The sequence below is a fragment of the Besnoitia besnoiti genome (genome assembly GCF_002563875.1).
Source record: "Besnoitia besnoiti strain Bb-Ger1 chromosome Unknown contig00007, whole genome shotgun sequence".
NCBI lineage: Eukaryota > Apicomplexa > Conoidasida > Eucoccidiorida > Sarcocystidae > Besnoitia > Besnoitia besnoiti.
In genome coordinates this window covers 1268851-1404628 of record NW_021703915.1, presented here as the reverse complement: position 1 = coordinate 1404628, position 135778 = coordinate 1268851, and the positions used below count along the sequence as shown (strand labels likewise).

At 57.2% G+C, this 135778-nt stretch overlaps 23 protein-coding genes across 23 annotated transcripts; 8 read left to right on the top strand and 15 right to left on the bottom strand.

Moving 5' to 3' along the window:
* Positions 1 to 664: 664 nt before the first annotated feature.
* Positions 665 to 6550, bottom strand: BESB_072270 (protein phosphatase 2C domain-containing protein; the record flags this gene model as incomplete). The annotated part of the gene is made up of 10 exons (XM_029365600.1): positions 665 to 706; positions 1445 to 1477; positions 1769 to 1831; positions 2264 to 2417; positions 3124 to 3256; positions 3653 to 3760; positions 4341 to 4404; positions 5122 to 5338; positions 5843 to 5969; positions 6445 to 6550. 10 exons carry the CDS (start codon positions 6548 to 6550, stop codon positions 665 to 667), a joined length of 1047 nt encoding a protein of 348 aa, XP_029218084.1.
* Positions 6551 to 9166: 2616 nt separating this feature from the next.
* On the bottom strand, positions 9167 to 12998 carry BESB_072260 (emp24/gp25L/p24 family protein; the record flags this gene model as incomplete). The annotated part of the gene is made up of 7 exons (XM_029365599.1): positions 9167 to 9337; positions 9865 to 9991; positions 10165 to 10258; positions 10440 to 10587; positions 11080 to 11169; positions 11584 to 12806; positions 12938 to 12998. The coding sequence occupies 7 exons, from the start codon at positions 12996 to 12998 to the stop codon at positions 9167 to 9169; spliced, it is 1914 nt and encodes a 637-aa protein (XP_029218083.1).
* A 3801-nt stretch (positions 12999 to 16799) lies between these two features.
* On the bottom strand, positions 16800 to 19530 carry BESB_072250 (uncharacterized protein; the record flags this gene model as incomplete). Its single annotated transcript, XM_029365598.1, has 2 exons — positions 16800 to 17176; positions 17547 to 19530. 2 exons carry the CDS (start codon positions 19528 to 19530, stop codon positions 16800 to 16802), a joined length of 2361 nt encoding a protein of 786 aa, XP_029218082.1.
* A 3603-nt stretch (positions 19531 to 23133) lies between these two features.
* On the top strand, positions 23134 to 28009 carry BESB_072240 (uncharacterized protein; the record flags this gene model as incomplete). The annotated part of the gene is made up of 9 exons (XM_029365597.1): positions 23134 to 23582; positions 24020 to 24209; positions 24449 to 24494; positions 24808 to 24952; positions 25518 to 25695; positions 26039 to 26154; positions 26485 to 26581; positions 26905 to 27453; positions 27905 to 28009. The coding sequence occupies 9 exons, from the start codon at positions 23134 to 23136 to the stop codon at positions 28007 to 28009; spliced, it is 1875 nt and encodes a 624-aa protein (XP_029218081.1).
* A 2993-nt stretch (positions 28010 to 31002) lies between these two features.
* On the top strand, positions 31003 to 40940 carry BESB_072230 (uncharacterized protein; the record flags this gene model as incomplete). The annotated part of the gene is made up of 10 exons (XM_029365596.1): positions 31003 to 31849; positions 32321 to 34868; positions 35156 to 35279; positions 35828 to 35984; positions 36182 to 38295; positions 38654 to 38990; positions 39631 to 39782; positions 40230 to 40291; positions 40626 to 40668; positions 40887 to 40940. 10 exons carry the CDS (start codon positions 31003 to 31005, stop codon positions 40938 to 40940), a joined length of 6438 nt encoding a protein of 2145 aa, XP_029218080.1.
* Positions 40941 to 42797: 1857 nt separating this feature from the next.
* Positions 42798 to 44570, bottom strand: BESB_072220 (small ribosomal subunit Rsm22 protein; the record flags this gene model as incomplete). Its single annotated transcript, XM_029365595.1, has 1 exon — positions 42798 to 44570. The coding sequence occupies one exon, from the start codon at positions 44568 to 44570 to the stop codon at positions 42798 to 42800; it is 1773 nt and encodes a 590-aa protein (XP_029218079.1).
* A 113-nt stretch (positions 44571 to 44683) lies between these two features.
* On the bottom strand, positions 44684 to 44953 carry BESB_072210 (uncharacterized protein; the record flags this gene model as incomplete). The annotated part of the gene is made up of 1 exon (XM_029365594.1): positions 44684 to 44953. One exon carries the CDS (start codon positions 44951 to 44953, stop codon positions 44684 to 44686), a length of 270 nt encoding a protein of 89 aa, XP_029218078.1.
* A 4689-nt stretch (positions 44954 to 49642) lies between these two features.
* Positions 49643 to 51112, top strand: BESB_072200 (serine/threonine phosophatase PP1; the record flags this gene model as incomplete). Its single annotated transcript, XM_029365593.1, has 5 exons — positions 49643 to 50057; positions 50224 to 50400; positions 50564 to 50715; positions 50809 to 50943; positions 51071 to 51112. 5 exons carry the CDS (start codon positions 49643 to 49645, stop codon positions 51110 to 51112), a joined length of 921 nt encoding a protein of 306 aa, XP_029218077.1.
* Positions 51113 to 52056: 944 nt separating this feature from the next.
* Positions 52057 to 53123, bottom strand: BESB_072190 (uncharacterized protein; the record flags this gene model as incomplete). The annotated part of the gene is made up of 4 exons (XM_029365592.1): positions 52057 to 52266; positions 52322 to 52348; positions 52402 to 52445; positions 53048 to 53123. The coding sequence occupies 4 exons, from the start codon at positions 53121 to 53123 to the stop codon at positions 52057 to 52059; spliced, it is 357 nt and encodes a 118-aa protein (XP_029218076.1).
* A 1453-nt stretch (positions 53124 to 54576) lies between these two features.
* On the bottom strand, positions 54577 to 56124 carry BESB_072180 (aminotransferase, class I/II superfamily protein; the record flags this gene model as incomplete). The annotated part of the gene is made up of 5 exons (XM_029365591.1): positions 54577 to 54735; positions 54852 to 54923; positions 55020 to 55102; positions 55520 to 55636; positions 55965 to 56124. 5 exons carry the CDS (start codon positions 56122 to 56124, stop codon positions 54577 to 54579), a joined length of 591 nt encoding a protein of 196 aa, XP_029218075.1.
* A 4159-nt stretch (positions 56125 to 60283) lies between these two features.
* BESB_072170 (putative glycogen phosphorylase 1) lies at positions 60284 to 64158 on the bottom strand (the record flags this gene model as incomplete). Its single annotated transcript, XM_029365590.1, has 8 exons — positions 60284 to 60493; positions 60613 to 60870; positions 61015 to 61263; positions 61415 to 62174; positions 62379 to 63159; positions 63315 to 63443; positions 63553 to 63727; positions 63922 to 64158. 8 exons carry the CDS (start codon positions 64156 to 64158, stop codon positions 60284 to 60286), a joined length of 2799 nt encoding a protein of 932 aa, XP_029218074.1.
* A 2784-nt stretch (positions 64159 to 66942) lies between these two features.
* On the bottom strand, positions 66943 to 71975 carry BESB_072160 (Dullard family phosphatase domain-containing protein; the record flags this gene model as incomplete). Its single annotated transcript, XM_029365589.1, has 10 exons — positions 66943 to 67016; positions 67632 to 67683; positions 67872 to 67935; positions 68578 to 68700; positions 68840 to 68919; positions 69351 to 69421; positions 69716 to 69764; positions 70394 to 70480; positions 70603 to 70683; positions 71085 to 71975. The coding sequence occupies 10 exons, from the start codon at positions 71973 to 71975 to the stop codon at positions 66943 to 66945; spliced, it is 1572 nt and encodes a 523-aa protein (XP_029218073.1).
* A 3654-nt stretch (positions 71976 to 75629) lies between these two features.
* Positions 75630 to 78720, top strand: BESB_072150 (phosphorylase family protein; the record flags this gene model as incomplete). Its single annotated transcript, XM_029365588.1, has 6 exons — positions 75630 to 75632; positions 76180 to 76369; positions 76750 to 76954; positions 77374 to 77596; positions 78078 to 78293; positions 78619 to 78720. The coding sequence occupies 6 exons, from the start codon at positions 75630 to 75632 to the stop codon at positions 78718 to 78720; spliced, it is 939 nt and encodes a 312-aa protein (XP_029218072.1).
* A 2540-nt stretch (positions 78721 to 81260) lies between these two features.
* Positions 81261 to 85604, bottom strand: BESB_072140 (uncharacterized protein; the record flags this gene model as incomplete). The annotated part of the gene is made up of 8 exons (XM_029365587.1): positions 81261 to 81401; positions 81845 to 81941; positions 82510 to 82613; positions 82876 to 83715; positions 84037 to 84106; positions 84514 to 84635; positions 85159 to 85292; positions 85493 to 85604. The coding sequence occupies 8 exons, from the start codon at positions 85602 to 85604 to the stop codon at positions 81261 to 81263; spliced, it is 1620 nt and encodes a 539-aa protein (XP_029218071.1).
* A 2262-nt stretch (positions 85605 to 87866) lies between these two features.
* On the bottom strand, positions 87867 to 88698 carry BESB_072130 (uncharacterized protein; the record flags this gene model as incomplete). Its single annotated transcript, XM_029365586.1, has 2 exons — positions 87867 to 88132; positions 88455 to 88698. 2 exons carry the CDS (start codon positions 88696 to 88698, stop codon positions 87867 to 87869), a joined length of 510 nt encoding a protein of 169 aa, XP_029218070.1.
* A 1843-nt stretch (positions 88699 to 90541) lies between these two features.
* Positions 90542 to 95061, bottom strand: BESB_072120 (uncharacterized protein; the record flags this gene model as incomplete). Its single annotated transcript, XM_029365585.1, has 5 exons — positions 90542 to 91813; positions 92052 to 92255; positions 92362 to 93494; positions 93817 to 94425; positions 94989 to 95061. The coding sequence occupies 5 exons, from the start codon at positions 95059 to 95061 to the stop codon at positions 90542 to 90544; spliced, it is 3291 nt and encodes a 1096-aa protein (XP_029218069.1).
* A 3601-nt stretch (positions 95062 to 98662) lies between these two features.
* BESB_072110 (uncharacterized protein) lies at positions 98663 to 101263 on the top strand (the record flags this gene model as incomplete). Its single annotated transcript, XM_029365584.1, has 4 exons — positions 98663 to 99149; positions 99430 to 99550; positions 100404 to 100788; positions 101219 to 101263. The coding sequence occupies 4 exons, from the start codon at positions 98663 to 98665 to the stop codon at positions 101261 to 101263; spliced, it is 1038 nt and encodes a 345-aa protein (XP_029218068.1).
* A 1183-nt stretch (positions 101264 to 102446) lies between these two features.
* On the bottom strand, positions 102447 to 104719 carry BESB_072100 (heat shock factor binding protein 1 protein; the record flags this gene model as incomplete). The annotated part of the gene is made up of 2 exons (XM_029365583.1): positions 102447 to 102931; positions 104143 to 104719. The coding sequence occupies 2 exons, from the start codon at positions 104717 to 104719 to the stop codon at positions 102447 to 102449; spliced, it is 1062 nt and encodes a 353-aa protein (XP_029218067.1).
* Positions 104720 to 106919: 2200 nt separating this feature from the next.
* On the top strand, positions 106920 to 110713 carry BESB_072090 (1,3(4)-beta-glucanase; the record flags this gene model as incomplete). The annotated part of the gene is made up of 5 exons (XM_029365582.1): positions 106920 to 107082; positions 107414 to 108225; positions 109031 to 109742; positions 110113 to 110510; positions 110681 to 110713. 5 exons carry the CDS (start codon positions 106920 to 106922, stop codon positions 110711 to 110713), a joined length of 2118 nt encoding a protein of 705 aa, XP_029218066.1.
* A 527-nt stretch (positions 110714 to 111240) lies between these two features.
* Positions 111241 to 111453, top strand: BESB_072080 (uncharacterized protein; the record flags this gene model as incomplete). Its single annotated transcript, XM_029365581.1, has 1 exon — positions 111241 to 111453. The coding sequence occupies one exon, from the start codon at positions 111241 to 111243 to the stop codon at positions 111451 to 111453; it is 213 nt and encodes a 70-aa protein (XP_029218065.1).
* A 1071-nt stretch (positions 111454 to 112524) lies between these two features.
* Positions 112525 to 112806, bottom strand: BESB_072070 (uncharacterized protein; the record flags this gene model as incomplete). The annotated part of the gene is made up of 1 exon (XM_029365580.1): positions 112525 to 112806. The coding sequence occupies one exon, from the start codon at positions 112804 to 112806 to the stop codon at positions 112525 to 112527; it is 282 nt and encodes a 93-aa protein (XP_029218064.1).
* A 150-nt stretch (positions 112807 to 112956) lies between these two features.
* On the top strand, positions 112957 to 114306 carry BESB_072060 (uncharacterized protein; the record flags this gene model as incomplete). The annotated part of the gene is made up of 1 exon (XM_029365579.1): positions 112957 to 114306. One exon carries the CDS (start codon positions 112957 to 112959, stop codon positions 114304 to 114306), a length of 1350 nt encoding a protein of 449 aa, XP_029218063.1.
* A 2594-nt stretch (positions 114307 to 116900) lies between these two features.
* On the bottom strand, positions 116901 to 132230 carry BESB_072050 (uncharacterized protein; the record flags this gene model as incomplete). Its single annotated transcript, XM_029365578.1, has 17 exons — positions 116901 to 118117; positions 118435 to 118662; positions 119285 to 119402; positions 119771 to 119923; positions 120559 to 120905; positions 121280 to 121558; positions 121854 to 122994; positions 123355 to 123887; positions 124045 to 124246; positions 124711 to 125202; positions 125526 to 125617; positions 126036 to 126263; positions 127334 to 127540; positions 127824 to 127996; positions 128566 to 128746; positions 129313 to 129477; positions 129971 to 132230. 17 exons carry the CDS (start codon positions 132228 to 132230, stop codon positions 116901 to 116903), a joined length of 8016 nt encoding a protein of 2671 aa, XP_029218062.1.
* Positions 132231 to 135778: the final 3548 nt, after the last annotated feature.

The following is a 135778-nucleotide window of genomic DNA, read 5'->3' as shown; positions in this document are numbered from 1 at the left end:
ACGGTGCGTTGAACAATGCGTGCCGACTCAATCTCAAAGACCGCAGGTCACCAGCGGACGTCTGTATTTAAAACACTTGAAAAAAAACACGTCAGTGCTCGTCTTTTCGACTGAAGAAGCCTCCCGTCGCGCGTGTGCAAACCCTTGGAAACATATTCATAAAAGAGCGGCACGCCTGAGCCTCGCCGCAACTGCTTGCTACATATCTCCACACACTCATGCTGTTAGTATCTGCCATTTGCATTGTTTCTCGCGGTGACGCCACAACCGAGCGAGGCACCCGCTGCCAAAAACATAGCAAGCGCATACTGCAAATAGTGGCTTTTCAGAGCCGACCCTGCGACGCTCGTCTTCCTTTGAAGACGAAGTTTGAGTGAACTCGCTCCCCCATCACCGGTGTTGAGTTATACGCTTCTCACATTTTTCCGTCCCCTCCGCAGGCGGCGCGCCACCCACAAGCTCGAGAGCGGTGAGAAACGAAATTCCCCGGCTTCCAGAAAGCTCGGGGCTCGACCGCAGCACTCCAAATGTCGCCGTACAGCAGAACTCAACCGAGGCTCCCTCCGTGCGCCAAACACAGCCTTTGCTCCAGGCTTCTCAGTTCTCGCCCGCGTCAGTTTTGTTGTTCTGACCGAAGGGGTAGCTACATGGGGCGCCGCACGGCCTAGTCACGCGCCACTCTGATCAGCAAGACTGTGATGTTATCCTGCATCCGCGCACACTCGAACACGACAAATCAGTCCACTCCTAGCAACCCCCCACGCGTCGGTTTCTCCGCACACATGCCGTGTGCTGCTGCACACGTGTGTTCGTATGCGTTGAAGAAAGCGGATTCAAAAACACATCAAGCTCCGTCAGACACCTATCCCCCGAGACTTCGTCTTGCAGTTGACTGTCACCAGTTTCTATTTAGACGCATAGACGCGTACGCACGCGACCCCTCTAGGGTGTCTGCTTTTTCTCTATCGGCACAGCGCGTCGGAGGGACACCGCCCACATAACGTCTACAGCACATCCTGCAGAGCGAAGCCTTCGCCGACACAGCTTTGAGTGCAGAGGCGCCGGTCCGACGTCCCCCGACTAGTTTTCTCCTTCGCAAACAAATGGCTGCCACATGCGCTGACGCACAATTCCGCCGCTCGCGAGCGCAGCCTCGGCGGATCGGAAACAAAACGCAACTAGAAAGCCGCAAACCCCAGGTGACGAGACACCGCCGCGCAGCAAAACAGCCGCTCTCGGAGTCATCCGCTGCGCTCGTTTCAGCCTCCGCATATCGAGGGTGTCACCGCATCCAGACGGGCACACACCAAAGAGCGAGCGGGATGCCAGCAGCACGAGAGCGCATGGGAAACGAAACCCTACTGTGAACTATGTTTCTAGTGTTTGGATATACACGAATTATTTGTTAAACAATAACTTTAGGTCCGTCGCCCGGATGGCTCACCTGAGATTTCTTGTCAATAAGAACATGCTCCACCTGAAAGAAATGTGCGCACGCCAAAGCACGAATAAAGCCTTAGCGGACTGGTGGGGCTGAGGACGGACGCCCTTCCGCACCCAGAAGCACTCGCTTGCATGCACAGACGCGCATAAATCCACGCAAGAGCATGCACGCCTACAGATGTGTGAGTGTATGTATGTGTGCATGCAGGGCGCGTGTGAACGCCCAGGCACCAGGCTGATTGAAAGACTTTGGCTGTATACAGACACTTGCGCACAGCGGCTCTGCCCAGTCATGCAGAGAGACATGGAGAAAGGGAAAACTTACGAGCTGCTTGCAGACGTTCTGCGGCTCGCCAGGGCGCGAGTGGACCTTGCTAGATCGGATTTCCTGAACGAAAGCCGCGCGCATGCAGCTCGCAACGCGCTGGACACAACTGCCCCCTTTCAGGCGTCCTGCCAGGAACGAACGCGGGTGTAGGGCGCTCATGCGAAGCGCCACAGACCTAGTGTGCCTCGCAAACAATCAGGTTCGCCGCCGATTTCCTACCGGAGCTCGCCGCCACGGAACACCGCGTGAATCGAGAGCGCGCTCGCCCTCACACATATGCGCAGCCACGGCGTGCACACGATGCAAATACATGGATGCTTATATGCATTTTTTCAGGCATGTGCACAACAGCGGGAATATACAAGAATAGAGAAAACGGGAGACAATTTTTATCCGCGTAGGGGTAGCTTCTTTTAACGTCACACGCGTGCTTCTCGACTCGAAGCCAAGTGATGCGGAGACCTCTCCGCGAGTCGAAGAGGCTCTTCGTACCTTTTCCCAGAGCTCGGCAGCGAGCGCCACCGCCTCGCTCGCGGTCCAACAGTTCCAAAAACCGTCGCATCCCATCAAGACGAACTCGTCCAGCGCAGGCTCCAAGGTGAACTTCTTGACCGTAGGAATGCACGAAACGCCGTAACGTTTCAGCCTGCAAAACGCAACACACGACCGCGCCCACGCTGCCGTCACGCTGCCGCCCCCAAGCCCTAAACTCACGAGAGCCTAAGCGCACAGGTCTCTCAGCCTGGTGCCGACTAAGATAGTATCCGTTCACGGTTGGACCGAAAGGCCGTCTGCTCGCTCATCCGCGCCCAGAAACACACGCACTGCAGCTGCCGCTCTCACGTGGCGAAGCTGTGAGTCTCCTCGCAAGCCGCACGCACGACATTCACCTCGAAGCCCGTAGTATATACTCCCCAGAAAAAGGTAGTCTATATAAACTTAGGAATCCCATTTTAGTAAGTGTAACATGGAGTCTAGCTTCAGTTTTTATCTGATTGGTATCGGATACCAATTTCAAAAAGCCCAAAAAAAGTGGAAGCGGCACACATGCACAAACGCACGCACTCGAGAAGAAGAGCGACGTCTACATAGGCAAGTATTGAACAACAAACTTGAATTTTTGAGAGGATAGAGTAAGGGACCTGCTCCTGTATATGTGCATTATATGGCGAGTCGCAAATCCCTGCCTTTCGTTGCCTAAAAAGTATCAACCGCCGAGTGCGCGTGAGACTTAACAGCGCGTAGATCTGCAGCGAGCGGTTTCGAGCTTTGATGCGCGTTTTCAGGTAGGATAGAATCCCAGTTGCTTTGAGAAGCGTTCGAGTTTGAGCCCGCGCATGCCGCAGGCTTACGAGATGTCTCCAAAGGACCGTGTGACTTCCAGAGAGCCGTTCACGCGGCCGTTCTCGATCGTGCCGCCCATGCGCGCGATGCGCTCCTTCTCCTCGATGACCCAATGCCGATGCACCTCCGTCAAAGGAATGCCTGACACACAGAAAAAGAGAAAAATCACAAAACTGGCATGCATCTACTCACACGTAGGCCGCAGTCGCCGCGGCAGACGGGAGAGACCTGAGAAACGAGGTGAAGCAGCGCAGACTATCCACCTTACACACCGGGAGACGGCGAATCCCAATGCAGTAGAGCAGGGGCTCTACTAGAGACCACGACGCACGCAAAGATATGCCGAGAGAGACGTCCGAGGCGAAAACCAAAGACACGACGCACAGCCTGGCCGCAATGGACAGCAGTCACGCATGCTCGCACATGCGACTTTGAGGCGGAGAAACACACACAAACGACTGCAAAGTCGGCAAGTGAGGACGCTCCAACTCTCTCTTTCGCAAATGTAGGGAGCGGAAAGCGAGCGCGTTCACTTACTGTGGAGAGTTCGGTCTCTTCGACGCGCAAGATAAGCGACGCTGTCACCGAGGCCGGCAATGTAGACATGCCTTCCGTGGAACAAGGCGACGACAGCGGTGCACCCATCTGAGCCGTTACGCGCATGCGAACAAAAACTCCGCCGTGCCGCACGCACAGCCGTAAGTGCATACAAATGTGTATACGCGTACAGGTGAAGTTGACGAAAAATGCACGTGAACATGTATCTGAGCACGGAAGCGTCGGTGGAAGGCCCGGCTGCGGCTGCGGCGAGGAGACACTTGTGTATACACACGCGAATAAAGAGGCAGCTAAGGGGAAACAGCCAGTCAGCTTTGACGCCTGTAGATGATCGCCAGACACACCCACGCCGCGTCACCACGGGAGGCGCGGCGTACGCACGAAGGTGAAGGGGCGAGGCGCCCACTCGTGTGCGTCACCGGACTTTGAATCTGCTGACACACGTTTGGGGAGACACCTCTGATGCGAGTGCTGGGCAGATGCATCGCGGGATCTGCACGCCTGGTAGGGCGCGGACACGCAGGCAGTTAGGAACACGCAGAGAGCCTGAATAGAGCCGCACTGCGGGCTGTTTGTCGCGCCACCACAGCGCGTTGCGCAAGGCGATGCGCATGGAACCGAGACAACGGCCGCACACCGTAGAAAACGAACAAGAGGACAGCCTTACCTCTGCATGCAGGAATCTCTGTCGCGATGCGCGCATCGACTTTCCGGCACGCTCCATAAATGATCTGCGAGAGACCCAAGCAAGACGCAGTCACACTGAACATGAAATCAAAGCAAAGACACAAACAAATGCCTGCGTATACATGCAAGGAAAGTACTCCCTCTCAATCAATCTGCTGGGCAAGAGGCTCAGACGCACGGGCATATATACATACAGATAGATACATATAGATCGATAGATAAAGACAGATACGGATATATCGATAGCTAGTGCTCTACGACGCACGGGCCTCGTCTCCCGGATGTGTTCTGAAGGAGTACAGACATGTGTCACCGAGAGAAATACAATTACTTTCACTTCGGTGGATGCGTAGTCAGCACCGCAGGCACCCTGCCTCGCAGGGTGGATCGAACTTAATGCGTCAAACAAAGTCCACCTATATACAGAGACGTATATGCAATATCCACATGTGCGTTGGTGCCTGTACAATTCTGTCGGCTCAGAGGTGGCTAACACGGGCGAGAGAACCCCAGGAAATACTCTCTGAGTCTTGCGCGACGCGGAGACTGCACAATTCCTTCCGCCGCGCACTCCGTCTGATTGGTATATGTGTCTTTTGGGGGAGGGAGCAGCGCTTCTCGCCAGGGGCAAGCGCCACCTATAAGGCGCTGCTGCAAGGAACCCGTCCCTCGCACATGAGTCCTCGAACCAACAAGCCCTGCAGTGTCTCAGGGCTGCAGCGGAAGCCGCTGGAAACCCTCGAGCCGCGCGTCTGCCTCACTCGCTTCATGTCTCTGTCGCTGAGCTCTCCCTCCACCGCCCCCTCGCCGTCGGAGTAGTCGCCATCGAGGGCGACGTCGTGGGCACCTTCAGACACGGTTTTTCCCTTCTTCTCCTCTTGCAAGATGAGAAGCTGTGCCGCGAGCTCCGCAGGAAGCGCCTCCTTGACGAACGCTGCACTCTGTCTGCCGCCGTGGCCGTCGAAGACCGCGAAGAGTCTGCAGCGAAGCGAGGAGACCGAAACAGAGGAAACGCGAAGAACGATTCGAAGGAGTGCAAGACAGAAAGCCTCGGAAGCCGCGCGAAGGCCGCGCGCGTGTGCTGTCCCGCGCAGCGCTCCGGGTCACGCCCGAGACACGCGCGGACTCTTTTGCAGTGAATGTCACAGCGCCGTCGCCTGAGGCCTTGCGCACAGAGATCAACGAGGAGGTCGACGACTAGTGGAACAAACGGGTTCGCAGGCGCAGAAGATGCATGCGCGAACAACCGCGAGGCACGCAGTTCTCTGGTCCTGCTTTCGCAGGTCAGTTCCGCGAAGATTTACAAAACCAACTCCTCGTCGCTCCTCTGAGCTCAGCAGGTTGACCGAACGTCCTCTGCGTCACGCGGAGACCTCCCCGCGCGGAGCGACGCGCCGGCGCAGAGAGGGTGAGAGAGAGACGCGGCGTGGTGGCTGGGTGCCTTCGGCGCCGCGCAGCGTGCGCTGTGAGAGATGCACGTACGCGAAGTCGTTGGACGGGGAGAGCGCAGGCTGGTAAGGAAGGAGAGACGGTATGAGGAGGTGCTCGTCTTCCATCTGCTTGCGCAACCCTTTGTCGCCGTAGCAGGAAGCCCACAAGCGGTAATCCCCTGAAACAGAAGAGACACTCGAGCGAAATCGACGCACATCAAGGCGCGCAGAGAAACGGAAACTTGCTCCCATGAAGGGAAGGGAGCAGGAGGGACGGGGGCTGCGATCGCCAGAAGCGGACTGTTTTTGAGGCGAAAAAACTCGATCGCTGGAGAGACATGCGTCAGGTGTTGCGTCAGCTCAGACTCCGGAGAAAGTGGGACTTGCTGCTTTTCCCTGACACACGCGAGCTCGCAGACGGCCTTCTCAACAGTTGTCCTTCATCTCAGACTGCGGAAGCGCTGCGGAGAGTCGAGAGGGTTAGGGCGCGCCAAGCACGTCGCCTTCAGGGCCGCATAGCCACGGCCGGGTTCTAAAGAGTCAAAAAGGAGCAGGGGATGCCTGCACATTGCAAGATCCTACATTGCGCTTAGAGGCATTAGGGCGACACAAGCTTCAATCGAAGGTCAGCGGAGAAGACATCTTTTTGCTCACCGTAGTCCACAACGCAGTTGCCTGCCTCTGTTTGTCTGCGTTTCAGCTGCGGCTCGCGCGCTCCCAGCGGCGCACTGCCGACTGCCGTCCTCTTGCCGACGAGCATGGTGAGAGAAGTTTGAGAGGGAGAGAAGTGGGAAAAAGAAGAGGACAGCGCCCGTCAGCCGAAGAAAGCAGAGGCGAAGACTGCTGCGCGAACGCGAGGCCGAAGTGCGAGATCTGAGAGGGGCGAGACCGAGCAAATCAGTAAACGTCTGTCGCTGGAATCCGAAGAGAGGAAGAAAGCGGTTTTCCTTCCTTTCTCTGCGCACCGCTGAGCGTTTTTTCGAAAGGAGAAAGTCGAGCTTCTCCAGCGCAACGCAGACTGCGACAAGGAACCTTGCCGTAACTACGCTTTTCGAAGACACGCACAACGTAGGCAGATGCGTTTTCGTATTGGACGGCTTCACCAGGCAAAGAAGCGTAAGCAGACGGCTCTGGAGGGACATGTAGTTGACATGGAAGAACGAAACAGGCTTCCGTCTTTCGTGTCGTGCGAAGGCAGACAGAAACACTCTCTCGCAGCTGGACAGTGCAGAAGGGTCGGCAACTCCTGCGCCTACCTTTGAAAGAACGCAGAAGAACAGAGACTCGGAGGAGAAAAGAGCAGACAACTGACGAAGGATAATGAAAGCATTCAAAGTTGAAATGTCGGCGGTCGGCGTGGATCTGGCGTACACAGAAACATGCAGGTGTAGAGGCATGCATATGCAGAGACGGCAGCAGTCCAACGCAGACATCGGCTTTGAGTCTCCACGCGGGCGTTCTGCAGACAGAAGAGACGTCTCTCGCAGGTTCTTGACTATGCCTCGGCTCGGAAAACGAGAACGTGCTTCGAGTTCGAGGGTCAAGCGATTTTCTTCTCGAGGGAAGGCGCAAGAGGCTTGCCGCGAGGCAAGACCGTCCAAGAGCGAAGTCGATTGCTTCTCCAAGTCGTCTGCACTTTCTGCAGTCGCCGTGGCAAAAAAGCAGGCCGGTCTCGCCCCTCGTCTCCGCTCGGGTTGGCGTTTCCTCGAGTTCCTCGGGTGCGCCCCAGCTATCAAAAACGGTGAAACACACATGCATGCATGCATTCCGCAGGAGACAGAGAAGGGGTCCAGTCCGCCAGAGACAGAAGCCTGCTCAAAAACTCTTGGAGACAACGGCGGACGCAGCTGCACTCTTGGATTCCTAAGCGGACGATGCATGCAACTGTCGCAGCAGCTTCGGAACGGAGACGGCGGATAAAGCATTCGCATATCGGCCGACAGAGGGAGGCGGGGCAGAAGGCCGCTGAGTGCAGGCGCCTCAAGGCGAGCTGTGCGTGTCACGTAAACTGAGATCTGAGTCCGACGCGGCCGTCTCACATCAGTGAAGCTCCCCTTTTCGCGGTCAGGCAGCACCAAACTTCCAGACGCATTCGCTACTCTCTGCAGCTCGGCCATCAACGCCACCTACCGGCAGGCTCGAGATCCTTCGGCGCCCGGTGTGTCTGCTGCCTGACTCGCATCCTGTCGTTCGTTTCTGTGTCGAACCCCAATATCGGCAGTTCTCCCTCCAGCCGCCACGCGCGTTCTGCCCTGCCTCCGTGCCCGCGCGCGAATACGCCTTTGTCCCCCTGCAGATGCCTTCACAGGCAAACCGTTCCTTGCCCCCGAAGCAGTCTGCAGGTTTCTCCTCGGCCGGTCGGGTCTACGTGGAACCGCACTGACCCCGTGCCGTTTGTACGCAGTCCATAGGCGAAAAATATCCCGTCGAGCGGCCCGTGATGCAGTGTATGTATGTATAGGCGTTGAGTTCTAAGTTGAGTGCTGGACAGCGAGGGTCTACAAAAGCGTTTCCGGCGGCTCTTCAAGGACCCATGTGTCTATCTGTAGACCAGAGAAAGAAGGCTAGAACGTGCGCAGGCCCTGAATCCTTTTTCTCCTGCGATGTTCTCCCTGAAAGCTCAGATCTGCAATCGAACGAACGGAATTCGGCTAGTCGCTGCGAGGGGGATAGAGACGCTTTGCAAAGTCGCTTATCGGGCGTTCGAGTGTTTTTAGGAGTCAGCACGCTACACAACACTCGCGCTTTTTTCGAAGCCCATGTCACTACCGAGCTATTCCTCGAGTGGATCTTGTCGCGAGCGTCGTAGACTAGGCGCGTACTGCAGCGTTTCGAGTCCCCCGGAAGCACCACACGAAGTAACTAGTTGCCTGATTAACGAATAAACAAGCGAAACTGAGACTTCATTTTCTCTCGGACTGCGAGGCCGTAGCTCCCAGGCTCGAATACTAGACATATCGCTTGCCCGCGGCGAAGACCGGAGACAGCGGCTGCCTTCGGTCTGCGCAAAGCTTCGAAATTGCTCCGAACCCCGAGACGCCACTGCCGCCTCTGACTACGTGGCGTATACACACTACGCACAGTGGCGTGAGGCTACGTTTCTGCGATGATGCTGCAATCGAGCCTGCTGCGAGGCAAGTGCTACCCGCCTGCAGGTCCCTGGCATTCGCGGTCTGTCCTGCCTTCATTTTTCCTCTGATTCGCGACCCTTCGGCGCGCGCCGAGCCAGAAACGAGAGTTGTGATGCTTGCAAGTGTGCAGAGAATAAAAACTCCTTCCACGGTTGCATCGCTAGGGCGGCTCAGACGTCCACAGAGCAGAGACTGGCAGAACAGAGGCCGTCAGAGAACAAAGACCGTCAGAGACTCTGACGACTCTACAGAATGCGCTTGTCGGAGACGAGAGACTGAATGTAAAAGACGTGGAAAGCGGAGGTGGTGATGAGGCATGCGAACTCAACGACGGCCAGCCAGAAGAGCTTCGAGTGCAGAGCTGCCGCAGCTTCCGCGTGCGAGCGCTGGCGAATCCACAGATACGTCGTTTCCGCCTGAGAAGACGCGCACGCAATAGGACGGAAGTTTTGATGGGATCCCGTTTAACACTGCACAATAATCTAAAAAGTTCCATTCAAGTACACAACGAAGATTAATGATGTAAAAACTGACATCCAATCTGCGCACGCACTGATGTCTATGTAGACAAACAGAAAAGAAAGCCTTCATGTTGTGTACAGACGCACAGACATACATATGTAAATACAGATAAATATATATATATATGTATATATGTATAGATAGACAGATATAGATAGACGATAGCAACACAGCCATCGTCTGAACCCCTCACAAGCCCGCACATATCCGCATACACGAAAAGCTGCCTTATACACCCGTGCTACGGATCTATGTACTTGTATACATCTGCAAGCATCTATGCGCATTCGCTCCGTGTTACGTCTGCACGTCGTCCTGTTTTCGCCGTCTCACTCGCTCCCTTCACCGCGACTGCGCTATCCCCTGTCTCTGCCTTGCACGAATTCCCGCGTGCGCCTTTTTTGGAGCACTCCGTTTTCACCTGAATGTCTCGAAGTTGATTTTGCAGCGTGTCGACCATCTCGCCGGCAGTCTGCACGTGCTTCGGCATCAGGGCCGTCTCGTTGCCGCGCCCGATGGCGAAGGTCACCATTTTTGTTTCAAGCCATCTACGGGGAACGCAGGCATCCACGCCGCGCCGCATCACGCACTCCCATTTCCCAGACGCAGACACACGCGCCCCCAGTCACACGGACTGCCTGGAAGTAGACAGACTGTGCTAGGACGACGACCTGCTACGCCTCGCGGACTTTCTTCCCCCCGTCGCGCCTCGCCGCCTTACTGGTGATTCGAGACGATGAAGGAGTACGTGCCCTTCTTTTTCGCGTTGAAGTAAAACAAGCCCTCACTCTTGCTCTTCTTGTAGATGACGTCGCCTGCAGCACGCACGCGCAGACTCGGATGTGAACAAGCTGCCACGCGACCCGCACTCAAGAGACCTGCAGGTCCCTCCTCCCTCGCCCATACAGCCCTCTGAGAGGTACGCTCTAGCGTATTATGCGGTGTTGGACTAATCTTTTCCGCAACCCGCGTGTATCGAGTTTGCGTTCTTCTCACCGTCTGGATCGGTGACGGAGAAGTCCACAGAGGAGGAACCTTCTTCGCCACCAACAAAGAACCCTCCGCGGATGTGCACGACGCCGTCGCTCTCCTCTATGTTCTCGTAAAAGTACTCGTCACTCCGCGCAGCCAGAGGAAACGTCACCTGAGAAAAAAAGCAAAAAGTTTTTCAACGCGGCGGGGGCTTCATGTCAAATAGTAACGGCCACCTCGACTAGAGAGAAGGCCGCAGACGTGTGGCGCTCCGACAACACGCATGGAAGATAAAAACGCGTTCCCCTGCGAACTCTCTTGCGGAGAGAGGGGACATGTCGCAATCGGCGCGGGATCAGACGAAGTTCCTGAACCTTTTCTTCTCTTAACCTCGTCTCTCCGATGCAACGAGAGATCTTTGATTGAGAAGAGGGGGAAACTGCAGACCGGAGGAGCCCCCTCCACAAATGTAGGGGGGGAGAGAAGAAGAGAGGACGCGATGAAAGGAGAGCATGGGGCACGCCAGACAAGATCTCTTGGCGTCTGTAATCTTCGCACTTCTGCGGTGAATAAGACGGTAAGAAAAGAGCGCGAGGCTGGGAAGAGAGGCACCGACCCAGTTTGTGAACTGCAGTTCGCCGAGACGCATGCCAGCCTCGCTCACCAACATATCAGGGATGAAATTCTGCATGTGCTTCTCCCACTCCTCCATGAGCGAGGCATGCCCTTCGCTCTCGTCCTCATCATCGAAGAGCTGCATTGACGAGGAACAAAGGAGAAAAATCGCCACAAAATTCACCCGCCGGCACACCTCCAAACCACCTTCCTCTCCTCCGCAGCTGTTTCCAGCACACTTTTTTTCTCCACTAGTACACCGCCTGGACGCCTCCTTGACGCGGTGCCGCCCGCTCCCCCTCCTCGCGTTCATGTCTTTTTTTTCTAAACCTCCGAACACACCACGCATCTCTTGCACACTCTGAACGGTCGCGCTCTCCTGACTCTGCTGCCCCCCCAGCGCGCCCGCAGATACCCTGCCGGGCAGGCCCCCCAACCCATCCCCCCTTCCCCCCGCCCCTCGAATGCACACGCGAAGCAGAGAGGCGCAATCTGGTGGAAAGGAGTCCCTTCGCATCGAGATCCACGATGCGCATCCATCCAGTCTCCCCACCTGGCCCTCATCGTCGCGGCGAATCTTCTCCTCCAACACGAGCTCGTCATCTTCGCTATCGTCTTCCGGACCAACGGGTCCCAACTGCGCCCTCGGCGCCGTGGGCGTCGACGCTCGCGCCTGCTGCTGCTGCGGTGCTCTTCCTTGTTGCTGGGGCTGTCCCTGTTGCTGCGGCTGTCCCTGTTGCTGCTGGGCTCTTCCCTGCTGCTGCTGGGTCTGCTGTTGACCCTGGGGCACCGCCGCGGCTCTGCCGTTCGCGCCGCCCTGAGGGACTGCGCGGGTCTGCTGCTGTTGCTGAGGGACCGCGCGGGCCTGCTGTTGGGGCACTTGGCCCGCCCTCTGTTGCTGCTGCTGTTGCTGCGGGACCGCGCGGGCCTGCTGTTGGGGCACTTGGCCCGCCCTCTGTTGCTGCTGCTGTTGCTGCGGGACCGCGCGGGCCTGCTGTTGGGGCACTTGGCCCGCCCTCTGTTGCTGCTGCTGTTGCTGCGGGACCGCGCGGGCCTGCTGTTGGGGCACTTGACCCGCCCTCTGTTGCTGCTGCTGCTGTTGCTGCGGGACGGTGCGGGGCGGCGCCTGTTGCTGTTGTCGGGTGCCCGGGGCTCCAGGCGCGGGTTTCTGCTGACCGGCAGTGCGCGGTGGCTGGTACCCAGCAGTCGGCGGCGAGGGGGGCTGCTGCGGGGCGCGCCCCGCAGCGGGGGCTGCAGCAGGCGGGGGGGCCCGCGCGGCGCCGGGCTGCTGGTACCCCCCCTGGGGGGGCACGGCCTGGGGCGGCGGCTGCGCGTAGCCCTGCGCAGCCTGAGGAGGCGGCGCTCTCTGCTGAGGAGGCGGAGTCTGTCGATATCCGCCTCCTTGCGCCTGCTGCGGAGGCGGAGGCGGCGGTGGCGCGCCGCCATACTGTGGCACATAGCCTTGGTTCCGTTGGTACTGAGGCACGTACTGCTGTTCCTGCTGGTAGCGCGGCTGAGGAGGGGGAGGCGGCGGCGCCTGACGAGGCGGAGGCGGGTTGTATTGCTGCGTCCGCTGCGGTGGCACGTAGCCTTGCTGCTGCTGCGGAGGGTAGTACTCTTGCGTGTTCGCGGGCGGGATCTCGTCCCCAGTCGCCCCCGCGACGTCCGCAGAGCCGTATGTGTTCACAGTGCCGCCAACGACCGGCTCGCCCGCGTCCTCTCCTTCCGGCGCAAAGTAGTCCCCTCCCTGCTGGTAGTCCTCGTAGTACTGGGTGCCTGGCACCTACGCACCCAAGACAACGCTCGCGCAGACTGCTACGAATATACATATATATATGCGTAGAGAGAGACAGAGCGATATAGATGTAGATAGAGATATACAGATATACAGATAGATACGTGCATACATACGCGAGCGATTCGCAGCTGTCGCGCGTGCATGCCTTCACCGGTACCTGGCGACGGCATCGGTTGACGCGCGGACAAGAGGACGCGCAGGAGTACTTGCTTAGCTGGCACGCCGACTACGCAAGGAACGCAACCTCCTCAAGTACGCGTCTGGAGACTATAGATATATATAACGCATCCTGCCAAGATCACGCGAAAGAGACGAGGAACCACGACGTAAAAAGAATCCAACAAGCAAAAGCGAGTGCGGGTCCTGCGCGGCTGTCTCGCGCGACTTGCCTCTCCTCCTTCCTCAGCCGCGTCCACGAGAGTCGCCGCATGCAGTAAGATGAGAGCGAGCAGAGCGCCCGCGGCAAACCCAGGAGCCTTCATTGTGTGGCGGCTCACTCGACGATCAACCTGAGACGCACACCAGACAGGCGCCGAGCAGCGATGTCTGGCCGTAGCGTTGCTGCACGCGCTCGCTCCTCAGGCTTGCAGCTCTCTGCAGACTCTCTCGCAGTGCTCGCTGCAGCCGCCTCAGCGCAGACCGCTCTTTTGCCACGCCCAGGGATGGAAGTCGAACTCGACAGAGTGTGTGAGAGCTGCCCTCGGACCTGGCCCGCCGCGCCCCTCGCGAAACGACAAGAAGGAAGTGCACGCTTTTCGGGTTGCAGCCGCCAACCGATAGAAAGAGCGCGGAGCAAGCTCTTGGAGCCGACTGCCACGAGTCCGCAGAGCAGCGCGTAACCATGAATCAGCGGACACCACAAATTGGCAGCACTCGAGGAGAACGGAGAGAGAGGGGAACCCGTTTCCCAAGTCGAACCGAAGCCGGAAGGACGAAACTGCCCACGGAAGCGACCGAGAAGCAAGGACTGAAACGCAGAGACGGCTCCAAAAACGAGTACGCGCGCGCTTTCGTGCATCTGGATCTGCGCACCGCCTGGCACGCGCGGCTCACACAGAGCGCCAGCCAAGAGCGCGATGTGGCTGAGTGTGCCTTGCCTGCCGGAGGCTGACGAAGCTTTTGTCTTTCAGACAGACGTACAGTTGAAAAAATGCGGCTGGTGCTGCGCATGCGCTTCCCATCAACAACTGCTTGCAGTGTTCAAAGCTGCTGAACGACGAGGGAGGCGACGGCCGGAGTGTGTGGCGGCTCTTGGTGAGGCCCCAGTCTGTTTGACTCAGGGCCTGCCTTCGTTGACGGCGAACAAAGCAGTCGCGAACAACTCAAACAAAGAAGAAGACATGCGAGGATAAAGCTACATAGAAGAACAACGGGCGTGCAGGAGTGTGACACTAACAAGCGGAAGCTGCAGGGAGCGAATTTTCAACGTGCAATGCAATGACGAAGTGGAGGAGGACGAGACGGCGGTGGAAACGACCCGATCCGCGTTTCCTTCGGTCGCTCGGATAGCGCAGAAACACAGAATAATCGAAACAGAAAATCCAGAGCGAAGAAGGCCAGGAAGCAGGCACAAAGCTGTCGAGAGTTTGAGGAAAACGTGGCAGGGTGTCTTGGGTTCGGGATACAGAGACACGAGGCTGAGGAAAAACTGATTCGGGGAGAAACGGCGTCCCAACCGACAGATACACACGGAGACAGCAGAACTGCGAAAGCAAGCGTGTCAGCTGTCTTTTCGCAGCCGCCTGGTCCGTCAGAAAAACGAGGAAAAGGCTGTGTACAAGCGTGAGGCAGGCGGGTACTGTAGGGGCAGAGGGACGCAAAGACACTGCGAAACTCGAATCGCAAGAGAGGAAAATGCGACCGAGTCCCCAGAAAGGAAATGAAAACGTCCCAGAGTGGACACCAACAAAGAAAAAGACCTGTGTGCGACTGCAAGTCTCCCTTTTTGAGGGGTTACCTTGCATGACAGAAGAAAGCAAAGAAGTTATGGTGCGCCGACTCTGAGATTCTACGGAGCACAGGGCGGTCGAATATAAGCCGGCAGCCAGAAACACAACGGTCTACACACTCGATATTGGGTCCTGCGACGGCGAAGCAAGGTCTCAGTGCAGCTGATCTTTCTTTTAATGACAGATACTCAGACGTGATCACTTCCAGGTCAAAAAGCCTTTCTGCATGCCCATAACGCGAGATGATTCACGACGGAACGTCGGTACAGAAAGCGGCACCGATTTTTGATAGCTATGTCAGATTAAGATCTGAGCGTAACAGGTTTGTCGAGACCACGAGAGGGGGGACACGGTCCGGCTCCTGCCCGTTTTGAATTGCTCTGCAACAACGCTGATCGCGGATAATTCAACGTTCAAACCCAGCCCTCTTAAGCATCTTGCGATACACACGGGAACACACCAGACTCGGGGACGAAGGGGTGCGGGCACGCCGAACGACGATGACGCTACGTGAGCCTCAGTGCCGCATCGAGCAACTGGGAGGTAAGTGTTCACACGTTTCCAGTGTATGCTTCGAAAGAGTCGAACGACCGATGTGCTTGTATTGTCCCAGGACACGGGTCAGGAGCAACCCAGATCATGGCGTGCCATTCTTTTTTACTGAGCTGCCGGGTGTGAAGAACAATTTCGTGTGTCTGGTTGCGCAGAGAATCGAGTCGTGTGTGGCTATACCGCAGCAGTCGGAGGTTAGAACATATCGCTCTCCTTCGACCTGAGTAGTACAGGCGACCTGCGGTCTATATATTGGTTCCGATATTCTCACGATCAGACTTGCCGTAACCAGATTGGGGTGCAGGACGTCAAAATCCTGTGAGTGTCTCGTGCTACGTGAAACGAGGATTGCAACAGATATCATCTGCATGGCTCTCCGGAGGAACGTGGTAAAAGTTTTATTCAGGAGGCTGAACTTGGTCGTAGTCGTCGTCCGGCGACGTTTGCCGCGACAGGCTCTAGCCACGTGCTCACAAGTGTCACCACCAGCATGAGAGGTCGCGCGAAACCTGAAAGACTGATCCAACCCTCTGAATTAAACTCGCGCCAAGGGAAAGATCGGCCCGGCTTCACGAAACCACGAACACACACTCCGGCGCCCATGGGCCGCAACGCGTCAGCCTGCATGATGCGCTGAGAGGGCTAGCCACCGTCTTCGTCTCTGCGTGCGCTGACACACAAGGGTCCAGTTTGGTTAAAACAGAGCTCCGTGTTGCCTCAGAGCAGTGCTGGAGAGACGAACGGAGGAGAAAGCTGTGAGCGGCGTTTGATTGCCTTGTATTTGGAATCATCGGATGACACATCCACCTGCCACCGACAGGGAAATATTTACATCCCAGAGAATGGATGCACACCAGTTGTCGTCGCACCTCTAGGTCCATATCGCATGCAAAGCGTCTGGAAGAAGGAGTACTCACCTCGAACACAACTGAGAACCCCTTCTCAAAAATGTATCTCACTGCAGACGGGCTGCTCACTGGAGACGCCCAGCTGCGGGGTCGGCATTTTTCACTTTTGCAGGTGCCCGCATGTCTTAGCCCACAACAGTTGCTCGATAACTCCTAATCTGCAGCATTTCGGATACATTTGCGAAGGTGAAACCAGGAATTTGACCTCTGTATAAATCAGGTGTATATGTGGGCGGCCGTGCCTCGTAATCCGACCTTCATGGTTGTGAGCGACTCCCGAACGAGACGAACGCGGACTGAGAGGTGCTGAGAGGTGTCTCTAACAGTCTACATCGGACAACGTTCCCCGTTAGTCGACACAAGGAGGTATATTCACACCACATATCCCCGTCTCCCGCAAGAGACGAACAAATTTTATTTCGAGCCGAGCTCGAAAGCCCGGTTTGGTGTTGTCGTCTTGATGCACCTGACACAGCCGCACAGGGGAAACGGCCACGATCGAGTGGCCTCTCGCTGGCCCCCCGCCTGGGGACTGCTCGCACAGGAGCCCATCCTGCGCACATTATTGCCCTTCCAAACCAGTGCCCCTGTCGCCTCCGTGGACGGCGACTTGCTCAGCCTGCTTCTCTGTCCAGTCGTCTTCGGAGTCCGTGGGAAATTCTGCCGCCTCAACAGACGCTACGCTCTCGCTGTCGAGGTCCTCCTCGTCGGTGGAGTCTGAATGCGCAGACGAGTCCGTTGCCGACGCACCAGAGGCCGCCTGCTGGGCGCCGTGGACCCCCTTGAGACTCTTGGAGGCGGGTCTCGATTGGAAAAGCTTCGAAAGGAGAGGACCGGCTTCGCCAAGCTCGGGAGTCTCAGGAGGCAAAAACATGTCAGGAGCTTTGAGCACGCAAGGCGGATTCCGATTGATGAGCGCCATCGCTGAGAAGACAAGGCCTGCAAACATAGCACAACACACGTAATCTGCAAGTTATATGCCTTTTTCTTCTTTCAAACGTTTCGCCAAACCGTCGAGGAACAGGTTTAGATCCCCGAGTTTTATGCATGTTTCGGTCAGGCGTTTGTTCATTTGCCTAAAACCGCCTTCGCTTCGTGTAAGCTGTGCGGGAGACAGGGATCTCAAGGAAGGCGCACTCGATACTCACTATAAACGATGCGCGACTCTCCATCCCTGCGGCCGAGCATTGACGTCGACAGCCGTCAACTGCGAAAGTAGAAGCAAAAACTGCTGCATTATCGATGCAGTCACCGATGCCTGTTGCTCCCTCGTTATCGTAAAGGCTCTCCGTCTCTCTGACAGACGTACTGTCGATCCAGCACGCCAAAAGCCAGACGAGCTGTGCACTAGCAAGTGCGACACCGCATCCAAAAGAGAGAATGCCGTAGAGCAGCAGCGTGGTACCACTTCCGGTCGATTCTCGGCCTGCGCCACTATCTGAGGACACGAAATCAAGTCCGCCGGGAGCGGCGTCAGCAGCCCCGTCCTCTGCCCCCTCTTCTGGCAGCGTACTAGCCACTGTCGCTTCGCCGAGAGCTTCTCCTGGATGAAGCTGAGGCCGCCTTTCTGCGTCTGGAACCGCAGAAAGAGCCGCAAAGGCGAACGACGAGGCAGTTAGATCGAGACTCTGGTCTTGAGTCGCGCGGCTTCGCAGTGCGGCACGACGCGGCGACTGCTTATGCCTCAGTGCGCGCGAGGTTCGTGCCAAGTACCGTTCGTGATGTTTTGCATAGGATGCTTCCCACGGCGCACTGCGGACCGTCAGCACGTTGCCCCCAAGAGAAGCGCGAACTGAAGAAGGAAAGTCCGTAACAAAGGGATGTAGGTTCCGCTCCCTGGAGAAGAATTGCTCGTCGGCGGGGGCCCGGGAAGTAGAGAGAAAGTGCTTCAGTGCTGCCACGCGACTCGTCTCTCCATCGTCTGAGAGCCGCGACCCCCTCCAATACGCCCCTTGCCCCGATAACGACTCCGACTTCCCCCCGCTGGCCTGGAGCAGGAGAAAGCGAAGAAAGCTTGTAGCTGCAGGTGCGGAGGCTAGAGGCTGATCAGGGGCCGAGGTGCTACAGTGGATGGAAAGTAAAATGATGCCCACGACGATGAGCCCGCAGCCTGCCGCAGTCACTGCGTGCCGCCATAAGCTCCGCTGCACAGACACCTTGTACTTTGCGATAATTCGTTTCCGCTGCTGCTCTTCACTTCCCGTGATATCACCTGGCGTGCGGAAGTAGGTTGTTGCCCCCCTCCAAGGGGCTCCCTCCGAGTTGACGAATGACTGACTCAGTGTGCACCTGCTATACCGTGGTTCTGTGCCAAGGCATGTGTGGTCTTCAAATGATGGATACCGGATGACGCATGGATTAGGAGGCCAGAAGAATGAGACTGCACCCTTGGGACTCAACGCCTTGGAGTAGACGGCGGCGTAGCCCGCGTGTAAGACGAGGAGTAACATGAAAGCAATCCAGGATGGTGCGGTCCGTAGAACAGAGAGAAAAGACACGCAAGGTTGCGCTGCTTGGAAAGAGTGGAACTCGACGATAAGAACTTGAGTGATCAGGAGCGAAGGCAATGTAATCCAGGCCCAGAGATGCGGTGTGTCCGTACAGACACCATAAAGCAGCAGAGCAAAGGCAAAGAGGAGGTAAGGGGCTGCATTGAAGACAGGGGAACTCGCAGAAACTGGGGAAGCGAGAAGAGCCTCCATTAGTTTCAGTTGTTGTGTACAGATGGCAGAGACGAAGACAGACAGTAGAATTGAGTGTATATACAGAGAGGCGAAAAACAGGAGGGTCCCGACTTTGAAAATGCAGAAAATTATGACGCTCGCGATAGTGCCCAGAACGGTGGTGGCCAAGAAGGCCACGCCGAAAGCCTTTACAAGCACAGCAGCCGGCCAGAGAAGGCGACGGTTGCCGGAGGGGTCCCAGAGGACAAAGAGGAAGAGGATGACCGCCGAGAGGAGGAGCGATGAGAGAAAAAGAGCCCCGAGAGCCGCCACGAGGCGTCGAGGCGTCTGCAGTCTCACATACAATTTCTCCAGGCGACGTAGCCTTTTCACGTACTGTTTATGCTCCTGGTGCATCTCAGGCATTCGGTCGCAACGCATCGCACGTTGCCCTTCACGCCCTTGTCCGCGTTCATCACCGTGCCTGCCTCCGGATCGCTTTGATTCCCTCAAAAGAGCGCCGCGCTCCTCCTCAGCAGGAGAGTCTGCGGCAGATGCCACGCCTCGAAGCCGGTCTGCGGCAGCAGGCCCTTCCCCCGCAGTCGCGCTCCCGCTGCGGGGAGGCGCCATGGCGCCCAAGTGCCAGGATGGCTGGGCGGTGCCTGGAGAAGTGCGCGAGCCCCGCAACGCCGAGAAAGATGATGGAAGGCATATCTGGAGGAACAGTCCTATTCATGCGCTTGAGCTCCCCAAGTGCGGCATGCACTGTTTTCGAGAAATCAGGGGCTTGGCTGTCGCATTATCAGGCCTTTATTGGCCTCTTGCCACCCCCAGTTCACAAGTCGTTAGGGCACCGTTGTGCACCTGTGTTCGCGTACAGCCTGGCAGCCACGCGATACAACAGTCTGCCTGACGAAGAGATTACATGAAAGAGAAGCCGGGTCATGGTGGGCAGGCGCGCGTTGCCAGTTCACCTGTGGCCGCGTGATACACATGCCCCATTCTGTCACTCCAACACCGCTGTACAGATGTACGGTGCGGACAAGACACGACTGCGCAACTCGAGTTAGATCGCCGGAGCAGGTTAATAGAGAAGAAAGACAGCGAAAGGGCAGAACAATGGTTAGAGGCCACCTGCGAGTAGATGAACTGTGTTTCCGTTGTGCACGCTGAATCAGATCATGACGTGTGGGCATGCTGCAGCGGACGCGGCCGTGACCTCCAGTCTATGCCTAGCGCGAGAGTCATGGGATGTCTTGATGGGAGCAACATGACCCGCCCCCCGCAATATACACCGGTCGAAGGAAATTGGAAGGGAAAAAAGAGACAACGTTTTCCAAATAAGAACCATTCTTTACAACCACAAAAAAATAGAGGCAGTGTGCTGTCGTCATCGAGAGTCGAGCTTTGTAACGGCATGGCGCTTGCTAGCTACTCGCAGACATGCGCTACAACTTTGGTTGTCTTGTGATGACAGGCCTGAATTGGCCGCGTGGGACGGTCGAGGAAGAATCTGTGTTTTAATCTTGTAGCTGTGAAACTCACTGTTGATAAGCATGCCCATTTTTTTAGGGATGATTCCATTACCAGAGATGGAGTGGTTACTGCAGCCAGGCGAACGCAGGATAGCATTTACCATCTGCCAGTAGTGTTGGCGGATAGAAGGCCACCTAAAGTGCGAAGTCAGTACCGGCACGATTACTAGAGCCAGTAATAGACATCCTGCATTATAAATTTCGCTATCCTCGTGTCCTTTTCGTCCACGTCTATCGTTTAATCCAGTGCGGCCGAATTTGGAGCGTGACTCCGCAACCCATGTTTTCGGGTGGCAGAAGTTGCTTTTTCCTGAAGAAAGGCTGCGCATACGCAAGACGCTTTGAGAAAAGATGAGGCGATGTCCCCCCAATGCACTAAAGATCCAGAAGGCGGTCTCTCACGTGGGATTTGTCACTGTTGACTGGCTACTTCCTGGAAGCCCACTTGTACTCCTAAGCGTTGCGTTGTAGGGAGACTGAAGCAAGCCTGCTGATATTGCCGGAGCAAATGATCGCCAGCTTTTGTTGCAAGTGTTTCCTGCCGGGGTGGGTCGTACTTTTGTCACAGCCCACCTCCCTACCGCGAGAAACCTCTAGCTTGAAAACCAGTGTGGCCGGTAGTCATCTCCAAGGGAACCGTCGTCCTGGTGAAATATGCGGAAAATATGCGGAATATTCCATTAGAACGCTAGGGAGCGAGTACAACAGGGTGCGGTTCAGTCCAAAACTGGCGATTCACCAGCCTCCATCAGAGTTTCCGTTACGCATCTTAATCTCATGTCTTCATTTCAGAAGCAAGGCTAGAAGCCTGTCAGTAATATCTTCGAGGGCCTCGCCCTCAGTTTCTTTTCCGACCTATTCCCCGTTCACATAGGCACCTGCGTTGCTAAGATGAGCCGGAAACATGGAGGCACTGACTTCTTGTGTCTAGCAAATCCCACGTCCTTCGTGCTACGCCTGATACGGGCATGCACAGCCTCGCAACGGTATGGCGTTCCCAATTGGTATTATTGTCTTCCCTTCCTTGTCGCGTAGAGGCGAATCGTCTGGCTCACACATGTTTATATTAGTTGATTAAACTGCGTTAACCACATGATGGCAACCCGCTCAAATGACAGTTGCTTAGTGGCAGGATGCCCGCGCAACCATGGTCTGCAGTTTCAATGCGCACGCACTGGCAAAGCGCCTGTTGTGTCCTCGTATGAAACACAGAACCACATGAAAACCAGGGAGGCTCCTTCACTGATTTTCGGGGTATAGCTGTCAACAACTCTACTCTGCTATGGTACGGATTGTCTATGCATGACCAACACAGGAAACCACTTTTCAGTCTACGGCTATGGCAGAGAGTGTGACGTTATGCAGCCTGGGCCCAGCCGCATGCCGCTCTTGCACCTTACTTTTGCCTTCCCTCCTCGCTTGTTAATCATAGCCCCTGGGTGCCCGCGCACGCGAAGTGAAGTAGTGGGCAAAACGCGCAGCGAACTGTCACCGCGAAACACCTTCTTCGAAGCAAGCAGCATGTGGGTTCGATCGTCCCTCGATTGAAAGCTTTCAATAAGGTGAGGTTGCTCGTTCCACATGCAGCCACTATTCTCGGTAGAAACTGATATCCTGCCGAATGGGGGAAAGGATGACGGTTCGATGTTGAGCGAGCTGCGTTCCAGTAGCTACTAGGTGGGCTGCAGCCGAATTTGTACCTGGACTCCGCTGCGTTTGTTTCGATAACAGCCAGGCGGCTCATAAGATGTGGAAAGTCAGCAATCTCAGAGATTGATGCCAGATTGGGAGAAGAGCCGCGTTCGGTAGTCTTGTGAGAGGAAAACAGGAACGCAGAGCCCTGTCTGGCGGAGGGCACTTTGTCCAGTGCTCACAGTTTATAGTGAAGTCGCAAAGTTCCCGTTACCTCGCCCTGCGCGGCCATTGCCAAAGAGCGAGCCCGCAGCGTTTCTGTCTGCTGTAGCCTCTCCCTGCATGCAAGAACTGTGTGCATGCTTGCGCATACACGCGCAGAGGATTTCTAGACTCAGCAGTGGCGTCGTCCTCACATAAAGGTTTCACGAATGTGCTAACTTGCAGACCTGATACAGCCTCCGTTTGCTTCGTGTTTACAGGCCAGCGGGTTCCCGTGCTGCCACCCCCTGCCTCCTTTCCAACTACGTGTGTCTTGTCGCCGCGCATCTTTGTCTTCTTCGCTCGTCCAAGCTGCCGCTGCGAAATTGGAGTAGACTGCTTGCCCACGGCGCTCTTACGTTTTTATCGGAGCTTTACTGGACAGCGCGGCCGCTCTTGGGCTTTTAGTTGTAGCTACAGCATTGTCCCGTGTCGGCGGCATCCAAAATGACGCCGCGGCTTCCTGTGCCTGCGCTGGTTTCGATAGCAGACAAGTAGTTGCATTAAATGTGGCAAATCATCGGTATCATTTGTTGCGACGCGGGATGCAGACTCTCGGCGACGGTTTCTCTTGTTTATTGGTCCTTAGGCTGTCGGCTGGAACGGGGTGACCTCCTGGACTTCGCATGGCCACCGGAGCAGCACAACATGTCTGTCTCGCACTGAGACGGAGACCAACCGGTGTTGTACGAACACACTTTATGCTGGCGCACAAGAACCCTGGTTTCGCATTTCTCTCTTCTTCAGCCTTTAGAGTCAAGAGAGAATTTTTCGGAGAATCGTCAACCACGACGGGCGGCGGAAAATGCACGCGCCTCCCGTTTCTATCCCTGCGCGGCGAGATCCGCTGCGCCTGTCGGCGAGCGGCGGAGTCGACGGCGGTGCACCCTCACGCAACCCCTCGATCTCCCTCTCAGCGTGTTCCAAGAAGAGTTCATCAGGGGAAGAGAAAAGCGGCAACGAGGAAGTGTTGTGTGAGGCCGCGAGTTGCCCTGAGGCCTCCGCCTCAAGAGGCAGCCTGCTACGTCTCTTTGAGGGAGCCCGCCGCGACTGCCATCGTGTGCTTCAGCGGCTGTGCCTTTGCCAGGAAGACGTAGATAAAGCGAGTGACGCATCGGCGGGGCTCCTGGCTCCCGTACCCCGGATGTCTGCCTCCGCAGCAGACGAGACAAAGAACTCGGCCCCGCGCGCCGAGCAGTGGGAACAGCAGCGGCTTCTCACGTCAGCTCTGCAGAAGCAGATTGACGAACTGAGGTAGGGCGGCGACCAAACTTGGCGACAAACCCTACCATGTGCCTTGCGTATCGCCACAACTGACTCGCCTGGAGGGCGGTGTGTCCACTGGCGTCCTGAGCTCGCCTCGCTCTACAGTAGTGCGCGTGTCCAGCGAGCCTCTGCATGAATGGTTTGGATTCGCTCGTGCTCCCTTGACCAAACGGGAGCCCGCCTTGTCTACTGGCGAGCGAATTTCTCTCCCATCGCATCTCAGACTGCGGGGCAGGTTTTCACCTGCGCTCTACATGCACTCGACTGAACCGCGTTCACGATCCACACGCGTATGCACGTCTGTTTTTCTTTCCACTTTTTCTGCGTAGACAACCAGGCATTCGTTGTCGAGTGTGCGCCCTGTTGAGAGAGCGCCCACCCCTTCATGAGCCGTATCGGTAGGATTTCTCCCCCTTTTTGCGCAGGGCGTACGCCGACGCTCTGTCGCGGCTCTCAGAGAGCCTGCGCGAGGCCGCTGCGACTGCGCCTCAAGGGTTGTCTTTTGGCTCGCTTGACGAAGCTGACCCGACAGAAGCTGCTCACATTCTGGCCGTAGCGGCAGCACTCACAGCCACGTCTTCTGGCGAGGCCTCGGCGCTTCAGAAAGCGACTCCCGTCTCCGACCAGGTAAGATCGGTGAACGCCGTCATGAGGGTTCGCGGGGGGGTCTGGGGCTCGTATTTTACGGCGGAACGGAGCGCGCAGCCTTTTTTCTCGGATCCCAATGATCGAACTTCGGGTGGGCGGTCATCCGTCTAGCGGGGTCGAAGCGGCCTCAAAAAAGGTCTCACGTTTCTTCGCCGGCGTCTGCTCTGTGGCTGTATGAATAGGCAGGGAAGCAGGAAGCAAGCGAGGACTTCGCGAGGCTGCTCGAGGCTTTAACTGATTCCGGCGGTGAGCGTCTGGTTTTCGTCTCCTTCTGAGTCGCTTGCCAACGCGTTCTGGTCTGTCCGTACCTCTTGTTGCTCGGATAGCGAAATCTTCTTCGTCGCTCTGATACACTCGAGAGTCTTTTGTCACCATGTCGGGCATACGCTCCCGCACGACGAAAGTCGCCCAGGCTTGCCGCTGCAGTGCAAGCGCACAGCGAGCGTGCCTTACCTCCTCAGATGGAACGTCGTCTTCGGCATGCTAGAGGGCGGGGCGTCGTTGCCTCGCGTTTTCACTTGGTGTTCATCTCCTCTTCCTGTGAATGTGTGCGTTGCAGGCGCAGCCTCTGACGCACACGCCTTTGCCGCTTTAAAGGCTCGCAGCGACGCGACAGCCGCGTCGATGGCAACGAGTTTTCGGACCTTGAAGCGACGTCTGGAGGAGACTCAGATGCAGGCGCAAAGGCGCGCGGATTTCGTTATTCGCTGGTATGCCGAAAAGTCAACTTTGTGACCCAGAGACCGTTTCAGCGGACCTCCAGCAAAACTCTGCCCCGGCGTACACGGTGTACCCACAGCAAGGGGACAGGCCATAAAGTTTTCTTTCGGAGTCGTTGGCAGTCTAGGCCCCTTAGTCTTGGAACTGCTTGTGCGAGTGTGGCGTTCCACTAGCCAACCTTCCAGTGCCGGCACCCGACGACAACACGGCGCCGTTACACCACTGACCACCTCCGCAAGTTGCCAAAGTGCGGCAGAGCCCCGGGCACGCTTCTGGCTTCGAGGTGGCGTTTTCGCCTTGATTGAGGCCCGCGTGGGAGGCTGAACCTCCGTCGAGAATATCTCATATACCACCTATTTTTGCGTCTTTTCGCGAGCACAAGACGTCTCGAATGTCTCGGATGGGACTACCACCGGGGTGCACGCACGCCTGCAGTGTACAAAATGCGGAGTGGCAAGAGCCTGCGCGTGCTGCTGCGTCAGAATCTACGGAAGGCGTGAGTTCGACAGGCGTTTTGTCGCTTTCTTCCTTTGTGTGTTCCCTCTCCATCTTCAGGGCAGAGTTGTTCATCGATGGCGCCTGCGAGGTGGAGAGGCACCTGAGCGAAGCCGCGCCGCTTGTGGCCGCCGGCAGCGCCTGGGAGAAGCAGATCGACGCGGCGCTGAAGGCGCAGCAAGAGCAGAAACGCGAACTGGAAGCGCGGCTCAACAACGCGCGTCGAGAGGCAGACCAGGTGTGAGAACTCTTCTCCCTGTATCGCTCTTGTGTCGCATACGAATCGATGCTTTCTGTGAACCCACACGTCGCTGGTGTGTCCTAGACAGGGCGAGGACCTTGACTATCGCATCAAGCACCGGATGCGAGCTTCTGGGGCAGATCCGCATGCACGTCTACACAGATACAGGAGACCCGCTGTGTGTCCGCATATATGTGTACATACGATATACTTGTGTGTATACTCATAGATATATACATATGCCTATGTGGCCCTTTCCATTGGTTGCCAGAGCAGTCGCCAGCGGGGTGAGGAGGTGGCGACAGGAGCACGTGTTGAAAGCGAATTGTGGTTTTTTCAGGTAGCCAGTCGCTTGAGTGAAAAGCGGCAGCAGTTTCTTATGGCCATCGAGGACTGGACGACGGAGCGGCTCGATCAACTGACAAAGAACGAACGCATGCAGCGTCTGAACACGAGGTGTGTGTGAAAGGCAGGAGCTGTCAGGAGGGCCGGTAGAAGCGAAATCATATGCATGTGTATATAGTTGTCCGAGCAAGTTTTTTCTTCTGCAGGATGCTTCCTGCTATCTCTTCCCTAGTTCACTGTTTTCGTGTGTTGTCTGAGGGATAGGGTGAGAGGCGACGACGTCTCGCATCGCTTGAGACCTGTTACGGGGGCGTGCGGATGAGAAGATCTGTGTATATTCTTTGCATACATATACGTACATGTATGCTCTCTTGTGCGCGCGACGAATGTTGAAAAACAAGTGTGACGGCAAGCGGTGATTCGTTCTCTGCTTTTCTGCAGAATCGACGCCTTGGAGCGCCAGTTGCGAGGCTTGGCGGCGTTCTCGCCTCTCTTCATCGTGGAGAGGACTCCGAAATACGTCACGCTTCAGTACAAAGTACGCACACTCCTCTGGCGGCGCTCCCCGTTGTGGCGCACGCAACTTGAGTCAGGGCGTCGTTGCCAACGTACATGTGCACGCGGACTCCTAGATTTCACAGCGGGTTCGCGCGCACATGTATATATATGTATATATACGTATATGCATACATATATGCGGGGGCAAGGAGTGTGCGCCAGAGAGTACAAGATGAGTTTACGGCCGGAGGGCACCCCTTCATGTTCGTCCAGCTTCACGCGGGGAGGGACGGATTGTGCGGTTGGCGGTAGAAGAGGCTGCACATCTGCCGTTGCTCCGCGTCCAGTTGCGTTCCCTCTCAGCCACTGGATAGCGCGACAGACTACGAGATTTCGATTGAGGGTCTGGAGCTCTCTTTGGATGCGCAAGCGCCGCGCGCCTACAAGATTTCCTCCTTCTTCAGCGTCCGCGTGACGCCGCGGCTTACTTGGCTGGAGGAGCGACTCGAGAGGAGCATTCGCGACTACTTCGCGACCGCGTGCAGCCTGCAGCGCAGCGCCTCCGCTGCTGAAGGGGAAGACGACGAGGCAAGAGCTGTCGCTGCGGCGGATCCGCTGAAGGCGCGTCCGGGGCTCGATCGCGCCGCGAGCGGAGGCTCCCAACCCCTGCAGACCCTCTACGATGTGTCTCCCTACGGTGTGTTCCCCCGCGCGAGAGGTGGCGGCCTCGCAGACGAAAGCGGCGATCACGACGCGTCGCGGAAGAAGGGGTGCAACGACGCAGCAGGAGTGCAGACAGACGCGTCAAGCCCGGGCGAGAGCGAGTGGAAGAAGACACCTCGCGACGCCTCCGACCGAAAGACCCGCCAAGTGAAAATCTTCTCTGAGCACATTGCTGCGATCGTTCTGAAGGTATGGCAAGATGCCCGCGGGCGAGAGCCGCGGTTTGAGAAGCACCGCCTTTGCAGCCTTGATGCCGCGCGAGAAGGAGCTCTGAACGCGCTGACGTGTGTTTGCGGTCTACACGTTGCCTCGCGCACACAGAATGCGTACCAATAAACGTGTCTCGCGAAGCAACTTCACGTTCGCTCAGATTGGCGTCTGCTCTCAACCGGCTAAGCGCCGCGACCCTGATAACACGGATGCTTGGGATGCAGTTAGCAGTCTCCGTTGTGGCCGTGATGATACCCAGGAGATGTCCGCGACCTGCCTCCACATGCAGACACTGTCGGTGCGTGGTACTGATATTGAGGTCTCTCTGATTTTGATGCGCGGCTCCCCGCGCCGTTCAGCTCACAGGGCTCTGTGTAGGCGCGCCTCTGCTCACTCCACAGTCTGCTTGCTGTTTTTCTTTTCTTCGCAGACTCTAACGACGGCGTTTGCTGCGGGGGGCGAAGGGCGGCCCGCGAGGCGAAGCAGACACCACCCTTACAACTTCGCGCAAAAGGCGTGCCCAGCGCCGAGATAATCGAGCGATTGAGCAGTGTAGTAGTGTATGCGCGAGTATGAATGATGGTGGCAGCCGCTATCTCGTCGAGAGCCGCTGCTTTGTGACGGCGAGGCAGAGAAGTGGGGAGGGAAGGGGGCGAGGCGACGCATGTTCGCCCCGGGCCCTTGTGCATGTTTCGAGGAACGCGGGAGAATGTCAATTTACTGCGTCAAAACTAATCCGGGCGCGCGATTAGAGGCTGAGGTGCAGCAGGTCACAGGCGGCAACTCTTGAAACACATTACATTACTTGGCCGTACAGATTTCACCGGACACGACGAGCACGTTTCCGGAAACAGGGGACTTGTAGAGAGAAATGATGTAGAGCTGCAAGTTGGCGGTCGCGTTCAGCTACAGAAACCCCCCCTAGCAGTTTGCGCTCTGCCTCGGACGCTGTGGCGGCGGAATCTCCATAGGACAGTCCTATACCTATCTATATATATGTATGCGAATAATAAGATTCTCAAACCGAACTGCTGGCCTTCGACGACAGGTGTCGCTACTCTAGTCTCGCTCGGGTACTTCAGACGCTTGGATGGAATACTTGGGCGGCATCCCGATGTCGGTTTTTGTGCACACTTTCCTACTCTTCGGACGAGTAGCGCTAGCTGCGGTTGAGGGACACGATTTCTTGGCACTTCAGCACAAAGCGAGCCTCCGGTTGCGCGCAGTTCAGCCTCGCATGCTAGAAGATTATAACCATTTCTCAGGGACTCAGATGAAGTCGGAGAGGCACGGTGCCTCGAGTCTCAGGCACTTCTGTGAATCTAGATTTGCATGACTATTATGTGGCCGTTCTCGACTACGTTCAATGTCAGGCGTCGCGCTACCGAACTGCGCCACTGACAACGATTTCGTAAAGCGCGCACACTGAGGGTAAAAAGGTCGTCGAGAGCCCAGAAGTGTATGCCACACTATACGTGCCTCACACAACTTCGTTTTAGATTTGCTCACCAGAGAGTGCTTGCTGGCAATCAGTAACCTGCAGGTGCTTTGACTTGCAGAGGCACCGAAAGCTCCAGTGGCGTGTATACCAGTTAAGGTGCGTGTTTCCGGTATGTTGCAGAGCCGGCCCTTCTCAGAGCTTCCGCACAGAGCCACAACCGGTTTTCTTTGCCCCTGGAGGAACCGCAAAGAGCAGAAGCCGCGTTTGGAGCAACATCCAAGAGCGCAGGCGCAATATAGAGGGAAATGAGAAATCGACTGTGGTCGTGTCAGGAGACACCGTGTCCCTCGTCTAACGCGGTGTCCAGTTCTCCGCAGTCTGCGTTGTGTGGCAAAACTCGAACATCGCGTGTGGCGATTTCCTCCAGCCCGGAGCCTCAAAGTGGAATGCTGCGAGCCTAAGCGCCGAAGAAAGTGTGTGCGGCGCAAGTTCGCGTGCTGAACCGTTATCAAAGAGAAAGCAAGTCGCCCCAAAGTCTCTCTAGTTACGGGGGAGCATCCAATAAATACGGATCGCGACGAGGTGCAGATGGGAAGCCGTGGAGTGCAGTCACACTAGCTAGTGAAACTCTGGCCAAGTGACCTAGCTCGTAGTCTTCCACCCACGACAGCGAGATGGCCCTTGCGCCATGACGACTCTGCTTGCCCAGAGTCTGTCTCCAGAGGCTGTGGGCAGAGTGACGAGCAAACTAGACGAATGGATCCTGTTGCCTGTCTTCCAACATCTAGAAAGGGGCCTGAACAGAGACATCAGCTATCAAACCTCGCGTGTGCGAGGCCGACTGACGGTCAACGTTCATGGACACCGTGTCGAAAATAAGCTGAATAGATCACTCAGTTCCCGGACAGGACGGTACGGTAGACAAGAAGCTTGACAATTTCTTGTATCAAGAGCAATCCGAGAGAAACCGTCGAGTTCCATGCCAACTCTTTTGCGAGAAGGTCCGCTTCTCTCGCTATCAGGGCGGTGCCTTCTTGCGTGCATGCTTTGTACCTTTTCTTCGTGCGCGCATGCGTTCTGGCTGAGGAAGCAAGACGAATGTTGTCTTCTAAAATTCTGCTGTCGCCTGAGCTAAGTCTCGTTTTTCACGCATTTTCAATAAAAGTATGTGCACGCCCTTTTCTGTACGCTGCAGAGAAAACCTGTGGTGGAAGGTGAGCCGGCGCAAACACCCGCCGATTGCAGCCGCGAACGTCTGCCGCGCCTGTGAACCGAGTGCTGCGTACGCTGTCGCTTCAGAGTCCCGCAGAATTCGAGCATCAGTCTTTGACAGTTCGCAGCGGACGGCTGCGCGGAAGCTGGGCACCGAGCAAAGCTCAGGTGTGAGCTGCTTTTGCGCACTTCGTTTGACTGCTGGATTCCGCACGCATTCAAGCGTGGAGTTCGACGGCGAGCTCCCCTGTCCCGTCGATCCCGCTGCACTTCCCCCTTCACTCGTCCATCTGTTCCCTCAGAAGACACGCGGCATGCTCACGGCAACGAACACTCGGCTGTCCGCAGCTTCGTTGCCCGTGGATGGACGCGGATGTGTTAGTTTCGCACCGAGTCGATTCGACGGCATCTCAACGTTGTCTCGCCTGCGCGGAGCCGCGCGCGATCTCCTCTGCCCGCCAGCAGCCTCTGTAACTTGCTGCGTGGAACCCCTTCTGCGTCGGTTTCTGCAGAGTCGAGAGGCATGCGTAACTGTCCTGTGCTGGCGGCCGCATCGCTATCCCGTTTTTCCGCGAGCTGTTGCGTTTAGGGGAGTTTTTTTTTGTCCTTCTCGGTCCCCTCAAGGCCCCCCACCCCGCAGGAGGATGAGCAGCGCGACTTCCCCGTCTTCCCCTGAGAGCGTTGTGCTTCTCAGACTCAGTCGTTGAGCGGATGGATAGAGCTTTTTTTCCGGGGACATCCGAAACCACCGCTCCGGTACGTGCTAGGATGTGAAGACGCCGCAGCGCACGCTGTTGTCCGCGCTCCGCTAGCCGCGCCCCGGGTCCTTTTTTTCGGGTTTTTTTCCGCGGACTTTGTTTTCGCCGCGCTCCGCCATGACGAGCGGCTGGAGCGCCGACTTCCTGCAAGGCACCTCGGGGGCCTGGCAGCAGCAGCACCTCCAGCGTGAGCAGGTCGCGGCTCGCCTCGCGCTGCTGCGTGAACAGGAGGAGCGCGTGGAGGCCGAGCTGCAGCGTTGTCAGGCGTCTCTCCGCGAGCAACTCTGTGCGCAAGAGGCTTCCCGCTTCCCCCCCGGGGGAGGGCCTCCGCTCTCGCGACCCCTTCCAGGAGCGACCGTTGATTCCCCGGCGTTTTGCGCGGCTCCAGGCGTGCCGCTGTCTGTGCCGGCGGCGCTCTCGCCCTCGCACGGCCTTGCGCCGATGCCACCCAATCTCTTCGCACCGACAAAGGCGCCTGTCACCGTTGGAAACTCGTCCTTCTCACCGTCTCAGCCGCTTCTTCAGAGCTACGCTGTGGAAGCGCTCGCGGCGAGCGGCTTCTCCCGCGGGCCTTCGCCAGCCCGAGAGGTCCTGCGCGGCTGCGCGGCGGAGAGCCCGCCGGAGGCGCGGAGCTTGCCCTTGCTTGGGGCGTCCGCAGTCTCGGCTGAGGGCCTCGCGACCCCGCAAGCCCCTCCGGGCGCGGAGGACGAGGCGGAGCTTCGAGGGCTTCACAGCGCAGAGACCTTCGGCGCGAACGCGCAGGCGGCGCTGGAGCACCGGAGCCTCCAGCTGCTGCAGGAGAAGGAGCGCCTGAGGGAGATGCAGCAGCAGCAAGAACAGCTCCTCGAAGAACTGCAGCAGCAACAGCAACAGAGACAGCAGCAGCTGCTTCTCCAACTGCAGCCCCCCGAGGGTCTCCACTGCGGCCCGGCAGGAAAACAGGCCCTAAGGCAGTTCTTCGAACGTAAGCCTCGAGAGCTTCTCAGCGTGCTCAGCTTCAGCTAACCCGTGTTGAAAACACGGCGGCCAGCGAGCGGTATACCCACTCTGCTCACGAATGTCTCTGCATACCTCTGCCGGCGTCAGCGAGGGACGCGACACATCTGTTGATGTCCGCAGCGGCGGTGTCATCGCGGGGCCAGATCTGCGCCAGTTTTTACTTTGCTGTGCTCTGCTGGAGGCGAGACAGTGTCTCTCTGCTCAGCGATGTGGCGGGTTCGTGAACCCCAGTAGCTGGGGTGTTTGTGAGTTGCGCCTTCACGCGAAGCTGCGACGGGATACCCCTCTGTGCTAGACTGCCATAGGCCGGCTTGACATGCAGCCGCGCAGACTTGAGGGAACTTCGAGTCTTGCATGCGTAGCGGCTGGCGGGAGCGAGAGGCCAGAGCCAAAGATGCACGTCTGTGGTTTTTTCTGCTTCCTTTCCTGTCTTCAGAGGCGTACATGCTAAGCCGCCCCAGTGCAGCGCCGGCGGCAGGCTCCTTGTCTCCCGCCAGCGTCGCACTGAGTGTCTGCGGCAGATCGCGTTCCGTCGCGCGGGCGAAGGGGCCCGCGATGTCGCCCTCGACGCCCGAAGACCTTCCGCCTTCCGCGGTGGTGCCTTCGCTGCTTCCGCAGGTCGCGCCGGCGGCTGGGTATGCTTCGGACTCGCCAGCGCTACACCCGCCCCCCGGGGGCGCGCCCTCTTCGGCCGCCGTTTCGTCGGCCTTTCTCGCTTCGGCGGCCGCGCCTTCCGCCGCAGCTTCTTCGCGCAGCGCCTCCTCGCCCCCTCTCCTCTCCAACGTCTCGCCGGCCCTCGTGGTCTGCCGGCGGTGGCAGGCGACGCAAGGCCTGCGAGACGCTCGGGCGGCGGCGCTGGTGTCTCTGCTTCGCGCGATGGGCGTGAAGCGAAACGCGACCTACCGCGGCGTCTTCGAGAGCGCGCTGCGCCCTAAGTTGCTTCTGCGCGCGGCGAAGCTTCGCGCGGTTGTCCGCCGCTTCTTTGATGGCCGGCGCACGCCGGGCGCGGGGCGTCCGGCGGGCGCCGGCGACGGGGGGGCTGATGAAGACGTCGACCTCGCGCGGCTCAAGGCCGTCGTCGTGCCGCATCTCGGTGCGGAGGGCGAGGCCGTGTGGCGGGATTGGGCTCTCGGGATGCGCGAAGGGAAGAAGGCGCGTCTCTCTGGCGGCGCGCGCAGACCCCCCACGGGCGCAGGGGGGGCCTCCGAGACCGCCAAGGCTGCGGGCGGCACGCGAGACGGAGGCGGCGCCGGGACTGCCGCAGGGCGCGCGACTGCGGTCGCGACTCCCGCCTCCTCTGGGCTCCGGCGACGCAGCGGCCGGCGCGTCGCAGGCGACGACGGAGAGGCCGAGGCGGACGCCCGCAGTCGACGGGGGAGCCTTGTGCGCTCGGGGTTGGGGAAGACCGACGACGACGGCGGCGGGTTGCTTTTAAACTCCGCGGAGGACGACGGCCTGGCGGGAGGCAGCGCCGGGGATGAGGACCTGCCGCCGGAGCGACTGCGCGAAGGGCACGAAGCGCTGCGCGCGATTCAGATGCTGTATTCGGCGGTTGGGCGGCTGGCGCCGATGTTCCAAGTGAGGCCGCTGCAGCCGATTTTGGCAGCGGTGATCGAGGCGCTGCAGCCGCTGCCGCTGCCACCGGCGGTGCTGAAAATGGTTCTCGACGACACGCCGGCGGCGCGCGACTTTTACAAAATCGCCCACACGCGCACGAAGCACTTGATCTGGGTCAAGCAGCCGTGGAAGTTCTTCAGCGAAGTCTCGGCCGACCTTGACGCCTGCGTCGCGGTTCTCAATACGATGGCGGTGCCGCAGTCGGCGGCGGAGACCACCGGGGCGGTGCGGGCCGCGCTCACGTCGCCCTCGTACCTGCGTTTGCATCAGGCGCCCTCGCGTCAGCTTGCTTCGGCGTCGCCAGAGATCCCTTCCCCCTCTGCGCTGCTTCAGCAACACGTTCAGAAACTCCTAGATTTGGTAGACGGAAATCCAGCCATCTACAACCTCCTCACGCTCGTCATTCGGCTCAAGTTCATTCTCTCGCTCCTGCCGCCGCGCAGCTACGTCATCGACTTGCGAAATAACCAGCAGCCTTATCAGCAGTCACCCGGAGACACGCAGGCGGCTGGGGGGGCCACTCCGCATTTGGTGGGCGCGTCCCCCTCGCCTCCTTTGCTGCTGGCCGCAGGCGGCGAGAAGGGCTGGGGCCGTGCAGCGGGAGGCCACTACATTCCTATCGTCCCTGTCGCCAGGGATCTCGCCTCTTCTTCCTCGCAGATGGTGCCCGCGCTCCGCGGCGCCTCTTCAGCAGCGGCAGGGCGACAGGCCCCGCCTTCCCCGTCCCCCGACAGGCAGGCCTCTCCCGCGGTGTTTGCCGCCGCGCGCTCCTCCTCTGCCGCGATCGCGCGAACTGTCTCCGGCGAGTCTACGGGGCAGTCCGCCGACCCGTGTGTGCCTCCCACGAAACCCGAGCCGAGTCTCGCACGCAGTGGCGCGCCGGCCCCCGCGGCGGCAAGCGCCCCGGCCGAAGGCACGTTTTTGGGCAGCGCGGGTTCGACTCAGAAGCCTGCCTCGGACGTCGGCTTATACTCGGAGAGATCACGAGGCACGCCCGACGGCGGCGCCGCCTCGAAGGCCGATGGCGGCCTTCCGCCGGACGGAGGCGGGGGGCGGGACAGCGCAGCGCCTTTCACCCGTGACCTTGCGGGAGACGCAGAAAGAAGCGCGTCCGCAGTGCGGCGCGCGGCTGCAGAAGGTGGCGCAGTTGTGCTTGCGCCATCCCAAGAGGCGGCGGTGACGGCCGCCAGCGGCGTCTCGCGCGCGAGCCTTATTTCGAGAGCGTGGTCTCAGGCCGAGTGCCAGTGGGGCCAGTTGCGGTGTCTCTTGGCCGTCGGCTACAGAGACAAATTCAACTGCGACGACGCCGAGATGAGGACTGTCGATACCTGCTGGAGCGTCATTCTCCTCGTATCGGAAGTGATCAGGTAGGTCTGCATCGCGGCTGTCTCGCGCGTCCTCACCGCCTAGCGTCTGCGCGGCGCGTGGCGTCTACCAGGAGGCCTTATGGATCGGGGGTTGACTGCGGAGGTCGCGTGCCGTGGTGTCCTCTTAAAATGCATTTAGATTATTTCTGTGGCATGCGCGTGCTTCGCACGCGGAAGATAAGCCCGATCGGAGACCCCAGAAGGCGCGGCACCGCCCTCCCTCCCTCCTCCCCTCTTCCCCCCAGTCTCAGGTCGCCTGTTCTGTGAATTGTTTTCTATTTCTGCAGAAGCGGGACGAACTCGATGGAAAGTGCGCGGCGACGCGACGAGCTGCTCAAGAGCTCCTCGAAGTCGCCGTTCGCCACTGCAGCTGGCGGCGAGGCCTCTGCAGAGAAAGCCGTACATATTCGGGTAAGTCGAGAGACCGGCGGCGCCTCCGCAGTCACGATGTTAGTCCTCCCGATTGGCTGAGGGAGAGCAAAGGAGTAAAGTGTGGCACGGGGGCACTGGTGGTAAATTGCAACGTTTTGTTCGCTGAATATGCGATTCGTTTGCCTGAGAGCCTAGACACCGAGAGGGCTGGCGGACGCGCTACGCGCAATTCCCCGATACGAAGAGCGGCGTGGGGCTGACAAATCGGGTTTCGTGTGTTCTGCTGTCTCCGAGGAGGGTGATGTTCATTTTACCATTGTGCCCAGTGGCGACTGGGAGAGAGGATGCTTTACCGTGTATCTGTCGTGCGTATTATGGCGATTTTTTTTATCCGTGGCCCTCTAGGGGTTGACTTTGATTATATCGACAGGCGCGTGAGCAGGAAAGCCCGCGCTTACTTCGTTTTTTCGCAGAGACGAAAAACCGAAGTGAGATACGGCATCTCCTGTTTGCGGAGGGCGACTGAGTTCTCTGTGGAGGGACTGAGCTTCGTTCTTGCCGAATTGCTTTTTTCCTCGTGTCTTCAGTCTAGCAACGATCTTCTCGATGTCTGCATCGCGTTGATGCATCCGCTCTTCCTCCAAGCCGTCGCCGAATCGCTCGCGCTCTCCTTCTACCGTCCTGACTTCCATCCACTCATCTTTCGAAGCCAGGAGCGAGTTTGGCGTGCCTTCGCAGTCCTGGGTACGCGCTGTCGCCAGCCGTGCAGCTTCTTTGCGCGGCCGCACTTTGAGAGAGTGCTGCTTGCCGCGAGTGTCACGCACTGAGGCATGGCTGGAGTCGTTTCGTTCGTTGCCCTTCCGTCTCTTGCGCGCATTTTGAAGGTCTCTGCTTGTATGCGAAAAGCGCTCGAACTCTGTGTGTGCCTGCTGACTTCTCAGGTCTCTCAGCCCCGTATGTAGGCCTGACGAAGTTCATTCTCGAGTCGCGGCCGTCTCCCGCCCTGGCGCCTCCGGTCGCTCCGACGCCGCCGCTCTCACCGTCGAGTCCGATGCCTACCGTTCCTTCTCATCTCCCCTCGGGGGGGTTCGAACCTCCATTCTCTCTGCCGACAACGCCGGCCGCGTCTGTGCTCGCTGCGGGCGCCTCCGGGGGGGCGGAGGCCGCGTGGCGCGCGCCCGCGTCGCCTGCTGCGTGCCCTTCTCCCTCTCTTCGCGTGGCGGCGCGCGCCGCGGAAGTTGCGTCTCCTGCAGAAAGGCGCGCCGATGCGGAGGCGGCGGCAGCGCCAGGATATCCCGAGCCCGTCGCCAGCGAGGAGACGCAGAGTGAGGGCGCAGGTTCGATGGACAGTGTCCGTAGCGCTGGGCGCGCGTCGTCTTCAGCCAGAACGGCGAAGCCGGATGCCGTGGCGAATGCCGCGGATCCTCCGCGCGAGGGCCCCAGCGAAAAGGCCGCGGCGGCGGGCGGGACTTTGCTCCCAGTCGGACCAATCGAGTTGTCTTCGCACGTCGCAGCGGGGGGCTCTGTCTCTGGAGAGTCTTCGCCGTCGCTTCCTGCGGAGCGAGGCCCCGTGGGGTTTCCTCCATGGCCGCCCAGCGCTGCATCTGGGCTGTGTGCGGGCTGGGGGGGGCGCCCGCTGCTCCCTCCGCCGCTCCCGCATGCGGGCGGCTGGCCTCGGCAGCAGCTGAAGCGCGGCAGTGCGAGTGTGGAGGCCAGCGGGGCGAAGTCGCTCTCCGCAGACGAGCGCCAGCAGAAGCGCCGCAAGGCGGGCGGCGGCGTCGACATTCCCTTGGCGAAACTCGTTGCCTACGCGGCGGGCAGTTCGGCGGCCTTCCCCAGCGGCAGTGCCCCCCCGCCGGGGCCTGCCGCAGGCCCCGAAGCCCCCGCTTTCGCGAACGCCGGGGGGTCGGCGCTCTCGAGCTCTGTAGCGCCGGTGGCGCTGCTTCGCGGCGCGAACGGCAGGGCCTGCGAGATGTTTCGGTGTTCGTTGGCAGACTTGCGGAGTACGCACTCGTTTCTCTCGGCGTATCTGCCGCGGTTCCACACCGGCCTGTACGCCCAGTGCACGCAGAGTCTCCAGGCCTTTTTCGATCTCGCACGGGCCGCCGCGACGGCGGCCGCATGCGCGACTGGGGGGGACCAGAGCTGCTCCCTCGTCGCCGCGGAGGCCGTCGCGGCTGCGCTCTCGGGCAGCGACTGCGCTGGCGTGCCGTCCTCCGCCTCCGCGTTTTGGATTAGTGACGACGGCGACTCAGCTACGCCGTTCTCCACCGCCACGCGCGCGAAGGACGGCGCGCCCGCCGGCGCGGGTGCGCACGCCGGAGCGGCGCCCCAGACGGAGGTGCTCAGCGGCCTCGGCGAGACGCCGCTGAGTCCCTCGCTGGCTCCGCAGGTGGCGCGTCTGAAGGAGAGGCTGCGGGCTCTCGCCAGAGACGCGGCGGGCGCGTGGCCGCCGAGTCTCGGTTTCAGCGAGCCGCCGCCGGCTGGGGACGCAACGCCTCAGGAGCTGAAGCATCACGACGCAGTCCTGCCTCTCGCGAGCCTCGCCGCGACTGTTGCGGCGCTCAGTCTCCCGCAGGCAGGCGCGGGCGCGGGCGAGCCGCCTGCGACGGACGCCGGGGGCCTCGAGCCCGCGCGAAGGAGGGGCGAAAGCGAGGGTGCCGGGCGCGTCGAGCAGGCAGAAGAGGGACGGCGAGCAGCGGACGTGCCCGCGCGCGCGAGCCAGACCCAGGGCGCGGGAAGCGAGGAGAGCGGCGAGCGCGACAAGGGTGCCGAACCCAGCGCCTCTCCCCCCACAGGCACCCCCGGGTCCCGTGGCGGGCCTGCAGGGCCTCCGGTCGCCTCGCCTGCGCGCCCGCCGTCAGCCTGCGCCTCAGGCGCGCAGGCGCCTCGCGGGAGCGGGGCTGACCTCGCCGGAGCCGCGGCGACGGCAGGGCCCGGCGGCCTCGCGGCGTTCTGCGCCAAGCTCCGCGCCGCTGTGCAGCACTGCGGCGACGACGGCGTCTGTCGCCGCCTCCTCGTTGCCGGCCGCACAGAAATCGTCCTCGCGAGACTCGTAAGTCGCATTCATCCTGGGCGGCCTGGGACGGGGCAGCGTGCGGGAGCCGGCGTGGAGCTGACCAGCCGGGAGAAACCCTTTATGCATTGCCCTCTGGAGAGCATACCCGCAGGCAGACTGGGGTCTCCGTGATTTTGCGATCCCGGCTCCGCTTCGTAGCGCACGCGAAGCCGCAGGGGGGCGACACCCGCGTGGAGCTGGGTTGCCACCGGGTGCAGCTTTTACCGATTTCAGATGTGTGTTCCGGCGTTCGCCTCTCGCGTGTGTTTGGCTGGCGGCTGAGCGAGCTGTGCGTGGTTTTTTGTGCCGGCGCGGACGTCGCGTTTTTTTCTGTGTTCTGTTCGCGCGTTCTCAGATTCTCACGAGTCTGCTGCCGCTGACGGCCAAGTCGGAGGCGTTTCGAGCGCTGCAGCACGGCGTGCTTCGCCGAGTCGCTCACCAGGCTCAGGCGCTGCTGCTTCTGTCCTCCGCGCCCGAGGAGTTCGTGAAGGACAGCGAGACGACCTTTGCCGGCGAAAGCAGCGACGACGGCGAGCGTGAGGGGCCCGGAGCGCGGGGTGCGGGCGCGAAGGACCCGCGCAGGCCGCGGCGCAACTTCCGCGCGCTCTCCCTCGCCGAGGTCGACTGGCAGTTCCTCATGACGCTGCGAACCTTCGTTCGGCTCGCCTCGACGCAGCAGGAAGGAGTGAGTCGTACGCGGCGGGTCTGAGCGATGGGAGAAGCGGCTGCGTCTTCAGCGGCAATAGAGAGGCACCTGAACAGCGGGCGGGCAGAGACAGAATAGATGTCCAGCTGGGAAAACTGCGCATGTCGAGTCTAGCTCTCCGCTACGGAAAACTGCGCATGTCGAGTCTAGCTCTCCGCTACGCAAAACTGCACATGTCGAGTCTAGCTCTCCGCTGGGGGGGCCTTCGATGAGTGGGGAGCAGCGGTCAGCGCCTACTCGAGCGCGTGGAAGAGCAGCTCCTCTGGCAGGGCGGCCACCAGAAATGAAATGGCGGAGTTTCTCAGTGGCTAATATTGCAGCTTTGCAATACATACCCCAGGCAGGTGCTGTGATCCCGTGTCTATCAATGGCAGCGTGTATCTTTAGGTTAGATTCCGAGTTTGCGTCATTTTTTCTAGGTGCCTTTCCTGGGTGTAGGAGCAGCGTGTGCAAGTCTTACTGGTCGTCTCAGACCTGTCGACTCTCGCGGTTGTCTTCTGTTTCGTAGAAAGACAGTCAGCGCGACGAGTTTCCGGTTTTCACTTGGTCCGTTCGCGCTGTGTGACTGTGGAAGGCAGCTGTGCCCCGGTGTCTCGCATTGTCTCTGCAGGAGTTCGCCAGTGGAGGCTTTGCGAACGCGCTCGACGGCGGCGGCCCCACGGAAGGGGCTGCGCTGGGGGTCTTCCAGCCGGCAGTCCTCGCTGAGATGACCAAACTGCTGAGTCTGCTCGCGGAGCGCCACGCACTCTTTCTCCAGTTGAGTGTGGACCTGCTCAGGGTACGCGCGGAGGCGTAAGCGGAGGCTCTGAAACTTGAACGAACGAGCAAAGAAAAAAAAACGCTTGCGCGTGCACGCTGCGGACTTTGCGAGGGCGTGTGCATGCCGACCCGCGATTGCGCGCACAGGAGCTCGGGGACGAGTCATTTGTGACCTCCCATCGTCTTGTGAAGCGCCCTTTGGAAAGTCTCTCCTCTCTGGTGTTCGCAGCAGTGGGGAGTTTCAAAGGACGGTCTGTCGCACTCGAGTGCGTGCGTGGGGCGGTTTAGACAAGCGATTTCGTCCTATTTTTCGCGTCAAGCCTGCGCTGAGGGATCCTGCTCTTTGGCGCCGATGTGTGCGCCACATTTGCGCATGTGCACTTTGGAAACTCGTCTTTTTCGGGTGAGCATCCACGCACGCCCGCGGCGATTTCGGGCAGCGTTCCCTGTCTGTGTTTTTCTTCAGGTGCCGTCAGTCACGCGAGCCGTCGGCGCGCGTGCTCCAACACTCCTGATGCATGCGTGGAAGTAAGGCAATGGCAAAAAGGAACTCCATTTCCGCTAGCTATTTCCACTGTCCGACAAGGGAGAGACGGTCCTCAGGTACAGGGGATGTATACATTTTCACGCAGGCCATGAATCGCCGAGCGAAGACAGAGAAGAGAGGTGGATTTCTGAAGGCGAAGCGGTGTGTGCGCGCAGGGCAGTACCTCGCGCGGAAACAGGAAAAATATGTATGCTACTATGCATGCATAAATCTTTATGCATGTGGATATATGCATATGGGTTGAGGCCTTTGACTGGAGCGTACGAGAGCCAGGCATGTGCGTCCCTCCTTCTGCATTTCTTCTGATGCTTGCAGGCTTGGGAAGCGACAGTTTAGCAACAAGCCCGCAAGCGTCGAGGTAAGTTCTTTAGGTCGGCGTTTGCCGCGCGCGGCTGCAGCGAGGACGCTCCCCAAAACCTGCTGGCATAAACAGATCTCTGTCGCGGAGCGTCTGTGGTAGTTCGCTTCGTCGTTAGACTGCGAAAGCGATGCGTTTTCGCCGGTGCCGCAACAGTCAGGGGCGCCTCACAGTTTGGCGTCCGCTGAAGATCTTTCTATGCTTGTGTGTTCCTACAGAGCCTCATGTTCGCGCGGAGCTTTGGAGAGGCTGCCCGTCTGTCTCGGCTGTAAGTGGGGCGATAGGAAGAGACCTCAAATCACATGAACGTATATATATATATATATTTGTCTGTATGTATATATATGTACATATATCTGTATACGTACATATATATATATATATATATATATATGTATATATATGCATATACGTGTGAATGTGGCAAGCGTACATAAGATACATGAGGTATGCGCTGCCTGCGAAAATGGCGAACGAGAATCCAAGCAATTTTTTTTGGACGCCTTTCGGGTAGATTTCGTCTGGTGAAGTGATGGTGAAAGGGGGCTTGCAGTCTGCGTGGGGCTGAAGCCCGTCATCCAAGCCTTCTCTCGTCGCATTTTCCGTTTCGTGGAAACCCGATTGCCACGTGTTTCGTTGTCGCCGCATTTTCATCGTTTACGTAGATAGTGGATAGGTATCGCCTTCTCGATACCTGAGGCACTGCGCCCGCGTGCGGATGTGCGGCGTCGCTCGGAGGTTGAGGCTCCTGCTGCGGCTGTTTCGCCAAGATCGTTGCTGTCTCGCACGGTTCATCGCGCGCAGATGTTTAAGGTTCGGTTGCGCCGTGTGAAACTCGCACTTTGGTGGGTTTTGTGCTGCTCTGTACAGGGAAATTTCGCCGACCGAGCTGGCTGATATCGCGGGGCTCTCTTGATCCGATTCCTCCGCTGTTGGCGCGCCGTCGACGTCAAGCGCCGTATCCAGACTTCCGTCCCGCGGCGGAGAGTGGTGAGGCTCTGCGACGTCGGAGTCCACGACCCGATGCAAAAGTTCGCATTTTGCGACGAGCGCAGTCTCCGTAGACTTCCTCATGCATATCTGTGCGTAACCTTAAGGCGGGCATCAAGTCTCTGCTCCGAGAGTCAGAGCCTGTCTTCTGTTTGTTCTCTTGTTTGCGTTGTTTCCTGTTGCCCTGGCCGCTGGTCGACGAGAACATGCGAAGAAGCACCCTTTCCTTAGCGACTGCGGACACGGACCGGCGGCTTGGCGTGCGCAGCCCCGCGGGACGGCGCCGCTACCGAGTGTTTACAGGCCCGGCATAGTTTCCACTCATTTACGTAGAGTAGCACGAGTCTTGCGAGCTGTGAGACTCACCGAGCGAGGACCGTTAGGCCAGCAAGAAAACGGCGTTACGTATTGCGTCGTTCACGGACTGACGATAGGACCGCTAGCCTAAAACCGACGGTGCCCGGCGCAGAAGGCACCGGAACTCCTCACCAGTCTGTAAGTTTTGTCTTTAGACATACTACCGACGCTCCTTTCGGCTTCACAGCTAAAGGACTCCGCACACAGTGAACGGTCGGTGGCACCAGTACCAGTCACGTCGGAGGCTTGGTACGCGGTAGCCCCCGTATACTGGGAATTAACGGTGTGCACTTCTTCATTCACCTCTGCTAAACCTGCAAGCATGAGCTGACAGGGCGTGTTTCAGCTTGTTTACGGTATCTGCTGAGTTTGCTGAAAAGCAAGGTGTTGCACAGTGACGCCAACCTCGGAACCACTTCAGAACGCTCTGCACCATGCGCCTTTGTCGATCTTGGCGTGCTGCGTTGTGTGGTCGTATAGAGCTGCCGTGGCTGGCAGCTTCATGGTAGTGACACAAACTCTATTAATTCGCCTGCCAGTGCAGGCCTTATGCATAAAAGCCAGCAAGCACAAAACATCACGGTTGCCCAGTATTACCCAGGCACGCAGTTGAATGCGAGTGGCCCTGCTTAGTCTTCTCCCCGTCAATCACGTGTGCATGCAGTGATACAAACCAGAGGAAACATCACACACGCTCACGATGCCCATAGTACACAGATGAGAATTTACGCAGTTGTCTGTACAGGCGTCTCTTTCGAGAGGCGAAAGGTTGCTCGGGGGAACTAGTTTCCAAAGAACTTGACGAACTCGTCCTCCAGGCGGTCACGCTCTTCCCGTGAGCCGACCTGTTCACTGCCCTCACGACCTCTAGCTTCGTTCGCTCGATTTTTGCTTGCGAGGCGGAGCAAGTGTTGCTGCATTTCCTCGCTTGTGTACCCACGCGCTTCAGGTCGAACTACGCGCCTCGGAAACCTCCACAGATCTCCCCATGCAGCTTTCCTGGCAAACTTGTAACCAGCGCCATGCGGCATGCCTTTGCTCACGGCGACTCTTTCAAAAGTGTGTGGTCGCGCGCACACGTCTAAAAGACAGTGCTGCCCAGCTTTGATAACGGGCATCACCACGCGCGGCCAGAAGTGGCTCTGCTCTTCGAGAGTCGTGCACTCGCTCTCACACGAGAACTTGCGTCGGGGACCCTGCATTTTGCGGACGACAAGGTAAGAGAACTTGTCTTCTTCCACGTTTTTGGAGCGGCTACCTTTGCAGTAGAGGTAGTGCGGAAGGCGGCGGACGCGCTGCGCGAAATGACACCAGTCTCGTCCTGTCAAAGCAAGCGGGCATATGCTTTCATGTGGGCAGGGGGCCAGGAAGTGAAACCGCCCAACGCCCAGCTCTTTTATAAAGAGTTCGCGCACTGCGTGGATCGACCGGAAGCCCGTCGGCGTCCCTCTCTCGACGAGAACGAGAATGCCTCCGTGGCTCAGACGGTTCCAAAGATTGCGCACGAGCATGTGTCGGCTCTCCTGGCCATCCACAGAACTCAACAGGCAGTGCGGCATGATCACCAAATCCAAGCGCCGTCTCTGTCCCACATTGTGCCCGGCCTCCTCGACACAACTGGCTGTGCCCTCCTCATAAAGCCCGAGTTGCCACTGCACTCTGGGCGTGAATTCTGCAGTCAAGTATTTGCCGACGTTGGCAAGGTGCGCCGACCGCTCTACAGCCAGGAGATACTCGAAACCCTCTTCTATATCGCCGCTTCCTGCTCTGCCGCCTTCGCGCGGCTCTGCATCTACATCCCCTTTTCGGCGCAGGGACGGCGCGTCGTCATCGTCGCCACTTCCATTCCAAAGTGCTTCCCTCCCCACGTCGTGGCCTGGACTCCATATCTGATAGGCTGCCATGAGTCCTGCAGCGAATCCAGCTTGCACCTCCATCACTCTTTTTGGTCTGAAGTCTGGCGCACGGAGTTTGATCTCAGACAGGATCCTCACCATGGAAGCATACACTCCCGCGTAACGGTGAGCTGTGTACGCCGCCGCACTGACTGGCGAGTGACTCCCCATGAATTTCCTAAACAGACGGTGCCGGCGGTCTTCAGCCAGTGCGAGCGCCTCTTGATCAAGCTGTGACTCCGCCGCACGCGCCTGCTGGTCTTGTTCTGCAGGCGGCTCGACTGAACACGAAGTGGTGTCTGTCTCACCTTTACGCGGCGTTTCGCCTGCGGCTCCCTCAAGGCTCACGCATCCTCTCTGATTCGGAGAAAGGTCTCCCTTGTCTTCACGCGGGGGATCATGCAGAAGTCGAGATGGCAAGACTCTGGGCAGCTCCACCGATGTACGAGCGGTGAGTTTGGCCATCATGAACCGCCCCACGTTCTCCAAGTCCCGCTTCTGCCCAACTTGCTTCAGAAGCACCTCCAGTTTTGTTTTGACATCGTGGGGGACTTCCAAGGTCTTTAGCCCAGTCATCGCCAGCTTATCGAGATAAGCAACGGCCTCAGGATCCGTATCCCTGGAGTCGAGCATCCTGTCGAAACGATACCCGCGATGCATCAAACTGACCGAACTGCGCATTGTCGAGCTACCGAAGTAGTTGGAAGAACTGTAGCTCTCCTCCCCGCTGCGGCAAGTCTTCTCTCTGCAGCTCTTCGGGCATCTGCCCTGCGCTACATGGCTGGGCGCGCCGTCAGCCTGGGCTGTCCGTGGACAGGGCTTGTCTGCGTAGCCGCCTGAAGGGGAGACGCATCGTGGCGACTGCCCGTGCCCTTCCCGCGCCTCATCACCACGCTCATTCTCTGCATCGCCAGCGGCTTTATGACGCCTCCTATGCTCTCGCGATTCGCCGGCATCCCCTTGGAGATCGTCATGTTTAGGCGCCGGCGCAGCAGAGGCGGAGAAGAGGCAGGAGCTGCATCCATGCCCTTGGGGCGCAGCATGACGGCCTCTCAGCGGGAACGCGCATGGTGTTCTGCAGCGAGACGACAGGGCGAATGCACTCGTCAGGGGCACCTGCCGTGCAAAAGGGGCGGACGTGAAAGCCATGAAAAGAGTTGGAAGGGGAGGTCCTGAACGCCACGCGGGCGCTGCTGTCACATCGGAAGGGGATATCGAATCGGGCCGTTTATGGCGCGCAATGAATGGAAGCCTGAAGAAAGAACCTAACCAGCACGCCCAGGGGAAGCTCAGGACCACATTACCGATGTAGTGCCCTCGCGGAGATATTGCAAAATGCACACGCCCACGGCTCCCGACGGCGCGGGCCGCGACTGTGAACCCGTAATGCCGCAATCTGTAGTGATTACGAGGATGTCTAATCCCCCCGAGGACGCATGACAGGGCAAATTCTGATTGAGGCGAGGAAGAGCGGACGCCACAAGTGTCAAATACGTTATCCTAAGGCCGTCGCCCCCCTGTCATTGCCCGTGTGCAGCCGGCTGTACGGATTTGAGTCTTGCGCACCTGGACACATACAGCTCCCTTTCACCCGCCAGTATAAACAACGCATGGCAGGGAGTATCTCTCCGCTAAAAATAAGGGCGCACGGCTGCTACGGAATCACCACTTCGGAGTTTTGTTGGATTGTTCATGATCGAGCTGTTGCACAAAGCACGTGCATGCATGCGTTCGGTTCGCTGCGATAACTCGCAAATCTGGTCATTCACTTAACGAAATTTTGGGAGCATGTCCGCTCTAAGCCGCCGCCTCTATGAGACAGCTATTCAAATAAACGTCAAGAAGCCAGTACTTGGGGGCCTTTGTCCGTAGACACCAGTATGACAGGCCGTCTAACACGGATACAGCATAAGCAAAGCTGGCTGCAGTGCAGGTACCGGCTGCCAACACTCACAGCCGTAGAGCGACCTTCTTGCCGTCCCAGCAACAAGGGTCTCGATATTGGTTTTCCTTGTAGATCTTTGTTTGAACCAGTGAGAGAAAAGCTCCTTGACAGAGTCACTTAACTTCACATGGTCCTAGGTTGAGTGGGCGCGGCATTCTCCGCGGGGCCTCGCGGTAGCCAAATAACGTCGACTCACTCGGTCTCCCACAGGGCCTGTTGCAGTGCCTCTAGGCACCGGCACCTGGATGCAGCACTTTCGAAGTTGCTATGCTTGTATTCGCTGCATGGACCGCTGCCCGATCCTCCGAAATCAGCAGCGATCCTCCAAAAGACAGCTACCGTTATAGACCAGTGGGACTCGCCCAACGCTGTGGGCGGAGCTTCTCTGTATTATACACAGCTGGTGTGTCTTTCTCAAGGCAATCCAGTACGACCACCAAAACTCCATTTCGCCACCCTTGTCATTCTCTCACAATGATACGGATAATAACTGTACCTCCAACGTGCAGCGGATAAGTGAGGGAAGACACCGTCAGCCAGGGTTACGGTACTTGTCTCAGCCACAGAGTCAATTATGGGAGGGCGCCGTCACAAAGCAGCAGTGCGTACTGTTCCCGATTAATGAAGAAGGGAAGCACCAGGAAATCCCCCAAATTGAAACATCGCAGCTTGTCATTCCAGGACGGCTTTCTGTATGATGCTGTTGGAGTCATGCCAGACTTCTTTAGCACCCGGGCCCGGGTCCTGTACGGAGAGCAGGAGACTGTTTTATCCCTGACTTCACTTGGCCCGAATAGAGAGCGTGGCCCGAGATGGCGCAGCACTCAACTACCAGGTGGCTTCTTGTATCAGGGAGCGCCTCAAGGCCGTCCGCATGTGTTTAGCAGAGTCTTCTGACTCACGTGTTCATGAGATTCGTTCACAGACTCCCCACCTTAAGCATGCATCTATGCTGCACAAGGCAACACCGTCAAAACAGCGCCTGTTATGTCAAGGGAGGAGGGTGTGCCGTGATGCTGCTGCCTATCGGGGATACAGGATGCAGTATTGCAGCACGGGGTAAATCGGTCAAAACGATGGATAATATATAGCATCGCGCAAGCTCGATCACAGTTTCGCTCTAGGAAATCAAGCAGGGCAGTTGTAACTTTCGTTTATAAACGTGTAAGATATTCTTATTTAATCGACAAATGAACAGCTAGCAAACCTGGCATCAAAGCGAGGTCCCTTAGGCGATGCAAAAGTGCGGGTAGCACTGCGGACGTGGGCTGTCCCTCACTAGTCGCATCCCAGTTGACGTACTTTGACAATGATATGCGTGTGGTGTGGCCGCTGTCCATGGACAACGATAGGCGATGTCTCCGCCTGTGCCGGTGTGTGCGCGCTGTGCTCTGGCACATGTGTGCTCGCTCCCTACCACCCTCAGTTTTTATTTCCGTTCACCTTGCAGAGTACCTGATGAACCATTTACCTTGAGGGGTTTGGGAGGAATGCTGCACCTTCAGCTGAATCGATGGTACAGTGCACACGGTCGAGCACTGCACGCAGGCCGACACGAGGGACTCGCAGCGTGGACGGTTACGCGTGTCGAGATCAATAAAAACCGATTCACGTCCGTCCTGGGCGCAAGCTCCACTCCATAGCGCATGATAAAATACCGCCGTAGGTCAAGCGGACAAGTCCCTCAGGGGATGTGAAGCTCACTCCCGCGCAATAGTCATAATCGCCCTATGCGTCCGCCTACGTACGGTCTTGCTGTATTTTCCTGGCTCACGCGAAGTATAAAGAACGCTTTGCCTTCGTCACCTGCAGCGCGTACCGGCGACGAAACACCGCCCTTGGAAAAATATTACGGCATCCGGCTTCGTTCCTAACTCGTTGAATCACCCGCACGGGGGTGCTTCCCGTCGACTGTCCAGTCGGGTGTCAGCCCGGCAATCGGGCTCAAGACGCTAGAGGCGTGGAAAACAGAGCGGTAGGTCATTCCATGCCTGTTGTCGCCGCGAGGCATGTATAGACTCTTATTAGCTCCACTGCTACGGTACTACACACATGTACCTGTCTACACACAACACGTCAGTGTGTGCGCTCCGAATCATACTCTCATATCCATGTCGACTCCAGGCATCAACTGTCCCATGGGACGCAGCATACGAGATCCACCATCCACCTGAGAAACGTGGGCACGTCTGAAAAGTAACGCCTCAAGTCTCTCTCGCGGAAGCAAACCCCAAATATTTGTGGCCCTTGTAATACCCCCCAGGTCTGGCGTCGTCGCGAAATCTGGTACGCAAGAATGGACACATTACTCTTTTTTGCTGTGCGGTGTTTTCTCCATAATAATTTTCATTTCCTAAATATGAATAAGGGAAAGTTCACTATGGATGACAGAGGCGCGAGCGGTTTTCCCTTTTCTGCAACTATGAGGAACAACGGTAACACAGCGCTGCTGCGGGAGGGAAACTCCCGCAGAACGCATGCTGCAAAACTATTGGCATGTGTGCGGGAATCTCATCCTCACGCGTTGGGCGCTGGGGAATGGGGGGAACGGTTTTTGGGGTGGCCCGCCAGACATCGTTCAACGTCACATGGAAGGGCTTCCCGTCTCTTTCGCACATGCGCTTATTGTTCACAGCCCTTGTGTCTGTCGAAAAAGCCGCGAACTGGCGTTAGAGCAAAAGCTGGCGGGTTTCTTTATTTGATGTGTTAAAAGGTCTGGGAGCCCCCTGAGTGCGGCCGCGTGATGCAGCTGGCCGCCACCACCCGCGCGGCTTCGGAGCGGCAAGCAGCTGGTGGTGTCACGCAACCGCTGTTCACATGGTTGAGCAGGACTTCTCTCCCCTTCTGGGCGCCGCACCCGCAGAAAAGCTTCCCAAATCCCTTGAAAAGTTGCTCTCTTCTCGTCAGCTCTCAGTTTCCGCGCGACTGGATTTGGTCGTGTATTTTATGAGGAGGTAAATCCCCTTCACAACGTGGTTCTTTGCGTTCCCGTCGGTTCGGCCGGAACTCTTCGAAGGGAATATACCAGGTTTTTACGGTACAGTTAGATGGCGACCTGAGCAATTAATACGGAAATCAGGTGGCGACCTGAGAAGCGTCTTGGTCTTCCCCCCTTTCCCCCGTTGTGTTCTCCTGAACTGCGTATCCTCTGACAGAAGTTCCTTCCCCAGCCGGGAATTCCTTCATCCCCCATTTTCTCATAGTCACAGTCTTCTGTTTTCCGGTATCATCCAGGGCCATGTGATGGTCCGAGGAAGGATTGCATGTCAGCAGTAGGAGCAGAAGCCGCACATCTCCCAGCTGTGAATATCGTGCCCCGGAAAAGAATGTGGATGTTCTAAGCCATCCCATTCAACAGAAAAAGAGAATATGTTGTTCTTCGTCTTCCATAACCCGGTTTAGGGTTTTTCGATGAGGCACTACCGGCTTTGCGCATCTGTGGAAGAGTATGCGTTTTCCCTTCTGCTGCTGCCGTGACCTCGCCCTTTTCTATCCCCGCTCGCGCGCGGGTTTCCCTTTCAATCTCCGCAACTCTTGTTTTCTCCCCAGTTTCTCGAGCGGGCTCTGCTATCTTGGTTAATTCTCCGTCTTTCAGGTTTCGCAAAAGGCGCGCATGCATGAAGCAATTTTGGCAGTGGCTGGTCCCCGCATTGTATCACATGTAGATACGCAGATACGTCCCGCTTTTCCGGTTACTCTGAACACATCGAATGACTGGATCGTGTATCTCAGCGGAGCGTTAACGTAACACCGATATCCCTTTTTTTTCTGCACTAAAGGCGTCAAGATGGCGTCGCTCGACGTCGATGTCGACGCCGTCATCAGCAAACTCTTGGAAGCACGCGGAAGCCGGCCCGGGAAGCCGGTACAGCTTACTGAGGCTGAGATTCGTGGCCTCTGCCATAAATCTCGGGAAATTTTCATAAGTCAGCCTATTTTACTGGAACTTGAGGCGCCAATAAAGATTTGTGGTGACATTCATGGCCAGTATTACGATCTCTTGCGACTATTCGAGTATGGCGGCTTCCCTCCGGAGGCAAATTACCTCTTTTTGGGAGACTACGTTGACAGGGGCAAGCAGAGTCTAGAAACCATCTGTCTACTTCTAGCGTACAAGATCAAGTACCCCGAAAACTTCTTCCTGCTGCGAGGCAATCACGAGTGTGCATCCATCAACAGGATCTACGGCTTCTATGATGAATGTAAGCGAGCCTTGGGATGAAGGGCAGAGAACGAGATTCGGCACTGCTGGCAGAAGACTGGCCGTCACAATATGTGCCCACCTGGGAGAAGACAGATCAGCCGATTCATAGGAGATGGCCACTGTTGAATTGTGAGTCTGTTGGGGTCATTCGTATGTGCTCGCAGGCAAGAGGCGGTATAACATTAAGCTCTGGAAGACTTTCACAGATTGCTTCAACTGCCTTCCAGTCGCAGCAATAATAGACGAGAAAATCTTCTGTATGCATGGTGGACTATCGCCGGAGCTTAACAGCATGGATCAGATAAGGAGGATTGTCAGGCCTACCGACGTTCCCGATGCAGGTATGTGGAGTGGAACGAGTCGCGCGAGCTATAAGACCGCCCTGCGCACTGATCGAAAGTGTTGTGCATCCAACAGTATCAAGGCTTGGTGTGTTGTAAAACGCTCGCGAAAGATGTGCCAGCAGCATGGTGCATTGTCGTATAGTGTTTTTGCTTTTTTCAGGTCTTCTTTGTGACTTACTTTGGAGTGACCCCGAGAAGGAGATTTCTGGATGGGGTGAAAATGATCGAGGCGTCTCGTTCACGTTTGGTCAGGATGTCGTTCACAATTTTCTCCGGAAGCATGATCTGGACCTCATATGTCGGGCTCACCAGGTAAGCATTTCTACATAGCGGGTTAGTGAGGAAGAACGCTTAGTGTTTTTCCTCTCATCCTCATTACATGAGATGTGGTTGTGTTTTTTCCAGGTCGTTGAAGACGGCTACGAGTTCTTCGCGAAGCGCCAGTTGGTCACGTTGTTCAGCGCCCCAAATTACTGTGGCGAGTTTGACAATGCAGGCGCTATGATGAGCGTCGACGAGACACTCATGTGTTCCTTCCAGGTGAGTTGTGCTTCTAGGTCATGCGGGTTGCACCGTCGCCAGTAGGGAGATAGTTGCAGTCGGACAAGGTGCTGATCGACGCCAGAGGCGTGGGCGTGAGGTTTGTGCTTTTTTTGTGTGTATGCAGATTCTGAAGCCGGTCGAGAAGAAGAAAGGCATGGCGAAGTAGTACGACTATGATTTCCTCTGGAGTTTCACTCGTCGTAACATCAAACAGTCTGAGAAGACTTTTTGCGTCTATCTCTCATATTGGCATGTGTGTGTTCTGTACCTCCGTCTCTCGCGGACAGCTCGATCAGGCTAAGTGCTCCTGGCAGCGCACCTGGACTGGCGCTACTGCTGTGGAATTTAGGGCAACCCGTAATAATGTTGTAGCGAGTCCGACGGTGATGCGGTGCCTATACCCTTTTAGACATGGGTTAATTGTCCAGTTGAGAGTTTTCCGACTTGCGGATCATTTTCTAGTGTCTTATTGTCAGCTTTTAGGGCCCTGAATTCTGGGATGTGGAAGCGGTCGAGGGGAGAGAGAAGTTCAGCTGAAGGTGTGCCACTGGAGCGGTTGGGATTATTTACAGGGGCTGAGGTTTGCCTTCCTCGCTTCTTAAATGGTCTACACTAATGGGGTTGCTTTACAAAGGGAGTGTTTTTGTCGGTTGAGGATGTCTTGAGCACGGAGGTTGGTACAAATCCGGGAGGGCGAGAAGGTTCTTTCTCTACGACAGTTGCTTCGGGCCTCCACGCCTATCAGACTGGCTGTCCGATTAGATGAGATGCGTCTTCTGAGAGGTTACTGTCACAGTAAATATATCTGGTCTTTTCGGTGCGTCATGCAACCCCTGAGGAGCGAAGTTGTGCCTCGACCAATCGCGTTATCAAATGCTGCTGGGAATATACGTACTGCCAGGGGACGCTCGCGTCCATCGGGTTCGAACACACTCGTCGGCGGGTGCATATTGCACAGTACTGCATTAAGCAGTAAACAGAGACTGTGCACAATGGCGTGGAACACAGTCAGCCTCTGGGTTGACGAGTGAGTTCGATTCCCGCGTGTCTCAGCGGCTTTATTTGGCAGGACATTAGTGTTGCAGGTCTAAGAGTACACATGTGGTCACGTTACGCGTATCGGAAGGAGCACTGATATGGCTTACCGTGAACGAAGGATTTAGCACGCCCCAATAGGCCTCTAGGGTATTCTTTGGTTACCTGCAGAATACTGTTGTGCAGGCAGTTACCGTCAGGAGTGAATGGTAGATATCCCACGTATTTTGTTTCTGCTTCGTCAGCCTTGTAGAACGCTTCCATCTTTGCTGCCTCTTCCTCTTCCTGCAGGAGGATCCACGTTTTCGCCAGCAGATGCAGGCTGGTAGAAAGGGATTACCTTCCGTAGCATTTTCAGTCTCTCCGTCTGAAGCAGGCACTGTCAGTTGGGAAGCTAAAAGACACCTAGAAAGTAATTACCGGATCCGTTAAAGATTCATCCTGTGTCTTCATCAGGGAATTGGCTGCAAAGGGACGACCTTATCCGACTCTTGACGAAGCGCGGTACCAGAACTGGAATACCTTCGCTACCAAGTGTTGCCGCCTCGAGAACCATCTTGTCGTACAGATCGTTGAAACTCATCATCGGCTGCGAGCAGGGAGTAAATCTGGCGGCCGTATACAAGGATGATACAAGGCTCTACGTACTTTCGGAGATACGATTATTAGTGGGGTTTTTGTTCATTTACCGGCAGATGGAACCGCGGCGCCTTCTGCAAGAGAGGGTATCTCCTCGGTCCCAGGATAGCCTTTGGTTCGGGCAATAGACTGTCGCATGTATCGAACGAGTCAAATCACTTGCATACTTATGCCCATTTGAACTCCGGAGACCGCTTCAGTTCCAACCGCAGCTTGCTCCTTTACTCGCGGACTCCGTAACTGCCGCCGCAGTCTGTCATATGGAGAGTGTGCGGGGGGTAACAGACCCGAGTCGTTTGTTCCCTACTCAGCAATCTCTGCATCCAATTTCTGTAGTGCTTGTGCCTGCGCAGCGATTTGGCTCTGCAGTGGTGCTTCTGGAGGGAGACTTCCACTTCAGCTGTGCCACCAGGTGTACTATGTATACCTGCTAAAGCCAATTGGTCGCTACTGGTGCTGGAAAATGCAGTACAAGCAACAAATGCGGCAGCGAATTTTTTCATCGTGGCAACGGAATCCTGTAGTTGGTTGAACTGCCTCGGTTCCACTGGCAAGCTGGCGCCTTTGTGGCCGCCAGCTGCGATTTTTGCAGTCTGTCTGTACACTTTCATGCTGAACTCGAGCTCACGACGACGTGAGTCAGCAGGTAACACGCCGCGGTGGTTACCGGGCCAATTCAGCTTGATTTCTCCGACCGCTAGTATCTCTCCTCCTCTGTTGTCCTAGAGAGAAGCACTAAAACTTGAATATGCAGTGTGCCGCCGGTATACGAATGACTGGCAGAATCGTGACCATCCCTGTTGTGTTCCAGGGGCACGAGCATGCGGTGGCATAGTGATTAGCACTGCAACTGTAGGCGGCACCGTGGCAGTTTGTCTGCGATACAACGCGGTGCCGCTGGTGCACGTCCTGCCTTGCTTCCAAATACCTCCAAAGACCACGGCAGTAAACGTTTACACGCTCATGGTACCACACGACAGTCCCACCAACTCTGATCCCGGGCAGGATGGAGGGTGTCGCAGCACACAATTGATCAGTCGTATGTATGTCGTGGCTTCGCTCACAGAGGGAACAAGCTAAGAACCGCTGTGTGCAACCCCTAGCAAGTGATGCACTTAGACCACAGTGCGCCGCCTTGGGCAGAGCTAAATCGCCTGCCCTCTGTTGCATTACCTTTTGTGGCTAACGGCCTCACCCTGTCTTTACAGGCATCAGCCAGCAGAATGAGTTTCTGACATGCAACTTTTGTCGATACCACAGGATTCTAATCTGGTGGTTTCACTCGCCATCTTTTTTGAGGTAGTTTAGGCCTCACGCGGAGGGGCGGTGGGGGGGATACTGTGCTTGGATGTGGTGTGAACAGGACTCAAGCGATCGCAGAAAAAGACAGAGCTGCGTGAGCAGTCTCAGTACCACTACTATCCAAAACAGGAGGCCTGAACACTTGTCCCGTCCTGCGCACCAGCTTCCGCTGTTATCCAACATAATGCCCGACGGCCACACAAGATCGTTTAAGATCCTGGGGGGGTAGTGAGCATTGCGTCAAGTACCATTTTAGCCTGGAGAGACAGGTGGAAGCGAGGAGACACTCGAGATGCCCACCTATATATATATATAATGGCAACAGCAAAGTCGTCGGAACATGGACTGATAACCAGCGTCGTCATACAGCAACCAGAGGAGGCAGATGGCATTATTTCGCTCACCTCTGTGGGGTGGCGGACAGCCACCCGTATATGCGTCGGTCGCTGGTATCCATGTGCTCCCCACCGTATTGGGACGCCTCTTGCTTTGCAGAGGTCTACGTAAAAGCGTGCGACCGCGGGATTCTTCGTGTCAATCCACAGGAACGGAAGCCAACTGTGAGAACGCTCCACAAGAAAACATGTTTTATCCGCCTGAGGGAGTACATAGCGGGATTCCAATACTCTCCTGCGTCCATTTAATGATGTAGACTCACCGATGACCGTTGACATCCCAGTCGGGTCGAATATTTTGCAATGCGCTGCGGAAGACGTCATTCCACTGTGGCGTCACTGTCCACGTTTCGTTCATGTAGTCGGTGTCCTTCACCACCTCGGAGAGAAAGGCAATCGCCAGGGTATTCAGCGACCACTGCTCAAAAGGAAAATAGCACGAACCAGAGGTTGTGTGAGATAGCATGAAACCATCCTCGTCTCCTTTTGTTGCTGACGCAACCGCAGTTGTCCACACCTTGATGCCGTCCCTACCGGAACCTGATGCTTCCGTATTCGTTTCGCCTCGTCCGGATGCGGCGCAAGGAGAGACCCAACGCGCAAGCCCTACATTGAATCAGCAAAGCGCACAACATGACATGTGCGTGGCCACGGACAGGACTGAACTTTGGTCCCTGTCAAGCAAACTACGAGAAAGCTTACGGGACACGCCCAAATTTTTGTCCAGGACTGTATGACAAAGACCTTGATTCCACGTGTATCATATAACTTTTTAGCCCAGTCTCCTGAGAAGCGGCAAGTATCAAGTACAAACGTTCTTGCAGCTGGCCACATCACTGACGTTTCTGCAGTTTACGTACCCTGGCTGACAAGACTTTGGGAACGCCACTCAGGGCCAAACCAAAAGATCATTGACTCGTCCACAATAACAGTAGCTCCGTTTTGACAGCCCTCAATAAACTTTTTCATAAATTGAATTTCCATAAAATAACCTGCAGCAGAGACAAGTTTTATCACGCAGACAGCCAGCAGACGATACACGACGGGACATAATACCCTCTCATCAAGAATTACTGAGTGGAAAGGGAACTCGCACCCAAGAGTTGTGGCTTAAGACGCTGACGTCAACACCAGGTTCGGAACGCTCCGTGGCTGCTCTGATAATTCCAGTATCACATCCTGCCGCGGCTGCTGCCACTTACCCGTGGGGTTGCAGGGGTTGACTACACAAACAAGTTCGGCTTCCTGTGAGCCGCGAAGCTGAAGTCCATTATTTTCCGCCGACCTCTCATATTCTTTGTACTGCACATCGGATGGACCTGACGCAGCATCACATTGGCACTACCGAAATGTAGATTTCGCCTTGCTGCAAGGGGGCAGCATTAGTCGAGCTTCGTTGTTCAAGACGTTTGACGAATATGCACCACGTCGCGTGAACCCGCTCAGTAGACTTGCCGGGGCTCCATGTAGACGCGTCGGAGAGTCGTATGCACAGGTCTATGAGTTCGCTGGCTCCGTTGCCCAGGATGAGCCGCTCTCTAACATTAGCAGTTTGTTCTTTGATCGCAGCGGCTCTCTCTTCTGACGCGCAAGTTTCCCCCTGCAGGAAAGCTGCCACGCCTAAGCATGCTGGCTCGTGATCGCAACTCGGGTAGTGGAACACCTCGTTGAGCGCTGATCCAGCGACTTCGAGAGCTTTCTTGGGTGTTCGGAGCCCATTTGTCGTGACACTGAAGTCTTCAACAAAGTTGGAGATATCCCGCCACTCCTGGCCACCTGCGTGTGCCGTATGCAGACAGTATGTCATAACACCTATGTGGAAGCAATGCCCAGACAGAAGTACGATCAGCCGCGCCAGTCACTGTGTGCTACTGTAGACAACATGCAGTAAAAACAATCCAAAGCCCTCTCCAGTACATCTGGCAGCGTCGCGGATGTCTGCCAACTGTACGCCAGAGAAATCCAGCAGTGCAGACACAGATACCAAGCTGACTGCGTCAAAAACTGAGCAACCCACAGCAACTTGTGCCCCGTCCCGATGTCATGGGTCCATCCGGAGTCTTCTCGTGAAGAATTAGGCCCATGTAAGTTCACTGATAAACCATAGGCTGAGAGTCGGGCTGAGGGTAATGCAGCTCTAGAAATTCCTGCCAATCCCTACCATGAGGGGTCTGTATTCCCACGTCCCATCTCGCACTGACACCTTCAGTAGTCTCGAGGGATGCCATCTGCGAGGGTCCACGTGCGCTGTCAACGTGGGACAATGACTTGCTTGTTTTCGTTTCTTCCAAAGACGTGCTCGCTCTACAAAGAGAGAACACAAAAAGGAAAAAACAAGAAAGAACTCCTTTAGGGACTATCAATAACGATGGTGGCGTGTCTTTTCGCAGTGCCGCTACAGCAGTCGCCGGTCGATCGCAGAACCAACTGCCATCCTGCCCCCTTCTGGGGCTTGAGAGGGGAATAGCGTTCCCACCTTCCCGATGGTCTTGTTGAGTCCAGCATGAAGAATACTTTGCACCCAACTGGGGATTAACACATAAGAAACTCGTTATGAAACCGGCTGAATTTATTTCTAATGAGCCGCCACTGCCACCCAACCTCAATGACATGGTATCCACGGCTGAACTGGAAGACATTTGGACTGGTGCCTGTTGTAGCTAACATGGGTATTTAGCTGCATAGAAAACCCTTCGAATTGGCGGAACCATTGCGACTTCCTCCGGAGGAACAAGAAAAATACAACACAATTCGATCCCGACCATGTTCAAGGCGTCCTTTACCTGCATTCTTCTCCTTATGCGATCCTCTCGCGGGGCTTCACGCATCACGTCACTTCCACACTCTGAACGCTCGCACTTCTGTAGCTTGCTTGCGAATGGACTATTTGGCGCCTAGATACTTCAACCTCTACAGCACCTCGAGCTGACGCGGGGTCCGGCGAGGACTTTAGTATCTCCAAAGAGAGAGTCCACCAGCTGAACTGCTGCTCCAGCACACCGCTGTCTGTGGCTGTCGTACCAAGTCTACATGAACAGTCTGGCATTGGCTTTATCTTCCACTTAGGGCATTGACGCGTAACTGAGCCTAGGAGCTCACTACTCACGCACGCGCCCCAAGCAAAATAGGACTAGGAAAGAAGCTAGAGGGGAGTACGCGTTTCCTCGCTCAGGAAGAACTTGTGTTCAACAGAGAAGACCGAAGACAGAAAAACACCACGGTGCTCACTCCTCGACGCGAAGCCAGTCGCCTAAGTCCCCATTTGCATGCCTCATATATAATTCGGCTGAAGTCGAGAAACCTTCACATTCAGTCTATCCGCCCTGCACCCCGGAGATCATAGCTAGGCCATGTATCGGAATTATCAAATTATAAGTAGCTATCGTCTATGTACCAATGATCCGCGATCCAGAACTGTATAACTCAAATCGAATAGCTCGAATTTCAGATACTAGAGCTAGGTTAATGAGAGAGGACCTAAATACTAACGAACCACCGGGTTTTAACACCGCATAAAATGTTAAAATGTACCATTTAGGTACGCTATGAAGCGGAGCTACAGTTCTTTAGTTACTTACATGCCTACAAGCTCTATAATGCTATGCAAATCTAAAGGTATGCTATGCAATATCTTTACAGAACCATTCACCATTTTATATCTACACTTTGTAGACAATTCAGTAGTGCCAGCAGGATCGTAAACGGGTCCCGGGTTTTTGCAGCCAAAGCCGTCCTACGGCCCGGGAAAAAAATGTAAGACACACTCTTTGGAAACATGCTGTAACTCGGTGGCCCGCGCGATACGTGCCCGCCGAAACTGCCTTCTTTACTACTTTCTCATCAGCCCTAGCAGATCCGAGGGGGGATGCGTTGGTGCCGTCTATGACCGGAATGGATCAAAACAGAGAGAGTTCTCGATCTCTGTAAAGCGTAAATTCATATTATTCAGTGTCAATGGTCGACTTCTGCAGGTCGGTTGCTGGTGCAGTGACCAGGACAAGCAAGTGCAAAGCCATTGCGGACCGCCATACTGTGGTGCTACCAAACGAAGGTGTGGATAGCCTGAGTGCGGTCGTGCGGGTGTGAATGGTTCGTCACCTCGCCACATCTTCGCCAGGGAGATGGCCGGCTGCGAACACGTCACTCCGCTTTACCGAACCGCAAGAAACATGGGGAGCCTCGTCAGATATCTAATATTCATTGGTTCGTGTAGACGTCTCCCATGTCAAACATACGTCACGGAAATACTAGCTGGCATCGTAGCAGGCTATACAGGAAGACGATGTAAGCACTCCCAGAATCGCCGTGCGGGTGGACTTCAGCACAGCAGAAACCGCGCATCAAGCAAGTGTTTTGGGGGCCCCGCAATGGGCCAACGTGAGCGGAGACGTGCGTACTTGCGTCAGACGCCCGGATGCCCCGAACGCTGCGCCGTTCTACTGACGGTACTGCTGGGGGGCAGCACGGAAGGAACGCCGGTGGCAGAACCACATGGTTTGTGTTCCATCTTCAGCATCCCTGGTACTTTCAGGTTGTTCTTCGTACCGCACGCATGCGGTTACAACGTTGACACCTATGGGCTACATCCTTCCCCGCAACTGCTCAGGCTCTCTCCTCGACGAATAGCGTTAAAACGTAATCCACAGACGAACCGTGGCATAAACCTGGGAGGCCCACATGATCCACTGGGAGATGTTGCATACATCACTCGCGTTAACAAGCAGAATCTGATGTATCACAGTAAAATTAAGGCTCCGCGTCTCACGCTTTTCCTGTTCACCGCTCGGGGAATTGTGCCAGTATGGCAGCATCACAAATATTCTGCCATATATCGCGCATCCCCCACTCTCCCTGCTTGCGTGTAGGCCACCATCGAAGTAGGCGCTGCCGCATGGCGAGACGTGATCCACCACAGGCGATCGCTCTCCGTTCAGACGTATCTCCCGCCTGGCTGACGACGATACACTCCTCTCCACTGCGATGAGGAATTGCTTATGCTGCAGGCACATTTCCAGGGGAACGCTGGCTGTAACTATTCCGTTGCTGAAAGTACCACACCGAAATAATGGGAAGATCCATGACAAAGAGAACCCTGGTACCTATATTAGTGACTGCAGAACTGACCAAATACGTCATAAGTCGACAGGAGCCCGAAAGGGTTCCTTGTTTAGAGACCTAAGGTCTTCGGTTCACGGCGATACTATGAGCACACGCGCCCCAGGCTGCTCCCAAATTCTACATCACAGCGGAATCAGCTATGTCCACAGATAATCTACGCTTAGATAAGGCACCAGAAAAAATCCAGCATACAACGCTGTCCGCTCTGTGACCCGAGGTGCACCCCCGCGGTTGCCTGCATACCCACGGGACCGTCGCAGGGATCCCACGTCAGCAGATATATTAGAATGTCTCTAGTGTGAACGTACACTACAGGCATTCATATGGGTTCTGCCTCGCGCATATACGATCACGGTCACCGACCGCATCAATAACTACACGATGCTAGGCATTCCCACATTTCCGCTACGCTATCTGTGTGGTGAGGAAGTAACACTGTAGGGAGCTTGAGTGCTATCTCAAACAGCCGGTCTGGTCGTATTTCAAAATATAATATATATCAGTACCCAAATGCGGAATATCTTGACAAATTGAATACCGAGCCCTGGACAAGTTAGGCGTCTTCGAGCTAACTAAAGGCAGCTAGCTTGGTATGTCAGTGTTCCATCTGGTGCAAAATATTATGCACGAATGACGCCTTCGAATCGTCCAAATTAGAAAACGCGTCACGCATCAAAAACCATCGATACGAAATCGCACCGCGCCCGCGCCCGAAAGTAGGATTCTCGAGGGTTCGCAAGACACACGGCACGACAAACCGGAACTGATTACGCGCTCTTGAGCCACCTAGTGCACACGACAGAGCCTGTCGTGACATATTTGCTTAACGCGACAGCAAAGTCCTTCTCTTAATGTGCTTTCTTTCCTCCCTTTCCAGCCTTGTTAGACTTCGGAGCGCTTTCAGTACCTGAGACTCTATTCGGCGTGTCGTTGGCGAAGGATCTCATTCTCTGGAACTCATCAGGGGGGGGGCGCTCACACGGCTCAAGGTTCCACACGTCCTTGGCATACTGACGCATGCAACGGTCTGTGGAGAACTTTCCCATGGACGACGCCGCCTGAAAAACACAAAGTAAAGAAAAAAGTACCGCATTGTGAGAGTACACCCGTTCCCCCTTGGAGAGCAGCAGGGAGAAGAGAAGTACCTACACAAATATAGCACACATCGTAGGCGTACCTTAATCGACAGCGTTGTCCACTGTTCCACGTCCTTGTACGTCTCGTCCACAACTTGCTGCGCCCGGCAGTAGTCCGCGAAGTCGTGAATGAGGAGGTAGAAGTCCCCATTCTGACCGTAGCCGTTGTTGCACAGCTGGTCCACGATCGCCACAAAGTCGCTTTGAGCTTGCCCGTCACCGCACGCGAGCTTTCCGGAGCGAATGAAGTCGAAGACCTCTCTCAGACGTCCATCGATGGGATAGTTTCCGTTTCGCGCCTACAAACCAGCACACACGCACGGTGGATCAGACCCATGCATTCACTGGTCGGTACTGCAGCGCGTCTGTCGCTACTGAACCACATCGAGAAGCTCCTGCGGCGGAACCAAATTATGCAACACGCCTAAGTCCCGCATAGGTACCTGTTCGCGAATCTTCGCCACTTCATGTTCCTTAGCGCCGAAGATGAACATAGTGTCGTCGCCGCACTCCTCACGAATCTCGATGTTGGCGCCGTCCAGCGTTCCCAAAATGAGACCGCCGTTCATCACGAATTTCATGTTCGATGTGCCAGAGGCTTCCGTTCCTGCCGTCGAGATGTGCTGAGACAAATCGCTGGCGGGGATAATCACTTGGGCGTGCGAGACGTTGTAGTTGGGAAGAAAGACGACCTGAGGAAGAGACACACGCACTCTGGTGGACGCACCGATTCAACCACGACGAAAAGTTAAGTGGAGGGTTGAATTCCAAACGAGGGAATCAACTTCCGCAAGGCTGCACGCCGCCTGGTGGCGACTGAGCCGCTCACTTCCGGGATCTTACCTTCAAGTACTCGTTGACATCAGGGTCGTTGTTGACGACTTGGCCAATATTGTTGACCAGCTTAATGATGTTCTTCGCCGTGTAGTAACCTGGGGCCGCCTTGCCTCCGATCATCGTCGCTCTCGGAACGACACTCGCTCTCTGTTGCGGAGACATCTTTTTGATGGTAAGATAGCGATGCAGAGTGTACAGGCAGTTGAGCAGCTGACGCTTGTACTCGTGGATGCGCTTCACTTGGATATCGAACAGCATGTTGTCAACATCGAGCTTCACATTGCATCTCTGCTCAACCCACGCCGCCAGGCGGAGCTTATTTACTCTCTTGACGGCTCTCCACTCCTTGCGCAGCTGCGGGTCATCAACGTGATTCTGAAGGCCAGCTACCATGTCTAGCTCCTTGAGCCACGAGTCTGAACCGAGCCAGTTGCTAAAAAGATCTGCGAGCCCGCGGTTAGCGCAATAAATCCAGCGACGCGGCGTCACACCGTTGGTGACGTTAAGGAACTTGTCATTGAACCCTTGTCGAGAGTAAAACTCAACAAACTCGGGGAAAAGATCCTTCTTCACGAGCTCTGAGTGGATTGCAGCCACACCGTTGACGTGGCGACTGCCGACAACTGCCAGGTTCGCCATGCGAATGCGTTTCTCCTCGCCTTCCTCGTATATCGACATACGGGAAATCTTGTTCCAGTCGTCTCCAAACACACCCCGGGCTTCGTTCAAGAAGCGGAAGTTGATCTCATTAATAATGAGAAGGTGCCTGTACACAACAAACCCACCGCCCTAAGGCAATTACGCGCGTCAACGTTAGGTGTGGCGAAACAGACTACTCCCATATTTTACACGAAGATACGGAAATACGTCTCAGGATTTCCAGCCACTCAAGCGCCCTCAAGCCCCACGACACACCACTGAGATCTGTTCCTACGTAAATTACACATTGGTATTCACTTCAGTAGCTTACCTGGGGAGAAGCCGGCCGATCAACTCCGCGGACCACTTTTCTAGCGCCTCAGGAAGGACCGTGTGGTTTGTGTAGTTGAAGATCTGCTTCGTGAGGTCCCAGGCCTGTTCCCACTCCAGTCCCTCCACATCGAGGAGAATACGCATGAGCTCCGGAATGGCAATTGTAGGGTGGGTATCGTTGAGCTGCATCTGCACCTTCGAAGGGAGTTCATTCCAGTCCCTGTTGGAAGTCTTCTTGAAGCGGCGCATCACATCTTGCACGGTTGCACACACAAAAAAATACTGCTGCTTGAGGCGAAGCTCCTTTCCTTCCATGGTGTTGTCGTTGGGGTACAGGACCGCGGAAATCGATTCCGCGCGTTGTCGCTCCCGGACCGACTCCAAATAGCGACCGACGTTGAAGAGGTGAAAGTCGAATTCCTTGCTCGGGGCGGCCTTCCACAAACGCAAGTTGATGGTGTTGTACGTGTCGAATCCAGGAATAGGGTTGTCATACGCCATGGCTTGCACGATCTCACCATCCACCCACTTGCTCCTCATCTTTCCTGTCTGCGGGTCCCGGTACTCCTTCACAGAACCGTAAAAGCGCACGGCATACGTGCAGTCGGGTCTCTCGATTTCCCATGGGTTCGACATGGTCAGCCAGTAGTCCGGATGCTCAACTTGACGGCCGTTCACAATCTTTTGCTCAAAAATCCCGTACGTGTAGCGGATGCCATAGCCCCAGCACGGCAGGTTGACAGTTGCCATAGAGTCGAGGAAGCAAGCGGCCAGACGCCCTGAATAAGGAAATGACAGAGGCCCACGTCGATGCGGTTTCAACACCGAAAAACGCGCTCGGTTCCGCTACAGCGCGACGCCCTCGGCTCTCAGACTGACCAGTCGCTCAGCATCAGCTCCTCCTGACTACATTCGTAGCATGTGAAATTCTTACCAAGACCTCCGTTTCCGAGAGCAGGGTCATGCTCGTACTCGTACAGCTGCTCCAGGTTGAATCCCAACTCCGCCAACGCCTTCTTGTAGTTGGACTCAATATCTAGATTAACAAGCGCATTCTGGAAAGCTGCACACACAACAAAGGCAAGATACTCGCTTGGATGCCACTGGAAAAATCAAAGCAGTTGCGCTCTCTTTTGCGCTGGACGGGCTGGTGCACTGACAAGGGCACTTACCGCGGCCAAGGAGGAACTCAAGGGAAAGATAATACGCCCGTTTGCAGTCTTTTTCGTGGAAATAGGCGTTGGTGTCGTTGAGCGTCTCAATCAGACGGTCACGGACAGAAAACGCTGCTGCACGGTAGCATGACTCTGGATCGCAGTTGAACCGAGTTTTCGCGCAAGTATATTCCTGGAAACAGAACCCACACAAGCACACACACCACAAGAATTGACGCACATATCACCCCAAATGCGACGACTGGGCGGCTTTTACTGCTGCATACTAGTCCTTCCTCGTATGAAAGCCTGGCCACCACAACTGAAGTTCTGTTGACGATGTGGCTAGGTTGCACAACGAAAATCTAGCAAACGGCTATGACATACCACGTGATTCACGATGCTTCGTTGGATGGAATGGATGTCCGAGCTGAGATACGTCTCCATAAGTTTCCACAGCTTCTCCTTCTTTTCATCGGCGTGTGGATCTTCTTCGTCGTTGTACATGCCAGGAATAGCTCGAGGGACTGCGCCCGTTAGCTTGGAAAACGACGCCTTGCGGCGCATTTCCCAATGATAGGACGAGTCATTAGCGAAAACGTTGTCATCTGCTGTAGCCGACATTTTTGTCAATACTAATTGGAAATAGAGGTGGGTTCGAGTTTACCGCCGCCAAAAAGGTTTCCCTGAGCAGCAGAGAGATGCACGCATGACACTACCGTCCAAAAGAGAAACGAGGTTGCGCACCGATCCGATAACTGAAGGCGTCGTGCACCGAACGACCGTAATGCAATCCAAAATCATTGGCAAAGCCGTCACTAGCCAGTGAATCTGTCGCCCTCGCCGCAGTTTATAGAAGAAACCAACATAGAGTGCAACAAAGACGTAGCATTCCGCACACATACACCGGCTTGCATTTTCTCGCGACACGGCATGTTCTACACCAGTCAGTGACGGGAGCTGCAGACTGAGCACAGCGCGATCCCGGGCGCCTAACGAAAAGAAAGAGCGCCAGCCAGCTGATGCCGCTGCACGCACCCCGTGCCCCCCTCGTCCGCTCGGCGGGCAGCTGGGATGCGTCCAACTAACACACGAGCGGACACCTGTTCCGGTGGTAGAGTGGGCTGGAACAACGACCCAACCCTTCGAATGATACTCCATCAAGTTAAACGACAGTGACGCGCCGAAGAATCTAGGATAATGATGAATGCCAGAATTAGCCTAGCTGCCCGCTTTGGACGCCCCCCAACTTGCGAAGGCTTGCGTGGCTCTGTGACGTCTTTCCAGAGGACATGAAATACCGAACACTGACATGACAGACTACGAGGTACATGCAGAGCGTGCGCAGTGGTTGCGGATCTGACCGGCGTCCGTCAATAGTAACACTTGACCCAGAGATGACTGCACAACAGAACTGTGCCGTGTTCAGAAATGCTTGAACGCACACCCCTCGTCCACTGCTGTCGAGTTACAGCGGACGACGTGCAAGATCTGACTTTCTGCCGGTTTTCCTGAACAAGGATCACGCTAAATACTTCGGATAGGAGTGTTGCCGTTTGCCGCGTGTGTGGTTCTCCAGGGTTAATGGGGCAGCCGACCACAAATTCGTTAATGTGACCCTCGTATGCAAGTCAGTGCTCTTGTAACCGGTATATCGTATTGTCAATGTCACGCTAGAACCGTATTCAGATCCGCGACACATCGGGCACTACTGCCACGCGCGTGCCTCTGGATTTGCTGAAACGAATGCATTCAGCAAAGATCGGGACATGGTGCGCGGAACGAGAGAGTTGAGGACAGCTTCCCGAAACTACTACACCCGGAATTGGCCAGTGGCAAGCGCTCGTTCCAGAGACACTGACCTCCAGCTGAGCCAGTGCAACAGACACACAGCGAGATAGCCACACCGATGCACCATAACGCTCCCAAATATAGATACACATTTAAACATCCTAAGGGGGCACTGTGCAGGTCAGTGCTCGCGCCTGTCACCTCGGAGCCGCCGACTAGAAGACGGTCCACCTAGCTTAAGTTATCCAATTTTTTGAGTTCCTGGCGCATGGCAACTCGATGCACATGTGTGAAAAAAACTGCCGGAAATATGGGAAAACGGGAGTGGGGGGGGGGAGGAGGGGGGGCAAGGGGGGGATAACCTACGCCAGAGATCGGATGCCCCTGACCTACCGTTTCCAGCAGTAGGTCAGCCCGACCCCGCCGGCACAGAATGCTATGTATCATCCACTAAGCGGTAACTCGCGACTTAAACCGAAGATTCGGAAATGCTAACGGAAATGCGGTCTGCGGAGAGACTCCCTGTCGTGCTATGACTTCGCTGGAGTTGCGCAGGAATTATCAGCCCGTGAGGGCCTCAGCATCGGCTGCAACCTAGTGTGTCACTGCCGTTCTACAGTTCCCAATGAAGCAACAGTTCCACGCGAGCGCCTATCACGCGGAAAGGGCAGAATCCATGTGATGCGCTACATTGGCCCTTTGCCGCCGAGAGCATCAGAGCACGACGCGCTCCACAACGCGATCTAACTGGACGAACGAAGTGCTGAACGGCGCTAGCAGAAGCACACACTCTTCCGACTATTCTTCCTTTTTGTGACGGACATGCAGCTGCCCAACCCACTTTGTAGCTTATTAACAAATGTAAGCTGACAAGTCCGAAGAAAAATACACCCGCTTCCGGGTTCCACTGATAAAGTTGCAGGGAGGGACATCGCGAAGAACAAAATGGATATCTGTCTCCCATACAGCCCAGCGCCGCCGCTGCACCTACCCCAAATTTTCAATCACCACGCGCTGAGACAGCGGCGGCCTCCAGCTGCTGCTCTCTTTTCTTTGTCATCAGCGGATCGTGACCCAGAACAAGGAACCTGCTGTGGTTTCGATTCTTTAGCGTAGGGCTGACGCCCTTCAGCACGAAGTTGGCGCAGTACACACAATCCCGGCTACATAGCGTTCCCCTGAAAGAGCAACGGCTCTCAAAAAAGCAACTAAGCACAATTCGGCGCTGTGGAAAACGCAGCGATCTGCGGATCCCAACCGTGGTGCCCTCATTCCCTCACCGACAAGCATGGCAGCGCGAGAACTTCCTCCGCATCTATCACCTTGCGGCTTCCAATGCACATATATTGGCTCGCGAATTGAAAAACGAATAACAACGAGCAAAATGCAACGAACCAACGGAAACAATTGCCCCGAGAGGCCTCATACAACTTGGAATGCCAAACCAGATCCCTTTGTATAATTTACTCAATAGTGAACACTCCACTGTTTGCGGTTAAATCAAGCGCCGTGGACGGCGCTGACCTCCCAAATACTCGTCGATGCCAGACCGGCCCAGTCGCGACTGGGCCGGTCACGTCGGCAGCAGAAGCCGAAAAAAAAAAGCATGGAACCACATCACCTGAACCACTCTTTCTCATCTCTCTCGTCCTCCACCTCTCCTAAGAGTCTCAGCTCTTGCAGAACCCGCTCTGTAGCAATCAAACACACGACAACGAACGAGGGTCACGGTGTGCGTAATTCACAGGAAGCCTGAAGCAAGGCTATCTAAGTGTAGATGGTAAACTGATCCCTTAAGAGCTTCGCATACAAGCGAATAGTTGGTGTCTACGTAGACACGGATTGAGAAACGAAGTCCGCAGACGTCTGTCTTTTTAACAGAAATCTGGGTTGTCTCGCAGACTGGAGTGGTGTCTCCTTTCGTCTAGAAGAAGGTCGCACCTGTTGCCACATTTGGATTGGAGAAGCCAAAAATACTAGCTCATCACACCATGGCCAACGGAGTACGAACGCGCATGCATTCCGATGCTGGCCAGCATCGCTCACAAGTGTCTACGGAGCCTGCTCGCGCACGCGCCTATATGCACAGGAAGAAACCGGTACTCACTTCGCGAGACTCCCACCTGTGCGACACGCACAGGACCATCAGTTTCCTCCGACAACGCACACTAGCAACCAGTATGCACGCGCGTGCTTGACCGCAAGCGGGCATATATATATATATGTATTCACAAACCGTTTCTACCCCCGTGAGACACCATCAAAATTCTTCAGAAGGCGTGAGAAGCTTTCGGCATCGGGCTTACCACGGCACGAAGGGCCGACGGTTTCTTTGAGGACGGCAGGGACGTCCTCAACCTGATTGCACGTAAACAAACGGGAGCCCGAGCATAACGTCGTTGAGTCGCCCCAGCCAGAAATGACCCAGGAGCATGACATTTCATCTAACAAACAATACGAAGCATCTATTCCACAGCAGGTAGCCTCTCCGACCACCGACTTAGAAAACAGAATGAAAATGCCGTTCGGTATGAAAGCTGCCTTACCGTCGCCATAACCACTAGGATTGACGTAAGATCGAATAGCTCGCGGTCTTCCATATCGAAGAACCTGCCAAAAAAGAAACAGACTATATTGAAAGACACTTGAAATGCGGAACTATCAGCCACTGAAGGCAGGCGAGATCACCCACCTCACCTTCAACTTGCTTGGGACGGGCTGACACGCTACTGAAGTACCGCTAGTGTCTCCCGCCAGAGGACGCGTACAATTATCCAAACAGTTTTCGAAGTGGCTCAGAGAGGCCTGCAGCTAGATACAGCCGGAGGGGGAGAGAACTGCGCAGCTTAACTTCTTCACAGTGAAGCAGCATACGGATGGCGAACTGCTGGTCAGTCAAAGATTATCCATAAAATGTTGTCGTATCAACATTCGGGTACAGATGGACGTAATTAATCCTTGTACAGTTTGTACCTATACAATCCTCGGATTGTATCAGCACCTCCATGTCGGCTCATTACTCCCTTGTTACTGAACAAGATTCAGTTAGGAACGCTAGTTCACCGTCAGAAAGACGGAATCGTTATTAAGCGCCAGGTAGTCCGAAGCATAACGTTAAATTCGATGATCTTATGTGTTCACTCACTTACTACCGGATTGGTTCTATGCTTATACTAAATCAATAGTTATAATGACTACAGCTTCCAGACAAACATGGTTACCGTGAACGGTATTCGCTGGTCTTTGACGTACCAGCTTTTGATGGGTAGGGCGTTCCACGGATGCAACAAGTATGCGCTCGGCGAGTTATCTACCAGGATAACCCGTCGCAAATCACGGCCAAGGTTCTCGAGGTCTTTAATCCACAGGCCCTTCCTGCGTGGAATAATACACTACAGCAGACCAGGGCATTAGTATCCCGCCGCGAGTCTGCGACGGCAACGGCAACCCGCGGCGTCGGGTCGACATTAATCAATCAGGGGCACCAACCTCTAACATCACTTCTCTCACTTACCAGTGACTGCAGGAGGAGCGAAAAAGACGGTAAGGGCACAGACCCTTCGGGTCCAGCAGGTCGATCAACGGGTCGGCATACTACAGACAAATCACAACGGCGCAAATACGCCCATCTCCGAAGCCGCAAGTGTGAACTGTGTGCACGGGGAAGAACTCTTGCAAAACAATCATTCCGTGCTCCCGTCTCATGGGAGGGACGGGGGGGCGAGGACTACAGATAGTTGGCACCAGCGTGTGCACATTCCTACTTCATGTTGCACCTCCGCAATCCGCGATACGCAGTCACTGAGGGCCGCCAAGGCAGAGCTGCCCGCAATTGACGCTAAGATGGTTCGAATTTCTGCCATGCGGTGGCCGCCCGTGTCCATACATGCTCTTTACGGCTTCAGAGTAGGGGACCGTCCGCGACTCTACGGCTGCAGTGGCATAACATGATGAATTTGGAGGACGCGCTGCTCATGCCATGCCCACCATGTAATCACAAATGGCAGGCAGCTACAAGCGTTTACCGTCTGCAAACTGGCAGTGAAGATGACAACCTCGTAGAGCCGTGAAACAACCTCCAGGAACTTGTCGACACCTGCGAAACAGATGATCACAATACTCATGATGCATTGGTGTCATCTCCTTTGTTAAATGCCCAATATCCGTGCCAAAAACGACTCCACGTATGAGTAAAAGAAGAAAACGATACACTGGGTTCACAGTGCCCAGTGTATCGTTTTCTTTTTTCTATCAGGAAGGACGAGCCAGGTGAGCGCTCCTGTGGTGTCCACCCTCCCCTCTAAATCCTCTCAACAGCCTGACAATCTGCCAGTGTTAGGAAAAAAACTCTTCGATAATGTGATTGTTTTGTCTCAAGCGCTGCACTCACCGGGACGCTTGCAGACGTGGATGTTATGCGGCGTCCCCTCAACTTCGACCTGCGAACCTCACGGCGGGACAGTTTCAGAGCAGATATTGCCTCTCGTCCGGCCGACGTCATTTACGAGAATCGGCTCATAGCATTGCAGTCATTGAAACGTCCTCCACAGAAAGGATTGCCAACTTTTCAACGGATACTGCAAACGCGGGGCACACGTACATTGATAGGCCAGCACAGCAGACAAATGAAACAAGAGTCCAAATGATGGTACGAACACCGAAGCGCACGCATGTCCTCCTGCCAATGCCCTCTGAAGTCACAGAGATTACTTCTCAGAGCTATGAGCTGCTTCCGGATGCCGCATTCTGAGTGCCTTGGTATTCTAGAATTCGCCGGGCAGCTATCTACCACGGGAAACGCAAACCATTCACCGCACTGCCAGACTGATCTGAAAACCATTAGAAGTACACCTTGAGAGCAAAACGTCACGTGACGGACACATTATCTGCATCCGTGTCTTCGAGCCATGCCACTGTGAACGTGCACACCCCGGGTGAAACCAACTGTGTGCGAAACGCACATCACAAAAAAAACATAGCGCACCTCCTCTGCTACCCAATATCCACCTTGGGTGGCACGCCGCCTTATCAATACAGGCTGCACCAAAGAGCAGTTTGGCACACTCACCGTAATGACAAAAGCAGAAACCGAAACGGGCCTGAACGAGCTGTGAACTAGCGTTTCATCGAGATCCAAAACCAGGGTGGTTCTTCTCTGAAGCAACACGAACAATCGCACAGACTCTACCAGAATGCTGAGCTCTAACACCCTCATGGATGACAGAAAATCTGCCTTCTTTCAGTCGAAGGCAATTGCAGGTGCCGATCGCGACTCACCTTGTGCTCATCTCTCTGAGGTCCCAGAAAGGGGGCGATGTTTTCGCATCTGAGTTGGCGAAGTTTTCGAGGCCGTCCGTCCTGGACGTACATAAAAAAACACCATGGTCCAGGTAACAGTGACTGGCCTTTCCTTCACGCGTGCCTGACTGGAGTAGCAGCCACGCTTACCAACGAGACGCCGGACACGCGCGAGCACTCTGGAATATGAGCTGACATCTTCCAACCGTTCATGACAGCAGACGTGTTGGCACCGGGGCTGCTCTACACTGCACTCTCCGCGACGTTAGCCGTCCACTCGTATTTCGACATTGGTGCTCCACACCCGTATGCGCTAGCTTTGCTCATGGCGCAGACGCCCACAGGAAAACTTCAAAAGTCGCAAACACAGAGGAAAAAAGAAACGACCAAGACCAGAAAGGAGAGACACTGCGAAGCTCCTTGTCATGCCAGGCACACCTTCTGAGAAGTATCTGCCGTACCTTCCGACTGGCTGTTCCTGAGGCCCGGTTACGTGGCAGCCAGCTAGACTTTCTCCATGCCGTAGCATAACGGAGACACCCACAAAGCGCGGCCGGTTTGACGAAGCTCTGCGTATTTCGAGGAGCTAGGCTGGACTCCGGAGACCGCCTCCAGCTTTCAGCACTGCGTCTCACGTTGGAATGGAAACGAGTGCGTCGTCCGAAGCTGCCGCAACCCGATCCTTGTTCGGTTTGACACGTGTCTATCGTCTGATACCCTGCTCTCCCTTCGCACGCTCCTCTACCCCTCTCACCGGGACCGGTATCGTCATTCTGATCCTCGTTGTCACAGCGGTCTTTCGGGTACGGAGCTTCCTTTGCACCAAAGTAGAATCCATAACCCGCCAGTTCTCGTCCAGTTTCCAAAACACTGTTATGGGCTTTGGCGCCTCCGTGCCAAGACTGAACTGGGGTCGACGAAGAGAGAAAAGAGCCCTGCCCATCCCAGCCACCGTGGTTGAGGTCCATGCCGTATTCTCCGGCCACCGTCAACGCACAGTCGGCTCTGTCAGCGCCAGCTCCACTGTTTCCACTGTCGAATACAGGACTCCTTGTACGGGGTGTATTCGCTGCAGACCTGGAGCCCCCGCTGTCCTGTCGAATATGTGGGCGGAAAACCGACCGGGCACATGGGCTGGGAAAGCGCCGCGGGGATGTCATCGATGACTTCGGCCTGAGAGAGGCTGTGGTAAGGGCCTCCGAAGACGCAAGTGCCGCCAGGGGGTCAGCCGGCTCGTCCGTTCCGGTTTTCGGATCAGCCTGGACAATTAGGGCCCGCGCAGCCTCAGGAGGATCACGCAGGTCACCTGAGGCGGTCACAGGAGCATATTTCGTGTCCGAAACGCTGTCCATTTGGGAAATACGTGGAGTAAACGCTGATGGAGAGGAAGCTGCGTGGCGACGGCGAACCTACCAACGGGCAGCTGTACGAGGGGCTGCACGCTAGACGGTCCTTTGCAAGACTCCTTGGCAGGGTGAGAGACGGGCCCAACGAACGAAGACACATCCGAATCCCCATGCTCGATATTCAAGGGAAACGCCTGCCCTGGGAACTGGCCACAGACGCCAGGCACAGTTCACGTGTCCTGCGCAGCCAACGCGACACTGACAGCTTCCCGTGATGTGTAGAGGGAAGAGTCGCTCGCCAGTGATGCATCAATCAACGACATATACGGCGTACACAACGCGGAAAGACTGAATGCTGGAATAGAGGATGAACGCCCCCACAAACATGCCACGCTAGCCCGCTGAGCAAGTTAGCGGGACACACCCCCCCGGTTCTTCGAAAGACTGGGCTCGACTGTGCAGCGTAAGAATTGCCGGCACAAGCTGTACACGGGCCCTAGGAGACATATCTTTTGGCGAGTGGCGATGTTATCTATTCGGAAGCACATATCAACACGCAGCTCGGGAGTTTTGTCAAGCAGCTGCGAGCGCACAGTGAGCCTTCCTCCGGCTGGGATGGAGCCTGATCGTATGCTTCTCTCCCTCTTACAGCCTGCTCTGTCCAAAGGGAAAAATAGCAAGACTGAAAGCAGAATGCTACCCACTGGGGACGGAAACAAAGTTGAAATACAGCAGACATGGACGAAAACGCTGGGAGAGTGCGAATCCGTTGGCGGGCCGTGTTGTCATCACACCCTCCGGGTGCAAGTAGCTTGTCAGAGACTGGCCTAAACCCTAAACACTTTTCGAAAAACAAAAGCACATAGAGGCCGTGGATGTGGAGTGTTTTATCTCGCGAAAGAGAGACGACACACTGTCGATGAAGGCGGGGCCACACCGGCGGATTTCCAATCGACCCTGTGCCAGGTTTCGCCGGGGCCCCTACGGGTGTGGATTGGCTGGATCCTTCACTAAATGTAGATGTGACAAACTGGGCGTGCAGAAAAGGTCTGAATACGTCGAAGGCAATCAATCTTTTACATGTGCCGCGGATGCGGCCGCTGGCGTCTCTCCCCATTTATGCAAGCCGGATGAACGAAGCCCCAAAAGGGGGTAGTTGACCGCTCAGCTCGATGCAGGGTGTGAGCCACGTGCCGTTACGCCTGGCACGGCTCTGCCGACCACCAGCGCACTCCGGGGTTGCCACGGGGAGTTGCTACAGGTCTGTCGCTGTCGTCCATGCAGTGTCCGTCAACAGAGGGCTTCAAGTCGAACACATTTCAGTGTTTTCTGCGGCTCTGTATTGTGGAAGCTCGTCTAACCAGGCAAGTCGACTGCTCGAAACCCGTTGATCTGGAGAAACAGGCAGGAAGGCGGGTGGAACACGGGGGGGAGGGGGAAGGAGGGAGAGGGGGGGGGGGCGGCTGCGGACGGCGCCGCAGCGGCCTCATTACTTTTTTCACTCACGGGGGGTCCTCTCTCGGAGCCTGGGAAATGTAGCACAAAATAGGCGTCCCACTCATCGTCTTTTTGATAAACACTTTCGTGCGGGCGATTTGATAAACACTTCACAATGCACCTTCCAGTGTCAGCGCGTAGTTGCATCCAAGGGGGGGTCGGACGTGCCCAGTGTTCATTTCAGCACACCAACTGTTGTCAGTGTTGATTGGTGTCGACTCTGCGGCAGAGTTTTACGCACTGCGACAAGAAAAAATATTTTTAAGGTTGGATCTTCCTCAAGGAGGCACTTGGGCACCGGACACACGCGCGGCGGGCGGTTCCATTGCCACTCGGATCTCCCAAACTCGGCTCGGCACAGTGCTTGGCGCCAGCCAGTAGAACAGGAGCTGTGGAATCATGCACTGAATGAAACAATCTGCAGACGAAATACGGTGCGCCACCTCATTCTTTCCGGTCGCTATTCTGACCTGAAGAGGTCTTCAGCGATTATTGCCACCGCATCGGCGCGGCACAAGTTGTAGAGACCTGTGGTGTCGCCACGGGAGGGCACCGAGGCAACGACGTCCGGGGGCCTCAGTGGGCCTAGAACCATGGAATGGCGGCGCATACGGGTTACTGTATCTTGCATTCATCGCTGTTTCGCGTAGACGCAGTATACGAGATCCGTTTATCATGGTGCATACCGCAGCATATCAGTGAACTGTTAGAGAAAAGCTAAGAGTCCACAGACACGTTCCCCACCAGGAGGGACACAATTTTAGACTTGATGCAGTGTGCGCGAAGCTGCGGAAGGGGTTTCTCTCATCAAAAGCTAGGTGCTTGTACGATAATTAAATCAACGCAGTGCAGATAAAAGGATGTGTCATTCCACGCTACTGCGTCGGGAACGCGAGCCGGGGATACATAATCACGCTCCTTTCGGTGCGCACCACGAAACACAAACACACACACAATCGACAGTTAAACAGGTGGCAAACACGTAGGCGTCGTTTCAACACATGTGCATGTTCACGGTTACCAGCGCGGCCGTCCACAAAAAATCGACGAGCTCCACCATCAACGGACTCCACTGCTGATCAGTACACGCTCCCTCTACCAGATGTGCAGGGGGGCGGCTCCCCCAGTCACCTTGGGTGGGAACGCGTAGCTCATCCGCCTACTAGTATGCGACATAAAATCCAGGAGGGGCGTGGAGGTGTTTTGCGTATCGTATCCTCGAAACAAACGCGGGAGCTCACTACAGTGAACTGACACTCAACAGGCTTGGTCAATGTGAGTTCATTATCTGCTCACACACTTGATAAATAAGAACACAGTTTTTATAGGTTGGGAACATGTTGCGCAGAGAGCCGTCGGCAGACGTGCAGAAGATACCCCGGGTTCTGTCTGGTGGTACTTTGACTGGCAGTCCGGAGGTTGCCGCAGCGACTAGCGGTCTGCGTCACAAGTATTTCGCTCGTGCAGCAAAATCCCAGCCGCGCATATACCAGGAACTCGTGGTAACGCCTACTACATAGATGAAACTCGAGAACCTTGTTTCGAGGAAGGCGAGACCATCGAGTTTAATCCTCTGGCCGCCGCGAAGCACCCGCCACCGAACCAGCCAGCAAGCGGCACGTTGATCCTGTTGCAGTGAAGTCTACCACAGAGCAGGGTGCAGACCTTGTGTGAGAATCCGCCTAGCAAAGAATTGCAATTCCGCTCCAGGACGGCGCTCTACATGATTGGAACCACAGGGGGGGATCACTAGCTTGAACGTTGTTTCATAGGCGTTTTCCGCACTGGGACTCCACAGACTATACGCAGACTTTTTCCGAAACACATTTCACACGAGAAAGAGAGTTAAAGCATATAGCACTCACTGTAATTTAGAGTGCTGAGTCGAAAATGCAGGACAGAATTCCCGTGCAGGGCCGATTTAGTTAACCATTAACTGATGTATCTGCCTATAAATCGTTCAGCGCTGCCCCGCATGCACAAGTGGCCTGTGGACTGCTGGGTTCCCGAATCTTGATTGGCGTCTGAAGTTTCGTATTATTTTGAACTTTTTTTTCTCTTCTTCACGTCAAATATTGCTGAAGAATTTTCACAACATTGACGACCACCTCGTTCGCCCTGTGGTGCTGACCGTATTTCTTTTGTGTCTCCACGTCTGCCATGATGGTAAGCTACGGACCAGAAGGAGGCCTACTTCGATAAATCCTGTGGCAACCCAGACGGTACCCTGGCAGTCGTTGCATGCGATGAATGCTACCATTTACTGGCATAGATGCGCTTGATACACTGCAGCGCGTGAAGGCTTTGTTTGCTGCAGAACTGGATGTTCGAGACACGTAAGAGCCTTTGCATCGACCGGAAGCGCAGCCCTACAAGTTGCCCAGGGACTTCCTGCTTTGATACGGAGCCCTGGCGACCTCTGTTTTCTCTTGCTCCCGCGTCGGTGTGTTATGTAGGGCAAATAGCCGTATATATATGTTTCTCTTTTGTTGAACAGATCTCTGGCTAGCGATGGCATTCGTGTAGATCCTTGGGGGCGCGTTACGCGCCGCGTGTGAGGTGGAACGGTATAATAGTCTACTCTCTTTTTTGTTTTGGGATTCTTGGAGCGTTTTCCATCGCGTAAGGAGGATGGCGGCAGTCGCTCTTCTTACGTGGATGACCGTACATTGTCGTGCCTCATTGAGTGCGATTGTCCTCTGCTTTTGCTCAGTCCGCCCTGGAAGGGAAGAACATTTTTCTTACCCCCGATGGTCGCACGTACCATCTAGGCGTAAAGAAGGGGGATCTGGCTCAAGCGATCGTGACTGTCGGATGCGAGCAGCGTGCACGGTTCCTTGCGAATAAGTTCCTCACGGATGTGACGGAGATTTCGTCCCCCCGGCAGTTCACCACATTATCAGGTACGTTTCTTCTCAGGAACAGACATTCGCATTATATATCATAGCATACTTCGTCGTACACGGGTGGTGCATCTGGTCTCTTCCGGCAATCCGGTCATATGGGATTTTTTTCCACGCGTGTAGTCTTCATGACTACTGCTCTGCATTGATGAGCGTTCCGCGGGCGCGCTGTTTCGCGGCAACCGAGGCTTCCTCGTACAGCAGGAGCCGGTGCATGAACAGAGGCTGGCACGTTCCTGCTACAGTCTTCACCGAGATAGTGGCCTGCCCCGAGGTACTTTGTCGCACAACATGTTTTCCTGACAGCAGCTGTAGTTTTGTTCGCGGCGCGACTCCCGCGTTTGTCCCCGGTTGTGCCGTCTTGTGGTTTCCGTTTGCAGGGAAGTACATTAAAGGCGGCCAGCGTGTTTCGATTGTCTGCATCGGCATGGGCGCACCTATGATGGATTTCTTCGTCCGTGAAGCTTCTTATGCTTTGGATGGCGAGCCGGTGGCCATTGTTCGCATTGGAAGCTGCGGGATCCTCGACTACGACACGGCCCCGGGTACTCTAATGCTCAGCGAGGCAAGCATGTACTCCTTTAGGTAAGCGCGCCAGAAAGTCTCGACACGTCTAGTTCTGTCTTTGCGCCGTTGCAGCCCACCCATCCTCTACTCGTTCTGTTTTTCGTCATGCGGGCAGAGGCGCTGACGCACACGGCTGGCGGGAACGTGCGTCCATGCAGCCGCTCCCGCGGGGCAAGCAGTAATTAGTTTCCTGTGCAGCATGGGGCATGCGAAGCACCCCAAGTCAGAGGCAAGATATTTTATTTTGCGGTGGCCGTTTAGCTTCGGTGAAGGCGAGCGCGTCTCGGTCATGCTGCTCCAAACGCGCGCCAGTGTCTCGCCGCCTCGGCTCGCTACTCGGTTGGACCTGAGCCGCGACTTTTGTGGTGTGTCGTGCGGGAGCATGGGCCTCGGGTCGAGATTCGCAGCGATTGGTTTCCTTCTCTGTTGTGCCTCAGAAACTATTGCCATTTCGACGGGGAAGCGATTCTGAAGAAAGACGGTGAGCATGCTTGCAACGGATCTCACGGCGGCAAACGCGACTCACGGCCCTATTGCCTCACTGCGCCTGTCGAGGCGGATGAGCACCTGACAAATCTCATCGAGGCCAACTTGAAGGCGAAAAACGCCGCCGTCAAAAGGGGCCTCAACTGCTCAGGAGAGACCTTCTTCGCCTGCCAGGTACATGAAACGAGCGCATGCGTTCCCCTACGGGGGGAGGAAGGCGTGGGGAGGGCGGATCAGCCGTATGTGCGTCCCCTGCCGTGAAGGCAGAAAGCGACCTATTTGCCGAAGCACGTGTGAACAAGTCAAGATCTGCCCCGCTGCGGGTGCGTTGGCGTTCCCCCGACCTAGTTCTTCTACTGAGGTGACAATGATGGATGCGTGCATCGCGCCAGCGAATTCGTCTGTGCAGAATGCAGTTCGAGGTGTTGCGAGATCGGTCGCAGCGCTATTGCATGTGTTGTCTCAGTCGTGCAGAGGCTTGACAGAATTCGGGGGCGGTCCTCGCTAATCTCCATCATCAGACGTTCTGTGTCATAGGAGAGATCCACGTAGGGGCTGGGAATAATTGAGGAAGGTAGATTGCACCTCGAGCTGAGACCGCCTCTCGAGCACAGATATTTTCAGCGGGTCCTTTGCGTGGGCTTCTTGGCTGCAGGGCCGCACGTTCCCGTTGTGGGATGATGAGAACGGGCATCTTCTGAAAGACATCACGAACTTGGGCGTCGTAAGCATGGAGATGGAGACCCACCAGCTGTTTCATCTCCTGAGACACAGAGTCCACGGCTCCCCGGATGCGCCTCGCGCGCGTGCGGCAGCGGTCATGATTGGCGTTGTCAACCGAAACAACCCGAACTTCACCAGCCACGTTTCGGTAAGGGGGATACCTCATCCGAGGAGAAATTTAGAGGCTGAGGAGAAAGGCGGCTTGGGCAAATGTGTTTTTCATGTCAAGCAACGCAAGATTGAACGCTGCCGGGCTTGTGCGAAGCCAGACCATCGCCGTAGACGCAGTACATCAGGGCGAACGCGAGACTCGGCGTGAATGTCCCACTGCCCTCCTTCAGCACACGTGAGCACGGACTCTGTTCTGTGAGCTATGCGCCGCCGTAGACAGCCACATGCTGGGATCGATTCCAGACTCAGCAGGAGCGAACTCGTCTGCTTTCGTTCGTTTTCTTGCGCATTCTTCGGTGCAGGTTGAGGACCAGCTCCGCGCGATCGAAGCTGCGGGAGAAGCAGTTTTTGACGCCCTTGTGTCCCTCTCCTCCAAGCCTGCTGAATGCCCGGTGACCGCCTAAATGGCACGGCTGGAAATGCACAGAGATGTTGCTGAGACGCCGGAGATGACACTGTGGCATGTATGCAGCAGAATGTAAGCCACACGTAAATGACTGGCGTACATTCCCTCGTTTCTCGTAGCTGTACAGAAACCCAGCTGGCTCCCAGAACCTGGGCTGGACTGGTGACCGGAGAGCCGCTAGTGATTCCGGTCAGGGGAGGGGAGGGTGCGCGTTTCTATTGAATGAGGAGCATGGAATTTCCGGTAGTCTGCTTATTGCAAATAAGTGGAGCATACCGCTTTGCTCGCGTCCTGAATCACTCATGCGAGTGGCGGACATTCCGTTTTCTGTACGGGGCTCGCGCGCACGCCACACATGCCAGTACACGTGTTATACGCAGGATCAGCGACCGGAGAGGTACCTTAGGAGTGTGTTGACTTTACCCCATGGGTCTGTGGCGTGAAGGTGAAGCATGTGGGAGAGATTTCGTGGTTGTGGAGGGAGGGTGTCCACTATTTTGTCTTTGTTTTGCTCCCCATGACAAGCATGACAAGTCGGAATTAGGGGGGTACGACAGGAGTGAGCTTTTACGCTTGTTCATTAGAAGATGCCACGCTCGCGGAGGGGTGCCTGCACGCTTCTCCAGCGCGTTTCGGGGTGCGTGAAAGATGGCTTGGACTGCGTCGTATCAACATCGAAGTGTGGGAGTGTATTTCACATGTATTTTAGAACCCCTGTGGGCGCTTGGCGTTCAATTCGAGAGCAGTGCACCAGCTGAGATAGGATTCGGAGAGCTTGTTCCGGCTCTTCATGAGAAAACTCGAATTTTGAGATTGGCTTCTTGTCACGTGGTACTAGCGATCTCTCGCCTTCTTGCGTACTCGTGGCTTCGTTCTCCAAACTGGAGACGGGTGATTTGTAGCCCTGGCAGTCTCATGAGAGGAAGAAAGGTGGGAACGTGTTGTAAGTTGTATCATGCCATGTTCCCCCAACTGTGGTCAAGTGACCTCAAGCGTCGCTCTTGCGTGTCGTACACAGGAGGGCTTGAGTGCCTTTATTTAACAAGTTTCTTTTTCTGCAAAGTGAAGGAAGGCCATGGCGTGTTCGAGTGTATCGCGTGCGCGTACACAGTTTTGCTGGCGGCTTACATAATCTTGACCACACGCAACGAAAGCGCGCGATGCAGCCTGACCGCCCCGCGTTTCGCACGCCTGCTTGCTAAGCAGAAGCAAGCGCAGAATACACCGCGAAGATCCGCTCTAGGGCGGCGCGATGCCTACGTCAGCGGGTTCGGACGTGTGGGTTACGTACGACGCCCCACAGTGTTTCGACTGGGCTTTGAACTGGCAGTCTCCTACGAATAAATGCACCATACACGCACCGTGAGAAAAAACCGCGCAGCCTTTTTTACGCACGTATACTTGTCACTTCAGCTCCATTTGCGTGCTTCGCAGCCGTATGTGCTGCAGTGAGTTTTCGCTTGTGGAGCGAAACGTGAATCTCGCCTTCAATGTGGTCACATTGAAGGCGAGATTCACGGCTCCGATAGTTGACACTGCGTGGATCTAGCATCTGTATTGGCTGGCCCCTGGGCCGCTTTGGAAACAGTTACGCGAACCCAGTCACCGGAAGCTCACGTACATCCACACTTCTGTGAGGACCTCCAAAGGGTGCGACTTCTGCGTGAGCACAGGCGCTGGGAAGCGCCTGTTCTTCGGCGCAGCGCCTTTGATTTTTTGCTAATCGGTGGTTCGCCGCGTGAGAAGGTCGGTGTAGCAACTCTTCTGCTCGCCTCAATGCCACGGCGCCTTGCCGAGAGCTCTGGAAGAGAGGCAGGTGTATATCTGTCAGGCATAACTTCACTGCGTGCCTACTTTTTCTGCCTTCGTTTTCTGTCCCATCTAGCCAGCTGGGCGATGGTTTTATATGGGAGGCCAGCTGAAATAGCTAAGTCGGGCGACAGGGCAGCCTCTTGCGCACAAAACAGATCGGGAGAAATCGGTGCTGCGTGCGGGGACCTCACAAATACCATCGGAACGCCTCGCCGGGGGCCGGCCAGACAAACAAAAGACCCAAAAGACGACAGAGGAACGCGAAGCGGACAGAAATAAGCAGCGTGAGGTTAACGCCAGACACGAAGCTACTGCAACTTAGCCCCTCGGGCTCAACCCACCGCAGGCGCGGAGCGAGCAAGGGCGTGAGAAATGCGAGATGAGTTGCCAGAGAAGACGAGGCGCATGCACAGGCCCGCTTCGCCGGACGAAGCCCCTAGCAGCGAACAAAGGAGAGAAGAGAAAGGACTATCGCCGAGCAAGCAAAGGGGCGCCCCCCGCAAGAGACGGAACACAGATGTGGAACCACGTGCGAAGAAACGAACAAACACGCGGCCAGACTTACGGCGAAGACCGGTTAGACCAACGAGGAAGAAGCGTTTAGGAGAGGTGGGAGGTGGGCGGCACAGGGATATCCAGAAGAGATTCTAGTTCTCCGCCTCAATGGAGGCGCTCGCGGGCGCACGGAAGGAAAAAAAGCAATTTGCTGTGCGTGGGCTTTTCGTTTCACGCGAGTTTGTCCGGCTGCATGCCTACGAGAGTAACCTTTGTGCCCTTAACCACGACTCCTAGAGCTTCCTCGATCGCTTTCCGCAACCCTCTGGCCTCCGCCTTGAGCGCGCTCAATTTGCTCTGTTCTTCTTTCATCTGTAAGGCGCGACAGACAGGAAACCACAAAAACTCGTGATTGCCGACGGAAAAACGGGGGACCTGAGACATCCAATTCTCAATACTCAGCGCTGCTTCGTCTCGCGCTAGGAACAGAAGAGTCCTACGCTCTGAATGCGGACTGTGTCTCGGCTTGAAGTGCTCTCTGTCTCCACACAACGCAAGAAACAAATGAAAACGAGGTTAAAACGTTGAAGCAAGGTCCCAGACGTGCGAGACGCGAAGCCTCGACTGGTATGACAAGGAGAAAGTTATGCTGCGCGTGCCTCACGCCGGCAAGAGCCGGAGAGGCCGCGACCACGAGAGAGCCTTAAAGAGAAGTAACAGCAGCAGTTTTAGGAAAGGGAAGGGCTCCAGACGTCGGCGAACTGAAAAATCAGAAAAGCTCAACAACGGGGAAGGAAGCAGGGGCCGCCGCTTACCTCTGTCTGGAGTTCAGCCACGCGTTTGTCCAGCTGCGCGGCGGCGCCACGGGGCTTCCACGCGCTGCTGCGCGCCTGGGCGAACTGCGAAACAAGTCTGAAGCAGCCGCACACACGACAGGAAAAACCGGCCACGACGGAGTCGCTCTCCACGTCAAGACCCCGCCTTCAGTTAAAACTCGCCGGAATTTCGGCCTCCCACCCCTGCAATTACACGCAGACCAGCCACCCGTGACGAGGCTCACGGCCTTCATGCACATCGCTTCACACGTGCCCGACTCGACACGACACAGAGGCCGCTGCGGCCGGTCGCCTCCTCGGCAGCCGCTTCAGCGACCGCAGTTCACTCGCGTGGAAGCGGAGGGGGGGGGGAGTCGCCACGTGAAGACACCCACGGGTGCGTGCCTTGCTAATCACGAGGAGGCAGTCAGCGGCGACCCCTTCCCAACGCGTTCTCTTCGTCGCAAGCGTGAGTCGCCGCGAACTGGCGTAGGTTCGGCGTGCCTTGCGACTGTCTGCAACCGAAGAAAGAGGAACGAAGCGCGAGGGCCCTCTCCGTGGCAGCACGCATTCCCGGGATCCGCCGTCCGCCGCCCGCGAGGAGCGGGGCGATTACACGTGCTTGGGTCTCGTAGCGCAAATGAGCAAAGTCAAGTGAGTCTTACTTTGCCATATGGGCTTGGCTCTGCTTCAACTGAAGGAGTTCCAGAGTTTCGCGGCCGCCGAGAAGCCCCTCGACAGTCGTACACGTGCCTAGCCACGCATCAAGCTGCAAACACACACGGACACAGGCACACCGCACGTGGGAAGCAGCTCTCAAGAGCTGCGCCACAGCTTCGACAAAACATCGCTCGCGCACTCCCTCTTCAAAAGACGCGACGGCGCTGCATCTGCCGCGCATCCACACATTCACATACGGTCTCCTCACTGGACTCGCACTGCCGCAAACGAGAAAGAGAGTCAGGCGGAGAGATGCACCAGAGCCGCGGGCGATCGCGCAGATGCGGGCCTCGCCGCGGGCGTACGCGTACCTGACTTTCGGAGATGGAGAGATCCTCAGGCAGGCTGGTAAGCTGAGTGACGGCGCCCGCAGCCGAGCCTGCTGCCTTCTTTCCGCTGGCTTTCTTGCCGCGTCCTGCGCCGCCGCCCTGGTCAGACTCCTCAAGTCGCTGATAGAGAAACGCGTGGAGTTCCGCCACGTCGTCGAGGAGAGCGCGCCGGCAGAGCCGCGATTCGAACAGACTCGCGGCGCACGCCTGGCCATCTGCCTCAACAGAAAGGATCTCCACGCCGGAATCATGGGCTGACGCTGTCGGACGGCGGTGGCTGTCTTCGCGGTTCCCCGCGCCTTCGCCCTCCGCTTCGACTTCGATGGAGAACGCGGCGCTCTCCCCTACCCCCTCAGTCTTCGCCTCGCGTTTGTTTCCTCTCTCCTCGTGTGCGCGGCTGTCTGCGCTGGAGGCCAGCGCACGCAGCGCCTCTGCGGCCGGCGCGTTGCCTCGGCGCGCGACGAACCGCAGCATGGGGAGGAACCCGTCTCCGTCCTCGCTGCCTTCAGGCCCCGGCGCAGGCACCTTCTCGCCGCGCTCAAGGACGTTCTGGCTGCGCTGGTACGCGCGAAAGCGTCTGTAGACCTCAACCATCGCCGCGCCCTCCGCCACGAGGAGGTCCTCGACTTGGTTGAGGCGCCCAGGCAAAACCTGGTTCACGTGAAGCAGAATGCGCTCCTCCAAATCGCTCAGCGCGAGAGAGCCTGAATGCCCTCCCGCCGCACTCGGGATCCCATACTTCTCACACAGCGCGGCGTGCGCACTCTCCGCCTCCTGGGCCGTCCGCAGCAACTCCTGCTTCCGCTTGCCACCATCCGAGATCTGCGAATCGCAGAGCGCCGCACAGAGAGTTTGAAATTAGGGCGGCCGCATCCAGAGCCCGTCAACGCGCGGCCACTGCGAGCAACTCTGCACACGGCGGTGCGCATCGGGGCGCTCCAACGGAGAGGGGGAACAAGCTGCAGCGCGCTGCGACGGAGTTGTTCACAGCGAAGGGTTAACGGAGATGAGAGGTCGCCGCATCATGCCCGATCGTTTGTGGGCGCCGGGAGCAGCCTCGCGGCAAAAAGGTACTGTGGCGCGACAGGCGTGTGGCCACGAAGTCACACGGCCCCGCGACGTGATTAGAGAAAGATATCTCACCTGCTTCTGCTTCCCCTGAATGGAGCGCTGCAGGGCCGGAATCCCGTCGTGCAGATGCCGGCAAAACCACCTGAGACACGGGGAAGAAGAAACGCACAGCGCGACACCAGGTGACAGAATTCCACCTGCCAGCACGTTCATTCCGCATACTTTGATGCGCACGCGCAGTCACGGCGCGAGTTCGCGTTTCCATTCGAAAACCGCGCTCGAGTGTGCGCGCCCGACACACGGGATTCCCACAACGGCCGTAAAAGCTGTCAGAACCTGAAGAAGGCCGACTTCCTAGTAGTGGAAGACCTCTGATACTCCAGTCAGCTGCCTCTGGGGTTCATATCGCACACTCGTACTTGGTGGAGGATGCGCTGTCTACCCAAAATCCGAGACTAGCTACGCTCTGACTGCCTATCCGCAAGCAGGCTTTCAAAGTATGGTGCATGAACAGATACACGCGAGAGAGGACTTCGAGTTAAGACGCACCTGCTCATGTCAACGATGTGCAGGTTGCCGCGCTCCATGGCGCGCTGCAGCGCGCGCCATCGCCGGAGGAGGGCGGAGCCGAAGGAGAGGCCGAGCACCGAGACACCTGAGGACTGCGGAGACTGAGAAAAAGAGAAGAAGGAAACATGCCAATAAGACGTGCAAGAGTAGCTGATCAAAACATGCCCTACGGAATAGATAAATGGGATCAAACGCCAGCCAGAGGGCCCAGGCGGCATCTTACAGCCCAAGCGAACGGCCGCAGGGGATGCAGTCGGACACTAGCAGATGACAAGGAGGAAATAAATACACGGGCTGGTGTACGCGGTACGAGAGGCTCTATTCACCGCATACGCAGACTCTGGGCTGAGCCAAAAGCGAACAGGCAGCTAGCCTAAGCCTATGCGGCGACCTGAATCACCCCGGTGATGACGAATGCTCATCGCGCACGACGCAAGCATCATGCACAAGCGTACACACACACGCCTTAAACACATGGACGCACATCACGTAGCTGTGGCAAAGAAACGTCGATGTGCACACGCCGTTGCGCGGGCGGACTGCCGCGGGCGGATGCCACGACAAGGCGAAAAGAGAGACCAGAAGGATCACAAGGGCATCGACCGAGCAAAAGTGGCGACATACCTGCGAGAGAATCGACACGAGCTCCTTGATTTTCAAGTAGTTGAGTTCATGTCTGTTTTCCTTCAGAAACTCCTCCGCTGCCTTCTCCTCGCCGACGCCTTGCGCAGCGGCTTCCTCCACGTGCGCGTGTGCGGCTGCACAGATGCAAACAGAATGGAGAAAAATGGCGAAGCGAGGAGTCCTTCAAATAACGTCATCCTGTCTTCATTCACTTACTGTTCTCTGAATGGTATAACCTTCCACGTATCCACTGTGACCGACGAAGGTGTACCTACAGCCCACCAGACGCTTCCAGGCTGCAGCCCAGCTGTACATACACCTCATCCGTGCTCACCTTTCAAAAGCTGAACCCAGTTTTCTGCCAGCTGACGACGGCAAAGAAGCCAGTCGGCGACTTTCTGGCACGGAACATCCAGCTGCTGCTGGATTCCGCCTCCGAAACTCATCGTGGCCTACTGCACGCTGCTTACGTCCCAGTTTGCCGCCGAGTGTGTGTGCTTTTCCGGATTCACCAAGAGCGTCCTTGGATCTTTGCGATGACTTGAAACGAAGTTAGAAAGAATTAGACGGTAGCGACAGAGGGCAAGCTTGCGCAGCTGCGCAGACGCCCAGCGGACAGAGAGGTGAATTCGACAGTGGTCGGGCGTATCCGCTTGCCGATACTGTGACAATCTGTGTATCCTGCGGAAAGACCTTCTCACTAGCGGTATTTTCATGTTCCTTCCTGCTCTGCAGCCGGTCGACAGTCGTAGAAGCTTGTAAGGTCGTTGTATCGCGCGCGAACGAAAAGTGAGGGTGAGAAAAACCCTCATGGAGAAACCGCGAAACCGTGGAACGAAAAATCTTACGTTGGAGAACGGAGGCAACGCGAGTAAAACAGTGACTACGAAAGAAAGACGGAGCGATAGACACGCTAGAGCATCGCTTGCAGCGGCAGGCAAAGACAACGCTGCGCACAGAAGCCGTGCCGTTTCAGATGTACACACCTGGAGAGTCGATGAAGGAGTTCTCTAGAACGCGGGAGAGCAAAACCACGCAAGCTCTGTCTTGAAAACCGCACACTCGGCACCTTTCGGTAGAGTTGACGAGTGATAAGGAGGAGACAAGGCTCCGCCGCGCATGCAACGGAAACCTAGGCGCATGTTCCTTGGGCGCGCGAACTTGCGGCGTCCTCACCATCCCTCGGCCGGCAGGTTTTCACTCATTTGTCGGACACCAGCTGAAAGGGCGTTGATGGAGAAGCGAAGAAGAAATCAGCCGCGAACTGGTAGTGCAGATACCAGTTCGGGGCAACTAGAGTAAGGCAGAGAGGGGAAACAACCCTGATACACGTGTCACGACTAACGGGTGCCGCAGCTGTGTGCACGGCCAAGACAGCCGGTTTACGTTTTCATAATGCGGCCTCCGCCGTGAACGGTACCCTCCTAACGCGTACACATCTACCGCTATAGAAGCGAATCTTCCACGCGGGTGCTCTAGATTGTCAGTGAATCTCAAGCGAGTACCCGCTGAATTCTTGCTGCCGTAGCTGTAGGGCCCAGGGTTGAGCAGCTGTCGCCGTGTTCGGCTCTGGTTGTGCCACAGCCGCACATGTGTACACTGTAGAGGAGAGCTTCCAAAACTCTCTTAGCCACGCTTAGCATCTACTGGGGATCCGGCTAGCGTTTACGGCGGGCCGTGAGGAGCGGGTGAACAACTTTTCCTCCCTTTTCAGCCCAAAGAGGCAGGCGGCGGGTCAGCTCGTCTAGGATGTTCGGCCAGAAGCGGATTTCCGGCGTTCTGCGGATGGAACTTGCGAGAAGTCAGTCCCCTGCGGACAACGCTTTTCCGGACCCCTCTAGCAAAGAGTGGCAAACTGATGAGCTTCCGCTAAGAACTGGTTAGAGCGAAAAGCTGAGAAGCGATACGTGTGAGTCCGCGCCAGAAACAGAGAGCTAGAGAGCATCGCAGAGACAGACGCTCCGGTCTTTGTTTATCGGATCCAAGTTCTCTTGTGCTTTTCATGACCATCATGTTAAGTGCATTAAGTATAGTGGTATCCATAGATACTTTGAGTGAAAAATACAAGGATAGCGTTTCCTTCTGCCGGGCGACAAGGGAGGCGCTGCATAGAACGCTTGGCATGAGACTTTCGCTGAGTTGGGAAGCCGAGGTGCCTTCGGTAGCAATCTTAAGCTAGGAGCTGTGAGTGGATTTGGACGCAGCCCGAAGATATGTTCGGTCAAGTGTTTTCTTGCGACGACAGATTGAACAACGATGCGTTTTCACAACGGACAACTTGCACCATAATCCGGAGACTGAAAAATATACTGCAGATGAGTATCCACATGGCTTCGAAGTGTATATATATATACCGGTTCTGTAAATCCCATAGATCAGACGCGCACTAATATTATTTTTGACAGAAATGGCGCTGCGCCAGCAAAGGACACTATCCAACTTGTGGTATGCAGACACATCACGCCCTCTACAAGTTCTCGACAGCCGCCAAACGAGATACTTTCCAGCTACGGGTCATATGACGCGACACCTCTCCGGAATCACTTCTCAGTCGCTTTCACCTTCCCTTTCTCCTGATCTTACAATATTTCCCTGCCTTTGCCTCTCCCATACGTTTTTCCTTGTACTCGTTCTGCCTTCCAATCGGGCAGAGTCAGCCCTCTGGGAACATCGCTTAGCGCTAGCGCTAAACGAATGTTCCCCTACGGCTAAGCGAATGTTCCCCCACGAAACTTCTCTAAAGACTGCAAGTTTTTCTCTTCTCGCACCTCCTCCATCTCCACATCGACCTCAGCACGCGTCGCATCCTCCATCTCGACGTCCACTTCTTCGAGGGCGCCGCTCACGTCTTCCATCTCGACGTCCCACATCCGATCTTGCCAGTCGATCTTCGGGGCCGCGCGCCCGGCAGGGCATACGACGTCCAGCTGACCGCGAAAATACTGAATCCGCGCTAACATGCTCCCTTGTTGACCTGCAAAAGGGTTGTACCGCGTGCAGGGGCGAAAGAGGAGTGTAATACGGCTGGATCCGCGAAACCGCAAACCTGCTTCCGCACGCCAGTTGAGACAGACTACAGAGCGAGCGCGTTTGCCACAGCCAATAGATAAACGATGAAAATTCTTGACAGAATCGCAGTGGCTCAGAATGCGCTCTTGTTGGCACCTTCCAGCCCCCTTGTGACCAGCAATGGACGACGCCACAGACCCAATGCAGGATCGAGCTAGGTGGGACTAGCAGGCCGCCTGCTCGAGCTACAGGCGGGTGCTGTGGCTCATCGTAGCCCTGGACCTCACTGCTGATGGCGATGTTCAAGCTTTGAAGGCCACCAGCCACGGCTGCATTCACTGCTCTGTGGCAGCCTTTGTTTTGCTGCAATACCCCGGGGATCAAGCAGCCGATCTGGATGCTTTCTCTCGGAGTCAAGGGAGCGAGGCCCTCACAGTGGGCCGGTCTGCTCCCAGCTACCTGAAGCGGTTCGCTCTCTGCCGCGGCATCATACCAGACTTGATTGCGATGGCTATCTCCCGGTGTGTTCATTTCGTTCTGATGCCGGAGCGATGACAAATTTTGTTTGGCGGGGCTGAGCTACCTTTTGTACTGGCAGGAGGAGGCCATGCCATCGGCGGGGTGGTAGCAGGAAGCTTTCCGGAGTGAAAGCCACAGCAAACCAGCGGGGATGCGGCCGCACACGAGCGAATGAAGCTTGTTGGTCTTTTCTCTTGCGCAGTTCTGGTCGCACCACAACGTACGAGAACCTCGGGAGACAGGGAAGGGGCTCCACGTTTACTGCAGCAAGGCTCGTGGAACCGTTATACGATTGACGCTACCTTCGATACTGCCTCAGCACAGAGACATCACTCACACACCCTGTTGTCACTCATCTCTACAAAACCACAAAAATCGCTTCGCCGTTTGTCCGCATTACTTCTCTCTTTCGTCCTCACCGTAGTGTGCGAGACAAACCAGCTCAGCAGTCAGGACTGATGTGAGGTCGCTTCTGTGCTGCTCTGTATATTTGTGGTCACAATAATGCAGAAGGGTATGTCGTCGGTTTGCGTTGCCAGTGGCAAAGCACCAAGGGGCTGCAATTTCGCTCACGCCAACAATGCAAACATGCATATATCCACTAGGGCGATGCTGTAACGCTCGCTAGAGCGTGCATCAGGACTGCGGCAGAAGGCGCGGCGAGATGAGCTGCTTCCCCCTTGCTGTTGACCATGACCTAATGAAGCGTAATAAAAAATGCGGGAAACGTGAACTAGTAGAATTGACTCGTGCAACACTGCTGTGGAGTGTGCTCAGTACGGAAATGACTGACTGCCTTTTTCCTGGCTGAGTGGAACGCTCAACGTGTTCGCCCCTCTTCCGGTCCGCAATCTGCTTTCTGTGCGATCCGGTGTTCACATCCGTTACTCGGATCGATTTGGAGTACACGAAGATAAAAGCAGATTAAAAAAATGCACGAGTTCCTCCACTGTCGATCTGCCTTCCGTTCCTGGTGTTCCCCACTAGGCTCCTTTGAACACATGTGCCTGGCGTACATACACCGGAAAACGGTCACAGGGAAAGCACAGATAAAAAAATTGCGATGCAGCTCCGTTCCAAAATATGTGCCCCCACGCTTAACGTATACACCGCTGCAAACCACGGGCGGAGCTCGGGAAAACGCGCAAGACCCGTTTTGACTCTCGCGAGTGTTTGCTTTCGTCTTTGCATGTCCCGTTCCTTCATTTACCGTTCTCCATCCCTTGCACTCACTCCGTTCCGTCCTGCCGGATTGCTGCCTAAACCAGACATCCTGTCCACGGTGTCCCTTCGTGGTACTCCCCGTTTCCACCCTTCCACGCACCCTTGCCCTTGGATCAGTCAGCGACGCTGCGGAGGCCGGCTTCTCTCATGCGTACACGTCTACATCGCTTAGGACTGCTGGTTCTCTTCCGCTCTTGACAGTTGAGTGACACGGTCAAGCTGAGATCGCCGCGGAGAGAGGCAGTGGATTTTCGCAAAAGTAGAGAACCCTTCTTCCTTTCTCCCCCTAAGGAGACAGGGCGAGAGAGGTTTTCGACACAGGCGGAACTCTGCACGGTACGCTCAGACGAGTTCCCGCAAAAAGTACTCGACAACTCCACTGGTGCTTCTCTTGCCACGGATTGTCTTACATGCCTTTCAGTAGCGGAGCGCGTGGCACACACTCACAACAACCTTAAGCGCTCCCTCGATTCAGCCTCCTCCAGGCCCCGATGGCCCCGGTATCCTTCGCACGGCTGAGGTCAGCGAACCGCCGCCAGTGTGCTTTCCTCCTGTTACTCTGCTTCCGTGCAGGTTAGATCCGGTTCTCTGCTCCCCTGGCATCGTCGTGACGTTCGTCTGCACCTCGTCCTTAGGGTGCTGTTTCAGGTTCGCCGCGCGCACGCAGAGCCTGAGCTTCGGGATTTGGCGTGTCGCCTGGTACTTCCTCTTCCTCTTTTAGGGGCTCTCGCTTTGTTCCCTGCTCGCCTGCATCTTCCGTTTCTGCACGACTTTCCTCTTCCAGTTCGACTTCGCTTTCGAGGCACGAAGGCGAGCCTTCGAGGGAGAAGCACTGCACGGCTCTCTCTTCGAGTTGCTCGGGGTCGGACCCTCGCCTCTCGTCTTTGGCTGGGCGCCCCTCCGCAGCTTTGCGCGGCCCGCCTGAGGCCAGGCAGCTGCGCACGGCATCGCGGAAGCGGGCCGGCGCGTCGGGCGTTGCGTCTGCTGAGGCCCATCTCTGGGTTTTCTCGCAGGTTGTGTGCCCTGGCGTTTCCCTCTCGCTGTGGCTATCCCGCATTTGTTTCAACTGGCCCGCGTAGAGGCGAGGCGAGGAGAAGACGGGTGAACAGGAGCCTTCATCGAGTTTCCGGTCTTCGAAGGCGCGCTCGAGGGACCCGCAGAGCGCGGCGAGCAGCTGCCGCGCAAATGCTTGCTCACGCCGAATCTCAAAGAGAGCTGACGCGAGGCAGCGGACTTCGTCCTGCAAGCACGCGAGCCGGTCGCGCGAATCTTCTCTCCACTTCTTCGTCTCCTCCTCCGACCTCTTCCACTCTTTCCGCGGAGAAAGGGCCGCCGATGACTCTGGAGACGCGCTGTCCCGGCGGAACGAACAGGCCGACAACTCCCGCACAGACTCGTCGCTGTACGGGAGATTCCCGGCCGAGGAGGAGGAAGAAACGCATCTGATAGACGAGGAACAGTGCCTGTTACTCGAAGCGCCGCTGCTGAAGCGAGAGTGACCGCGGTCGTCGCCTTCTCTTCTGCCCTCTCGCGCTTCTGCGTGGTCTCCCTCCTCGCGCTTGCGCGTCCGCTTCCTCCCGTCGCTCTCATGCTTCCCTGCAGGCACACGCGGTGTACATACAGCCTCCTGGACGGTCCTGAACAACCTGCTCTCCAGCCGCGCAATCGCAGCTTCCGCTGCGGCGACCGCGGCGTCTTCGAGGTGATGCGCTGCTGCCTTGGAGAGCTGAAAATCCGCCGCCTCTTCCGCCTCTTGTGCCTTCTCTAAAGCAGCGTTTGCGCCGCCCTGCGCAGCCTCTTTGTTTCCTTCTCGCTTTTCCTCTTCCGGCCTGGCACCCTCTTCACCTGACAGAGGTCCAGACGGGCCTGTCTCGGGCGCCGCCGAAGGCGGAAATGAAGCAACCTGCAAGCAGGAAGAAAAAGCGGGAAAATAGTGGAGGCTTTATGAAGACGAGAGAGAGAACGCCACGGGGGACCCCGCGTTGTTGCTCCCTCCTCACGGACTTGACTGCGATTTCTCTGTCTAATTCTTTTGACAAACCCTCGTCGCAGGCTGCGCGCTGCGGGACTGACTTCGTCCTTCCTTCTCCGCAAACCTCCCTCGCCCCTGGTCGCCTGGCTCTCCTGGTGCCCGTCCTCACCTTCGCGGCCAGCACTTCCTTGAGGCCGCCGGGCGACGAGGGCAGCAGCGCGGGACACGGCGCGGCGGAGCAAAGCGACGAGGCGAGGGCCAGTGAAAGGACAGTTGAGGAGACGGTCGGCAGCTTGTTCTCGCCGTTGAGCATCCGGAGATATTCGTGCAGCGGAGTGGAAGACAACTGCCCCAGCGCCTGCAGGAAGTTGAACTGGAGAGCAACACCCCACACACCGAAAAAATGATGTCACATTCGACCTCGGAACTAAAGGTACGCGCCTCTTGGGCGTCTCAGGAGCAAAAATCAGTGGCCTTACCTCGCCCACATTCTTGATGGCCTTCTCTTGTCCTCCTTCCTGCTCCACTTTCCCTCTGCCCTCCTCCAGCGAGCTGGCGTCGGCCTGAGGCGCGCTTCGGGCTTTCCTTGGCTTCAGGTTCTTTTCTGTCCCTGCGTCTCCCTCGACGCGGCCGCCGCAACGGCCCGACTTGGAACTCAGCCTCGCGCCGGGCTTGACTCGACTCAGTTCCGTGGCCTTCTCGTCGCCCGTGGAAGGCGAGAGGGACGGCGCCTTGTGATCGCGGAGGTGCCTCGGCACCCGGCGGGGACTGGAGCCTGGCGCGATCGGAACGAGGTCGTAGAGCCCCTGGGCGGGGTAGTAGGCTGCCATGGAGTCGAGGGCGGCGCGGAAGGAGTCTGACGCTAGGGGCGAGGGTACGACAGGCGGGGGCACCAGGCCGCCGCCATAAAGCGGCGCCGCGCACCACGACGCCCCTGGGTGCCCCCCGTAGCAGCCCGTGCTGTGGCGTCGTCGGGTGCGGTAGCCTTCAGGGGCGACAAGTCCCGCGGCGGCTAGCGGCGAGAAGGGCGCGCCGGGGGAAGACGGTAGCTGGTGAAGGCTGTCGAAATCATCAAATCGCTTCAGGCGCGAAAAATACGTGTGCGCAGCAGACGCGGAGGAGACCGCAGCATCGGCGCAGACGGCGTCGCGGGCCATGCGGCTGTTGGGAGACTCTGGCGACGGCAGCGCCGCGGCGACTTCCAGCGGCGGGACTAAAGACCGCACGCCGCCCTTTCTCGTGGCGTAGGCGGGCTCCGCGTACGACACGGCGGACGACGCGTAGCTGCTGCGCTGCGAAGCCCGCGAACTGTGGCGCTGCCCTCCTCCTGGGGCATGGAAGGGGCCACCGCCCCCGCCAGGCAGCGAGTGCGCGCCGGCGAGGTAAAACTCGTCTTCTCTCCCCGCCTCGCTCCATGCGGCGCGGCAGAGCGACACACAACAGCAGCCACTCTCGGGGTGGCGGCCTCCTGTAGCGGCGCTCGGAGGCCCGAAGTCGCCTCGAGAGGACAAAGGGGCCCGACACAGCGGGGCGCAAGACGACGACCGCTTGCGGTGGGTCGGAAACCCCGCCGAGGCCCCCCCGGGCACGGTGTGGGAGGACGGCTCCGCACCTGTCACACGGCAAAAGAAAAAAGCAAACACACGTTTGTTAGAAAGACACTCACACTTTTCGCCTGCATTCATGGATCATCGGTCGCGGCCGACGCTTGCACCTTCCCTTCCCAAACCCGCTCCGAAACCCTCTGCCGGGCTCTCGCCTAAACAAACTCCCCCGCACTTTTTAGCAAAATGCTTAGAGCAAACCGCCGCCTCAGGCAGCTTACGCCAGCGTCTCTCACCGTCCAGGGCTTCCCTCAAAAATCTACTGCGTGCTCCAGAACGCAAACCCTGCCCCCCCCCCCCCCTCCTGGTGGCCTCGCTGTTGGGTCTTACCGAAGGTGTCGAAGACCTCGACGGCGTGGCTGGTGAGGCTGAGGACTCGGTCGCCCTGTTGACCGCGGATATTCTCCCAGCGCTTCGCAGCCTCCCACTCGCCCTTCATGACGGCGCCGCAGCACTTTTGGCTCTGCACGATGTCGCTGGTGCTGATGGCGAGCCCGCAGGAGTTGCCGTGCTTCGCGTCGCGGTGTCGGGCAGCCGTCTTGCCGTCGTAGACGAGAGTCGCGCCGTCGCCCCCCCGGGCCAGCAGCGACCGCCCACGGCCCCAGCCCGCGCTCTCGCCCTCCTCCAGCCCGAAGCCGGCCCCAGCGTCGTCGCCGAGCTGAGAAGACGCGGTGACCAGCGAGGCGCCCCGCGCGCTGCCGGAGGCGTCGGCGCCCGCCCCGAAAGACGCCGCTGGCTCGTAGCGACAGGCCTGACACAGGGGCGCGTCTTTATTGCAAATCAGGAACTTGTATCGGACGTCGGCGTACGCGGGGAGCAGGACAGGACGCTCTGTGTACCAGCGAGGATACAGCTCCGGCGAGGTCGTCAGCGGCACGCGATGAGAAAAGGACCATTTGCCCAGCGCCGCCGTACTGCCCAACAGGCAAACCTGGTCGCCTGCACACAACGCATTCAAAGCAAACAGGAGCTTGCGTGGCCGCGACCGGCAGGAGCAGAACGTTCCGTGCTCTGACGTCGAAGAATTCAAACCCTCAACGGGATGGAAACAGCCGCGCACCTCCAGCTGCAGGCGTGTGGCCACGAGGAGGAAGGGGGCAAGATAAAAGGAGGACAAGAAGAGAGTGAAGTGGAAGACAGAGGCGGCAGACGTGCCCCAGAGGGAGAGTGCGCAGAACGACGGCCCACGTGAAGAGAGAGGGTGGAGCGAGAAGAAACGAGGGCCCGAGGAGAACGCAGAAATCTAGGTACGCGGATGGACAGTGAGCGAGGAGGGTGAAGATCAAGAATCGATGCACCTATCGGCCTCTCTTGTCTCAGCGAAGACGACGACTACATCGCGGCCCAGGCAGCGGAGAGGAAGAAAGTGAGAGACACGATCCGCAAGGTGCAAAGGGACCCAGCGGACTGAAACGGCATCCAGCCACCAGCAAACGACGCCCCCTAACGCTTCTCCGACTATCGACCAGAGGACAAGCTCTTGACGCCAGGATGAAACCTACCAATCTGAGTTTGGTTGCAGTGACAGTTGAATCTGACTGCGCAGAATACCGTGCCTTCCCGTGACCCTGCCATCTTCGAGAGCGAAAGTCGAGGAGATACGGGCGTCTGGGGGGGTGCCCCAGGCACTAGAGGATTTCGGAACACCGGAAGTGCCAAAGAAACCAAAGACATACACAAGCACGTCAAAAAAAATCATGTCCTTGCCTCGCGGCGATGCGGGGGCTCGATGGGTGAACTGAATGAGGGATGAACTGGGAGACACGGGGAGAGACCGTCATTTGGCGAGTGGCAACAACGCGCAAAAACAGTCAGCTTCCTGGTCAGCCGTTAAAGGCAGGAACGACCAGAAGGCTTCGACAGCAAGGGGAGCAACGCGTGGACTCTGGCGGGTTTCCCGCGCCGGCAGTTGTCTATCTCCTTCTCCTCTCCCTCCCCCCTCGTTGGTTTCCCACTTCTTCAGACTGCCGGCCTCATTAGAGACGGCGCCGAGAAAAGCTTTGCACTCTTGAATGAAGACGACGAAGGAACATTGCAATCTCTCAGCGTCAGGATGGGCGAGCGACTCAGAGGCGCTCATGAACGAAAAAATCTGCTACCAGCAAAGGATGAATGCTGTAGGACGAGAAGGCGACTCACCCATGGAGCCATCGGGCACCAATCACTCAATGCCTTTTCTCCCTTGAATTAGACAGAGGGTGTCTCGACGCCTGCATCTGCCGGACGGGATGGGACGCAGACGCCGTGAGAGGCCCAATTTCCTCCCGTCGAAACACTTGCTTTCGCGCCAACACAGATGAAGGAGCCGGAGGGAGAAGCGAATACGACGGCTCGACCATATCAGATTTCCAACGAACATAGAGTGGAAACGCAGGTGCCTCGGAGGGAAATGACCTCCTGCAACGGCGCGGCACGCGCAAGCTACTGTATCCACTGTACATACACTGCTCCGAAGGAAGGACAGCTTCCCGGAAAACTTCATTGGCGCCCCCTCTTTCTACCAGCATTCCACAAAGTGAAGCAAAAAGAGTTTGTGCCAGGTCTCTACGCAAAACTCGATGGCGACTCTGAGGAGGCACGCATGGCTAGTTCCGCTGCACGTCCAGTTCGTCCGTGGCACTGCCGTGTATTGTCGCAGGAAAAAACGCTCCGGTCAAAAGCAGGAGGGAGCAGTACGAACAAATTACACTCTACAGAATTAGTGACGACGACGGAGGAAGCGTGTGCGTGCTTGTGTGATGCAACCGCGCGACCATTCTTTCCCGCGCGCGCCGACGAGGAGGCTCGCGTGCTTGTCCTGCACGGATTTTTCTCGCGGACGACTCGAGATAGCGGAACGACGTCGACCGCGGGCTGTTGAAGAAGGCTCTTCTGCCACCGTTCCAAGCCTGCACTTTCTATTTGAAGGCCAAGTCCAGTTCGGGAACCATAGGAAATTGTTGTTTTGTCTGTCTGCTTCGTTGCCTCCCGGTCTTTCACTCCGGGTTTTCTTGGCGCGGCTTTACACAGCTGTGCCCCCGTCGCCGGTCGCCCCCGCCAAGTCTCGAGCAGCAATCGCCGCGGCATGACTCGCCCTGAAGAGGATAAGGCGACGAACTCAACCAGCAGACACATAGTTCGCTCCCCGGCTCACTGAGAAAAAAGCTTGAACGGAACTGGTTGTAAATCCACGCTGTTAGAGTCTGCTAGTTCTCTGCTCGCCCCGATGATTACCTCAACCCAGTGGAGGAAGCCACGCCACAGCACGACGCCGTCCACCGACGCAGTGCGGTTGCATGGGCGATATCTTCCGCTAAACGCTGCCGCAAGCGGCGAAGAGTATCGTTAGATAAAAATGTGCTATTCTAACCCCCACATGTGAGCGAAGGCACCAACTGGTCCACACAGACAACTAACCGTGCCTGACGAACGCTTGCTCGACTCGTCACCTGGCGATGCCCCCGGTTTCTCTCGTGTCGTCGTGGTCACCCCCTCTCGCGTCGTCCAGCTCCTCGTCTTTCCACGGTAAACAGAAGATAACTCGAGGGCGGAGAGCCCCCCGAGCATCGAATTTGGCAAGACAAACTCAGCACGGAAACAGCAGACTCATACCGCAGGCGCAAGCCTCCCTGGACACGTACGCGCTATCCTGCTTCGGCGCTCTACTTCGCAAAGGCCTCTAAAGTTAGTACCTCTCTTGGAATGCCTGCTGTTTCTGCTTCAGTCTCGCTGTCGCGGCGGTGACCAGTGTAACAGGAAGCGCAAGCGAGGCACAGCCTTACGTGCTACAGTGTCCGCCACCTGAAGCCTGCCGTTTGTTGCCTTCTGTTCTGGGTATCGGAGAGCCAAGCGAATAAAGGAAGCCGCGAGAGAGGCGGTATGGCGTCGGAGAATTATGTTCAAGGCTCCTCCTTTTGCAATTTTCAGGTTTCGCAAGTGCGAGTGGAAGCCAGCGAGTGTTTCGTTGCGACGTGTATTGTTGGTACGCCCGCGAATTCGACCCACTAGCGACGCCGAGCGGAGTCTACACGGTTTTCCGAGGGTGAGGCAGGACGCAAGCTGCTGTCAGGCATCTACCATGCCATACCAGCCCCCAAACAGCAGAAGCGTTTCTTGCGGGATTACCCAGGGAATTTGCGACGACGTTTGATGCATCATTGCGTGCGACGTAAGGCAAGCGACCAGCCAGTTTCGACAGGCCGCAAGGTACTCTCAGAGACTACATGAACTAGCACAAAACAGAGGAGGCCTCTGTCCACTTTAGGACGTCCTCGTCGTGTTTTGGGGTGTGGAAGTGAAAAAGGCTGAAAGTAACGCAGAGGACTGCGGCGCAATCGGCGAGTTATTCCGAGCGTCCGCCGCGGGGCGATTGCTGTCTCGAATCGAGGCGAGGACGACAGAAAGGATGGTTCGCTCTCCAAAAGGCAGTGATGCCGCATTAGAGGCTGTGCCACGGTGTATGCTAGACGTGATGCGTATAACTACCCGCGGGCTTCCTTTATTTCTGTTTCTGAAGTAGTATCGCGAGTGTGTCTGCGAGGCTGTAACCTGCGCTGCGCACACTGAGCGCCGGTGTGTGTACACCGCGGAAGCGCATGCGCGAATTACGCGCGGCCACAGCGGCGGAAAGGGCAATCCCTTCGTCGTGCCACAAGTGTCGTTTTACTTGCGTGAGGCTCGATGGAGAAACAGGGAAGTATCCTTCTCCTGATTTTTTGTGTCACGTCTTCCGCGCTGCCCTCTCACGCCAGGGTAAACCCGGCTACCGCTTGCGTTCTTCTCGCGTACTCTTCTTTGTCCAGAAGTGTGGACGGTGGAATTCTGCCCTCAATGCAGAACTCGTCTTTCTCAGCACAAGGTACACGCTCCATTTCTTTTACCTAACGGATGAGGGAAACGTTTGTGACCGCGCAGCGAACTCAATATATGCAGCGTCTGTCGCTGTGGGTGTATCCCTTGTCGCCGCGGCCGTCAAGAGAGATTCATAGCATCGAGATGCAGCGCGACCGCAGCTTTCTGTGAGACGGGCGCTCACGGAAAAGACTCTGTGCACTGGAGAGGGAGGGAAATGACGGCGTGTGTCGTCTCCATCGTCTCGTCGTGCATTTTCTCCTTCTGTGATCGTCTGCCGACAGAGTTCGCAAAGCGGTCATTTCTGCTGTGACGAGGAAGCCAAGGAGTACAGAACGCAGGCGCGATGGCGGGGTGGCCGGGGACCTCGAGTTTCACTTCCTCGTCGTGGGGGACGCAGACGAACGCAGGATCTTCTGCGTTTTCTGCGTCTTCGCTGTCTGTCGCGTCGCCTTTCTCAGGCGGCGCTTCCTCAGCCGCACAGAGCAATCCGTTCGCTTCCTCGCAGTCATTTTCATCGCCCTTCTCGACAGGTCGCACTAACATCTTCGGCTCCGCGGCGCCTTCTCCGAACGCCACGCCCTTCAACCCCTTCTCCGGCCAGTCTTCTTTGTCTGTCTTCGGCTCTTCATCGACCTCTCCGTTCGGAAACGCACTTCTGGGGGGGAACGCTCCAACGACTTCCTTCTTCTCGTCTGCGCCCGCGGCCTCGCAGACGCAGGGTCAGGACGTGAACGGCGGAGCTCAGGCTCCCAAGTCGCAGGGGGAGAAGTACATCGAAGCCTGGAAAAATCTCGAGGCCGCCGCCAAGGGAGGCGTGTGGCCGTTCTCAGGTGAGAAGCCAGCACAGGTTGTTGGGTGTGCTCGCTTGTTCCCTCTTCTTTCCTTTTCATGCCCGTGTTGACTTCTCATCTGGTTTTGTTGGATCCGGATTGTCGGCGCTTCGTCTAGCTTGCGTGTCAAGCACCGGATTTGGGTATGCTCTCTTGTTTTTCTCTTCTTTCTTTTCCGTGCGCCTTTTCGTCGTTGCTGGTGTCGTTGGACTCGGAATGTCGCCGCGTCGTCTTGCTCGCGCGTCAAGCTTTCACGCCCGCCTTCCGCGGTCCTTCTCAGGCTTCGGAGTCGCCGACGGCGAGCAGCTTTTCACCGGTTTGGATCTCTCTCCTGAAGAGCACCGCTTCCTCTTTCACCAGCGCAGCCCCGCGGATTGGCCGGCTGTCTCCGAGCAGATTCTGTAAGGCGAGAAGAAAGCGAGATTTTTTTTTTCGAATTCCATTCACCAAGGCGTGGTAACTAAAACAACGTGTGCTGTCTCTTTCCGCAGCGTCAAAACGGCCTCGGGTGGCCGTTGTTGTGGTCGTGTCTGCGGCGTTCTCTCGAAGAATGTCTTCCCGCTCCAGACATCCAGATCGTATGACTCATAAATATATACATACAAATATATCAGCATGCAAATATGTAGTATGTATGTAGATTAGTATATGCACGCGCGTGCACGTGTATGTGTATATATATGAATGCATCGCTCTCGAGAGAGTGGAGGAAGTGGTTTTTGAGCCTTGAATTCCCTACCGGTGGGCGGCTGGTACGCTGCGCCTCGGGATTCGTGCCTTGCACTCGTTTTTTGCGAAGGTCGCGTCTTTTTTTTCTCCGCACCCTTTCCACGCTGTAGGCTGAGCGTTTCCCTGTCGTTTGCCGTTCCCATCGTGACTCGCGGGAAGACGTCTTTTGTCGTTTCACTCGTTGTCCGCGCAACTCAAGCCAAGCTGTACCCGCTCTCAGTGCGGCGATAACTCTTCGGAGACCTGCAGCTGCCTAGTTGCGCGAGAAAAACGGTCGCAGGCAGGCCTCTTCTTCTTCTCAGAAGAGAAGTCGTCTGCTTGTTGCGCTCTCCAAGGGCCGGGGCAGCTGGAATGCAGCCTATGTCGGTAGTTTACGAGCGCGACACCCCCGAGGCGAAGTTTGCTTTTCACATTTGGACAGGTGAACGCACGTGGGAGGTCTTTGCCTGCGTTCGGCTCGCCGCTGCTTCCTTTCTGTTGCTCACGAGGCCGCCTCTTCCGTGGGTGTCTTCTGGCGTCTCGCAGGAGCAGCCAGCTGCAGCAGCTCGTCCAGTTCCACGCGGTCGTCCGCGAGAAGGCGCTGGCGGAGCGCCTGGCCTTCGATGCCCCTCCCCCGACGGCGCACTTCTTCCACGCCTTCCTTGCTGGGCTCTCTCTTGCCGCTGGCGGAGCCGCGGCGCCCTCTGCGCAGCTCCAGCAGGCGACGCCCCCCCCTGCGCTCCAAGCGAGCGCCCCTTCGCTGTGTCCGCCAGTTGCTGCGCCGCCGGCCGCCGCGGGTTTCGGTCAGCTGGCGGGCGACAGCGGCGCGTGGGGCAGCGCTGGCCCCCAGGCCGGTCTCCAGGGCGACCACAACGCCGAGGCAGAGCGCGAAGCCAAGAGACGCGCCGCGTTCGCTGCGCCGCAGTTCGAGGTGAGGGCGCAGCCATGCGCGGCGAGGGAGAGAAGGGACTTGACAGCTTCGCTGCGAGCAAGAGGACTGGTGCGAGACGCGCACCACGCGGGGACAAGCAACGCGCACGGGGGCCACGCGTGAGGAGCCGGCGTGCGCAGGCGTTCGGACTGTGTAGGGCGAGCGATCGAGCGCGAGCCAAATCGTGGCGCATGCAGCGAGGTAGACGTGACAGGATACACAACACACATTCTCATGCGTGTCTAGATTCGCCAGCGCGCATTCGAGTATATACAATTGCGTATATAGTCCGCACGGCTGAGCCCATATATATATTTATATATTGGTGTGGGCGCGTGGGGAGATCCTGTGCACAGCTCTCGTCGAGCCCGGCGGACAAACTTGTCCCGCGCGAGAATTTTTCTTCTTTTTTTGCGCTGTGCGTCTGCAGCCAGGAAAGATTCCCGATGTGGCGCCTCCGCCGGAGGTGTGCTGAGGTTTTTGGCGCTTCGCGCCTGAACGCTTATCGATATTCATATATGTATATATGTTTATATATGTGCATGTTTCACCCTACTCCACACGCGCGCCAGCGGGCATGTTCGCGCGAGTGAGTCCATATCAGTGCATGCGCATGCCGGCCCGCACCGCGTATGACCGTTGAGTAGCGATGCAGATTTGCTTGCGCATCCTCATTTTGAATGGTTTTTTAGTTAACTGACGCATGCATATCAACTGTGCGTGCGGTCGCTGTTCCCCTGCGGTGCAAGGGCGGATACATTTGACCGAGGAGTATGGATATATTTATATTTGCGCATATGCCGCATGTCGACAGGGATTCTGTGTCGAGAAACAACCGGAGTTTTTTCGCACTTGCGAGAATAAATTTTTCTCTACGCGTGGCCGCAAGCTCTTAAATAGTCGCGAAGCGGCTGCAGGCTCCTAAATACTCGTGCAGCGGCTGCTTTTCCGTATCTGCCGGTCACCGGTATAGAGGCGGGGCGACCCGCGACTCTCATTCGCCGCCACGGCATACAGAAGCCACTCCTTTTCAGGCTGTAGACATGTCCTTTATGAACGCAGAAGGTGCGTCATACGCGATTCTAGCTGAAGAACTAATTCCTTACATATATACTTTCATATATCCGATAGTTATACAAATATATATATATATATGGTAGATGTATGTATATCGCATACTCACTGCCTCAGTGTGCGCGGTCTCTCTCCGGGCGCCAAGATCTGGAAAAAGAACCCCACGTCGAGATGTTCGTACACATATTACAACTACTGCAGCACGCACATCGGAATCGAAGTGAATACACTTTACATATACCTGTGCGTATCTTATAAACAGGTATATACAGATACATTTATATGTAGGTATTTGAACCTTCAACTCAACCGACGTCGCATATTTCATTGCGAAGAGAGCTGGGGGACGGGTGCATTCCGCAGCCTGAGGGGGGAGACAGCGCGCCCTTTCTGTCTGCGCGCTTTCAAAAATCGGGGCGCGCTTCGCCCAAGACTGCAGCGCCTCGCACCGAGAAAAACCCGGAAGAGCGCCGCCCGCCCTCCGCTTGCGCGCTTCGCGTCGCCCACAATCCGCATCCGCATCCTCTTCTTCTCCCTCTCCTCTAAACGCCCATCTCGCAGCTAGAGCGCCGCGTCGCCCCGGTTCACTGCCCGGTGCCTGTGCGCGGGTCGCGGGCCTCGATCGCGGCTGCGTAGTCGGCTTCCTCGCTGATAAGTGCCGCCTGCAGTTGCTGCTCGAGGCCGTCGATTTTTCCGCTCATGTCATCGAGACGGTTCAAAATCGATTCAGTCATCGAGGAGAACTTCTCGTCCATCTCCCGCAGAATGCCCTGAACCGCGTCGCAGACGTCGCACGCCGCACCCACTTGTGGCTGCAGAGATCCCGGCGGCGCCGCGGTCGGAGGCGCAGCCAAGGACGCAGCCAGCGACGCAGAAGAGAACCCAGACGAACCCATAGAGGAAGAAGACAGCGAAGAGCCCGCGGCGAGCGACCCGCCCGCGGGGGGCTCGGCAAAGGCCTTCCCGGCGAGAAAGGGCGCCCTGGCGGCCGCGGCTGGAGCGGCGAACGTGGGGCCCAGAGACCCCGCCGGCAGCGCGGGCTTGAGAGCCGCGGGGACAGAAGGGGAGCCTGAGGAGGACACAGACACATAGGCGAACACACGGGCAGCGCATTCCAACCAGGGGCTCGAGACTCGATGAACGAAGACAAGCAAGTCGTGAAGCCACTGGGGCGGAGCGACAAACGAACGCGCGCGTCCGTCTTCTTCCTGCTGCAGTCTCATCGTCCCTGCTCAATCTGTTCGCGCGTTTGGCCTTCTGCGACGTCGACGTCCCCTCAGACGCCGCCCATGCGATCCCATCCCCCCCCCCCTCCTCCCCCCCCCCCCCCCCGCCCTCCTCCCCAGTCTCTCTGTCCCGCAGAACGCCAAGTTTTCCGCTTCTGTCCGCTGGCTTGTCCGCGCTACCGTTTTCGCAGCACGCAGCGAGAAATCCGAAACCCTAGCGAGCGAGAGGCCGCTGCGACCGCTCGCGCCTTCCTTTCTCTCCGCGGCCTCAACTCTTTGGCGTCGAGTTAAATTCCGCACTGAGGGTACCCGCAAGCTGAGACCGCGCAGACGCGCTTGAAGACTTGCCTGCAGGTCGCGCAGAAGACGAACCGTCGCTCGCAGCCGCAGCCGCAGACCGCACGGAAGAAAGCGCCGCGGAAGAGAGAGGAGACGCAGGCGCGGGGCCAGCGGCCGCGCTCACAGAGACTGGCTGGGAAGTCCTCATGCTGCGTCACGGCGAGGAGAAGAAAGAAGAGACGAAGACGTACACTCGAGACGTCGGGGTGGATGGAAGAAGAAAGCAGAGGATCGGCGAGAGAGCTCAGTGGCGCTGTCGCACTGGGACTACGCCCCGATAGACAGCTGCAAATGCGAAGGCCCCACAAAGCAAACGGCGACAATCATGTCCGCATCGCACTCGCGTGAGGCTACCGCGTTTCGCAGGGATTTCAGCAGGTGTGTACCCTCAGCGCAGAGAGGCAACATCTCACAGCGCAACGGCCACAAACACATGGGACAGGTTCCTCTTTGTGTCGCGGAATATACCTACATACGCATATACGCGTGAATGCGTGTATACATGCACATTTATGAAAGCATACGTGGGCCGCTATTTACAGATATCGACCTCTGCGAACGCAAGTACGCGGCCCGCGAGTACGCCTCGGAGAAACGGAAGACAGGATGAGCGTACGCGAAAGGTTTACTTTGCTGTCTGTCTACGTCTAAGCACGGACGCTTCTTCAACACATGCCGCATGCACGAGAAGAGATTTATGTCGAGTGTGACTTACCCAAGAACGCGAAGACCGCCGCGGCGACGGAGAAGAACCTGCGGTCGCCAGACGCGGGGGGCGACTTCACGGCGCGAACGAGAGCGGCTGCACAGACGCCTGAGAAGAGCGAAACGCCGAGGAAGCGGCACTGCCAGCAGTCTTGTTGGGCGGCGAAGGCGGGAGAAGAAAAAGGAGACGAAGGAGACAGAGGAGAGGCCGCCGCGAGCGAAGAGGCGAGCGGCGAGACGGTGCGCGTCGCCGACACAGATAGAGGAGAGGCGAGCGGAGAAGAAAGCACCGAGGCGGGGTGAGGGAGCGATGCTGAAGGCGAAGGCGCAATCGCGAGGCTCGAAGCTAGAAGAGAAGGACGATACGCAAAGAAGGAATGGAGGCTTTCCTTCGAAGTTTGCTCTGTTCTGCCGGGCGCCGCCGAGTGCGGATCAGACGCCGCGGAGGGGGAGACGACAGAAGATAAAGCGGACGGAAAGGACTCTACGGCAGGCGAGACAGCCGGACCAGAGGATGCGGTGGAGGGTGCCGAAGCGGCCGACGGGGCAGGCGAAATAGACGTCTGTGGGTCAGAAAAGACAGGCATAGAAAAGCACTGCCGTGAAAGAAATTCATGTGCGGCCGAAGGCAAAATGAGAGAAGTAAACCGATGCAGGGTAGCACAAGGTGAAGCAGAGGACAGGCTGTCGGAAGGCGAACTAGGTGAAGACGAGGAAGCAGTAGGCGCATGAAGAGGCGAATGCGAGGCGGCGGAATTGAAGGACAAAGTCAGGGATGATGGTGAGGACGGCGACGAGTTTGCGGGGCAAGAGAGGGAAGAAGAGGGAGAAGAGGAGGAAGACGGAGGCGTATCCATTCAGGCGGAGCTGTCCGGCTGTGCGCTGTGCGAGGGGCCACGCGCAAAAAAGCCTTCAACGACGGAAGCGTCCGTCTAGATGCTTAACTGGGGGGAGGCTTTCCTCTTTGCAGGCAAAAGTGTAGACGTGAGGCGATATGGACGGAAACGGCCAGACGAGAGCCCTGAAATACGTAGTCAGACTACAGCGAGGAGCGGTGACAAGGCGAGACAAGAGGCGAACACACATGGAGGAGGAAGCCAGTAGCCTCTAGGTTTGAAGGATAAGGATGGAAACACCGCCTTGCGCGTCAGCACTCGTGGTATCTGGGAAGTAGATGGCTATTTGCTAATCGTGTAAGAAAGATAAAGACAAGATAGCAACGAGATACGGGAGAGACAAGCAATCCGCGAAAAGTGGCACGCTTTCGAGCGCGGGAAAAGCAGGCGCGAGCTATGCGGGAGCGGGATCGCGTTTGTCTTCCGGTGTACGTACACCTCGGAGGTGCCGACCGACACTTTCGTGTGGTTCCCAGAGCAGCCATACGGAATGTGAAACAGCATCCACCTCATACGGTTCTTTGCTCGCCGTCTCCACTTTGACGGCTGCACAAGACCACGCACGGGCGAGCCAGCGCCGCAGGCTCGTTTCCGGCAGAATATGCTGATAGTACCGTTCGGGTAAGATCTGACGCAGAGTCGCGTCTCCGCTTACCGCCAGAGTGTTGCCACTTGCAGGGTAGGTGAATCTTCACGAAATTTTTTCCGCGCTTTTGCTTCGGGGCCAAACGCTGTCTTGAGTACGAGATAGGCTCTTGCTGCGGCATCTGCACATTGGCAAAGCCAGTGTATCTCTGCTACGGGACTCGCATCTCAACTCCCGCCGCTGAGATCTCTGATTGGCTAAACGGAGCACGGACAGCAAGGTTTTGCAGACTAAAAGGTAGATACAACTGTCCCATTTTCCGTGTGTCTGCTCGCCTCCTTTGGCGGCGTCGAGTATAAAACGCCTAGAGGGCGAGGCCTCACACGTGTCGAGCGCCTTGCGCCCGGCTCTCGCCGCCTGCGGTCGCACGCGTCGGTTTTTGGCCAGAATCTGTTCCCGTTTCATCCGTCTGTGCCGCTTGTGAAGGTGACTGGCGAGGAGAGGCAGGAGTGAATAACGGTCTGAAAAGTATGGCGGCAAATCGCATATCCGCACTGCAGAAGCCCTGACCACGCGAGGGTGCGCCAACCCAAACCCAAAAAGGGCATCAGGGCGTCCGCGAGGAAAGGCGATAGAACACAGCACAGAGGACCCACACATGAAAGCCTCGTTTTCTGCCTTTCTCGATTCTGCTCTCATGGCTTGTTCACCGTGTCGTTTGGCTGTAATACCTTCTCCTGGGATCTCTGCTGCTGTGCTCTCCCGCCTTTGGCCCTCTATTTCTTGTCGTGTGCGCCGTGGGCCTTGAGTAAATGAATTCAGACCCCAGTCAGAGGACAGGAGAGAGGTGCCTTCTCGCGAAACGGCGTGTTCATCTCATCTGCTCTCTTCTGGCCCCTCTGGGTTCTTCCCTATCGTTTCTCGCCTTTATTCTTGGCAATGACGAGAGGGCGTGCGACGGGGGTAGTGCGGGAAAAACATTCTGTAGATAGGCCTACGGTGGAAGGCCTACAGAACGCTTGTGGATTCGAACTTGCCGGAATTCGCTCTCGGATTGCATTCTGCACCCACGCTCTACCTTTGCTGGCTGGGGTCGCGCTCGTAGGCGCCAAGGGAAATCGCGAAAAGAGAAAGACAAAAGGCATGACGTAAGCAGGTCTGTTGTACACGGTGAGGGGCCATGCAAAACTGGCTACACTTGAGAGCCGAAGCCTACGACATGAATGCTTGGAGGTGAACCGAAAGCGGATGCTTGGAGGTGAACCGAAAGCGAGCCAAAGAGCCACGCGGTGCAGACTGTTCATTATGGAGACGCACAGCGGACGCCTTCCTTCATTGGCCATCAGTAGTGGACGAGGCGACGCCGTTTTGAAACACGCGCAGAAAATGGCGAAAGGCCCGCCGCTCCTCTTGTTCTTCTCTCTTCTCTTTCTGGGGATAGTCGACACAAGTCGCCCCTCTTTCTCGGGTGAGAGCCACTCATCGCCTGGAATGCAAGGCAGCCCGCTGCTTGCCTACCTTTGGCAGCCCGCTCTTACGCCACCTGAGAGGCGATGGCTAGCGCAGGGTCAGCGCATCTCCGCATCAATCGAGATAGTGATGGAAGCATTCGTGTTGGTGTGCAGGTGCCTAAATCTAAATCGAGGCGCTGCCTTCTCCACGTTTAGTTCTGGAAGTGCATGTGTATATCTGCTGTCCTGGTTCTGTTTTGTAATGTCGTCGTCAACTATGTGAAGACGCGAAGCGCCACAGTGTCCGCGGGATATTTGCTTGTTTCGGTGTGTCGCGACTGGTCTCAGATGGCCTCCGAGTTGTCGCGGCAGCCCCCCCACCGAACTCCACTGGCTCCGCCGCGACAGAGGGCCCTTCGTCGACCCCCAATTCTTCAGATGAAGCAGAAGAAGAAAGCGGAGAACGACCGAAACTCGAGGAGACAGAGCAACAGCCAAGACATGCCCGCGAAGACAACGAAGAGGGGCGGCCGCGGCCGGAAGAGCCAGGGCAGCAAATGCAGCGCCCAGACGAGGACGACGCTAAGGGCGGTGAACAGATAGATGGAAGCGGCGACAACAGGCACGAGAAGAAAGGCTGTCGTCTCCTATCCGCTGCAGGGGCCTCGGCGGGAGAAGGAGGAGCGGAGCCGGCAGACTGTGAAGGGCCCGCGGCGAGCAACAACGAAAGAGACAGAAAAACTGAACAAGAACCCCAGGCAACCCCGAGACGTCTAGCCGCCGAAGCCACCACACGCTCGCGTTCGCAGCGTCGCCCACTCCCGGCGGCTGTGTCTTCCCGTTTTGTTTCCTTCCCGCCGCAGCGGCGCAAAACCCCCGAGCTGTATACTGAGCACGGCTGCCGCGACACGTGGTACAAGGCACGGACCTACGAAGGCTGGGAGATCCTTGACGAGTCAAAATTCTGGTTCTTCTCGTACGACGACCCCACAGGCGGATACGTCAACTATGTCCCGCGAGAAGAAGCCATTCAAAAAGGGCTCGTAGCGGTGACCGCTGACGGCAGGACTGTACTCAAAGTCGACGCGTGGAACTCGGTCGGGGCGTCGTCACGCGGCCGCGACTCCGTTCGGCTCTCTGCCGTCGAGGGCTTTGACGATGTGAGGCAGAGCAGGGACGCAAAGCGACCTGAGCGGCTCCCACGGAGACGGCAGCGAAACCTGATAGAGCTAAACAAAAACACAACAAGTGCCGTTGCCGCCAGTGCGTCCACGCCGGCGTAGGGCGGTGCCGCGACGAAACAGAGTATCCATGCGGGTGCCGTAGCACCGCAAATCCAGACCTCCGGCAAGGCACATTGGCGATTGCCTACGATGGTGCCTCGCTCGCCACATATACATCCATATATATATATATATATATATATATATATATATATATATATATATATATATATATACACGCTTGTTCGCGTATACATATGTATTCTAGTAGTGCGTGGGCATCAGTGCAAGTACCAGCGTGTGGAGTCCTTGCACGGGGTATTACCGCAAGAGACACATTCGTGGCTTCACAGCATGTCCTTTGACGGACTGCAGGCATTCATATTCAGCTATTCTTATGTGTGAAAGCGTGTTCCGTGGCGCTTCGTGCGCGGAGGTATGTCGAGATGTCGCTTGCAACACGGTACTTCGCCATGGCGAATCTCGGCGCTGGGAGTTCGCGCTCAATGGCCGTGGCCAAGCCCTCCATGAGGCAAATCATTGAAATTACGAAGTCGTGGTTTTGGGCTCGTGAGTGTATGTCATGCAAGATATCTACAGAGCCGTTCACCGTTTTATATCTATGTAGTTTGTAGAAACCATGTGGATCTTAATCCACACCACACGGTGTCTTTACATCGTATAACGGTGGTAAGACAGCGTCCCTGTTTTCTCCTGTGATGATGTTCTTGGCCTTTTTCAGGCTCTGTGGGTCGTCAGTCTGAACCACGCGCCAGAGGGTTGTGGGACGTGGCCCGCCTTGTGGACAACGGGGGCAGATCCGTGGCCGGCTAGCGGCGAGATCGACCTCTACGAAGGGGTGAATTTGAACCGTAAAAACCGTGTTTCTCTCCACACCTCTCAGGGCTGCAATATGTGGGGCATCGACGAAACCAACTTTGCAGGGACCTGGGCGTATAGCGGCGACGGCGTGGAGGCCCGTGATTGCTACGTCCACGCAACGCCGTACAACACTGGTTGCTCCATTGAGCCGATTGAGGACGCGTTTGGGGAGGCGTTCAACGAGAAGGGGGGCGGCGTCTACGTGCTTGAGCTGAAGCGCGACCGGCACGTCCGCGCGTGGTATTTCACACACCAGGAAGTCCCCACGGACCTGCGCGTCGGGTCGCCAGACCCCGACAGGTGGGCGGAGAAGGAAAAACTTCCTATCGCGGCCTTTCCGCTGACCAATCGCAACTGCCCGGGGCCAAAACACTTGTGGGGACACCGGCTGATAATCAATACGACCTTTTGTGGCGGCTGGGCCGGTAACTTGTTTTCGAGGGCGGGCGGATGCCCAGGCGAAGGCATGGACGCCTGCCGCGCCTTCGTTCGCGACAACCCGAGCCAATTCAAAAACGCCTTCTGGGAGTTCAACTACATCCACGTCTACCTGCCTGGAGCCCCCACATGTGGTAAGCTCTCTGGGCCGCGCAGAGAGCCGCCGCGAAACCTCAGCGGCGCCTCGCGAGCGGGGCCTACTAGACCCTGCAGACAAAACGGGTGGACTCCACCGAATGAAGGCGGAGCGACAATGGACAGATACAGTCAAACGGAGACCCAGGAGGGGACTGACCGAGGACGGCGAGGAGAAATCTCCTCGACCGCGTTGGCCGGAGGCCCTGGGGGCGCGCCGTGTTGGTGGTTTGCTGTCGAGGGCTCGTGGTTAAGGCTGGGCACTGCGCAGGCTGGGAGCTGCGCCCGTCCGCTCTCCCACCGCCCTTTATAATATTTACTTCGCTCTGCGCGCCCTGTTTGTCCGACTGCGTGCGCTGTCATCCGTAGTCACGACAACGACCACGACGACAACTTTTCCTGTCAGCACAGGGTGGCCGGTGTATCCGCCACCTCAAACGTCCACGAGCACATCGACGCTTCCGCCGACTGTGTCGCCCAGTCCGTGGCCCCCGCTGACAGACAGCCAGTGGTGGCAGGGCCTGTACTACTCCCTGGCGCTGCTGGCGGGGCACTCGGAGTCGACTCAGCCGCCCTGTCTCGAGGCTGACGTCGACTACCTGGGCCACGACCTCCACAAGTACGAAGAATTCATCTACACCGCCGAACAGTGCCGTCTCTTGTGTCTCCACACAACGGGGTGCTTCTACTTCTCCTTCGTTCAAAGCAGCGCTTCCTGCTACCTCAAAGACATCCAAGCCCTTCTGAACCGCCGCACCGGTCAAATGGTAAGCGAGCGCAGGGAACAAAGAAACAGAATGCGCGCCTCACCAAAAACACTCAGAGAAAAGTCTCGGCTTTCCTAGCGCAGTGACACTCCAAACGGTGGAGCGCCTCTGCGCATTGAGATTCATCCACGCCTTCGCACTTCCGAGTGCGCCCTCTGCGGTGTGTGCAGGGTATCGTTTCCGGGCAAAAACGGTGCCAGTGAACGACCGCGAAACCAGAAGGAGAGAATACAAGAGGAGAAAGAGAAACCAGCCTGAGAAAGGTGTCCGTCCGTCCTCGTCTACCCGGACCGGGAGAAGAGTCTCCTCGGTAGTTGCGTGACTCACCATGCCTTTGTCCAGCAGCCTGTGGAGAGAATAATGCGGAGGAGCACGTCGAGTTCTCTGCTGTCGAAGGGGAGACGGCATCCTGTCAGCTCTGTCTCCTACCGAATGTCTGTTTTTTTTTTCATCGTGTTGTCTGTGTTCATGGTTCCAACTGTCATTCCATTCTAGAGGCGGAAAGGAGCTGTTTGAAGAGAAGTTAGTACTGTCATGCTGAATGAGACGTGGCTGATCGCACTGAGGCAACAAAACTCATATTTTCGGCTTTGGTTCATGTGAAACGCGGCTGGCTAGAAGACCTTGTGGAGACCCGCCACACTGGTACTGCGAGGACAGGCGAGGTGAATTCCCGCTTCCATCGCGTGCACTCCAGGACAGGAATGTCGTCCGTAGCCGGCCTTGACAGATGATTGACTGCGAGAAAGTAGAGGCCTTGGTGGGGGGCATGCGAACGGAGAGCCATCACGCGTTCTACGTAATCGCTGTCTGCGCAGGTTCATGCGGCATCATTTCTCTTAAACTGGCACTCGCCTTGCCCGCCGATGGAGGCAGCCTGGCCTGGGTACTCGCCAGCACACGTTTGCCGTATGAACATATCCACTCTTCCTTGGAGGTATAAGCACGAAGATCCGCCACACTAAGAAGACTTCCTTGGGTGGAGCTTCGCTTGTTCATGTGCACTCAATGACTTCTTCATCTGCGCAGAAACTGTCACCGCTGTTGAGAAAGCTTGTTCCCTGGGGGCCCAGACCGACAGGACCTCTCAGATAGGCACAGTACCCCATGAAACGTGGAAAAGTCAGTTCTGCATCTGCTCTCAGTTGCTCTGCGGCGGGAGCCGTGAGAGAAACTCCGCGTTCATCTCTTTCGGTCACCGAGAGCTGCGATGTGTTTTCTCGTGATGAACTTCCGGTCGATCTCCTGTGCGTGTCTCCTACGACCCTCTTCTCTCACACTCCTGCGTTTCTTTCTGTCTCCTCATTCTCCGCTCTTCCTCCGCCTCGACTGGCGCCGTCGGCGCTGGCAGTCGTGGGTGACCAGGGACGTCACGAGTTGTTTTTTGAGTGTATCGGGACTCCCGGTATTTTTATAACGCTTGACTACTTTTTCCCCTCCATCACGCGCCTCAGTATCTGCTGCTTCCGCAACATTGTGTGCCCTGGAAGGCAGCCTGGCACAGAATGCTGCAGACTCGAGCGCCGGAAGCGAAAAGGAGTGTCCTTCGCTTGCTTCAGCTTCGTGAATGCTGTAGTTCAACTCTGGAAAACCAAGCAAAAACGTCCTAAACTTCCTGTGCCCCTCTGTTCTACAGAGCACTCAAGCGTCGATCTCCGCTGCTCGTCTGTCAGCTGTCTGCTGTAGCGTGCCTCGGCTTAAAGACGAGGCTGGAAGAAAAATGCAACGCTGTTTCCAAAAACAAGACATGCGCACGTTTCTCGCCGGCACTTGCTTTATTAGTGAACTCCCACGGCGAACGCAAATGCGTCGTTTTTCTTATTTTCTTTCCTTGATCTCATTTCCTCGTTTCCATCCGGTTTCTATCCAGGCGGACCGCTCTGTGTGCGGTAGCATCGCCTTTTCGCTTTTTGAGCCTTTGAGGCACGACCCCTTCTTCTTTCGAGCCTGTACATTGGCACCTTCCTTCTGTTTGCTTGCTTTTCTCCACTCTTTTCTCGCTCCTTTGCCCCTTCTACGGGAGTGCTCTTGTGCCGTTGTGCCAAACCTCGGTAATTCCCGTTGTGGTCTTCCCTCGCCTTTGCTGTCTGCATTCTCGTCGCCGTCGCTCGCCTTCCGCGCCCTTAGGAATCGAGATTCGTCCGCGCTGCGTGTCCAGCCTCCTCGCAGCCGTTTCCTCCTCTTCTGCCTGAGCTTGCAGAGGCAGCGCTAGCTCCGCGTTGCCTGTTGGTTGGAACTCCTTGTCCGTGCCCAACTCGTTCCGTTCCTCTTTTGCTCTCGCTCTCCGCTTCTTCATCTTCTTCGCGAAGACTCGCCACTGCGAGGTATTTCTCAGGCCTTTCAGGCGGGTGTCCGCATCAAAGGCCTCGCCCTCTCCGCCCTCGCTCCCTCCGTGGTTTGTTTCTTGTGAAGGATTCCCGTGCGGTTCTGAGAAGGACGCGGCGCCATGTTGGGGCGTCGCAGGAAGGGGGGCCTGGAGCGCTCAGCCGCGCCCGCGAAAGAGACCAAGAAGTGGAGGTTGGAGCTGAATGAAGAGAACGCTTGCGCCTCTCCTCGCTTGTCTTCGCAGCCGCGTACCTCCCTCAGCATCTCGTCCTCATCATCTGTGGATTCGCACATATACTACGTGGACTCTGCTTCTGAGCGGAGTCGCAGCTCCTCGTCCTCCCGGCCCTCAGGTGTACGTACACCCGGGGACAGGCGCGAAGGAGAAGAAGACGCGCTTGCGCCGGAGCTGACGGAGGAGGAGCTTCGGCTGCTCCAGGCGGACGACGACGACGAGGGCGAGAGGGAGAGGGAGAGGGAGGATCGGAAGGCCGAGGCTGACAAACAGCAGGCAGATGATAGCGCGCAGGGGAATGGAGAAGAGGTTGCGAGGCCGAAGAAGCGACGACGGTTCGCGTGGATGGAAAGCGACGACGAAAGCATTACGGCGAGCAGCAGTGACAGTGAAGAAGACGAGGAGCCCAGCGCGCTCCCTCCGGCTGCAGAAGAGCCCAAAACGCCGTCGCCATCCTCGGCCTGCCCGACCCCCCTTCCTCCTGGCGCGCCGCGCAACAGTTTGTTCACTGTTTCTCCGCCTTCTCTTTCCTCGTCTTCTTCGCCGCCGTCTCTCGGCGCTGCGTCGCCGCCGCCCAACTCGTCGTCGCCTGTCTCTCCGGAGGCCTCGACCGCGCCTCCAGAGCCCGAGCGGGATGTCGTGTCGGCGTCAGTCTTCGTCTCTGATTTGGCGGCGCTGGGGCTCCAGTTCGCGGGCGGCGACCGCGAGGAGCTCTGTGAAGGCATGCAGCGCTGCATCACGACTTTGTACCTGATGAATTTGTCCTTCGAGGCCTCCCTCGGCGAAATCGAGACGTGGGTGGAGTCGCACCTGCAGGTCCGGCCGCTGGACGTCTTCCCGTCGCCCTCCGCGACCGCGCCCGACGCGGCGCCGCCCGGGGCGAAGGCTCCGTTCGCGGCCCCGCGGTCCCCGTTCGGGGCTGCGCCCCCGGGGGACAGGTCTCCCAGCGACTCGCAGCACCACCGCGGGCGGGTGTTTGTCGAGTTGGGCAGCTACACCAAGGTCCGCCTGGGCGTGCAGAAACTGAACGGCCTTTACCTTCGCGGGCGCCCAGTCCGCGCGCTCTTCGCCTTCACCGTGAAGGGACGACCTTGCACGTTGCAGACGGCGATGCATCTCAAGTTTCTTCGGCAGCACGTGCTGCAGGAAGTCATGGGCGTGGAGGGCGCGCCGCGATTCCAGCGAAAGAAACCTGGATGGAACATCGACGGCGGCTGTAACTGGGTCGGCACCTAGACGCGCCGAGCGACCGCGGCGCTCAGAGGGGCGAACTCTACGGAAGAGAGGGAAAAGGCGAGGCAGCGAGGCACCGGGCGCGCATCTCGTTGCGGGTTCAGAGGAAGAGAGCCTGGGGATGGGGAATTCACAGACCGTAGGAGCCGTCGCGTGTCGCAGACTGGTCGCACGCCCGTGTCTGGAGCTCTCGCGGCGCATTTGATATTGAACTTTCTTCATCGTAACTGGTGTACATGTCAGCCATGATAAGCCGGTGTACAGGACGTTCGAGACACGTGGCAGCCGAGGCGAAGGGGGGGGGGGGGGGGGCGGAGGAAAGAAAAAGGGGAGAGCGCTGTATCACACGCGCATCCATCGCTGTTCTGACGCTGTATACGTATCAGAACGCTCGGAGGGAGTGCGGCTGTGTCCGCGCTGCAGTGTGATGCGCGAGACTGTCGAGAGCGCCGCTTCTAGAGGAGAGAGGGAGAAGCGGGACAGAAGAGGCTTCTACTTCAAGCCATCGTCATCTAACAGGGAGTGGTGGCGGAGATCGTGCGGCTGACGATCGCTCAGTCAGCAGCCATGACCAGACGCGACGCTTGGCGCATGGTGCAGCTCACTGGTGACGGGCGAGGACTGGGACGTTGCAGAGAGAGGCGCGCGGTCCGACGGAGAAGAGACAAAGCAAGAGACTGGGGCAGGAGACGAGGATGGAGAGAGAAGGAAGAGAGAGAAGGCGAAGAAGAGGATCCCTGTGCGTGAAGAAAATGAGCGCACCACGCAGGTGCCTCACGGTTGCATCCGAAGCATGGCGTTGCCTTCATCGCAGAGAAACGGCGGCAAAAGAGGGGCTGGGAATCAGTTTCGTCATGTGAGAGTGCGGAAAAATCGATTAATCAGGCGCTTCTGATACAGCGGCGCAGCGAGCTCCTCGTGGATTGGAACTGGCGGCCACGGTGTTCTGTTATTTTGTTGTCCCCCCGACAACGCTCTCCGCTTCGCAGCGGCCGTTTATGATGATATGACTCGTTTTTGTTCCTTCTACAGCTAGTCCTTTCCGCCTCGCTTTTCTCGCTTGCTAGTACCGGAGTTCGCACCTTCCTCTGTAGCTTGTCGTTCAGCTAGCGACGCCTGCTCACGTGCTAGGCGTGTCTCACCTCGCCTGCGACCTCGCGTTTCCGAGGTGAGTTCGGTCGAGATTCCCCGACAAATATATTCGCATTTACCCGTACAGCGGGTAGCACGGGAGCGGTGCCTGCGTCGCTTGAAGGTACACACTGGGACGGTCAATAGCACTGACGGTCGCTGGACTGATGCTGCAGCGATAAGCCAAAGTCCACACCGCATTCGGGGGTAGAAGAGCCGTTTTATGTACGAGGACGGCATGCACAATCTCCGCGCAGGGCAGTCCCCATTCGCTGCAGTTTCGCCGGCGACTCTCTCTCTCCTCAACACCGAAGAAGCTTTTTTCCTGTTGAATACGTAGGATAGTATCCGCTCACACATGATCAACGGAGTCTGCGTGGCGCGACCCTGCATTTGACGTACGTAGCTTTCCTTATTTAATAGCTCGAAGTTGTTTAACAAAAATTTTTTTTTAAAAAGGAACGAAAATTACATTCATGTATCGTTGGCGTGAATTGGAGGACACAACTAGGCACTTTGAAGCTTGCGCCTCAAACGGCTGAGGAACCTGCTGATGCGAAAAATGTATCTACTCTGCGCCGAGAAGACTCCCTAAAACTGCAGGAATGTGCTTCAGGCGTTCTGTTCGTCCCCCTCGACACGCTTTCGCAGAGCCGCGCCGACAGACTCGAGGCGTGATATATATATATATATATATATATATATATATATATACTTTTTACGGCTACATGTTTGAGACGGTTACAACAATTTCTCTCCAATTTAGGAAGCTTTGTTCGCTGGACTGAGGCCCTGGATGCGTCAGCCTGCATCGAGGCACTGCCAACAACGCCAGAAAATTCTGGTGTTGAGACTGAGCACGCGCGCATCAACTCTGCTCGTGTCTGCGATCCGGCTGCGTGCGGGGAGGGAGGAATTCAAAACGATTAAGAAGATTACCCTGAACCTCGACGCAGTCGCGGAACTTCCACGAGCTGTACATAAGGTGCATATAAGATACGAAACGTCGAAAAATCCCGCCACACGGCTTCGAAATGCATGCGGTATATATACGGTAATATCTATACCCCATATACGCCAGCGCACATTGTTGAGTGTGCGCGTGGGGCTGTCTTCAGGCCAGTGGCCAACAGGTCAAAGTACACACACGGAAACACACACACATCTCCGCCACTTTCTCCTGCACATGTTTAGCGACGTGTATGCGTGTATCTCACGCGTATGCGGTGCTCCCGTGGTTGCCGCTTTTACGCACAACGCCGCCACCCGCGCACATACCCCTCAAACCAGCTTGGCCCAGCCTGTTCCTTTTCTTCTTTCGCCGGAAAATGTCGCAGCCGACTTCACTTCCCTCTTGGCTGCATAGGTCTAGCCCGCTTGGCGGCCTTCGCTTCTATTTCTTCATCCCTTCTTTGCTTGGCATCTCTGCCGCCTCGCAAGCACTCGCCGATGTACTGCTTGCGACATCACTCGTCGCCGAAGATGCTGATGCCGAAAACCCCTCCTCGTTCAGGCTTCTTCTTCTTTTTCTTGGACTTGGCTCGAAGCCGTTGGTAGTTGCTTTCTTCTTCGTCCTCCACCCTTCGCGATTTTCGGTCTTTCCTCCTTCGCCCTTCTTCACCTCGTCGCCGCGGCCGCTCGCCCGGCTTCGCCTCGTCGTCTGCGGCTCGCGGGCGGTCGCGCTCCGCGTCGCCTTTCTTCCGCGGCAGAACGGTGAACTCCTGCAGCTCGGCTTCGTCGCCCGTGTCCCGCACTCGCCTCTGGAGATTCATGGACATGCTGCGCGCGTAGCGTATCTCTGGCGCGTTCGTCTGCGGTCGCTCCTCCGCCTCCTCTTGGCTTTCTTCTGCTTCCTGCGCCATCTCACCCTCGGCCTCGTCTTCTTGCAGGAGGGGCGCCCCCGCCTCGCCCTCCTCGCCTTCCTTCGGCCTCAGAAACGGCACGATCTTCGTCGTCTTCTTGATTCGAACGACCGCCTCCTCTTCGGGCTCCACCTCCGCTGCGTTCCGCCCGCCCCACGCCCTCCGCGGATCGCGCCCCGCGGCCCCCGGCCGGACCACGACGTCCGCGCCGCGGTCGTCTTGGAAGTGCAGCGTCGGCTGGCGGTCGCCACCAAATTCCTGACGCACAGAAGCCCAGTCGTCGTCTTCCTCTTCCTCCGCTCGCGGCAGCAGCGCCGAGACCCGCCGCGGGCCTCCGAGGCCCACGGCTGGCGCGATCGAGGACCGCAGCGGCGGCGAGCTGCCCCCTCGCCCGGCGCGCTCGCGCTCCCGGCGCGCCTCCTTCTCCCTGGCCAGCGCCTGCGCCGCAGCGGCCGCCAGACGCGCTCTCTCCTCTTCCTCGTCGTCGTAATCCGCCAGCAGCCCTGCACTCCGGTGATGACGCGGGTGGCGCACGCCTGTGGGAGGCGCGCCGGCCGCGCCCGCGGCGGGCTTCGCGTCCTCCTCCTCCAGCGACTCCGAGCTGCCAAATAGCGCCTCGAACTGGCCAAAAGGCGACCCCGCCGGGACCTCCATCTGCCGCTTCTTCCGCTTCCGCAGCTCCTGCAGCGGCCGCGGTGCCACTTCGCCTTCCGAGACGCGCCGCCGCCAGTCCTCGATCCGCTCCTCTCGCGCAGCCTCCGCCTCGCGCTGCGCCTCGCGCGCCTCCGCCAGAGACTCCGGCGGCAAATACACGCCTGGCTCTGAAATGACAAGAAAACAAAAACAGAAAAGCCCTGAAGAACGAACCAGAGGCACCAAGGGTGACGCGGACCCCGCACACTAAGCATATATCGACAATTTCGTTTACTCACATAAAAAACAGTTTTATGTATTTTCAGCGGCATGCAGCTACGCTCTAGTTGAATACGCACGTATTGGCGTCTAGCTTTCGGGGCTTCGGCACACGCGACCCGCCTAGCGGTGGAGTGGCGGCCGCGCCGCAGAGCCGGTAACACACAGACCGAGTGAAAGGTCATCCCGACGCACAGAGATCGGGAAACTGATTTTTTTCTCTTACGCAGCGAGACGGCGGGACCCTTTGCGACGCCGGCGAGCTCTAGAACCTGTTTCTGCCTGTGGCGCTGAACCACGCCTTCTTCGGTCTGCTCCTCCGCATAGGTGAGCAGGGCGATGTCGCTTTGCACGACGTCGATCTCTTCGTTGAGGTCCTGCAGGGCCCTCTCGAGACTCGTGATGAAAATTCCCTTTTTCTTGTTCAGCTTGTGAATGCAGCGTTCGTAGTCCCCTGAACGATTCGCGCAGACGTACGCGCCGTAAAGAAGTCACACCTGCGCCTTGCCTGGGGCGTTCAAACGGACGTTTCCTTCGCAAAGTGGGTGCAAACAGCGCCTTGACGCCATCCACCTCCACATGCTCCCAGGCGTCCACATACAGACCAAATGCATGTGAAAACATGCGGTCACGCGAACACTGAGGCTTTCCGCACCGCAACACATAGATCGAGTGCACGTTTATGCGCAAAAAAATAGTGGCCTTTCATATAAAATCGCTTCCGTCTTGAGCAAAACTAGAATCCCAGCACTCACGCGGCGCACTGCGGCTGAACCATGTGTACCTCTGAATCTATCTGTCTCTATCGCTACCTCTATACTTGTATCTCTATCTATATATCTATGTTTAGCAATATACATATATCTCTAAATCTATATATCTTTATAGATGTATACCGGTATTTATCTACCTATATATCCACATATTTGTACAGAAGACGCTCTCACGATGCTCGCGCGGCCACTCTCCGAAGCCCAGGGTTGAGAGAGGCGTCGAGAACTTTAGTCGGACCTCACGCCCCCAGCAGAGAAACAAGCGACAAGACGAGCAACAGGCGAAACCGCGCGCAGACTCACCGAGAATTTTCAGGTCGTACAAAATCATAAACTGCTTTGCTTTGAGGAACTCCAAGTCGGTCATGTACTGCTGAATGCGGACAAGCTGCGTGCCAACTAGCGCCCTCTCGACCCGGTCCTGCGAAGCGAAAGGCGCCAAAAGAGAGAGCGCGTGAAAAAAAGAAGAAAGCAGATGATCTCGAGGAACAAAAGGAGGTGCACACGGAACAGCCACGCCGTCAAGCCAATGAGCGAAGAAGACGTGCATAAAAAGCCGATCAGAGGACGTCATTGTCTTTTCCTCTCTATCACTCTCAGGCGCGCGGCGACACGCATGCTGATGCGCCCGCCCCACGTCGGGAGAGAAGTTCCGAGCGCCTCCGTCTGTCACTGCCTAGAGAGACCGACATGATCTGCCGCGGCCGCGGAGAGTGGGACGGCAGCTGTGGAAGATTCGCAAGCGTCGCAGAGGCGAACGATTCGATTGCGACGATAAGGAATGTCTACCTTCGTGGTGGAAGGGAGGTTCGCGAGCGCAGGGAGACCTCGAAACGCGTCGAAAAAGCGGTCTCGAAGAAGCGCCGCCTGGTCGTCTAGAGACGCGGCGGGGCCTGTCGCGTTCGCCTGGCCAATGGCGAGTTGAAGCGCCTTCAGGAAGGCCTGCGGCGCACCACAGCGTCTCTCGTTGCCAGCAGAATGAAAGGCGTCCAGACGTCACTCAGGCAAGCGTCGACTCATGCCATTATCGCTCGTTTGAAGCAAACAACTCCGACCTTCCGTTTGACGTTTCACGTCACGCAGGCATTAAAGTGCGCCTCACATCCGAAGAGCCACGCGTGAGAACACGTGGAGTTTTGCGAAGAAGAATCGATATAGAGAGCCTTTCACGTCGTCCGTGGAGTGGCCTGCCTCCTCCCCCACTACAAGGGTTTAGGGTTTAGGCCTGAGTGCTGCGGAGGTCTCCGCTTTCTCGCTCGAAGTCCACGCACGCTCACAATGCCGGCGATGCCGGCGAACCACAACCGCATCCCCCCCTTTTACACGTTTATAGTGTGTGTATGGATGCCTCGGCGAGCCCGCTACTCTACAGATGCTAAACCCTCGTAACGTGTCATTGCATTTCGTTCTGTCTCTTGGTGCATTCCTAGCTACTCTCTGTGGCAAGATCTTCTACAATAGAGATACGTTCTGCCAATGTGTTCCACGCAGCTGCCGGTGTTCCTCGATATTGGGGCGTCGGCTTTGTAGCGTTGTTAGGTCGCATAAAATTGATCTTCACCCCTACGTGTGCGTACCTTCCAGTAGAGAATGACCGAGTCGTTGACTGAGAGCGCCATGCGTTTCCGCGGCTCCACGCCGTAGATGTCCACGAGGCTCTGCTGGAGCTCCTTCGTCGCGTCGAGCTTGATCTGCGCGTAGCGCAGGTAGATGAAGGCGAGCAGCAGGTAGTTCAGGTAGCAGAAGAAGATGATGACGAAGAAAAAGAGGAAGGCCTCGAACTGCCACGTGAGCGGGTTGCGCTGAATCTCCGCGGACGTGATGGCGTTGAAGTTCCAGCGCGACGCCAGCACCATCAGGCACGAAATCACCGAGTACGTCGGCGTGCTAAAGCCCCGGAACTCAACTCCCAAAATCGTGTACCCTGTGAAGCGAAAAAACGGAAATCGAAAGCTAAAGCCCACTCCAGCGCGTGAAAAAAAGTCGGGACAGGAGCGGACAGCCAGACATCGAGACACACGGAAAAAGCGCTTTTATCGCTCGCCTGCTCGCAAGCTCTTTGCTTGACTCTCCAGTGGACTGCCTACCTAATACAACGTGTATCAAAAAATATTTTTACATTCAAGTCGATGCCCCAGTGTGGAGGCCGGGTTTCAACGTGTGCCTCCACCCATGGGAAGGCCAACTGTGTCGACTGAGCACACGCACGCCCTAATTATCCGTGCCTTCTATTTTTGTATGCTCATACAAGACAGTATCTCGAAACCGGCGCACGAGCAGAGACAGCTCGCGATGTACCTGCGAAGCAGAAGGCGAAGAAGGCGAGGACGACGAGGAGACTGGCGAAGAAGATCTGCGCAGAGGCCCCGTAGAGCAGCTCAATCAGCTTTCTGGACTGCTGGAAGCTCTCAGGCACCGCAGCGGTCAGCGTCAGCGTCCGCACCGCAACCATCAGGAGCACAAGGACGGCAAAAATCTTTGTGCGGAAAAGCCCGTCGCCCTTTGCCTCGAGAGCCTCCTGCAGGCGCAGAAATCGCGTGAGCGACTCCGCCGTCGGCGGAGGCGAGTTCTCATCGTCTGAAAAGGAAGAAGACATCCAATGAACGCTTAGCGAGCTGAGGTAGACCCGGGGCTGGGCGACAGGCGAGGGCGACGAAGCAGCCCAACCTCAGGGCGTAAGTTCACGCCCACATCGAATTGATCTACTCTGCTTTAGGGCTTGCGGTTTAGGTCGCGTCCTCCCCCCCCCCCCCCCCCCCACGTCCCCTTCTCTCTCATTGGCGCAGCCTCTTACTCTGGGCGCACCTCCTCCTGCCTCAATGCGCCCTCCATCTACTTTCGTCTGAATACCTCGCTTTCGTCATCTCCGCACCTTGCGAGGAACCTGGGACCCAGACCCAAGGCTGCACGGGCCCAGGGACGATGTCGGGGATGTCCAGGGAGTCTCCGAACTCGCCCCAGGCGCTTTGGATGCCGGCAGGGCTCGCCAGTCTGCGCGCCTGCGCTCCACGTCCCATGTCGTCCGCCTGGGCGCGTCGTTCGCCCTGCGCGTTCGCCTCCTCCACGCCCTCGCCTGCGCGTGCGGCCTCGGCGTGGCGAGCCGCGAGGTGGCGAATTTGCGTGGACGAAGCAGAGAACAGAGAGGCAAGAAGAGAGCGACGCTGTACCGAGGATGCAGGCGACGGCGACGGCGATGACGGCGGAGACTGTCCCTCCGGCGGTCTCCCGCGCGAATCAGCTCCCAAAGCCTGTCCGTTGTCATCTGAGCTCCGCTGAAGCGCGCGGGCGACTGCTCTGGCCGGTCTTGCCTCCTCCGCGTGTCTCCTGTCTCCTCGCGCTCCCCTGGCGCCCCGAGCGCCCGATGTCTCCGCCTCGCTCGCTTCCTCCCTAGCCCCAGGTCTTCTTTCGCTGCCGCCTGGCCGCTCCACGGCATCGGCTTCGCGCGCTGTCGCTTCGAAATTGCCCACCTGCTGCTCCCTGGCAGACGCGAAGACGTGGCGCTGACCTCGGCGCGGATCTCCGCCGCGCGTCGTCGGCGCGGCAGGCTCCGGCGCTCGGTGAGTCGGGCGCGGGGCTTCTTCGCGGTCGGCGTCGGCGAGGCGCCGGGAGTGCAGGCGGTCGCCGCGCGCGCCGGAGAGGAAGGCACCTGTCCCCAGGCGGGAGGTAGACGCGAAGCCGCTCTTGTTCAAGTTGCGGCCGACGCCGAGCGACGCGGGGCACTCCCAGCCTGGGTTGAAGCTGACGCCGAACATCGTGATGTAGAAAAAGACGAAGAGCGCGAGGAAAAGGAGAATGGGGACGTCGAGAAAGAGGCAGAAGGACGGCGAAAAGACGCGCTTCTGGGTCGCGTGGTACGAGTACATGATGTAGGCCAGGAAGCAGCCGCAGGCGAGCACGATAAATACAAACGACGCGTGAACCGACGGCGAGGTCGGAGACAGAGTCCACGCCGGAACAGCAATCACTCTGGGCTTCACCGATAACCCGCCTGCGTTCGACATCTCAAACGTCACCTGGACAGAAAGAAACACACAGGTGGAGCCCCAGGCTCGGAGAAGCAGAGAGACGAAACGCGCCGCACCAGAACTCGAGGGACGGTCCGCTCCAGAAGGTCGCGGACAACACGCGACAAAAAACAAAAAAGAGACAAAATACACACAGCGAACGGCAAACACATCTTCACTGGAGCACTACCGCATACAAAAATAGATACATATATATAGATATATAGATAGACAGATAGACACAAAGATAGATTAGTCGAGCATGGGATAGAAGCTAATAGCCATCTGTGCCATACGCCCCCTTGCCCTTCACACATCGCGTATAGACACAGTTACGAGCATAGACGACGACCTGTTGGCCTCTCTTACCTTGTTGAGAATATACACCCCTGAGTCTCCGTTCAGGTTCAGCCAGACGACATCGAGACTGTAGAGCTGGTAGTCAAGAAAGCCCCCTTCTCGAAGACTCTGAACTTTCTTCTTGAGACTCGTGCGGCCTGCGTAGAGCGCGCGAAACTCGTCCGCCGACAGATTGAGCGTCGCGGCTCGGTTGGAGCCTAAGAGAGACGCGAGCGGTCCACTGAAGCTCGTCCCCGTATCCGCCCCGCCCACCCCGCCCCCTGCACCGCCTCCGCCGCTTTGGTCGGCTAATATTCGGGGAGTTGCGCCTGGCGAGGCCGAGGGCGAAGCCGACGGGGACCACGGGGCGGCGCCAGACTCTTTCTCGCCTGAGACAGTCGGCAGCTGTTTGCCAGGCATCTGCGGAGTGAAGAAGAGGCCGACGCGGTAGACGCGCTCCTCTGGGTCGGCGACGTATTGGGCTCCATTGACACCGTAGGGCTCGGAGCTGAGGGAGAAAAACGTCTTGGGGTTGAGCCGCATGACAGGCCAGACGCTCGACACTGCAAAAACACACAAAAACACCTGGGGGCAGTCCAGAAACGCGGCACAGAAGACTTCCTCATACTCCGTCTCATGCTCTCGAAGCCCCTCTTGAACGTAGAAACGGAAAAAAACGGGCTTGTCAAACAGGTTCACGCGACGCTGGCTTTCGCTCACTGGACGTGGAGGGGGCGCGGCACTGGACGCCAACGCGCTTGGCGATAAGCAGCGCGCCGGGATTGGCGAGCGGCGCGCGGTGGGAGAGGTAAGGCGCAAAGTACGCCGCGTTCAAAATCTCGTCCGCCAACACTTGCTCCAGCCAGTCGTAGATGCCCTCCAGCGAGGTGACTTTCCGCAGCGAGATCGTCTGGTACAGAGGCTGTGGCGAGACACCAGCGAAACACACAGCGACGGAGCCCTTTCACAAGCGCAGACGCGGTGAGAGGGGGGCGGAGCAATCGAGTCAGCGCGAGACCTGAGAGGCCGCGACGCACTCCTCGGAGACAGCGGCAGCGCGGTCGCAAACGCAGAAACGAAAGCGAACCACAGGGTTGAAGAAGAGGGACCACGGAGACAGAGAGGAACCGAGGGAAGGCGACGCGGGCTGTGACGGCCAGGCAGGCCTGCACAGCACAACGCCCCACAAAGCGGCGGGTCTCTCGGCAGCACGCCCCCTCCCCCCTCAACACTGCGACGGCAGGACAGGCGCGAGGTGAGAGACCTAGAGACGAAGAAAGCACGAAAATGGACGCTTCCTTCACGACTCCCTCCCTCTCTCTCTCCTCTCTGCCTCCCCTACACGTCCCGCTGCGCGCCCAGTTCGTTCGCCGCCTCGCTCTCTACCTCGGAGAGGGCCTTAAGGACTTCATCGACCGTCGGCGCGTCCCCGCGGCCCCCGGCGCGAGCCACGTCCTCGACGTCTCGGTGCTGTCTCTCCGCGGGGCGAGCGTCAGCTGTGGAGCCCTCGGCAGGCGCCGAGGCGTCAGCCGTCGAGTTGGCCTCGGCGGCGCACAAGTCGCGGCGGAACCAGAGGGGCGGGGAGGCGGCGAAGTCCTTCCGCGTGGGAAAGGGGTCGGAGGAGAGGAAGCGCCGGCCTTCGAACTGCTCGCTGGCCTCGTGGTCGCGGAAGATGCGCGGTGCGTCGAACAGGAGACACAGGCCGACGACATACAGGAAGGCGAAAACGAGCAAAAGGCCCAACAGCCACCGCGCGGGCGTCACGGCGTCGTCGGAGATGTGAGACACCTTCACCCCGCGCTCCTCCAGACGCTTCCGAGTCTCCTCCTCGCGCCGCACCCGCTCCGCGCTCTCGGCCTTCTGCTGCAGCCGTAGAGCCTGAGCACAGAAGAACAGACAGGTGCGGCGAACGCAGGCAGGATAATCGAAGAATACGCACAAAGCAGAGAAGAGAAGAAGCAGAGGGTCGAGATGAGGCGAGCAGTGTAAAGACGCAAACAGTCAGGGAGAGACAGTGTAAGACCCGAGGCGAGGCGAAGAAGCGAAGTCCAAGAGGAGGTGCGAGAAAGGTGCGCGGGATTTGGGAGAAGGTGCCAGCGCCTCTCGCATGCAGCAGTCGCCGGCCGTACGCCGCGCAAACCTCCGCCGTCGCGAGACGTCTCGCTCGAAGGCTCTCGTTTGAGTTTGTTTTAAACACTCACGTCGTCGCCGGTTGCGCTTCGCGAAGGGTCCGGCGTGCAGCAGAACACGAACTCCACGAGGCAGTCACACACTTGCTGTGGGATCTCCGAGCCTGAGAAGAAAGGTCTCAGCCGCACGCCACGGCCAGAATCACACGCCGAAGACACGCGCAGACGGACGCCTTCCACCCTCGAGCTGCCGCACCCTAAACCCTAACCAAAATCGGAGGCGCAGTTCGCTCACCCGCGACGCGCGAGTCGAGACGACGTCAAAAACGGGGGAGACGCATATAAGGCACCGACCGGGAAAGCGCACCTCTACGTCAGCGGACGCGCGAGGCGGGTGCGTTTAGACAGAATACGTGCATCGCGGTCGCCAGGCCCCAGCGAGGTGAAAGCACAGACTCTGTCTCCAGAAGTGTGGTCGCGCAGCAGGTCCGCGCCCGAGGGCACTAAACGGGGGCGAGGTGCCCGCAGAGGCGGGGCGACGCAGCGGAAAGAACTCGAGAAATCGATTCGGTTTCTGCGTACCGAGAGCCTCCGTCCCCGTGTGACCAGCCTTCACAGTGACTTTGCGAACTGCGTAGACGACGAGGACGATGAGCATGGGGAGCAGGATCGTCCACCAGAGGAGAATGAAAATCAAGTTGTACAGTGCGGCGACTGGCGGCAGCACCAGCAGCAGCGGAGAGCCAAACAGCAGCGAGAGCGTCTGGAAAATCGATGAGCCGTACGACGCAAAGGCATCGACCTTCACCCCTGAAAAAAAAATTCACAGGAAGGTACAGAAACGTAAGCGCCTCGTGGAGGGTGCCGAGCTGCGCGTGGCTGACAGGGACACACAGGGCCGCCTCTACCACTGTGAGCAGGCGGGCATTCGGCGTCCACCCCTGCAGCCGCTACGCAGGCGGCAACGAAGCTAAAACGAACGCTGCGCCAGAGGAGCTTCATTTCGGTAAATTCATATAGATAATATATATGTATGCTCGGTATATCCAAATATATGTATGCATATGCCTGCTGGATTGCCTCGCAGACGGTGGGCGACCCCGAATCTATCGTTTTTCGATTTCCGTCCATGCATGTTCAAGGCAGTAGACACCCGCAACTAGACCTATTACAGCTAGTCTGCCTCACATCTTGACCGTCATACAGGGAACAAGCAGGCACACGGCTGGTGCGCATGCGAGAGAGGACGTTGTTCTTATTCATAATCGCTCGCGACAAGGCAGCACGAAGGAAATTACTGACGAGAGGACGGAGCTACGTCTCCATGCATATTTGACACAGCTACGCAGGGATGCATGTGTAAAAACGTATTCACGCGTGTAAATAAACATCCAGCGACGCGTACGCGTACCTCGTTGTGTGTCTGTTCAGATTCAGATCCAACTACAGGAATTAAAATGGACTCACGTGTAGAGCGCGGACAGAAACGCGCCTCCGGAAATTCTCACACGTATATGTCGTCTCTTCGCTGCTTGCTCCCCCCCTCCAACTCGCAGCTCGTCGTTTCTGTGGCTTTCTACGTCTTCTAATAAGTGAGTATATATGAAGAGAGTCATGATAAAATAGTAGGTCTCTAGCTCGTCCACAGATGAAGGTATACGTAGTTAAACTAAGGTCTCCCTTAAATAGACTGAAGAAGATTCCGCGTATACCGCGGAATCTCCGCAAACGCGGGCACCTGGTAGATGCTACTGGTGCCTGCACCTCTCCTCACCCTCGCTCCGGCGCGTGCTTTTTGTCTCCTCTCTTCTCACGCACACACTCTCCCTGTCGCTTCTCGCTCCGTCGCATTTTTTGTCTTTTCGGCTTTGCTCGCTTACCGACAAGCAGGTAGTTCGAGGCCGCCGCACCAAGGACCGCGAGTCCGACGACAAGGTGAACGCCAGTGAACTCGAGAATCGCGTTTTTGAGTGCACTCTGCACGACGAAGAAAAAGAGACTGGCGTTGGTGAGGAACTGCAGGGCACGCATCAGCGCGAAGAACGTGGTCGCCACGATCAAAAGGCGCGTGGTGTCGTCAAGAATATCTGAGAAGACACGAAGAAAAAAGACACCTGGGTCTCTTTTCCGCTCTCCTTTTTGACTACCCGAATCCCTCCAGCACGCCTTGTCGCTTCTCTCCATTCGAACCAGCCCGCACCGTCGAAAACATGACGTCCCATGCATTTGCCTCTCTTTCATCGGTGCCGAGTCCGTCTCCGGTCGCATTCGCCTCAGCTTTCTTCCTCCGCCTCTAAGCCTCCAAGCCTGGTCGGTTTTCTGTCTCTCTGTGCTCCGCCGCGAGCGCAAGACGCGAAATTTCAGGTTTACCGATGAATTTGATGGCGTTCGACGTGTTGATCGTCTCTGGGAGCAGGCGAGCGACCGTCGCGCGTCCCACGAGGAGGACGGCAGTGAGGAGGCCGCAGAAGACCGCTCCGAAGACTTCCCAGCGCCTGCGCAGATACGCCATGACGGAGTGCTCGGCGCGGCCTCCGGACGAGCTAAAAAATAAAAAACACACACACGAAAACTCCGCACGCACACCCCTAATCAACCCGATTCTCCGCTGTGCAGGCGCCATATTAATATATATACACATATATATATATATATATATATATACAAGAGTGATATCTTGTGTGAGAGACAGATCCAACCGGCGTCGGTGCAGCTGCCAGAGACCGTCCCCAAGATCTTTCACCTGGTGCTACAGAGCACAGGGTAGCTTCGTTCTGGCTGCTTATACCGGGGGCCGGGCGAGTTGACGCGGGAACACACCGGGGTCGCTGACTCCGCAGGCCGCCCCTACACCGTAAACCCCACCCACGCGCTTTCTCTGCGGTGGCAGACGCCAACTAGCAGGCGCGTGAAACAGCCATACAACTGCAGCAACTCGATAGACCCCATCCCTAGTCCGCGCGCAAGAGGGCGAGCCCCAAATAAGCTCAGTCGCTGCCTTCGACGGGCCTCCGCCCCGCCCGCGCCAAGGGTCGGCAAGCATTCGAGCATGACGTCATGCCGCAACCGATGTAGCAGGCGGCGCGCGCGGCCCCGCTTCGGTGACTCTCACCGCACAGCGCTGTTGACGTATGAGAAGGCGTAGAGCTCGAGAAAGAAGTAGCAGAGCGTGACGAGAAGAAACGCGCCCGCAACGGCCACGGACACGAGGAAACTGGAAACCAGGTTGACAAACACGCTGCACCCGGCAGTGATCAGCCCCGTCGGCTCCTGCTCGAACACAAGCTCGACGTCTGAAAGGACACAGAAAAGCAAACGGTGACGCGGCAGCAGAGACTGAGACACTGCGAGACACACGCACACGCCCTCGCGCTGCACACAGTCGCCAGAAGACCTCTGCGGTGCCCCGCGAGACTGCACCCCCCCCGCCAGCCGCCACGCCTCGCACGCGCAGGAGACCCTCGACTGACGGTGATCCACCTTCGTGAAGGGAGTCCGTGCGGAACCGGCCGGTCTATCACTGATAGCGACTGCTGTCTGTGGCCATGGACTGTTCATCCTGAGCGGAATGGACGTCTGCCACGGCATTTTTGGCGCCTCGCACTGCGCACAGTCGCCTGAAGACCGCTGCGAAGTCTCCCCCGCCTTCGCGCCTGTTCAGGCAGACACAGTCGCGCGGAGCGAACGGCATGGGAGCAGGAAAGGCCAGTCCAGAGAGCAAGAGGGCAGACCCCCCCCCTTGCGCCGCGGGCGCGGCCGCGACGGCCGGCCGTGGGTTCGAAGCCGCCTCAGCCGGTCGAGACGGCGGCCTCGGAAGACCTGCGGCGACCTCCCGAGGGGGGAGAGAAAAAACACCTACGTGAAGCGTTGCCAAAGTTGTCCCGTAGAAGAAGCCGGACTGTCACCGATCGCGTCAGGGGCGAGAGCCAATCGCCCGCCGTCAGAGAGTCCAGCTGCGGCGTAATGTCAAACCCCCAGGGCTTCCCGTGGATCTCAGTAAAGTCCAACTTGGTCTTCCCGCCGCCTGCAGGCACGCGAGACAAGCGTCGAAGGGATGAAGCGCAGACACACGCACCAAACACCCACCGAATCCGAGGGGGACGGAGGCAGTGCGCGAGGCGCCGAACAGGAGACCTGCCTGGACTGCTCTCCACGGCGAGAACGGAGGGGACCAAAACCGAAACGAGTTGGGGCGCCGAAACCTTAAACCACGCCTTGAGCGGAAAAGCGACCGCCGTGCGCCACTTGCACGCGGTCCAGCCATGCAGGCTGCCCGTGCTTAGCGGGAGAGGACGAGGACACGGGGCAGAAATGCCGGCCGCAGAGCCACGAAACCGACAGGAAACTCCACGCGCAGACGGAAGGGAGGAGTGAACAGGGAGCAGGCAAGCATGTAAGAGAGGCAAGCACGTAAGTAAGAGAGGCAATCAGAGAGGCAAGCAGAGAGAGAGAGGAGTGAGGTTGCGTGCGTGTGCAGGCGTAGGGTTGCCGCGCATCTGCCGTCATAGGATTTTTACCCTTTGCATCCCAGACGTTGCGCATGAGGCGCCTGGAGGTGTCGAGTGCGTTCTCAATGAGTTGCCCGCGCTCAACAGTGAGCGAGGCTTCCTGCACGACGAGAAGGTCGGAGACGAGGCCTATGAGCAGAATCCTCCGCAGCACGCGCTGCAGCCACTGCAGGACGTCGTCCCAGCCGAGGAGCGGTACGTGCAAGAGGCCGAGCGTCTCCCACTCGCCTTGGCTCGCGCCGTCCGCCGCGGGAGAGGGGGCGGCACGCTGTGCCCCAAGGCCGTCCGCCGGATCCGCTGGGGCTGCGGGCGCGGCGGCACCCGGCGCCTCGGCCGCAGCGAGGCGCCGGCGCCGTGACCCCCCCTTTCGAGGCAGCTGCGTCGAACTTGAGGAGAGCTTCTGGGCGGCACGCGCCCGAGGGGGCGACCCGCTCGTCGGTGGGGAGGAGACAGCAGGAAAAGGCAAAGAGGGCTGGGGTGAGGGGGGCTGGGGCGAAGGGGACTGGGGCGAAGGGGGCGGGGGCGAAGGGGGCTGGGGCGAAGGGGACTGGGGCGAAGGGGACTGGGGCGAAGGGGACTGGGGCGAAGGGGGCGGGGGCGAAGGGGGCTGGGGCGAAGGGGACTGGGGCGAGAGGGGCTGACCTTCGGCAAGAGTGCCGGCGGGCACTGCATCCCCGCCCAAATTCACCGAGTGCAGGCCCTCTGGGTTTCCATCCCCCGGTCCCGTCGGGGAACCCGCTGGCGCTGCCCTTGATGTGGCGCTACTCGACTCGGAAGCAGGGTACGGAGACGAAGGCGACGAAGGCGACGAAGGCCCGCCCGCGGACGCGGAGAAAGGCGACGGCCACCAAAGACCGGGAGAGTGCGGGGACTCGAGGTTGGCATCTTCACCTGGGGGAGGCGAAGGCAGACGCAGAGCCTCATGCGCAGGCAGTTCGCCAGACGGAGACCCGGGATGCCGAGAGCCCCCGGAGGAAGAGGAAAAGGAAGAGGTGGAAAACGAGACAAAGCCTGAAGAGGAAGAAGCGGAAGACGAGGAAAAACCTGAAGAGGGAGAAGCGGAAGACGAGAAAAAGCCTGAAGAGGGAGAAGCGGAAGACGAGAGATAGTCTGACAAGGAAGAAGCGGAAGACCCGAGCAAGCTTGAAAAAGAAGAAGCAAGGGAAGCTGAGCGAGCGCTTGAAGAGAGAGATGAGGAAGAAGGCGACGAAGAAGAGAGTGGCTCAGCACGGGGGGATGCAGACGAGGAAGAGCCAAAACCCACGGAGTAAGAGCGAAGGTCCACGGAGGAAGGCCCTGACACCCCTGATTCGCTACTTGAGACAGGGGAGTGATGGGGCAGACGCGGGGGCGAGGGAGAGCGGGACGGAGAGGCGTGCCGGGGAGAAGGGGATCGAGAACGATCGGATGTGGAAGTGGTTGAGTGACGCGAGTTCGAAGGCGGCGAAAAAAAAAGCGAGGAGAAAGAATTGCCACCAGCACTCGAGGAAGAAGAGCTGTGGCGGGATCCATGTGCGCGAGAACCGGCAGATTCCGCGACGACAGCAGACGAGGGCGAACCAGGCAACACACGACGCCGTCCGCCGTGCGGAGACAAGTTTCCCTCTAGGGGCAAGGGCCGCGCGCGAGGCGACGGAGACCGCCCTCTCGCACGCTCTGCCGCCGCCGCCGCGAGAGTACGCAGATTTTCATCGGAAAGACGCCTCCGTGGCGCCGCTCCTGCCCAGCCGAGAGCAGGGATGGTCGCCCTCTCCGCTGGCGTCTCGGCACTCGAGGGAAGAAAATGGCGGCGGGGAGCACTCACCTCAGACGGTGGGGGAGGCCGCGGCGGGGCAGCGGAGAGTCGCCGCGGAGAAGCCGAGAGCGAAGGAGCGCGAGCGAGGGGGTTGTCGGATGGAGGCGTCGAAGGCGACGACTGAGACGCCGGGGGCGAGGCGGCGCTCTGGTCGGCGCGCAGGGGCTCTAAGAACGGGGCGCGGAGGAGAGTCTGTCGAATCGCCTGCCGGGTAAGGTACTTGTCGTGGACGTCGGCCGTGAGGATGACGGACGCGAAAAAGAGGGTGATGAAGAAGAGCAAGAAGACGAAGAAACACACTGTGGGGCGCTGCGCCTCGAGCGGCAGCACTGAACACCTCTGGCTTTCCTCGCGCACCCTCTCCCAAAGCAGCATCTGGTTCTCCGCGTTGCTCTCTTCATCCTCAGACGGCGTCGGAGAGTCCTTACTCTCCTTCAGCCCGCGCGGCTTCGCGTCGTCGTCGAACACCTTCATCGTTGCGGCGAGGCATTGCAGAGACGGAGGGCAGGCGCTGCGCGTGCCGAAGAAACCCGCCGAGGCGCGGATGAGAGCAGTCGCAGCAGCGAATGCCGTGGAAAGAGAGGATACCGGCGCGAGCGAAAAAGCAGAGGAAGGCGGACATCCCAAGCGACAGAGCAGCAGGGCGAGCAGGGAGCGTAAAGGCGCAGGCAGGAGGCAGAGGAAAACAAAAAAGACCAACCAGGAGAAAGAGGAAACTGCTGTGGACGCCTCTTCTGCGAGCTCGCACTGCGGCAGATGACCGCGCCGTGGCTTCGCACCCAGTGGCAGCCACTAGCAGGGAGGCCACGGGCGAGGAAAAGAAGACGCGAGACGATGCAAAAGGAGGGAGGGGAAAAAGTCTCAGAAAGAAACGTGGCTTCTGCGACGAACAGGGGGTGACACTGCAGTCTACAAGACATGCCGCGGGGCGTCTGTAAAAATGCGTCCACATTTCGTTCCCGAGTCTTTTCCCCTTTTAGAAAGAGGAGAAAAGCGGGGCTCAAGCTGACATTTTTCGGCATGGGGTTGATGAGCCCTTCAAATCAAAAGTCAGTTCGAAGAGAGCGCCCGCCTGCTGTCTCTCGCGGGACGCCGCGAATGGCTAGTAAGCGAGTGGACTCCGCTGCCGCTGTCCTGCAGCGAAAAGGATCGATGTCAATCGCAACTTCCAGGGGACCCACTCGGGGCGGAGGCACGAAAGCTCTGCGGAGCGAATCCAGAGAGGTTGATTCCGCAGGTGAAAAGCGGAGAGAACTCCAGGCGAAAAAACGCCCTCTTCTCGTTAAGACCCCGTCCTCCCTCATGCACACGGAGAAGGGCAGGAGGCGAGTCAGGAACGAGCGGCGACAGTAAAACAGCAACTGCCCGAGCGCGTCTCTTCTAGTGCTACCTTTCAAGCGAGACAAGCCCCAGCATACACAACTGCTGTCTCTGCCGCTTTGCGATCCTGCCTCAAACAAATGCGCGCCTTGAAGACGCAGCAGGTCGAGACGCTGACACCGAGCGTTAGGCTTGGAGCGCAGACTCGTTCCCCGCAGCCCCGCGGAACTCTCTTCGTGGAGAATCCGGAGTTTCTCCAGTCGACATCAGCGTGGTCTACGAATCGACGGCAAATCGGAGTTTGGGAAACTCGAGACATGCAGGACGGGTCTGTGCGCCGGCGGCGGGACCCCTGCAGAGGTTAACGAGCGGTCGCAGGGACTTTCCGCGCCTTCGAGCGACGGCGCAGTACGAGAGACCTGATTCCTTGGCCTTCTCCGGTCCAGCAAAAAACTTCTGCACAGGAAGAAAACACTCACACGTCCCTGGACAACTCGCAGACACACGCGTACACGTATACAACGTTCGTAAAAAATATGGAACATGCATAACTTCTGTCCACGGCGCGCGGGGACACGTAGGAGCCGGTGGTGCGTACCTAAAGAACTGCACTCATGAACACCGGCTCACCCTGTAGAGACGAGTAGGTGCGCCATCCGTTCAAGCGATTTCTTCGCCCTGGGTTCGACTCCCAAGAGCGGCTCCACGATGCTGAACAGCTCGCTGAAACGGTTTTGGAGCGGAGTGCCTCTTATATACCACGACCCCGGCTGCCGCCGAGTCGCACGGACCGCCACACGGCGTCTGCCTCCTTCTGTCCGCCTCCGCTCCGCCCTCTCGGCCTTTGAGCGCTGTGCAGAGGAAAAGGACTTCCTTCCGCAAGAAAAAGGAACTCGAAATTCAGACGCCCCTTAATCATGCCGCCCACACATTTATACACGCATACACAACGAGATCCACCCGCGACACACGTGTGTCAGTGGTGTCCGCAGTGTGTCGACACGCGTGGAGAGCTGGTGCGTACCCGAAGAACTGACGGCACTCATGCAGACCCGTCCGCCATGCACAGACGCGTAGGCGCGCCAGCTCTTGAAGCGACATTCCGCTGGGGCGAGTCCTGCGAGCGACTCTGAGGACGCGGGACGGCGCGTCGCGGGCGTGTCTACCTGCCGAGCGCGCCCGAATACGCAGCCCCGCTCGCGGGCAGCGAAACAAGCAGATGCCGACCTGCCTTGACGAAAAGTAACTTGCACGCACCGACACACAGACCGGTTTCGAAGTGGACGAAAAGTGACGAGGTCAGCCGCGAAACTGCGAGCAGGCAGGCCATAAGCCAGTGGCTCGCCGAGAGACGGCGACGCCGGGGAGGGTATGGGATGGCTGGGTGCAGACCCGCGCTGCCTCGATCGCCGGTCCCACATTTCCGCGCAGGCGCGTCGATTTCGACGCCTCGTGGGGTGTAACGGTCTGTGTGTCTTCGTCGGAGCAGAGATGATCCCATCCGCCCAAGGGACTCCCCGCCGTCGCAACCCGCAACTGCACACGCGCGAGTGAGACCTCCAGCCACCTGCGGACGTGCAGTCAAGGGTCGTTGCCTGCAGAGGCGCCGAAGGGGCGGCTTACACGGCTCCAGTGGCCGCCGCACCTCTCTCACGGCACGCAAACTCGAGCGGCTTCTCTGCAGCTCCTGTCGCGCGAATGCCGAATTCGAGGCTGCGCCTGCTTGCGGCTGCACGGGAGTCCCTGGCTGCATGGGCGCGGCGCTGCGTGCGTGCTGAGAGCGACTGACGCGGGCGTTCTCAGCACCATCTCTCATCGCAAGTCCAACTCACAGCTACTCTGCGGGGTGATACGCATTCATGCAAACTCGCACACAGGCACAAGCAGACGTAGCGCCTCCTTCCCATTAGAGAGTCTGCCGCCCTGCCACGAGCTCTCAACCAACAGAGGGAGCCAAGCTGAAGGTCCAGACTGCAGGGATCAGGAACCTGCCTCGCGGGCAAGCACCTTGGGAGGGGCATTCTCGAGTGCGCGCGACAGCCAGGACTATCTCTGGCGCCGTATGCACTGGGACGAGGCAGACCTCGACAGATACCGTAGACAGATTCGTCTGTCCGATTCAGCAGATTCAACAGATAGCCTGGCTCTGCATGCAGATAGGAGAGGCTGCTGCTATGTAGTTGTTGCATACATACATACATAGAAAAAACCTGTTGATATTCATAGGATATTGGTACAGGGATCCGCAGTACAGAGGGGCGAATGTGACGCGAGTGGGGTAGAAAAGCGACTGTGTTTTGGACAGTGCTCAGTGCACGCAGTATGCGTCTGGGAGAGAGTGCTAGGCTCGAATGAATGTCGATCGATGAGCGCGAGGCTTGATGCGAGTGGTTTACAGAGCTCTAAATGTCTCCAAATCTATCGCCGCACACGTTGCGTGGCACCCGGGAGACGGGCTTTCGGGGGCCTGCTGAGACCCGCCGCCGCTTTCTTCGGCGCCGCGCCTTCTTCACAGATCCGGAACTCAAAGAGAGAGCTAGGTTTCAACTTCGCGAAGACTTCACCAGATGCAGCGAGGCACCGTGTCGCTCTCCCCCCTTGCTCGTCCTTTTCTCGAACAGCCTTCGCTAGCTAGCCCCCCTCCGTTCGCGTGTCTCGTTGGCGCAGCGTTCGCGGGAGATCGGGGGCAGGCTGAACTTTTT